General features: G+C 42.3%; 6 protein-coding genes and 1 pseudogene across 10 annotated transcripts in view; 2 read left to right on the plus strand and 5 right to left on the minus strand.

Annotated features, from left to right (window-relative positions):
- LOC115142227 (neural-cadherin-like) overlaps positions 1-34,024 on the plus strand; it is an 80,942-nt gene extending 46,918 nt beyond the window's left edge. Inside the window, exons 12-33 of the mRNA XM_065005541.1 lie at positions 1,659-1,908; positions 3,927-4,054; positions 4,208-4,394; positions 5,130-5,273; positions 10,318-10,601; positions 12,296-12,925; positions 13,041-14,037; positions 14,611-14,704; positions 16,989-17,182; positions 17,557-17,792; positions 18,844-19,121; positions 19,222-19,436; positions 22,131-22,258; positions 22,408-22,535; positions 23,798-23,909; positions 24,928-25,108; positions 25,207-25,373; positions 25,473-25,737; positions 26,203-26,383; positions 26,520-26,773; positions 30,540-30,697; positions 31,579-34,024. Coding sequence (XP_064861613.1) covers positions 1,659-1,908; positions 3,927-4,054; positions 4,208-4,394; positions 5,130-5,273; positions 10,318-10,601; positions 12,296-12,925; positions 13,041-14,037; positions 14,611-14,704; positions 16,989-17,182; positions 17,557-17,792; positions 18,844-19,121; positions 19,222-19,436; positions 22,131-22,258; positions 22,408-22,535; positions 23,798-23,909; positions 24,928-25,108; positions 25,207-25,373; positions 25,473-25,737; positions 26,203-26,383; positions 26,520-26,773; positions 30,540-30,697; positions 31,579-32,166 — 5,799 coding nt within the window. The 3' untranslated portion in view covers positions 32,167-34,024. The remainder of the gene's footprint in view (positions 1-1,658; positions 1,909-3,926; positions 4,055-4,207; positions 4,395-5,129; positions 5,274-10,317; positions 10,602-12,295; positions 12,926-13,040; positions 14,038-14,610; positions 14,705-16,988; positions 17,183-17,556; positions 17,793-18,843; positions 19,122-19,221; positions 19,437-22,130; positions 22,259-22,407; positions 22,536-23,797; positions 23,910-24,927; positions 25,109-25,206; positions 25,374-25,472; positions 25,738-26,202; positions 26,384-26,519; positions 26,774-30,539; positions 30,698-31,578) is intronic.
- A 1,752-nt stretch (positions 34,025-35,776) lies between these two features.
- LOC115103389 (G1/S-specific cyclin-E2-like) lies at positions 35,777-42,938 on the minus strand. The gene is made up of 12 exons (XM_029624304.2): positions 42,886-42,938; positions 41,956-42,003; positions 41,737-41,815; positions 41,572-41,622; positions 40,905-41,050; positions 40,429-40,564; positions 38,376-38,522; positions 38,138-38,233; positions 37,930-38,064; positions 37,703-37,814; positions 37,446-37,603; positions 35,777-37,179 (listed from the first exon to the last, which is right to left on the minus strand). The coding sequence occupies exons 2-12, from the start codon at positions 41,973-41,975 to the stop codon at positions 37,072-37,074; spliced, it is 1,188 nt and encodes a 395-aa protein (XP_029480164.2). The 5' UTR covers positions 41,976-42,003; positions 42,886-42,938; the 3' UTR covers positions 35,777-37,071.
- Positions 42,939-45,820: 2,882 nt separating this feature from the next.
- LOC115103411 (tumor protein p53-inducible nuclear protein 1-like) lies at positions 45,821-61,925 on the minus strand. 3 transcript variants are annotated; one of them, XM_029624314.2, is made up of 5 exons: positions 61,789-61,925; positions 61,447-61,691; positions 57,607-57,935; positions 50,095-50,557; positions 45,821-48,692 (listed from the first exon to the last, which is right to left on the minus strand). In XM_029624314.2, exons 3-5 carry the CDS (start codon positions 57,731-57,733, stop codon positions 48,443-48,445), a joined length of 840 nt encoding a protein of 279 aa, XP_029480174.1. In that variant the 5' UTR covers positions 57,734-57,935; positions 61,447-61,691; positions 61,789-61,925; the 3' UTR covers positions 45,821-48,442. The 3 variants fall into 3 exon arrangements, with proteins under 3 accessions (XP_029480174.1, XP_029480173.1, XP_029480172.1); XM_029624313.2 differs by lacking the exons at positions 61,447-61,691; positions 61,789-61,925 and adding exons at positions 59,410-59,459; positions 60,082-60,307; XM_029624312.2 differs by lacking the exons at positions 61,447-61,691; positions 61,789-61,925 and adding an exon at positions 60,082-60,307.
- Positions 61,926-67,882: 5,957 nt separating this feature from the next.
- On the minus strand, positions 67,883-91,829 carry LOC115103480 (uncharacterized). The gene is made up of 6 exons (XM_029624319.2): positions 91,704-91,829; positions 81,525-81,653; positions 81,104-81,325; positions 80,914-80,961; positions 69,004-69,080; positions 67,883-68,305 (listed from the first exon to the last, which is right to left on the minus strand). The coding sequence occupies exons 1-6, from the start codon at positions 91,740-91,742 to the stop codon at positions 68,086-68,088; spliced, it is 735 nt and encodes a 244-aa protein (XP_029480179.1). The 5' UTR covers positions 91,743-91,829; the 3' UTR covers positions 67,883-68,085.
- LOC135563590 (uncharacterized protein K02A2.6-like) lies at positions 82,934-89,480 on the minus strand (annotated as a pseudogene).
- A 292-nt stretch (positions 91,830-92,121) lies between the features above and the next one.
- On the plus strand, positions 92,122-104,753 carry LOC115103448 (NADH dehydrogenase (ubiquinone) complex I, assembly factor 6-like). 3 transcript variants are annotated; one of them, XM_029624315.2, is made up of 9 exons: positions 92,122-92,339; positions 92,718-92,817; positions 96,239-96,361; positions 96,525-96,581; positions 96,677-96,779; positions 99,405-99,538; positions 102,690-102,791; positions 103,209-103,265; positions 104,212-104,753. In XM_029624315.2, exons 1-9 carry the CDS (start codon positions 92,149-92,151, stop codon positions 104,338-104,340), a joined length of 996 nt encoding a protein of 331 aa, XP_029480175.1. In that variant the 5' UTR covers positions 92,122-92,148; the 3' UTR covers positions 104,341-104,753. The 3 variants fall into 3 exon arrangements, with proteins under 3 accessions (XP_029480175.1, XP_064865234.1, XP_029480176.1); XM_065009162.1 differs by lacking the exon at positions 92,122-92,339; XM_029624316.2 differs by lacking the exon at positions 92,122-92,339 and having other exon boundaries at positions 92,720-92,821.
- Positions 104,754-113,237: 8,484 nt separating this feature from the next.
- On the minus strand, positions 113,238-114,359 carry LOC135562990 (beta-2 adrenergic receptor-like). The gene has a single exon (XM_065005544.1). It carries the CDS (start codon positions 114,273-114,275, stop codon positions 113,238-113,240), a length of 1,038 nt encoding a protein of 345 aa, XP_064861616.1. The 5' UTR covers positions 114,276-114,359.
- Between the last annotated feature and the right edge of the window lie 352 nt (positions 114,360-114,711).

The following is a 114,711-nucleotide window of genomic DNA, read 5'->3' on the forward strand; positions in this document are numbered from 1 at the left end:
GGTTCATTCGGCCATGGTTAATGTAATCCTTCCCTGTCAAGGTTGTGACTCTGTGGCTGTGTGGCAGGGAAAGGACAACATGGGCCTTAAAAGCTCTAGTGTACTGTACACACACACACACCACACTCAAGTGCACACACACACAGATACATACACACACATATACACACACACACACACACAGCATCATTGTGGCAGGACAAGTGGCAAAGAGAACATGGGTCTTAAAAGCTCCACCTGCTTCCTGCTTTTATAGGTCAGACCCTTTTGCTGTAGGGCACTGCACGTGAGCACACACACACCAACACACACATTCACCTGCTCACACACACATTCACACACAGTAGATTCCCGAATAACACCCCTCTTAAAACTTTCTCATGGTTCGCTAGTATCTTTGCCCATAGATGGTTCACACCATTATTTTGACATGTTTGGACAAGAGCTACAACTATGAATTCTTGAACACACTTAAACATACTATCCTTGAAATGGTGTGCTTACTTCATAGTGTCATCTATTTAATAAATGCTCTCGTTTATGGAGTTCGTTTGGAGGAACCCTTGAAGTAACAAATGATTTGGTGCCAGACAGCGTGCAGCTGTGACCCATAATGGAGTCCTCAGAACAATGAGAATCCTGCCTGTTGTCCCTGTGAGTGTAGGATGACGTCCTTCCAACCGCCCCATATGTTTCATACAGAAAGGGAAAGAAAACATTCTCACACCTGACCTCCATACTGGTATAAACAGGAAGGGGGGGGCACCAATTAGTGTGACACAATATCTGTGAAATCCCATTGATGGGCTCCCTCTGTACCTAGGTATGCGCGGCAGCGATATACTTCCCCGTATCATTTCCTGTCACTTTGGTTTTCTCTGCCACGGTTCCTGGAAAAGAGAGAGTGGGAGCGTTGTGAAAACCCTGCAGCCTTCATTTAGAACCGGATAGTCTGGAGCTGATTTTCCAGTGGAAAGTGTCTCCATAAAATTGCAATATCAGTTCAATAGGAACTTTGATGGATTAGACTTGTGTCTCCAATGTATTCCTGAAGTGGAGTCAGCAGTAGGGAGATGTTTGTGCTGATTTTGGCACAGCCAGAAGAGGACTGGCCACCCCACATAGCCTGGTTCCTCTCTAGGTTTCTTCCTAGGTTTTGGCCTTTCTAGGGAGTTTTTCCTAGCCACCGTGCTTCTACACCTGCATTGCTTGCTGTTTGGGGTTTTAGGCTGGGTTTCTGTACAGCACTTTGAGATATCAGCTGATGTACGAAGGGCTATATAAATAAATTTGATTTGATTTGATTTTAAATGGGTCCGCTCACTAATAATGCAAATTATCTTTAGGGAGCTTTGGCCAAAGCCAACTCCTTTTGTTATTCATTGGCTCTTTTTCAGTAATTCACCTCCAAGATAAACATTACAGCATGCCCAAGCAGGTTCCTCCTAGTTTTCTGTGTTGTACTTCAGGAACACACACTGGTACTCAAATGAACCTGCACAGACAAAAGAACACACTCACTCTGTTAAGACATTCATATGAACACACACACACACACACACTCATTCACTCTGTTCAGACATGCATATACACTTGCATATATATCCACCTCCCTATCCTTTCAGTAATGATGTCATATCCTGCTTCCTCTCCTCCAGACTATCAAGGCCACCTCGCCGCTGGGTGACTCTAGAGTGACCTATAACCTTGAAGAGGGTCAGGTGCCGGAGACCAACATGCCTGTCCGTTTCTACATCAAACCCAACAGGGCTGATGGCTCTGCCACCATACTGGTTGCTGAACCTCTGGACTATGAGACCACGCACTTCTTCACACTAAGGGTCAGAGTGCAGAACGTAGCTGCTGTTCCACTGGCCTCTTTTACTACCGTCTACGTCAATGTTACAGGTAGGAGACATTTTAACAGTGTGTATAGTGTACACTCTTAGATTTTAACAGTGTGTATAGTGTACACTCTTAGATTTGAACAGTGTGTATAGTGTACACTCTTAGATTTTAACAGTGTGTATAGTGTACACTCTTAGATTTGAACAGTGTGTATAGTGTACACTCTTAGATTTTAACAGTGTGTATAGTGTACACTCTTAGATTTGAACAGTGTGTATAGTGTACACTCTTAGATTTTAACAGTGTGTATAGTGTACACTCTTAGATTTGAACAGTGTGTATAGTGTACACTCTTAGATTTTAACAGTGTGTATAGTGTACACTCTTAGATTTGAACAGTGTGTATAGTGTACACTCTTAGATTTGAACAGTGTGTATAGTGTACACTCTTAGATTTGAACAGTGTGTATAGTGTACACTCTTAGATTTGAACAGTGTGTATAGTGTACACTCTTAGATTTTAACAGTGTGTATAGTGTACACTCTTAGATTTTAACAGTGTGTATAGTGTACACTCTTAGATTTTAACAGTGTGTATAGTGTACACTCTTAGATTTTAACAGTGTGTATAGTGTACACTCTTAGATTTGAACAGGGTGTATAGTGTACACTCTTAGATTTTAACAGTGTGTATAGTGTACTCTCTTAGATTTTAACAGTGTGTATAGTGTACACTCTTAGATTTTAACAGTGTGTATAGTGTACTCTCTTAGATTTTAACAGTGTGTATAGTGTACACTCTTAGATTTTAACAGTGTGTATAGTGTACACTCTTAGATTTTAACAGTGTGTATAGTGTACACTCTTAGATTTTAACAGTGTGTATAGTGTACACTCTTAGATTTTAACAGTGTGTATAGTGTACACTCTTAGATTTTAACAGTGTGTATAGTGTACTCTCTTAGATTTTAACAGTGTGTATAGTGTACACTCTTAGATTTTAACAGTGTGTATAGTGTACTCTCTTAGATTTTAACAGTGTGTATAGTGTACACTCTTAGATTTGAACAGTGTGTATAGTGTACACTCTTAGATTTGAACAGTGTGTATAGTGTACACTCTTAGATTTGAACAGTGTGTATAGTGTACACTCTTAGATTTGAACAGTGTGTATAGTGTACACTCTTAGATTTTAACAGTGTGTATAGTGTACACTCTTAGATTTTAACAGTGTATACTAGTGTGAACGCTGGATACATTTACTCCTGAGACATGCAACTTATGGAGACAACTGTGGTCATCTGTAGCTCAGTTGATAGAGTGTGGTTCTTGTACTGCCAGGATCGTGGGTTCAATTCCTGGGGTCTGTAAAATGTATGCACTCATGACTGCAAGTTGCCTTGGATAAAAGTGTCTGCTAAATGGATTATATTATATGTACAATACCTTGGCCACACCTTTTCATCTTGGGTCATGACCTTGCTGGAAGTGAGTTTTATGAGGAAAAGAGAGAGAGAAGACAGCAAGCAGGCTTGAGCAGTAGGGAACAGTGAAGGGCTTTCCAACACAACATAAATACTTGAATCTCCAGCTCAGTTAATGAAGGCGGGAGGCTGAGAGGAGGAAGAGAGGAGATTGAAAGGTAATGACAGGGAAGATGTAGTCCCTCAAAGCCTGTTGGAGGAAGGTGTAATCAGCTAGCGACAGAGAACACTAGCGGCTAAAATGACTGATTATTTAGCGATGACTCATACCACATGCGCCAGTGAAGGAGGCGGGAACACAAATATCTAGTTCTAATAGTGTGAAGAAAAGAGGGTATTCTTGTCTGACTTTGTCAATAATTGTATTTTGGGGGCGTTTAGGGAAATCACAAATGTTCCTAATCTCATGTATATCTAGAGAGTAGTCTTAAAACCTGGAGAGACAGTGATCTAAGAGTTGGGTTTGTCTACTTAGCATTAGCATTGTTGCGGGCAAAACAATAGGTGTGGTAGGACCTCTGTTAGCAGGCTCTTAATAGAAGGCCTGTATCACCTCCCTGACCCTGACCTCTGACCTGTCTCTCCCCTCTCCAGATGTAAACGACAACGTTCCCTTCTTCCTGTCCTCCACCTACGAGGCTACCGTTCCAGAGGGGGCAGAGATCGGAACATCGGTGGTGCAGGTTTCTGCTACGGACCTCGATTCAGGCCTCCATGGAATGGTGAGGACCCCTGCAGACTCTATTGCGAATGACTACATTTCCCACAATCACTTGATTTTCTTACCATTTCAAATTAGAATAATTCAACAGAAACACAATATTGTATATAATTTTGTCCTGATTTTGCATGAATGTTTTGATCTTTGTCTACAGATAAACTATGTGATCTTGAAGGATGACAGTGGAGACTCTCAGTACTTCAGTATTAACTCCTACACTGGGGTCATACACACCCGGGCCTCGTTTGACCGCGAGCAGAAAGGTTCCTACCTCATAGAGGTCCAGTCTCAGGACAGCTCTGAGTCAGCCAGGCCTGGACAGCAGGGCCAGCCCAACACTGGTGGGTATCTCACATACCTACACTCCTATGCATACACACATGTTTGCAGTCCATACACGGGCACACCTGTCCAGACAGGGAATCTCTGAGTATCATACTCTCTCAGAATAGGTAGCTCTGTCCACTTACCCACCCTCTCCTCCATCAACCCCCCCTTTACCTAACCAGTCAATAACACATCAGTCGTTTTCTAACCAGGCAGTAACAGGAACACACACAGAAACACAAACACACACAAACACACACACACACACACCAGCTGGCTCAATCCCTGATATTATAGCATGAACTTCATTCATTAAGACGTCGTTAGCGATGCGCTAATGGAACGAGCTTAATGGCTAATCGGGGTTTTGGGTCAATAATGACTCGCACACAGAGGTACAGCAAAAGAATAGTGATGCTACAATCATCCCACCAACACGCTGTTTGTTCAAGCCATCAAGGTCCCGCTAGAGTTCATATGGAAATGACTAGCTAATGCACATTATTCTCCCTTTTGCCCCTGTTGGTATTACACTGCTGTGTTCTGTGAGGTTAGATGGTTAATGCTTCTGTTTTCTCTTGCCAGGTGGAATACTTAGAGTAATGTACTCTCTTTTTAATGTCTTTGGTCCACATAGACCAAGCCAATGTAATTTGATGTCAGAGTACTATACATTAGTGTTGCTCTCTAGGTCCATGCTTCAGTTTGGATTGGTTGTTAGTAAAGATCCCTCTCATTGGTTCACACAGACACGGCCTACGTACGGATCCTTGTGACAGACGTCAACGACAACGCTCCGGCTTTCGCCCAATCGGTGTACGAGGTGAGCGTGGAGGAAGACAAGGAGGTGGGCTTCGTCCTCATCACCGTGACGGCCAATGATGAAGATGAAGGTGAGGCACATTGGGCTTGGTCTCAGGGTGGGGAGGGTTCAATCAGTCAACCTGGGTTTAGACTTTTTTTGTTGTTGAAAAAAACAGCGCTCACAATGATAAGTTAATAAGTCAAGTTATTGGTGCTAGTTTCCTGGGACGTAGTTCTAACATTATTTGGACAGCACTCTTTGTCATCCTAGTGTTTACTCCCATGGAAGATTATCTTTCATCTTTACAAAGGCCTTGGCAGATACAAGTCTGAAGACACCCGAACATAACAATTGAGAATTAAATGTAAGCACAATGTCAGTCCTCTGGGTCCAGTAGTCATAATGTCTTTGTTGAAGTGCCTGATACCCATAGAGGACTTGGACTCTAGTTGTACAGTGTGTGTTGATCCTGGTGTCGCTTTTCCTACTTGTCTGTTCAACTCTGTCTCTCGACTGTAATGGAATCACACACTCTCCCCCTGTCACTTCCCTCTCTGCTTATGAATTTCCTGTCCATATCAAGTTGAATGTTCTGTTGATGCTTTGACAGGCTCCACAGAGATTAAGAAAAGTATAGGAGGTATATTTATGTAAAGAATACTCTCTGTCTTTCTCTCTCCGTCTCTGACTCCCACTCTGTCACTCTCTCTCTATTCCTCTCATTTTCTGTCAGAGCGTGTTAGCAAATCTCTGTGGTGAATGTGGGAGGTATGGATGCGGCCCCCCGAGGTAGTCATTTGATGTTTGTCTCTTTGTTTCTGTTTGTCCCTCGTCTCTCCTCCTCTGAAAATTAATAAATAAGAAAAACAGTGTGCCGTCTTAATGACAACGGTAAATCCTTTGTGGGAGTAGATGTCGATCGTTGTTTTGGTGGAAATGACACCTTCCATGCTGCCGACGCAGGTGTTGAAATGACATCTGATTTAATGGGCTGCTACATTACATTTAAAGAGTTAGCAAATGACTAAGATGAGAAGTGGGGCCACCATCTTGAATTTAGGGTTTGTTTTTGTTTTTCCTTTCCAATGTTCAGTTGAATTAGCAACTGTCTTGGCTCTGCTTTTTATCCCTCTTCAGACACCCCTAGCCTGATCCCTTGGCGGATTTGTAAAAGTATACAGCCCAAAAAGACACTGAAGCAGAATTAAGAAGTGCTAAGTTAGCAAACTTACCGCAAACAACAACTATAATTCCCTCCCAAATGCTCCGGCTTAGCCCGCCACCGCTCTGTAGACTTTACCCCAATTCGCCATCTCAACAATGTGTCCCTCTGGTAATTAGGGAAAACGTTTCTCGCAACGGAGAGACAAGAGTGAGTGGAATAAACTGCCGTGGTGGCCATTTTGTTTCCCCCCCGGCCTCCCACGCAGGTGTCCAAGCAGGGAGATGATCTGTATTAGCGGGGAGATTAGCTGTAAAACATGACACGATCCCTGGCTAAGCGCTAGCCTTGCTGAGCAGGCAGGTCTTGAGGGGGAGGTTTGAGCTCAGCCACTCCTGGCTATGCTTGTGGTGGTGGAAGTAGGGTTGATGTCTGCCTGTGTTGTCTAGTCTCTCGTCTCGTGGTGTTTCATCTCAGATCCTCTCGTCTCATTTCTCATATTTCAGATCGGCTCATTTTGTGTCTCTCCTCTCCTTCCCTGTCTTGCAGCTTTCCTGGCTCATCTCTGGTCTTTCCACTGCTTTCTCTTTCTCTCTCGCTCTCTCTCTCTCTCTCTCTCTCTCTCTCTCTCTCTCTACCTCTACCTCTACCTCATTATTCTGTCTTTCCCTTTCCTCCCCTCTGTTTTCTTTTCTTGTGCTATTGTCCCATTTTCCGGGGTCGAGTAAGTCAGTTCAGTGTCCCATGTTGGTGCTGGAGGTGACAGTGTTCCTATAGATCAGTGGTTGACTGTCACACTCCACAGCCCTGTGATACATACACACACAGCTTAGTGAAACAGTTCAGGTGAAATCACCTCAGTGTTCATTGACCAGTGAAGCTTGCCTGCCCTGATGTCTATCCGCCCTCTCATCACATCATCACACACTCACACAACAACACACACACACACACCCACTGTCGTTGGTCCAGGTGTGCATGTGTGTGTGCTTCCGTAATAGGATTAGTCGATCTGACCTCCAGTTTATATATGGTCCCCTGCTCTTAGAGCCTCTCACCACCTGTCAACATCCACAAACCATTGAGCATTATAATGATTACACACACACACACACACACACACAAAATATCCATACAACAATACACCTTTATCGTGCTAGTGGTGTGACAAGACAATTCACATCTCATAACTCTCCCATTACAATCTTCAGCTGAGGTACTTCCATTGGTTTCTCTGCTACCTCTCTTTACCAGCCACCACTGTTCCACCATTCGGTGGATGCTACTCCTCAACAGAGATAGTCAAGTAGACAAACACATGGAGAGATCTGTTTCATATGATAATATCCTTACTTTTGAGTCTGATGCCCATATACACTCTCCTAATTCCAATCCCCCTGTGTATTTCATTTCAAAGCACATCAAGGGCACTTTTCCATGAAATCCCAATATTTTCCCATTACACTCTCAGTGGAAGTTGGGGAATTGAAATAATTAGGGAACAGATCCGTGGGGAATAGAGGGGCCCCTGATTAGTTTCAGCATCTTTTGTTGCAGACAGACATCCTTTTAGGATCGGGTTTCTATCCCAAGTGGAAAATGTGCCGAATTAAGAACTTTTGGATGGGCTTTAACAAGATCCATTTTTTTTCTTCTGAGGTTGACATTGGAGTTGAGTTGAGCTGAAGGTTTGGCAATAAACAGATATAGGTTGTCGAGCTTAATGGTAAGCAGATTGGGTTAGGGGATGGGGTCCAATGCATGGAGTGGTTGGAGTGGGAGGTGGGGATATGCTAGTGACCTTAATCAGAATTTTGGGGCCTTCAGTGGAGCTCCTGCTTTGCTAAGGATGAAACCACTTAGCCCTTGAGCCCCTGTCCACCCCCCTGATGTGCACAGTTGCCCCCCTCACCAGTCTTACTTAAGGGGGGTTAACCATATGGCCAGACTGATCATTAGGGTTGTGGCCGGAGGCAAAAGTACAGGAACTACTTCCCGCCACCCAACACACACTCACACACTTACTCACTCACCCAACACACACTCACACACTTACTCACTCACCCAACACACACTCACACACTTACTCACTCACCCAACACACACTCACTCACTTACTCACTCACCCAACACACACTTGCACACTTACTCACTCACCCAACACACACTCGCACACTTACTCACTCAACCAAAACACAATCACACACTTACTCACTCACCCAACACACACTCGCACATTTACTCACTCAACCAACACACAATCACACACTTACTCACTCACTCAACACACACCCTCTTGGCGAGTCTCACGGCAGATCGTGCTCAGAAGCTTTGACGGGCAGCGCACATAAGCCCCCTCCACACACACTCCCGATCGGAGCATGACGTGTCGTAATGAAGGCCCGACATGTCTCACACAGATGGTGTTTGTCTCCTAAAATCTCCTCCGTGCTGGTAAACAGGGCCCGAGCCAGATGCAGACAGACAGGGAGTGTGGGTATGTGTGTGTCTGTGAGAGAGAGAAAGAGAAAAATAAAGAGTGAGAGAGAGAGAGAGAGAGAGAGAGAGAGAGAGAGAGAGAGAGAGAGAAACAGTGTGTGTTTGTGTTTATGCGCATATGTCTGAGCGTGGGGGTGGGAAGCTGGTGCAGGAACTAGTACAATATGAAATGGAGATTGTTTATGGAATGGAATGTGTCATGTTTAGTGTAAATCATCCAGCCTTGTGCACATCTGCATTCTTGACAGTCCTTTTCATACATCTCTACTCATCAGACTCCTAACTACTGTAGAACCCCAACCATGTCCTTATTCAGCTCTTGCATAGCTTTATAAGGACTAGTATGAAGGTCCCACTGTGGAGCTCCGAGATTGAGCACCCAGCACTCTAACATGACAGACACCAGCAGTCCGGATTCAGACTCCTTTGATCCCATCTCATTATTCCCATTTCCCAGACCGGGAACACCATCCTGACCTAGCCCTCTCCTTTCCGCTTCTGATGGGGTATCTGATTAGGGTTGACAGCGGTAGAGTAGATGAGGTTAGAGCGGAGGAATGGGAGAGTGAAGAGGAGAGGAGATAAGATATTTGGTGAGGATAAGAGAGATAAATGAGATAAAAGAAGAGAGGAAGTTAGAAAGATGTGTGCATGCATGCGTGAGAGTATTCACAAATATGTACAGTACCAGTCAAAGGTTTGCACACACCTACTCATTCAAGGATTTTTCTTTATTTTTACTATGCATTCCAGGTGACTACCTCATGAAGGCTGGTTGAGAGAATGCCAAGAGTGTGCAAAGCTGTCATCACGGCAAAAGGGTGGCTACTTTGAAGAATCTCAAATATATTTGTTTAACACTTTTTTGGTTACTGCATGATTCCTTATATGTTATTGAATAGTTTTGATGTCTTTACTATTATTCTACAATGTAGAAAATAGTAAACATAAAGAAAAATGGAATCAGTAGGTGTGTACAAACTTTTGACTGGTACTCTATGTTCATTTGTTGTGTGTATTTTTAACTGAACCCACTGAGGACATGAAGGGCCAGGGAGGGAGGAGGACGGGTGGTGCCTGAGACAAAGTTGAGGTGGGGGTGGGTGAGACCAGCCCTCACTGCCTTCTGTATTCTGTCTAATGAGGCCCACTGTGAGAGAATCTGATGTTTTCCTCCGAAATATTTGATAGTCGGATGGCATTGTGTGACTCAGAGAGGGTATTGGGTGGGTTGTTCTTTAATGTGGAGGGCTGTTGGAAGTGTGAGGTTGTTTTTGAGTTTTTGTGCGGCACGTGTTTGTACGTGTGCAGATTGTCAGCCTGTAGGCTTGTGTGTGAGAGTGAGCACACACATACCACAGCATACTGCCTGTAACTATGTCCTCCTTTCTCCTCCTTTATCATGGACTACTAGTTCTACCTTGTCTAACCAATAAAAGCAATTTTGAAACAGCCATATCTCCTTGTCCAGGTGCCAACGCCAAGCTCCGCTACCAGATTACCTCTGGCAACACCATGGGCACCTTTGACGTGGAGCCAGAGGTGGGGACCATCTTTGTGGCCCAGCATTTAGACTACGAGATGGAGCAACGCTACGAGCTGAGACTGGTGGCCTCCGACGGGAAATGGGAGAACGAGAGCCTAGTGGTGGTCCAGGTGGTGAACCGCAACGACGAGGCGCCCGTCTTCGGCCAGACAGAGTACCATGCCGCTGTCACAGAGGAGCTGACCGAGCTGCCTGTCTTCGTGCTGGAGGTCAGATGTCATACATACTATAGGCCAGGGTTCCCCAACTGGCGGCTCATGGGCCGAATTTGGACCGCAGGTGGTTTTATTTGGTTCCCCAAGTTTTCTGGGCAAATTTGTTTTTCAATATTTTATTTTCAACACCAGGAAATCAGCTGCAAATTATTTTAATTTTGGAACTGTGACACGTACTAGAGAGACACCCGTATACAAATGTAAGCAAGGTTTGAAATGATTATGTTTTAGTCTTGCGCTCAATTTTCAGTTTATTTGTAATTATGTACCGGCCCCTGACCATCCGCTCAAGAAAAGAATTGTCCCGCGACTGAAACTAGTTGATGATCCCTACTATAGGCCATACATACTGGTTTAGCTCTTATAACAGCCACATAAACCGTGCATTACACCATTAGGTTGTTTCATTAACTTACAGAGCCTCCTGTCTTTAGCTGGAGGTCAGAGGCCATTCATACATAGCCCCTTTGTAACAACGACATATGACAACTGATATTTGAAAGCCTTTTTTGATCAAGCTAAACTTGCTGTGAGGAAGTTCTGTTTTATACATGCAGTATTAAAACATTTAATAGAATGGAAGTGAATGCAGTGACATTGTCCACCCATTGATGGAAATGTGGCTTTGGTTTCACCTCTCAAGTCACATAATATATACAGTAACTCATCGCACATGTGGACATTATGTGAAATCAAATAGGCTCCAATGTTATACTCCTATCCTAAAGTGTTGATACCTAATACTACTCAACATGAGCACCGACAGTTTACCCACGATAAATAGTTGTGGAGCCTCCTGCTTTTTCTTAGGCTTTCATTGTGTACCCAGTCTAGTTTCGTCACACCTATTCCCACTAATTCCCAGTAATATTGTATGTGCATGTCGCCAAGGTAAATCAGATTAAAAAGGAGTACGATTCATGAGGGCATGGAAGTAATCCTGGAGAGAGAGGCATGTGTCACAGTATTCAACCCAGGGCGGCTTTCCTGGAGTTGGAATTGATTTGATGTGCACTCAGTTCCCCTCTAATGCACTTAATAGTTTCCAGTGTGTGGCAGGCAGCCATCCTCTCCCCGAATTTCCTTCGCTCTGTATATGAATACAATCCTGCCGAAAGAAAAAAGATAGGAAATCCAATTTGAAATGAGTATTTACCTGGCCTTCGCTGTCGTACGCCGCACAGTGTCTCGATATTGTCTTCTCATTGCATTGTCAGGAAATGGAGAGAGAAAAAAAGATAAACTTTCAAAGGCTTTTGTAAACAAACCCTCCGGTGAGAGGAGAAGAGAGAAATAAAGAAAGTGTATTTCTTCTTTTGCTGGCATTTATTAACTTTTAATTGCGTTGTGCGTTCTGGTGATAGATGTGGGGGGAAGTGTCTGAGCTTGTCCTTCACACAGAGATAACATGAAGGCAGGTTAATTATCTATAGAGGAAACAAGGACAATGGTCTTCTTTTTGTTGCAAGGCAACAGACTGTATATTGGCTACTGCAATCAATGCTCTTTTCATGTCCTATTTTTGGAACCAAATGGAATCTGAAGAGGCAGAATATCCGTAAATCAACAGAATTGGTTAAATCAAATTGTATATTCATAGTTAACTTCATTGAAAAGAAAAATTCACAGCAGACTCTATCCGGCCCTACTGTCTAATGCAATTTTTTTTGTGGGTTTCCTGTTTGTAGGTTTCAGCAACCGACCCAGACCAGGAGGCAGACCAGAGCGCCCTGCGATACTCACTCCATGGCCAGGGAGCCGGCAGCGAGTTCACCATCGATGAGCGTACGGGCCGCATCTACGCCCAACACCGTTTGGACCGTGAGGAGCGCCCAGCCTGGCGTTTCCTGGTCCTGGCCACCGATGAAGGAGGAGCGGGACTCACTGGCTTTGCTGACGTCCTTTTGGAAGTTCGTGACATCAATGACAACGCACCAGTCTTCCCATGCCCGGCGCCGGACGCTTCAGGCTGCTTTGTTGGCCACGTGCCTGAGAACTCTCCCGCCGACACCTCAGTGATGGAGATGAGGGCCACGGATTTAGATGACCCCAAGGCCGGGAAGAACGCCATACTGACCTACCGCATCGTACAAAACGTTCGCAACGAGATCAACCTCAATCTGTTCTCCATCAACCCTTCAACTGGAACCATCAGTACAGTTCTACGGTCTCTGGACCGTGAGGCGGAGGACCGCTATCTGGTTGTGGTTGAGGCCAGGGATGGTGGGGGCTTGTCCGGGACTGGAACGGCTACTATCATGGTATCAGATGTGAATGACCATCCACCAGTCTTCACCCAGAGGGTCTACACTGCCCAGGTTTGTTCACCTGCTCAAAACACACCTGTTCCCCCCAACACTGTTGCTCTGTAATATGTTTGATGAGTATTTTGTTATCAATATTTTCATGTAATTTTTTTATCAACATTAATAGGTGACAGAGGACCTAGAGATAAACAGCGAGGTACTGGCAGTCTCCGCCAGCGATGGCGACCAGGGTGAGAACGCAGTGGTCACTTTCAGCATCGTCGGAGGCGATGAGGACAGGAAGTTCTTTGTGGAGACGGACAAGGCGAACCGGCGTGGTGTGGTGCGGCTGAAGAAGAAGATGGACTTTGAAAAGCCCCACGAGAGAACGTTCAACTTGACTGTGAAGGCAGAAGACGCAGACTTCTTCAGCCTGGCATACTGCCTGGTTCAGGTGGAGGATTCCAACGACCACGCACCCGTCTTCTTCCCACAGTTCTATGAGGCTCCTGCCATGTCTGAGGACGTGTCTGTTGGCACCATTGTGGCTCAAGTCACCGCTGCCGATCTGGACTCAGGACTAAATGGCCGCTTCTCCTACAGCATTGCCAAAGAGTCTGACCCCTACGGGCAGTTCCTGGTGGACCAGTCAGGCTGGGTGGTAGTGGCAGACTCTCTGGACCGGGAAATGGTATCCCAGCACAGACTCATGGTCCTGGCCACCGACACGGGCATCCCGCCACTCACCGGCACCGCCATCGTCATGGTTACTGTACTGGACGTCAATGACAACGGGCCAGAGTTTGAGGTGCCCTACAAGCCCATTGTGTGGGAAAACATGGCTGCCCCCCAGGCGGTGAGAATAAACGATACATCCCTGCTTCTCCACGCAGCCGACCGCGACTCCTCACCCAATGGTGGACCATTTTCCATCCGTCTCCTGATGTTAACCTCCGATGCTACCAATTTCAACCTGACTGACCTGCGCAACGGTAGCGCTGCACTGACTACCCTGCGAACCTTTGACCGTGAACGCCAGAAGGAGTACCGCCTTCCCATTCTCATGATTGACAGCGGCTCTCCCCCAATGAGCTCAACCAGCACACTGACGGTTGTCATCGGCGACAGGAATGACCACGCCCACTCTCCGGGCCACACAGACTTCTTTGTGTACAGCTACCAGGGTATGTTTCTCCAGTATTCTGCTGATGTTGTTACAACACTACATGTCACAGTTGAATGCGTATGGCCTCTTGAAGCCCCACATCACTTATTTAGTATTTCAGGCCATCTGTCAGCTTGCTGTTACTGCTGGAAAAACTCTGCTTTTCTGTCATGTATTTTTTGTACATTCTCTGTAGGTGTTTTGCCAGATGAAAGTACATTAACCCTCTAATAAGAATTCATCATGTATTTCCAAAATGCCATGAAGCAAACAATTTACTTAAGCTTAAGTCCCAGGTTTGATAGGCATATAAACAGGAGCCATTACATGTTTTATTTTATTTCACGCCTAAGGGGATTACAGCACTCCATTTAGCTTTTTGGAGGGAAAACGGGAGCTAACATGCTGTGTGCACTTCCCCTGCTGTGTCTTCAAAACCGTGTCCATATGTGCCAACGAGGTGACGCTCTCCAACTTATCTTCTCCCCTCCTCCTCTCTCTTTCTTTCTTTCTTTCTCTCACTCTGAGAGCTTTAGGTGTACCACAGGGTGGTGTTGTCTTCCCGCACCTAATTCTGAGTTTTCCCCCGTAGGTGTTCTCCCCACAACAGTGCTTGGACAGGTTCAATCCCCTGACCTTGATGACTGGAGCGAAAAGGTTTACAGATTCAAAGGCAAACCCCCCAGGTACTTTGATCTCCTCACTAAAGTTGGAATGAACCCCGGCCACAGAGAGGAAAAGAGAATACGACAAAAAGAGTGTACAAAAAGAGGGGAGAAAAGTGTGGGATTGAAAGAGAGAGACAGAATGTAAAAGGAGAGAAAGAGAAATGTTAGGGGAAGGAGAAAAAGGCTGTGTGAGAGAAACAGAGAAAGTAGAAATAGATTGGAAGAGAGAGAGAAAGGGAGATATGAATTGTCAGGAGCACCATTAATAATACTTCATAAAGAATTGTATTGAAAATTCTCAGTGAAGCGAGGAACGACGCTCTGGTTTTGTTTGATGGGTGCGCAATGTTTGGTGTGCACTGAAAAGAAGCTGATTACGCTGCTCGCACCTCTCCCTCTAATGAGACACCTGTAATCTGGAGAACTAGTAAGCACACGAAAAGATGACAAGGAACGACAGAGAGAGAGAAAGTGAGCAAGAAAGAGCCATTACCATGTTGAATCCCCAGTCAGCAGATCCCAATGCATCTTGAAGGACCAAACTATATGGATCATCTCATTATACCTACCAGCCATCCCTGTAGATGATGATTTGAAGCCTATTTGTTTTCTGTCTCCAAAGTGCTGTGTTGCATGTTTGCCCCGGCTAGCTCTGCAAACAGGGATTTGTTAATGTATTACATTAACCTGTTAACCTGGTCTCCCGGGGAGAGAAGACATAACACATATCTCTCCCCAGCTCAGCACCTCTTCGATTGGGCCAGCCGGTTTAATTTTCTTATGGCTCAGTTGATTACCTCGTTTGGCCTGACTTCTGAAGGTCACGGGCCATGCATAACCAGAATTTACTGTTATGTAAGAGAGCTACGGCACCTTTTCAAAACTCTTTTCAAATCAAATTAAATTGAATTAGTCACATGCGCCGATTAACAACAGGTGTAGTAGACCTTACAGTGAAACGCTTACTTACGAGCCCCTAACCGACAGAGCTGTTTCAAAAAATCCGGATAAGAATAAGAGATAAAAGTAACAAGTAATTAAAGAAGAGCAGTAAGAAATAACAACATATACGGGGGGGGGGGGTGGCAGTACAGAGTCAGAGATCAGAGATGTACGGGGGCACCGGTTAGTTGAGGTAGTATGTACATGTAGGTAGAGTTCATTAAAGTGACTATGCATAGATGACAACAGAAATTGGCAGTGGTGTGGAGAGGGGAGGGGGCCATGTGAATAGTCTGGGTAGACATGTTTGATCGTGGGCCAGTGTGTGAGGGTACTTACCTTGGTGTGCCATCAAACAATGTGATGCTAAAACAATAACGTAGCCATAAACATGTGTATGTTGCTCCAGTTGTACAAAGGCTCTATAGAGCTGAGCTTACATACTGTACTGCTTCTTTCTTTGTCCACATGGGCATTCCCTATTCTTAGAAATGCCTTGTCCCCCCCCCCCCCCCTCCATCTTCAGTAGAGACGGAAGCTTCAAAAACAGAGACATTTTGAAAGACATCAGATGAACTCCTTGGCATTGACCTCTAACTTGAGAGATGAGGAGAGAGTGAGGTAGATGGAGATAGTCACAGCAGAACCATCATCATTCCCTTGTCATGATCTGAGCCAGTGATAAGGACCAGAGTGGACAGGGGCCAAGTAAATAGAGGGATGATAGATGGAAGGGGAGAGAAGATATGAGTAGATAGCTGGGAAGGAGAAGAGTCACTGTAATAGAGGGAACAAGGACAAGTGAGTAAGAAAAGTTAGAGAAGTGAGAAGTAGACTTTAGGAGCAGGATAGGGTAGAAAGTTCTGCAGTATTAACATGGGGCTTAGGTCGGGCTGGTGGGGTTAGTGTAGTGAGAAGGTGTCTAAGGGGAGTAGACAGAGAGACGTAGAAGGAACCCAAGAGGCTGGGAAAAGGTTTTTGATAGAGTGAACACTGAACTGGGTATGCAGGGAATAGAGAAATGGAGTTAACAGGGGGCTAGGTGGGAGGAGGGAGGTGTGTTGGTAGAGTGGGGTTGCATTGATACTGATAGTGAAGCCATCTATAATGCATGTGGCTGTCTCCCTGGACAGTTCAGTGTTTTAATGTGAGATGGTGAGCATGGAGGGAGGCCAGGGATAGTCCTGCATGGATGAACACCGGGGGGACTACTGCTGATCTCTCTTACTCTCTGTTCTCACCCCCCCCTCTCTTTTACTTCTATTCCCACTACCTCCCTTTTCTTTCGATCTTCTTCCATTTCTCTCTCCCTCTATCTCGCTCTCTCCCTCCATCTCCTCCTCCCTCCTCCCTCTCTCAGCGGGTTGTTCAGTCTGAACCACAACTCAGGCCAGTTGATTATCAGAGAGGGGGCCCCTGTGCCGGTGGGTTCCTACAGCCTCGAGGTGCGTGTCTCCGACAAGACCTGGCCCGACGTGACCTCCACTGCAGAGGTCGTCGTCATGGAGCTGGACGAAGAGGCGGTCCAGAACGCTGGCTCTTTGCGCCTGTCCAGTGAGTGTTTTGCACCCTAGTGTATCAGCCAATATTCTCACTTTTCACTATTTTTCGTGGTCACTGACCACAGCCCATAAGGAGCTAATGCTGTCATAATGTTTCCATAGTAACCGTGTCACGTGATGACATGCATGTCAGAGTGCTGTGTGGCAGGCTTTCTTGTATCTAATAGGTCCCTACGGTCGAGGTTCATATCACCCCCAGACACCAGCTGAGCATTTACATACATCCGACTGATCTGTTCTATCATTACCTGTAGAACATTGGGCAGGGGAGTGTTTTGCAAGGAACATTCCACTTTGTGGTGTGTTGAACTACAAAATGATGAATTGAGTGTCCTGACCATTCAACCCCCCCATCCTGTTGGGCAGACATCACAGTGGAACAGTTCTTCAGTAGTGCACCGGGTCAGGAGAGTTCTTTCTCCCGCCTGGGTCGTCTCCTCTCCGAGCTTCTCCAGACCGACCGGGACAACGTCCACGTCTTCTCTGTCGCCAATGGCAACCGCCAGGGTGAGAGCAAGATCAACGTGTGGTTCGCCGCCCATGGCTCGCCGTACTACAAGGCCGAGAAACTCCACGGCAATGTGATGGCGCATAAAGCTAAGGTAAAGACGAGATACACACTAAGTCTCTCATATAAGAGTCTGAATACGCATAAAGCTAAGGTAAAGACGGGATACACACTAAGTCTCTCATATAAGAGTCTGAATACGCATAAAGCTAAGGTAAAGACGGGATACACACTAAGTCTCTCATATAAGAGTCTGAATACGCATAAAGCTAAGGTAAAGACGGGATACACACTAAGTGTCTCATATAAGAGTCTGAATACGCATAAAGCTAAGGTAAAGACGGGATACACACTAAGTCTCTCATATAAGAGTCTGAATACGCATAAAGCTAAGATAAAGACGGGATACACACTAAGTCTCTCATATAAGAGTCTGAATACGCATAAAGCTAAGGTAAAGACGGGATACACACTAAGTCTCTCATATAAGAGTCTGAATACGCATAAAGCTTCACACTAGACAACGTTACAAACATTCACACTATCTCACACACAGTGATGCACTACTAAAAAGAAACTCATATTTAAAATCTCACACACACTTAAACACACACACGGACACCATGCTCAACAACATACATATTTCATCACTCACACGCGCACACATTTAAACTCTCACACACACTTAATCACACGCGCACAGCGGCGGTGTGTGTAAATCTTTCATGTCCATTTAAGGCATGAGATAGCAGCTGGTGACCCAAGCTTGTGCCGGGGGGAACAGAAAGGGAGAGAGATGGATGGAGAGAAAAAGAGGGATGACAGGAGAACACGTCTGAGTCTTTATGAAGTCCTCACTCGTCCATAAATCCTAAACTGTTTTGTAGTGGGTGTTGCGCTGCCCAGAAGCAGTTGTTTATACACTGAGTGACAGTTTTACTGCTGCCAGTTAAGCCTGGGTGGAACTGGTGAGTTGCTTTTAAGCCATTGGAGTCAGATTGAGTCAGAATGAATTCATCCAGAGACATCACCTGGCTGTAAATTAAGACTATGAAAGACTGATATGAAGATGATATCAAACCAATTTGATTTCGCTGACAGGCAATAGACTGACTCTCTCTTTCTCTCCCCCCCTCCTCTCTCAGTTGGAAGCAGCGCTGGGTGTGTCTATCTCCCAGGTGGGTATAGACGAGTGTCCCTACACAGACTGCAGTCAGTCGGGCGGCTGCAGCAGTGACGTCACCTTCAGCCTCACCCCCACAGCCCTCAGCTCCGGGAACACCTCTCTGGTGTCTGTCTCCGCCTCCTCTGAGGCACGCTGCGGCTGCAGGGCCAGAGAGAGCCTGCACCAAGCCTGCTCCTCCTACCCCCGCAACCCCTGCCTCAACGGAGGTACCTGTCAGGACAGCGAGTTGGGATACAGGTATAACGGCCAGAGACAGTTGGACCAAGAGCTCTCGCTGTTAGCATTAGCATTAGCATTAGAAATAACACGTTTGCAATGTTTCTCCCCTGCCGTTCAGGTGCAAGTGTCCACCCATGTTTGACGGGCCTGAGTGCCAGCAGACCAAGCACACCTTCCGCGGCCAGGGTTACGCCTGGTTCCCTCCCATCAGGCTTTGCTTTCAGAGCCACATCTCATTAGAGTTCATAACCGAGTCAGCCAATGGGCTGCTGCTCTACAACGGCCCTCTAGGCCCTGCCCAGGCCGGAGAGCAGGAGGACTACATCGCTCTGGGTAAGAACAGACAGCCTACATGTAGGGCCTGAACAGAAACAACCACACCATAGTCCAACCCACTTACTCCTACTTCCTACTTTCAAGGTGTCTGGAAATTGATAGGTAAGCAATATGGGGATTGACTGACAACCAGCACTCTTGATCAAACCTCTAGTGAAGGTGACATACTCATATCCTCATAAGCTTGCTTGCTTCTGAAGCTAAGCAGGGTTGGTCCTGGGCAGTTCCTGGATGGGAGACCAGATGCTGCTGGAAGTGGTGTTGGAGGGCCAGTAGGAGGCACTCTTTCCTCTAAAAATTATCCCAATGCCCCAGGGCAATGATTGGGGACATTAAAGATCCCCATGGCACTTATCGTAAGAGTAGGGGTGTTAACCCTGGTGTCCTGGCTAAATTCCCAATCTGGCCATCAAACCATCACGGTCACCTAATAATCCCCAGTTTACAATTGGCTCATTCATCCCGCTCCTCTCCCCTGTAACTATTCCCCAGGTCGTTGCTGTAAATGAGGACATGTTCTCAGTCAACTTACCTGTTAAAATAACAGGTTAAAACATTTAAAATAAGCCTGCGTCATATTCAGGTACCTATAAGCCATGTGGCTTTTATGTCAAGTCATGTCCCCCCTAATCCTAATGTCACATCCCAGTGGTTCTACAGTGCCTTGCGAAAGTATTCGGCCCCCTTGAACTTTGCGACCGTTTGCCACATTTCAGGCTTCAAACATAAAGATATAAAACTGTCTTTTTTTCTGAAGAATCAACAACAAGTGGGACACAATCATGAGTGGAACGACATTTATTGGATATTTCAAACTTTTTTAACAAATCAAAAACTGAAAAATTGGGCGTGCAAAATTATTCAGCCCCTTTACTTTCAGTGCAGCAAACTCTCTCCAGAAGTTCAGTGAGGATCTCTGAATGATCCAATGTTGACCTAAATGACTAATGATGATAAATACAATCCACCTGTGTGTAATCAAGTCTCCGTATAAATGCACCTGCACTGTGATAGTCTCAGAGGTCCGTTAAAAGCGCAGAGAGCATCATGAAGAACAAGGAACACACCAGGCAGGTCCGAGATACTGTTGTGAAGAAGTTTAAAGCCGGATTTGGATACAAAAAGATTTCCCAAGCTTTAAACATCCCAAGGAGCACTGTGCAAGCGATAATATTGAAATGGAAGGAGTATCAGACCACTGCAAATCTACCAAGACCTGGCCGTCCCTCTAAACTTTCAGCTCATACAAGGAGAAGACTGATCAGAGATGCAGCCAAGAGGCCCATGATCACTCTGGATGAACTGCAGAGATCTACAGCTGAGGTGGGAGACTCTGTCTATAGGACAACAATCAGTCGTATATTGCACAAATCTGGCCTTTATGGAAGAGTGGCAAGAAGAAAGCCATTTCTTAAAGATATCCATAAAAAGTGTTGTTTAAAGTTTGCCACAAGCCACCTGGGAGACACACCAAACATGTGGAAGAAGGTGCTCTGGTCAGATGAAACCAAAATTGAACTTTTTGGCAACAATGCAAAACGTTATGTTTGGCGTAAAAGCAACACAGCTCATCACCCTGAACACACCATCCCCACTGTCAAACATGGTGGTGGCAGCATCATGGTTTGGGCCTGCTTTTCTTCAGCAGGGACAGGGAAGATGGTTAAAAGTGATGGGAAGATGGATGGAGCCAAATACAGGACCATTCTGGAAGAAAAACTGATGGAGTCTGCAAAAGACCTGAGACTGGGACGGAGATTTGTCTTCCAACAAGACAATGATCCAAAACATAAAGCAAAATCTACAATGGAATGGTTCAAAAATAAACATATCCAGGTGTTAGAATGGCCAAGTCAAAGTCCAGACCTGAATCCAATCGAGAATCTGTGGAAAGAACTGAAAACTGCTGTTCACAAATGCTCTCCGTCCAACCTCACATACCCCTCACATACCCCAAGTGACTTACAGCTGTAATCGCAGCAAAAGGTGGCGCTACAAAGTATTAACTTAAGGGGGCTGAATAATTTTGCACGCCCAATTTTTCAGTTTTTGATTTGTTAAAAAAGTTTGAAATATCCAATAAATGTCGTTCCACTTCATGATTGTGTTGATTCTTCACAAAAAAATACATTTTTATATCTGTATGTTTGAAGCCTGAAATGTGGCAAAAGGTCGCAAAGTTCAAGGGGGCCGAATACTTTCGCAAGGCACTGTATATGTCCCTAAAAGATTAGTCCAGTTTGGCCTTTAGAAAGGCCTTACATAACCTGTTTGGTAGCCCAGTCGCATTCATTTATGTCATTATCGAGCCTGCTCCAAGTTCCCCCGCTCCGGGGATAGCAAATCAAACATGGCTGCTGAATTGATTGCGGTGAAGCATTTTTCTCTGGTTCTGCTCAACCGAGGAGCAGTATAGAACACAGAGGTTGGTCAGGTCACACACCATGTAGTCATACACACTTTCACACGCATACTGTTAATGCAACATTAAGGCGGCTTACTCATCAATGTAACTCTGTATATTGGTGAGTCAGCCAGTTTCAAGCGCTTGGTGGCTAGATTGGCTTGTTTCCAAGAATGTGTTTGTGAAAATGACTAGATTGATTGATGGAGAATCAGAATATGTTTCCACTGTTATGTGATCTCAAGGTGATTATCTCTCCTCATCCATGTTTCCTGTCTCTCTTCCAGAATTGAGGAATGGTGTTCCGACCCTCAGCATCAGCCATGGATCGGGATCACTGACACTGCAGCTCCCAGCGAGATCCACCGTCACGGACCGCCGATGGCACCGCCTGGACATCGTCAGTGACGGAAAGGTCCAGACATATTCCCAGAATGGTTGGGAGGAGGGAATGGTTGGGGATTGGGGAATAGCCGAAGGGGGAATCCTCATTGGGATGCTTACATTATGAACTGAGCTAGGACCTGACATTCTTGGTGGTGCTATATGATGTGTTTAATCCAGGCAGTTCAACTGATCCTAGACCAGTGTTCGGGGGCAGTGGTGAATGAGGTGGAGGGTCTAGTGGTGGAGGTGCTTGAGACAGACCAGTCTGGCTGCAAGGCTTCTGGAGAGACCCCTGGCAACCTGAGGTAAGAGGAGACAACTGTAGACCACTAGACTACTACAGACCACTGAAGACCACTACTGACCACCCATATTATGCACAAGCTAGCACTAGCTGGGTTTCTATCCAATTGGCGACAGATTTTCATGTGAATATTCTAAAATCAGCTAAACACAAACTGATGACATAGTGCACATAAAAATATATTTTGCGGTCAAATTCCCACGTACTGAATACAAAAATACAAGTTAAATGGGTTTCAATCGTATTTTAAACTCTACTGATGGTTTTCTCTCAAAAAATGTTTTTGTTATATAGCGAGTGTGCCCACTCTGGTATTGGCATGTGCGCTCTAGCCAATAGCGCTATCTGCACGCTGTTAACTAGAGAGCACATATAGCCTACATGATGAGATTATTATTGTCACGTTCTGACCTTTTATTTCCTTTGTTTTGTCTTTATTTAGTTGGTCAGGGTGTGAGTTGGGGTGGGCAGTCTATGTTTTGTGTTTCTATGTTTGGTTTCTGTTTCGGCCTAGTATGGTTCTCAATCAGAGGCAGGTGTCGTTAGTTGTCTCTGATTGAGAATCATACTTAGGTAGCCTGGGTTTCACTGTTGGTTTGTGGGTGTTTGTTTCCTGTGTCAGTGTTTGTGCCACACGGGACTGTTTCATTTATGTTCACTTTGTTATTTTGTATTGTGTCATGTTCAGTTTATACTATTAAAACATGGACACTTACCACGCTGCGTATTGGTCCGATCCTTGCTACACCTCTTCAGATGAAGAGGAGGAAATCTGCCGTTACAATTATTATGGACAAAAGAGCGTGATTATTTGTATTTGTCAATTGGCAGCCAAGCATCGATCATCATGTCACCAGAATAAGACCCTGGATATTTATTGGAAAGGAGCTTCACGGTGCACTTTCACCACCCTGTGAAGTTCATCACCAACCTATTTCATCTGTAGCCTAATAAATTGCATGCTTTCTCGACGAGTCGTAGTGGGAGGACTACAAAACATGTCATTGTGTGACTCCAAGTTTACTTCAATATAATGATTTATTATATTAATATTTGTGCATAAAAGCGTTTTTATCGACATTTCTCGTATAATTAATTTTACCGACACATAAAGCATTTTTTTTTTTTTGGTCGACATTTGGAAAGTTTACCGAAAAATGTTTCCATCAGGCCTGTCATGACATTTTTGATCCATCATGTACTATGCTTGTGAAAAATGTTGGATGGAAACCAACCTTCATCTCCCTCTCCTCCCCATCCCAGGTTCTTGAATGTGAACCAGCCTCTCCAGCTGGGTGGGGTGAAGGTGACCTCCACACACAGACGCTACAAAGCTTTCACTGGCTGCTTCAGGAACCTGGTGGTCGATAGCAAGGTAACCTCTCTACCCTAACCTCTCTCTTCCCCCCCCTCCCTTGCGTTCTCTTTCTTTCTCTCCCTCTGCATTAAAGTCACACATCCTCCTCTTCCTCCATCACCTTTTATTTCCCACTTCTCTAGTAGTTCTATCCTTTCCTCACTGTCACAGTGTTTTCATGCTCCCCGTCAGAGTGACAGAGCTGTCTATCCGATCAGACTGATAGTGACAGGTTTATGAACAGAGCTGAGAGGAGATGGAGACTGGCAGCTGTATTAATATACCTGGGAAGAAGAGATGCTTTTTAAAAGTCTGTTTACTCTATGGGGTTGTCAATATTCATTTGTTTGTGAGTGGGTTTTTCCTACAGTGTTTTGAGACGCAGTGTATGTGTCTTCCAGTTGGGAGAGTGTTAGCTTCTCTGTCTCTTTTGCGACTTGTGTGTGGGAACGCGTCAATCTCTTTGTGTCTTCTATTGGCACTGGCTGAGAGTGCCGGGGGGGGAGAGACGGTCGTTTGAGCACAGCTTATGAACTGGGGCCAAAAAACGATTTCAAAGTCCAAATAAGAAATAAATTAAAAGAACATCTCCTCCATAAACTATTCCTGAAAGCAGATTAGCTTGTGTGGTTTTGCGTCACTGCTGGGAAATATGAAAGGGAGGGAACACGGGAATGGAGTGGTGGCCATTTTGGCTCAGACGGTTGACAGTTGACCATATACAGTCCTATGTTTGACATGAAAGTTAGGGGAGAGGAGCACAGCAGGACAGCATGAGTGATAACCATTTTGGATCAGACAGTTGACTATATACAGCAACAGTAATACCCATTTTGTCTCAGGAAGTTGAACATATAAAGCCCTATTTGACATGAGGTGTGAAATGAGAGGATCACAGGGCAGCAATGACATCCATTTGGGCTCAGACTGTTGACATAAAGCCCCTTTGTAACAGAAATGTTGATAACTGACTCTGAGGGCTCTCTTTATGTTTCTCTAAGCTGATATTTAACCTATAATGTACATCTCTCTGGAGGTGTATGACCTGGGAATTCCGGGGGAGAGCTTGGATAGTTCCCCAGGCTGTGGCCTAACAGACGGGGTGTGTGTGACAGCAAGTGGACCCTCCTGTGGCGTCCACGGGACCTGCCTGGGCGAGTGGGGCTCCTTCAGCTGTGACTGTCACCCCGGGTACAGTGGGCACAAGTGTGACATAGGTAGGTGACTTTTCTGGTGGACTGGTTCTTCACAGCAGTATTTTGGTGTGTGAATGTGTGTGAGAGAGTATTAACTATATCGCCTCTCTCCCCTGTAGCTCTGCCAGAGTGGTCCTTCGTCAGGGACAGTATGCTACGCTACCAGCTGAGGGGGGGAGGTAGCCCCCGTCGTACACACATCCAGCTCCTGCTCCGCACGCGCTCCTCCACTGGCACCCTGCTCTCCATGACATCCCGCGATGCCAACGAGTACATCATCCTGGAGGTCAGTGCCCTGCTGTAACATCACTCACAGGATCCAATTTAGTCAATTGGAAAGTGAAAAGTAGCTACATTTGCTGATGTCCTCTCTCCGCTCTCTCAGATCGTAGACGGCCACCTGTCGGTGCATGCCAACCTGGGCGACGGTGCCCACTCACTCCGCCTGGCCAGCCAGCGAGTGGACGGGGGCCAGTGGGTCCTCGCCAGCTTGCATCGTCACGACAACCTCTTCACGCTGCGCCTGGAGCAGGGTGGTGGCTCGCGGGAGGTCAGGGCCTGGATGGGGAACAGGCGGGAGATTGTAGTGCACCCCTCCAGTGTGCTGCTGGGAAATGGACCAACCCCGGGACAATCTGCTGACTTCCAGGGTAAGATTGTCTCCTCTTCTGTCCTTTCCATGCTTTCTCTACTGATTCTCTCTTCTTTCTCCTCTGTCTCCTCTTTGTCTCAATCTATTCTCCTGTTTCATTTCATCCTCTCTTCTCATAATTTCACCTCATCCTTTCTCTACTCCTCCCCTCCTCTCTACTGTAATGAGCTCCTCTCTCCTTGTCTCTCCCTGGGTGTGTCTGCCCTCTACCTCTCAGTGTGGGTATCTTTGGCTGGGTCAATAAGCCACAGGTCCATGTCAAGGAATGACTGATCTTTCTTTCCTCATCTTATTTACTCAATCTTTCCCTTTTTTCCCTTTATTTTACTTTACCAAGGTAAATACATTTCTTAGAAACAGCAATTACAAAAAACAGTTCTCTGATTCACTCTGATTATCTCTAAGAATGTTATCCTATTCGTATTTGTCAGTCATTAAGTCTCTCTCCCTCTCTCACTTGCAGGCTGCTTGCGCGATGTGAGGCTGAACGGCCACTCCCTCCCTCTGGATGGTCAGAGTACAGAGTTCAGTACAGTGTTGGAGCGGAGGGGGGTGACCTCTGGCTGTCACTCAGACGCCTGCAGTGCCAAGCCCTGCCGCAACCCCCTCTACTGTGTGGACCTGTGGAGGAAACACCAGTGCAGGTGTGTGAGGCTGGCTCCACACACACACACATTTAAACACGTACAAGCACTCTCTCACACGCACGCACACAATCTTACACATGCTAAGGACACAGACATAGTTAAAAGAACAAACCTGTTCTCTGTCCTCTCCCAGGTGTCCAGGTGGGCAGGTGACGGTGACAGACGAGACATCAGGCCACCACCGCTGTGTACCCTCCCCGTGTGGACCCTCAGCCTGCCGTAACAGGGGCACCTGCCACGCCCTGACCCCCGACAGCTGGCAGTGCCGTTGCCCCGAGGGGTTCAGAGGTCAGCGGTGTGAGGTGGGCCAGATGAAAGCCCACCGTATGGCCGCCCTCAGCCCGGGCTCCATCCTGGTCATCAGCATGTGTCTGCTCGTCTTCTTCGGTAAATATGGGCGACTAAAACCCTCTCTTCACATGACCTTTCACCCTTCATATAGTGAGCTGTTTTTACGGAACATTGAGCGTGCAACTTGTTATGGCTGCAATCCCAATACCGGATCGATATGACAACTACCAGTGAAAATAGAGGGCGCCAAATTCAAAACACAGAAATCTCATAATTACAATTCCTAAAACATCTTATCTTATTTTATCATTTTAAAGGTAATCTTGTTGTTAATCCCACCAAAGGTTCCGATTTCAAATAGGCTTTTCAGCGAAAGCACTACAAACGATTATGTTAGATCTCCACCAAACCACAATAAGCACAGCCATTTTCCAGCGAAATATAGCATTCAAAAAAGCAGAAATAAAGATGAAATGAATCACTAACCTTGAATTATCTTCATCAGATGACACTCTTAGGACTTCATGTTACACAATACATGCATGTTTTGTTTGATAAAGTTCATATATTATATCAAAAAATCTGAGTTTACATTGGCTTATTAGATTCACTAGTTCCAAAAACATCAAGTGATTTTGCATAGCCACATCGTTTCAACAGAAATACTCATCATAAATGTAAATGATAATACAAGTTATACACATGGAATTATAGATATACCTCTCCTTAATGCAACCGCTGTGTCAGATTTCAAAAAAGGTTTACGGAAAAAGCAACACATGCAATAATCTGAGACGGCGCTCAGAACAGAAGCCAAATTAGCCGCCATGTTGGAGTCAACAGAAACCAGAAAATACATGATAAATGTTTCCTTACCTTTGATGAACTTCATCAGAATGCAGTCCTAGGAATCCCAGGTCCACAATAAATGCTTGATTTGTTCGAAAATGTCCGTTATTTATGTCCAATTAGCTACTTTGGTTAGCGCGTTTGGTAAACAATTCCAAAGTCACAAAGCGCGTCCACTATAACGTGACGAAATATCCAAAAGTTCCGTAACAGTCAGTAGAAACATGTCAAACGATGTACTGAATCAATCTTTAGAATGTTGTTTACATATATCTTGAATAACGTTCCAACCGGAGAAATAGAATGACTTCAGATGACCGGTGGAACGCAGGTCCTTCCCCTGTGAAAGCGCATAGTGAATGCATGGTCAACTCGTGGCAGTGGTGACTATTTCCTGTGTCATTCGAACCCCCTTTACATTAGAGTCATAAGACAAAGTTCTATTGACTGTTGACATCTAGTGGAAGGCGTAGGAAGTGAAAACTCATCCATATCTCGCTGTAATTTCAATGAGAGCTTGGTTGAAAATCTGCCACCCCCAGAAAAAAAAACAGGAAGTGGAATTTCTCAGGTTTTTGCCTGCTATATGAGTTCTGTTATACTCACAGACATAATTCAAACAGTTTTACTAACTTCAGAGTGTTTTCTATACACTACTACTAATAATATGCAAATATTAGCAACTATGACTGAGGAGCAGGCCGTTGAATATGGGCACCTCTGTGCACCTTTCATCCAAGCTACTCAATACTGCCCCTGCAGCCATAAGAAGTTAAAAGATCGAAAGAGTAGCCATTATAATGCTGTCCATTCGCAGCATTGATAAACACTATATAGATAGATGTGTAATTACAGTTGAAGTCGGAAGTTTACATACACTAAGGTTGGAGTCGTTAAAACTAGTTTTTCAACCACTCCACAAATTTCTTGTTAACAACTATAGTTTTGGCAAGTCGGTTAGGACATCTACTTTCTGCATGACACAAGTAATTTTTCCAAAAATTGTTTACAGACAGATTATTTCGCTTATTATTCACTGTATCACAGTTCCAGTGGGTCAGAAGTACATATACTAAGTTGACTGTGCCTTTAAACAGCTTGGAAAATTCCAGAAAATGATGTCATGGCTTTAGAAGATTCTGATGGGCTAATTAACATCATTTGAATTAATTGGAGGTCTACCTGTGGATGTATTTTAAGGCCTACCTCCAAACTCAGAGCCTCTTTGCTTGACATCATGAGAAAATCAAAAGAAATCTGGTTCATCCTTGGGAGCAATTTCCAAACGCCTAAAGGTACCACGTTCATCTGTACAAACAATAGTACGCAAATATAAACACCATGAGACCACGCAGCCGTCATACCGTTCAGGAAGGAGACGCGTTCTGTCTCCTAGTGATGAACGTACTTTGGTGCGAAAAGTGCAAATCAATCCCAGAACAACAGCAAAGGACCTTGTGAGATGCTGGAGGAAACAGGTACAAAAGCATCTATATCCACAGTAAAACAAGTCCTATATCGACATAACCTGAAAGGCCGCTCAGCAAGGAAGAAGCCACTGCTCCAAAACCGCCATAAAAAAAGCCAGACTACGTTTTGCAACTGCACATGGGGACAAAGATTGTACTTTCTGGAGAAATGTCCTCTGGTCTGATGAAACAAAAATAGAACTATTTGGCTATAATGACCATCGTTATGTTTGAAGGAAAATGAGGAGGCTTGCAAACCGAAGAACACCATCCCACGGGGGTGGCAGCATCAAGAGGGTGCTTTGCTGCAGGAGGGACTGGTGCACTCCACAAAATAGATGGCATCATGAGGTAGGAAAAGTATGTGGATATATTGAAGCAACATCTCAAGATATCAGTCAGAAAGTTAAAGCTTGGTCGCAAATGGGTCTTCCAAATTAACAATGACACCAAGCATACTTCCAAAGTTGTGGCAAAATGGCTCAAGGACAACAAAATCAAGGTATTGGAGTGGCCATCACAAAGCCCTGACCTCAATCCTATAGAAAATTTGTGGGAAGAACTGAAAAGGTGTGTTCGAGCAAGGAGGCCTACAAACCTGACTCAGTTACACCAGCTCTGTCAGGAGGAATGGGCCAGAATTGACCTAACTTATTGTGGGAAGCTTGTGGAAGGCTACCCAAAACGTTTGTCCCAAGTTAAACCATTTAAAGGCAATGCTACCAAATACTAATTGAGTGTATGTAAACTTCTGACCCACTGGGAATGTGATGAAATAAATAAAAGCTGAAATAAATCATTCTCTCTACTAATTATTCTGAGATTTCATATTCTTAAAATAAAGTGGTGATCCTAACTGACCTAAGACACAGGATTTCTACTAGGGTTAAATGTCAGGAATTGTGAAAAACTGAGTTTAAATGTATTTGGCTAAGGTTATGTAAACTTCCGACTTCAACTGTAGATGTATGTCGAAGCGAGGGCAGGGGAAATAGACTAGAGACTAGAGGGCCATTCAGTGACATGTGACGGGTAGCAAGGTTTGTATGAGCCTCTGATGGGTATGGCTGTGTGATGTCAGACTGGCAGTGCCCCCGAGGGCCCCTCTGTCAACGCTGACGGCCCTGATACACGACGTAGAGAGATCACAGCCCCATGCCAGGGAAAGGAGAGTGGGATGAGAAGACTAACATAAACATCTGAGTGCTAAAACTAGAAACGTCAAGCGAGATGAGGAAAAGGGTGAAGTAGCTGCAGTGGTGAATGTCTACAAATCAGTGATATATGATGGTTAGACTTGCAGGGAGAGTGAGGAGGGGAAATTGAGAGGGATGGAATGAAGGGAGAGGGGAAAAGACCGTGTAGGATTGCCTGAGGGACAGCGGATGGCCAACAGAAGACAAGAGGTGAACGTGAAAAGGATAGGTTTTGCTTCATCTCTTTCCCTTCCACACTCAGATGCATGTAGAGTACAGTAGTGTTATCTCTCCATCTCTTCCATCCACTCTAATGACTGAACTGTTGCCTTTCTCTGTGTCCTGTAGCTGTGCTGGTAGCTGTGACAGTGTGGAACCAGAAGGGCAGTCGTAGTAAGTTCCAGAAGAGGGGCGTGTACCACATCCCTGCAGAACACCAGAGCTGGGAGGACATCAGAGAGAACATCCTCAACTACAACGAGGAGGGAGGAGGAGAGCAGGACCAGGTACACACACACACACATACACGCATACATATATATATATATACACACACACACACATACAAACACAAATCAAATCAAATTTATTTATATAGCCCTTCGTACATCACCTGATATCTCAAAGTGCTGTACAGAAACCCAGCCTAAAACCCCAAACAGCAAGCAATGCAGGTGTAGAAGCACGGTGGCTAGGAAAAACTCCCTAGAAAGGCCAAAACCTAGGAAGAAACCTAGAGAGGAACCAGGCTACGTGGGGTGGCCAGTCCTCTTCTGGCTGTGCCGGGTGGAGATTATAACAGAACATGGCCAAAATGTTCATAAATGACCAGCATGGTCAATAATAATAAGGCAGAACAGTTGAAACTGGAGCAGGAGCACGGCCAGGTGGACTGGGGACAGCAAGGAGTCATCATGTCAGGTAGTCCTGGGGCATGGTCCTAGGGCTCAGGTCCTCCGAGAGAGAGAAAGAAAGAGAGAAGGAGAGAATTAGAGAACGCACACTTAGATTCACACAGGACACCGAATAGGACAGGAGAAGTACTCCAGATATAACAAACTGACCCTAGCCCCCGACACATAAACTACTGCAGCATAAATACTGGAGGCTGAGACAGGAGGGGTCAGGAGACACTGTGGACCCATCCAAGGACACCCCCGGACAGGGCCAAACAGGAAGGATATAACCCCACCCACTTTGCCAAACACAGCCCCCACACCACTAGAGGGATATCTAGTAAACACACACACAGGTCAGACATTGCAGCACAGTGAAATGATCTATGTCGCTGTTCATTGAAATGAATTTCTAAATTGACCACTAGATAGTACCATGTACTTATTTTTCATACTTATGTTTTCAATTTGATGCCATTTCATCCCTCCAGAATGCCTATGACATCACAGAGCTGAAGAGGCCCCTGTGTTCCAGCCTGTCCCAGTCCTCATCCTGCACCACCGCCCCTCTCATCAAGTCCTCCCAGGGCTCCCAGGAGGAGGTGCACCCTGCTGGCTCAGCCTGCAGCTCAGGGACCCCCTACCTCCACATCCCCCACCACCGCCATCATCACCACGCTAGCAATGCTAGCTATACGAATGATAGTAATGATGCGCATGCTAGCTCCGTGGGCCACTGCCCCATGGACTTCAAGAGCTATGTGGCGCGCATCATCTGGGAGGCCGACAACGACAGTCAGGAGTTCCCGCCGGACAGCTATCATGTCTGGAGCATCGAGGGCGCCGGGTCCCCAGTCGGTAGCCTCAGCTCGCTGGGTTCTGCTATCTCCCAAAATACAGCAGAGGAAGAGGAGGGAGCAGCCTTCAGCTTCGACCGGCTATCCCACTGGGGGGACAAGTTTGAGGCTCTAAGCGAAATGTACAAGCGACCGGCGCTGGCGCTGACATACAGGGACGCTTTGTGTTACAGCCAGAGTCAGAGGAGCCATAGTCAGGACAACCTGCCACACCCTTTTTAGGGTATTCATAAACCACAACATCATACACTGCAACATTGACTGACTTAGTTCCTGCTAGTGATTGTGTCTGGTGTGTCAATGCTGGTTGGTTGTAAGGGAAACAAAGCACACAGAAAATTGGCTCCTGTTATTTTTTTCTTCATGTTGACAGGTTTGCTGAAGCTTTATGTGGTGGAAGAGGGATTACAAGTCTTAGTGAGATGAATTTATTTATTCCGTTTTATTTCTCTCGGTGAAGTGTTGAAACTGTATTTATTTGAGCTCTGAAATGATGTTGAACCAACAGGGACAATGTTGTTCTTCTACATTATAAGGACTTTGAACTTAGTATGTCAAATGTATATGTTACCGGTACCCATTTATTTTGTATTCTAACGTTTTTGTTTCAGACATCCTATTGGATAAAGACAGTCATGCCAGGGAAACGGGCAAATGGAGAAGCTCTGATTTGTTCCTTTATGACATTCTATCCTGTGACAATATATATTAACAGCATTTTTGCCCTACACAAGGGGAGTTCCCCTTCTTCAGTTCATCAGGAGGTAGATATGATCTCTAGGAGGAACCTTTATATAAGTAAAGGAAAATTGATTAGACGAAGAAAGCAGTCAATCGTGTTGCTTATTCCTTGATATGTGAAGTTATGAGTAACTCATATACAGGAGGTTCTAGATTATTGTCAAATACTTTCCCTTTCAATCACGGTCTAATTGCACTAGTGGATGATTCTCAGTGTTAATTGCAGAATCCATTTACCCAAAAATAAGTACAAACCTTAAAATGCTTAGAATGGTAAAAGCATTGTTGATCTGCCTGGTGAGAAACCTTCACTTGGCATCAATTATGTGTATTATAGAATATAGTGATGGGTTTCAGATAGGAAATATTTTTCTACTCCAATATAGACATGATGAACCCAGCCCTTGTGGTGCACTGTGTTGATGTGTCTTACAAGGACCTGCTCCTTTCTTCTGTTTCTAGCTCTATGTTGGTTCAAAGATGGTGTTGTGTGATGCCAATCGTTTCTGAAACTTCCTGTCCTATCGTCTTGGAAACAGGAGGGCAGGATGACCCCACAGTGTCCTGACAACGTCTGATGAATGTATTGTGCTAAAGGAGACAGGACATACAGGGAGGGGTTGGCTGGGGAGGAATAGTTGTGAGTAGTCAAAGAAAAGTTGAACAGTACAATCACAGAAACTCCATTGCTGACAATTATTTTACAAATGATCTGATTGAAATGGATCTATGTTTGTTGCCGTAGGTAGACAGAAACTCCCCAAAACTAGCTCTCCAAAATGTCTTCACTTTACGATTTTGTTCTTGATCATTCTTATGTATAGCTGTATAAACAAATATCTCATTTTTTCCATGGCTGTAGAGTTACTGTGATGCACAGTGGGGACAAAGTGAGAACCAGGAACACTTCCCTAACGAACACACTGATCAAATCCCTTCTGGCTATTGTCTCCACATTTCAAATTACTGGGGGTGCCTTTTGTACACTGGTGTTTGGTCCAATTATCGACTGCACCCTTACATTTTTCCACCCATATTTCTTAACTGCAGTTGCTATGTTTGCATATATTAACCTAAAACTATAGATACAATGGATAAATGTGGTTGCAGGTCGTTCAGTGATTTTGATCAGGACACACATAGACTCCAGAACTCACAAACCCAGTAAGGCTTCACTCCTCACAGCCCAGCGTCTCTACTTACTGTATTCAGGACTCAAGGTTCTTGCCCCCATGTTATTATGTATAAATAATGTACATATCTAACGTTTTATAGCAACCTAACGTCAGATATTCATTTTGTATATTACTTTTATTAAAAATAGCTTTTCTTCAAGGCATTGCATTTGGTTTTGTAACTTTCTTTGTCCAGTAACTCCATCTCTATTATATGGAAACTGTTAATGAACCATGGCCCAGGCTTTATCAAGACATAGCACTGTATGAGAGAAGGTTCAACAACAGTGATTAAGGGGATGAGAAATACGGCCATGATTATTCTTAACATAGGGACATACTGCCCTCTGGTGGTGTAATCTGCAGCTCCTAAAGGCACAGTGAGGCAGTTTCAAATCTTTACATGAAATACATGAAAAATAATGTATTTGGTCAAATTATATTATGTTCAATTTGTTATAGTTTCTCTCAAGGATTTAAAAAAACATTCCTACTGTAGATGTGTCATAGATAATATGGGCTATTTGTACGTGGAGATGGTAGCACATGTACGTTAAGTTGGAAAATGAAAGAAACAAAAGTGAAGGACTCATTATGCAGTTGGGTTGGGGGTGGGGGGGAGAGGGTCTCTTTGTCAGGGTTGGTTTAAGAGGGATGGGTGGGGGGTTACAATAACTCTGGCATGTAGAGGTGGGGGCCATGCATTCCCAGGCCAACACAATAACCTCTCACAACCTAGCCTTGGGGAGGGGGGAGAGAGAGCGGCCCATGGCTGCCTTGCTCTCCCACTGCCTCCTAGACTACCCCCTCAAACACAGACACACACAAACACGCTGGCCTCACGGTAGAGACATGCATCATCACACACAGACACCCAAGGGGAGCTGACTGACCAGGGGTCACTGCCCACTGTTCAGTCCTTTCAGGGTGGGGGACATTAGGGGTACTAGAGAGAAGACTGGGGCAATTTTTCTTAAAGGCCCAGTCCAGTCAAAAACGTAATATTCCTGTGTTTAATATACAGTACAGTATATTTCCACACCGAGGTTGGAATAATAGTGAAGGCGGTGGATTAGGTAGACCAAAAATAAATAGTTCAAAACCTCTCTGCCAATAACAGATAGTTTCCCCTCCCCACTCAGACCATTCCCACAGTGAGCAAAATTGTTGCTTGAGAAATTGCTGTTTGCTAAGAAGCTATTTAAGTTACCATCACAGTAAGTTAATTGTTACCCTGAAATGCATTGGAGCTTTAACACAATCACATATTACTGAGTCTCTTACAGCTGCTTTGGCCCACTTTTTAACCTGTTCATTAGATTAGTGTCCCTCTGGTTTCAACGAACACCAGTCTATACTGGAGTGAAGTTGAGCACTTCATTGAGACTTTACCAGTCTCAGTCACGGTTAAGGCTCCTTTTACCCAACGCCTGTCATTCGAGTAGTAAAGCGTTCCCCTCCCCCTCAGACACACTCCCATGGCATGTGTAAACATGAAATGCCAGACCCAAGACAATACGAGGCCTGATCAGGATACTGTAGTAATGCAAAGCACATGTTAAAAGTGCGGGCCTCGTCTTTATAACACCCCATCATTCTGTGAAAAATTGCTTTTTATGTCAGAGGACGCGAAGGGGTGATGCTCACACCTCACGCTTGCTGAAGGCAAGGCGATGTTAGTCCCATTTCAGATGGAAATAAGAGGACTTCTCCAGTCTATGTAAGAGGTAGTATTGTGTATGGATCTTGTGGCTTGATTCATTCAAGTTAGACCAGTTCTAAATGTCACTCCCTCGCCAAGTCACAAGAATTTAACAAACCATAGTCGAACAAGTACAAGGCAAATGCTGCCATTGCAATGTCAAGCATAGAAATGCATGCAAAAACATGCATTTTATGTCATTTATTCAAGACAATTCCATTAGAAAACTTTGAGTTTATGTACATAACATATATACATTAGTATTTCATTTACAGTTTAAACATGGTTCTTTGTATACTGCTGCCTCAGCAGACATCTGCACAACACTGAAGGTTTCAGTTGACAGTCACAGGTTTGCTAGACTGACTGGGTTGGAGCCCTGCACTGGAACCTCTTGGGTTCTCAAGTCTTCACATCACACTATCACCATAGTAGTTCAACTAAGGCACCACGGACAGGTTGGCGCAAAACTACAACATTTCATATGTAACTGCATTATACCGGGTTTTCCCACCCAATAACAGATAAAGTCATAAATAACATGCATCCCGTGACTCAATTGTTTGCCTTTGGCATTGTGAAAGCCCTGAATTCATAGCCCTATGAATGTATATGGACATAAAAACATTGTAAGGCTTAAATGAACAAATAAATACAATGTTAAAATGTAAATCAAACTACTGAAGTCAAGTTGTCCAGGAATGTGTTGTGGCAGGAGAATGCAATGAGTCGTTCACAGCGTGGTGAGAAGACACAGCGAGTCGTTCACAGCGTGGTGAGAAGACACAGCGAGTCGTTCACAGCGTGGTGAGAAGACACAGCGAGTCGTTCACAGCGTGGTGAGAAGACACAACTTCAAAAAGTGTTTAAGAAGGTTGTGTAGTAAACAGTTAGCCCTGCACTACCCTTTCAAAACAGCTCAAATGTTTAAAATGTCACCAGAGCAAACATCAAGACTGCTTTCAGTGTTACTGTATGGCTAAGCATTTCCAGGAGCACCCAGATTTAAACTACACAGCACCAGATACACATTATTACACATTGTTAAGAGACAGAGTTAAGCAACTCAACTGTGAGCATCATGTACCAATTCACCTCAAAATAATGAGCTTTTTAGCCATCAAAACATCCCATGTCTTGAGATGTTCAGCTTCAAGTAACAAAGGGGGAGCAGCAGACATGCTTTCCTATGGAGAAAGGCTTGAGTCAACTCAAATTCTGGGGATTAAGACTGCAAGAACAGGGTCTTTGTTGCAATCATTTGACGAAATATGTCAATATAGTAACCATGAGCTGATTTCCATGGTTGTACTGCATATATACTGATATACAGCTTGGTATAAAAAGTAAAATAACTCATTTTAACATGCTACACAAAGGTGAGTTATGCCCAAAAGCTAATTTGATTGGTTCCGAAGTTCCCCAGCCTCTGGCTGGTCAGGCATGACATCTAGGGAATTCTCCCTTCATCTGGTTGGTTAGAAGATCAACACAAGGAGACCCTGGGGCTCAGTGATTGGCTGGTTTCTCTGTGCTTTTTGGTGGAGTCAATATCCCTCCTATGGCAGCAGGCGATAGTCTATCTTGGCTGTCCGGTTGCCTCTGGTGAGCGTCGCTCTGCAACAGACAAGATGATTCAATAAGATCAATGAACATGTTGTATGCGCAGTTCTATTCTTTTACTTAAAATATGACTTTGTAGCACAAAATGGCTGCCCATGCATCACCAATATGGCTGCAATACATGTCTGGGTGAAAGAGACTTGCTACTCCCAAACACTGGTAGAGATACTCTAAACAGCCAACAGTGAGCAGCCATTCTGGTTGTTTTCTTTGAATATTGTACCCATTCCAGCCCCTGAAAATGTTGTGTGAGCCCTCACCAGCATGGACAGGTAGTCTACGTGGGTCTGGATGTTGTGTCTTTCGTCAAACGTCACTTTCTTAAAGTCCTTGAGCTCTGCTCTGGGACAGGCGCTGACCGTGCGCATGAAGGGGGTCATCCACCGGACACAGGGAGCAATACTATCCCACGTCAGACCTGCACAGAAACAGACATTAGTAACTATGTAATAACACGAGGGCTGTGGGGTTCTAGAATGGGGCCAACCCATGTACACGATGTCAAATCAATGCTTACCTGATACTTGGTGGACAACGTCAAATGAGAAAAAATGGCAGAAGGCAGCAGCAGCCAGTATCCCATACTGGTAGTCCAGAGAGTTGATGTCCAGGATGGCCAGGTCTAAAAGCTGTAACATGAAGAGACCAGGACAGCCATTAAAACAGCTGTAGGGAAGCTAAAAACCTTCCACAACAGTCAAGTGTCAGGAGAAGCTGCCGGGGGAGGGGGGCTAGTGGACTCACCTGTGTGATCTGGATGTAGGTGTCCTGAGAGAACTGAGGTACCAGGAAGTTGACACCATCCTTTAGAGACTCCACCTGAGCATAGAGCTTCAGCCATGTGATCACCGTCTCTGGACACAGGTTCCAGTTCAGCGCCTGATGGAGGAGAGTCATTAAGTCATGTGTGACAACTGAATTAGTACAGTGTTGGGCACAGGGGGTTTCTTACCTTCAACATGACAAGTTCCATCTCCAGGATCGCTTCCTCCTCACAGGCTCCGTCAGTAACGTAGGCAAACTCATGGAGCTTTGGAGGGTAGATTTCCTGAGGGACATAAGGAGGGAACAATTAGACTTGAGAAGAAAATAAGAGAAGTGCTAATGCCATCTTATTAATTTGTTGACAGTATAAACTAAAGCAGTGGTCACCATCCAGAAGAGCATAAAATGGAGGACGTTACACCTACCTCCATCTTCGATGCGATGAAGAGGGCTGTGATTCCTATGAGCTGCAGTCGGTCCTTCGCCATATCATCCTGTGTCAGCATGAAGCGGTCAAAGAAGTCCTGAGCCAGATAAGCAGTCTCTCGATGCAGAGTGTACACCTCACTCACCTACAACACAGGACAAAACAGGGATGGGTTAGACATCAGTCACCTCTGTACAAATCCTGTGGCACTATAGTAAACAAGTCAAATTATTGGAGATGTAGAACCCCTGAGGTAATAACTATGGAGGTGGAGTATCAGACCTTTGGCTCATGCGTATCCAGTTCAGAGGTCGACCGATTAATCGGAATGGCCGATTAAGTTCTCATAATCGGAAATCAGTATTTTTGGGCGCCGATAAAAATGTTTATAGCTTTATTTAACTAGGCAAGTCAGTTAAGAACACATTCTTATTATCAATGACGACAGTTAACCCACTGTTCCTAGGCTTTGTTCAGGGGCAGAACGACAGATTTTCACCTTGTCAGCTCGGGGGATCTAATCTTGCAACCTTACAGTTAACTAGTCCAATGCTCTAACCACCTGCCTCATTGTACTCCACGAGGAGCCAGCCTGTTACGCGAATGCAGTAGAAGCAAAGTTAAGTTGCTAGCTAGCATTAAACTTACAAAAAACAATCATAATCATTAGTTAAACTAGTAATATCATCAACCATGTGTAGTTATCTAGCGTGTCCTGCGTTGCATATAATCAATGCAACGCAGGGGGATGATTTAACAAAGCGCATTTGTGAAAAAAAGCACAATCGTTTGATGACTGTACCTAACCATAAACACCAATGCCTGTCTTAAAATCAATACACAGAAGTATATATTTTTAAACATGCATATTTAGCTAAAAGAAATCCAGGTTAGCAAGCAATATTAACCAGGTGAAATTGTGTCACTTCTCTTGCATTCATTACACGCAGTCAGGGTATATGCAACAGTTTGGTCAGCCTGGTTCATTGCAAACTAATTTACCAGAATTTTATGTAATCATGACATAACATTGAAGGTTGTGCAATGTAACAAGAATATTTATACTTAGGGATGCCACCCGTTAGATAAAATACGGAAAGGTTACGTATTTCACTGAAATAAACGTTTTGTTTTTAAATGATTGTTTCCGGATTCGACCATATTAATGACCAAAGGCTCGTATTTCTGTGTTATGTTATAATTAAGTCTATGATTTGATAGAGCAGTCTGACTGAGCGGTGGTAGGTAGCAGCAGGCTCGTAAGCTTTCATTCAAACAGCACTTTCGTGCGTTTTGCCAGCAGCTCTTCGCAAGCACAGCGCCGTTTATGACTTCAAGCCTAATGGCTGGTGTAACTGATGTGAAATGGCTGGCTAGTAAGCGGGGTGCGCGCTAATAGAGTTTCAAATATCACTCGCTCTGAGACTTGGAGTGGTTGCTCCCCTTGCAGAGGGCTCTTGTGGAGCGATGGGTAACGATGCTTCGAGGGTGGCTGTTGTCGTTGTGTTCCTGGTTCGAGCCCAGGGAGGAGCGAGGAGAGGGACAGAAGCTATACTGTTACACTGGCAATACCATAGTGCCTATAAGAACATCCAATAGTCAAAGGTATATGAAATACAAATGGTAGAGAGAAATAGTCCTATATTAACTACAAACTAAAAACTCTTACCTTGGAATATTGAAGTCTCGTGTTAAAAGGAACCACCAACTTTCATATGTTCTGAGTAAGGAACTCAAACATTAGCTTTCTACTTCTCCAACACTTTGTTTTTGCATTATTTAAACCAAATTGAATAGGTTATTATTTAGTTGAGGCTAAATGGATTTTTATTGATGTATTAAGTTAAAATAAGTGTTCATTCAGTATTGTTGCAATTGTCATTACAAATAAATAAAAATTGGCATCTGCTTTTTTTTGGTCCTCCAATAATCGGTATCGGCGTTGAATCATAATCGGTCGACCTCTAATCCAGTTATGGCAAATCCAAGAGCATACAAGTAATAGGCCCAAGATTGTAGAGTACAGCAAGTCATTTCAGAGACACACGTACCTCTAGAAGCCAGTCCAGGAGAATGGCCCTCATCTTGGGCTTTAGTTTGGGGTGCTGCTGTAGGAAGCCCTTGTCATGGACATACTTCAGCTCCTTGTTCAGCATCTTAATCCACACGTCATCCGAGCTGGCCCAGCTGCCAAGGGGAAACACACCGGTCTTAACAGGACATCTGGTGTACACTGGCATTGACTGAGGCCCAAAACCAGATACTGAATGTTTGTCATCAATAGTCATAAACATGAAAAAAGGCAAAAAGTAGCCCATTTCTAAAGTTTCTCTAGTTGCAGGTCTACTTCCACCCTGACCTTGTATTTAAGATTTGCATTGACAGGAGTGCCATATAAAAAATGACAGAGTTTTCCTAAGTAGTGTTGTGGGGGGGGTACAGTTTAGGAACAAAGACAGGGGAGCAGTTGCCACCAATGAGGTGTAAACGGAATTTGGGCTAAGCCCCTTCAACACACACACAGTACCTGAGGCAGGGCAGCGGTGAGGTCTTGATGAAGATGTTTTTGAATCGGAACTGCTTGAAGCCAGACATGTCTCTGGTCATCACAAGCTCCTTGTGTGGTGTTTCTACAAGGACACATGGACTTGCCCCTTCTTCTGACCACCGTTTCTAGAGAGAAAAGGCACCAAATTCACTCTTTTCATCAGCATATAGTCACATAAGCAGCGAATGCAGATAAATAAGCATGCATTTACAGAGTGAAAATTCCATATAGCCAACAGAGCCATCATTAACAAATAGGTCACAGCATGCTACACGCAGTGAAAAGTACCAAACTGTTCAAAGCTATAGTACACATGAACTTAAAAAAACACCGAAAAGAGAATGATTATTTTAATGGCGACAGAAACGGGTATTGATGCGCGTTCCATAGTGTATACAAAACAAAGAACGCAATGCGATTTAGATCAGGCGGGGAGGAGAAAGGGAGGGACAGACAAAACGCGGGGTTATTGCGCGCTGTCTAACCCAGTGACACAGATAACTAGTCGTGTGTGTATGTAGCATTAATTCTACATCCATGCGAATTTATTTACCAGTTCACCCCTATATTCTCCCACATGTTTTACAGTCATCAATCACTGGCACAACTTGTTAACGTCAATTGGTTGAATAAACAAGCAACCAACCTGTATTTCATAGCTTTGTTTCTTCACTGCGGGTGGCATCTTTTTTGATGTCTGAAAAGTATAACGGACAATACCATTAGCTGTAGTTCTTATTTGGCTTAAGACCAATAAACAGTACCGCTACACTAATGGTTAAAAATAATACTGCTAGCTAATTGAACAAACCTCAGATTTTCTTTTTCGTGCGATCTTGACATTCTGTTCCGGTGCGTTCTCATCTCTTGCTTGTAATGTGATGCGACCACTGAAAGGACAGACAACTTTTAGCGGCAGCAAGCAGTCAACATACTAATTGTTTTCAAACATGTACAAATATTCAATTTTAAAGTTCGCTTGCAATCATTCTTGTTGATAACGATGCTTTATTAGTGTGGCTTCCCATACCTGCGTCTAACGTTAGCCATTCTGTCAATTGAATGCTTCAGAGTTCCACTGAAAAGGAGACAGGGCGAAAACATTGTTAAAATGGCAAAGATAGTTTAGTGTTTGTACAAATAAGCATCTTCACAAGTTCAAAACATGAAAGGCTGTTTTTGTCCGGGCGGTAAAATGGAATGCCAAATGGGTATAGAGGGTTGAGCTTGTGAGTACCGTCCTCAATTCCACAAAGAAATCTGGCACAAATTGCATAAAATCTACTGTATCCGTAGTCCCAATGTTATGTCAGAAGCCCTGGTCATAACTTACATTGTTATTGTTAACGAAAGTAACCATATGATCATTATTTTTGATGGTTTGTGAAACCCAACTACGCGCCAATTTCTCGAAGCGGGAGGATTTGGACAGTCACTATGGCTAACTACAGTAGCTCCCCAGTGAACCAATTTTACCTCCAATACATCAATATTAAAACAACGTTAACATAAAATAGAAAAAATATATGATACTTAAAGAATGTATTGCAATAGCAATAATTCAACAATGCTAGGTAAAATTTGCATGATGTAGTTTCCTGTCTAGCAAAGTTACTGGCTAAACTACCTTTATGCCACGTCCATGAAAAGCAGTGGTGGCTTGCGTGTTAACGTTAAATATAAAGCAAAGTTGATAACAAAGACAGCGTCAAACCAATGTGAAGAAAGAGATGTATTGTCTTATCAAATCAACTAACTAATGTTTACCAGACAGTTTGCTAACGTTACCAGTCGCCCTTGCAATTTGGTTTCTTTTCCAGATTTTTAGACAAAAACAATATCCCAATGAACTGAATGTTCCCCATCGACATAGTAGCTTTACCACTAATTTTCAGAATAAACTCCTGAGAAATATAGCTAGCTAAATAAATGAGCAAACAATTCCTCTCCAGCTCCTTACCCTCAGAAATGAATGAACGAATAATGATCAGCTGTCGCGCCGGCGCCAATCTTTATATATCTGACCATTCCATGGCAAGTGCGCATGTGTGTTCCCGGTTCATTTAAACGCGCTAAATGTTCAAATCTGAATTCCATTTATTGCAAATAAGAAAGCGAACATTCTGTTTTGTTTCCCGATAATTAATACATTTGATCACGTGTTTGTGATCTTTATTAGGGACGTTCGCTCATCGACTTTGTATGGATGGCGGATCTAGTTTGCACAAGAGGGGTTTAATTTATATTTTTTGGGGGGAAAGGGCGCATTCCTTATTTCCCGGTTAACCTTAAACGACGCAGTAGGCGTTGAGTTATCCTTTACATGTGGTCAAGTATATATAAAAAAAACGTTTAAGCTCTATTTTCTTATTTTTTCTCTGCAAGAATAACACTTCCGTATTACAGGTCCACCTATGGGAGAGGTTTCAAACTCTCTTAGCCAATCAGAGGAAGGTCAGGAGAAACAACGTGGTCTTCCTTCAAAATGTAAACAACCCGAGATGAAGACAGCGTGGAGCGCTGTCATACTGAAACAGGAAGATTCTTACGTTTCAACGCAAATATTATATGTTGATTGTTATTGTACGTAGATTGAGCTAGGTTGAAGCTTTTTTCACTCCTCTTCTAGCAAATGCATTATTTGTTATACTGGACCCGTCCAAATAGTGACATCTACCCCCAGAGGGTAGTATCATGTACAGTGGGGCAAAAAAGTATTTAGTCAGCCACCAATTGTGCAAGTTCTCCCACTTAAAAAGATGAGAGAGGCCTGTAATTTTCATCATAGGTACACTTCAACTATGACAGACAAAATGAGAAAAAAAATCCAGAAAACCACATTGTAGGACTTTTAATGAAATTAAATGCAAATTATGGTGGAAATACTTTGTTATATACCCTTTGTTGACAATGACAGAGGACAAACGTTTTCTGTAAGTCTTCACAAGGTTTTCACACACTGTTGCTGGTATTTTGGCCCATTCCTCCATGCAGATCTCCTCTAGAGCAGTGATGTTTTGGGGCTGTTGCTGGGCAACATGGACTTTCAACTCCCTCCAAAGATTTTCTATGGGATTGAGATCTGGAGACTGGCTAGGCCACTCCAGGACCTTGAAATGCTTCTTTGTCATGCTGAAAGACCCAGCCACGTTTCATCTTTAATCTTCAATGCCCTTGCTGATGGAAGGAGGTTTTCACTCAAAATCTCACGATACATGGCCACATTCATTCTTTCCTAGACAGATCAGTCGTCCTGGTCCCTTTGCAGAAAAACAGCCACAAAGCATGATAATTCCACCCCCATGCATCACAGTAGGTATGGTGTTCTTTGGATAAAACTCAGTATTCTTTGTCCTCCAAACACAACGAGTTGAGTTTTTACCAAAAAGTTATATTTTGGTTTCATCTGACCATATGACATTCTCCCAATCTTCTTCTGGATCATCCAAATGCTCTCTAGCAAACTTCAGACAGGCCTGGACATGTACTGGCTTAAGCAGGGGGACACGTCTGGCACTGCAGGATTTGAGTCCCTGGCGGTGTAGTGTGTTACTGATGGTAGGCTTTGTTACTTTGGTCCCAGCACTCTGCAGGTCATTCACTAGGTCCCCCCGTGTGGTTCTTTTGCTCACCGTTCTTGTGATCATTTTGACCCCACGGGGTGAGATCTTGCGTGGAGCCCCAGATCGAGGGAGTTTATCAGTGGTCTTGTATGTCTTCCATTTCCTAATAATTGCTCCCACAGTTGATTTCTTCAAACCAAGCTGCTTACCTATTGCAGATTCAGTCTTCCCAGCCTGGTGCAGGTCTACAATTTTGTTTCTGGTGTCCTTTGACAGCTCTTTGGTCTTGGCCATAGTGGAGTTTGGAGTGTGACTGTTTGAGGTTGTGGACAGGTGTCTTTTATACTGATAACAAGTTCAAACAGGTGCCATTAATACAGGTAATGAGTGGAGGACAGAGGAGCCTCTTAAAGAAGAAGTTACAGGTCTGTGAGAGCCAGAAATCTTGCTTGTTTATAGGTGACCAAATATTTATTTTCCACCATAATTTGCAAATTAATTAATTAAAAATCCTACAATGTCATTTTCTGGATTTTTTTGCTAATTTTGTCTGTCATAGTTGAAGTGTACCTATGATGAAAATTACAGGCCTCTCATCTTTTTAAGTGGGAGAACTTGCACAATTGGTGGATGACTAAATACTTTTTTGCCCCACTGTATACCTACCTATACCACATTTTCTTACTAAACCATGTTTGCCTATACCGTATATAGTAAAGAAGGATCAAGGAATTACATGGCATTTTTTAAAATATAAGCAACAACCAAAAGCATAAAGTTGAGCTTTTTTAATGAATCAGAAAATTTATTTCTGGTTGCTTAGCTGGCCAACTGTTGGATTCCACTTTGTAGCATACCCATCCGATTTCAACACAGAATAAACAGTCATTATTCAATGTTATAGCCTTTAAAACAAGTGTATAGGATTATTTTATCAGAGTTATTGTTTTCTGGGTCACTGTTTATTTTCTGAAGTGTTGAATCAGTTGTTTGTTTGTAATAGTTATTGAAGATCTTCCTGGCAACTACTTTGCTCTGTTGTGATTGGTCAAACATTTGTGATAACTCGTTCTCAATTGTTTGATGAAGCCCATCTTTTAAACGTTTCATTATGCTTTAATATTGCTGTGCAAAGCAGTTACGTACTCTTCATTCAGAACTCATGAGAATGTCATACTGAAAGTAACATCTCAGCTCGGTGCCATAAAGGGCTAGGTTTTGGAATTAAGTCCAGCCTGGCTGTGGGTCTTTCTTGCAAAAGACATGTCGTCTTAGTTGAATAAACCTGGTAGAATAAAGGTTAAATGGATCAAATGGACAGAAACGTAAGAGTATGTGTATGAAAACATTTATTGTAGACTGTGGCTTACATCATGACAACAGAGCATGTATTACAGTTTTAGAACAGACTACCACATTCTCATTTGCAAATTTTGCTGACCATAAAAACAGAGTGAATTGATCTCTCATACGTCCAAAATACAAATAATGTAATCAGTTAAGTAGATAAATAACAGTTAACGCTCAAATTCCTACACTTTTTTTGGCAAAGTGCTGTATTATTCCAGTAAACTAAACCAAAGCAGAAGTCTAACACGTAGTAAAAAAAAATGCCACCAAATTTTCTTCACACAGGAGAAAACGGGTTTGCTACATTTGTGTATAAAAGCTGTACATGGGCTGGGTGGTTCACGAAGAGAAGCTACCTCCTGTGTGCATAGCTGATTTTCTTTTGTATGTGTTGTCCCTTTGGACAACAGTTCAAGTTCTTCATTAATGCATCGTCATTATACTGTTTAACCTGGAAGGCACGTGATCCACAACAAATTCAAGGCATAAAACAAAATACAAATCCCTGTTATTATCAAAGAGCTCAGACAGACAGCCGAGGACAAAACAAAATGGCTCCTTCCAGCTTCACACATCAAAAATAAGGACTTTAGCCATCTCCTCCATTCCCTTCGTCCTGTTGCCCGTGTCACAAAATGCAGTACAAAAATTGACATGTCAAATGATTTGCAATCGGAGAAATTTGAAAATAAAAAAGACACACAAATACAATGGCTAGGCTTAAATCACTTCACTATAAATCAGTTTACAACAATAGAGACAAAACCAAACAAAACCACCTTACTGCTTCTTAATGCTACCATGCTAAATATATCTGAGTATGTATGTACTGTGTATTTCCCCCAATAAGTACAAAGAAACAGGTGATATTAGGTCATAATATCAGGTTATTGTAATATTAGGTCATGTAAATGATTGAGTTTGCCCTGGATACTTGACTTTTAGAGGTTCTGTGAAACAAAAATAGGCTATTTGGGTGTTTGAGTTGTCTATGTGCTTTCTTACCACTACAGTGCACAGATTCATGTTGTCACAAACTTGACCATTTCAGAACACAAAAGTCTCCAATTTGCAAACATTATTAAAGTAAAGAAGAATATACTGTAAAAGCAAAAACAATAGTAATATAAACTATTGCAAGGTTAGTTTGCTGCTACTTTTTTGGTTGACATTTTAACATAATATTACTAAGTTATGTAACTAAGCAAATAAAGAACAGGTCAAAAATCTAACTCAAAACAATGGAAAGTACACAGAAAAAAAATACAAACTAAAATTAAAAAGACTAATAGTTTCACTCCATCTTGGTGGGTTATAACAGTCGATTGAGAGAGTAGGAGTTCATTTTCACAGTCCTTGGACAAGCAAACGTTCAAATTCAATTTTATCGAGACGCACACAATTCTTTTAAAAGGTCAATCATTGATCACAAACATTACCACAAGGCAAAGCACACTATGACAAATTTGGAAGGTCTCCAGTATGTACAAAGACAATTAACATCCGTCAAGTAATCTGCATTTTAGTAAAGTGTAAAGGTGATTGGCTATGACCCTGAGAAGTGGACTGCAGATTTAGAACAAACAATATGAGAAGATACAAAAACATTTTTTTTTCTTCTGTTTTCTCAACATCTGGAGACTAGCGCTATACAACCATGCAACAAATCACACACTAACATAGTCAAACTGCTGCTTACAAACATACCTATGTAGATAAACACTCATACTAACTTCATACTGATATGTAATATAATTTTTTTTTCTTTTAAAAAATATTATGGAATTTTTTTTAAATACATTTTACATTTATTTATTTTTATCTTAAATTCTACTATTATAACAAGGCGTTTAGTGATATTTAACCCAGTATTTGACCATCATTTTCTCAAACAATATTGTGAAAGTACTGAATTACTAAGTTCAAGGCAGGTTCACCCATAGTCAAGAGAGGGGAGGTGATGATTTTGAAAAGTAAGTTGTGGCCATCAGAATGACAAATTACATTAGTTTGCCATGAAGTGAGAGAGGAAGCAATTTCATTGGAGGGGCATGAGAAACAACCTTGTTAAACTGTCCTAATTACAAGTGAAAGACATGCTCCTTTTCTAAATGCCTACTCCTACTCTACAGACATCACAGTCATTCTATTAAGCCACAAACCCTCTTCTGATAGCACACAACCACTCTATGACAGCATACAACAACTCAATGACATCACTTACAATTTCACTACGACAGCATACAAGCAACTCCATGATATCAATCAATGACATCACACAACCATTCTATGGCAGCATATACAGCCACACTATGACACCACACAACCATTGCAGAGTGGGTGAAAGCAGAGAGTGTCGCCACAGGTGTTATATCTGATTGAACCAGTCTCTCCCAGTTGTGGTGGTGGGAACCTGCAGCGGAGTAAAGTGACCTATGGCATTGATTCTAAAGGAGTCCTCATCACGTCTCTTCATTCCAGAGTGGAGGATCGGTGGATGGAGGGAAGATGGAGAGCATGTTGCAGGATGAACTCTTTTCGTGGATCCAGGTTGAGACAGATGGATGAATTGATGGTTGGAGGGTAAGGGATAGGGCCAGGACCTCAGTAGTTGAGATGCCTCTGGCCAGGCTGGTGTAGATAGGTGGTGGTGGTCTTGGCCTGCTTGGCCCCTCCAGTACGCAGCAGGTTGAGGCGGCGCAGGGCATTGCGGGAGAGGAGCTGGTGCTGGGCGGCGCCACGTACCCTTTGGGCCAGTCGTCCATGCTGCTGTGCCTGGTCTAGGAGGCCTGGGACGGCAGCCGCATAGCAGCCAGCATGGAGGCCAGCTCTGCACTGCACTACAGTCTCTGGCCTATAGGGGGAGACAGGAAGGGGGCTGGATTGGTTAATCCATGTTCTTTTTTCAATTTGCCCCTAAAATGAAATAACCAAATCTAACTACTTGTCAGGACCTGAAGCAAGGATATGCATATTCTTGATATCATTTTAAAGGAAACACTTTGAAGTTTGTGGAAATGTGAAATTAATGTAGGAGAATATTTTTTTAAATGTCCATTTTAAATTTAACCTTTATTTAAAATAGGCAAGTCAGATAAGAACAAAAAACCCAGCCTACCGGGAGAACAGTGCCTTGCTCGGGATTCGATCCAGCAACCTTTCGGTTACTGGCCCAACGCTCTAACCACTAAACTACCTGCCACCCCCAAAATATAATATTATACAACATATTAGATCTAACATATATAACACATTAGATCTGGTAAAAGATAATACAAACAAAAAAAACTTTTTTTCCCTCTTCTCCATCTTTGAAATGCAAGAGAAAGGCCATCATATAATATTGCAGTTTAGGCACTGTTTAGATTTTGGCCACTAGATGACAGCAGTGTGTGTGCAACGTTTCCGATTGATCCAGTCAAGCATTGCAATACTGGACAATATTTTGAATCAAGTCTGCCCAAATGTGCCGAATTTGTCAAATTATACATTTTCAAGTACATACAGTGGGGCAAAAATGTATTTAGTCAGTCACCAATTGGAGGACAGAGCCTCTTAAAGAAGAAGTTACAGGTCTGTGAGAGCCAGAAATCTTGCTTGTTTGTAGGTGACCAAATACTTATTTTCCACCATAATTTGCAAATAAATTCATTAAAAATCCTACAATGTGATTTTCTGGATTTTTTTTTATGATGAAAATTACAGGCCTCATCTTTTTAAGTGGGAGAACTTGCACAATTGGTGGCTGACTAAATACTTTTTTGCCCCACTGTAACTATAGAGAACATACAAAATTATATGGTAATACAACATTTTTGTTTACACACTCGCAGGAATGTCATACATGATGGATCATTAGCGTACACACTAACTTTTACACAGACAGCAGGGGTTCAAACTGTAGAACCCAGTTCCTACATTTGAATATAAAAATGGATTTTATCAAACAAAATTATGCTACATTTTATCTCTGGGACCCTCAGGATGACAAATCAGAGCAAGATTACTGAATGTAAGTACATTATTTACCTTCAGAGGTGAATGTATCAAACCAGTTGCCGTGATAAAAGTTTGTTGTTGTGCACTCCTTAAACAATAGCATGGTATTTTTTCACAGTAATAGCTACTGTAAGTTAAACAGTGCAGTTAGATTAACAAGAATGTACGTTTTCTACCCATATAAGAAGACATGGGAAATTCACTAAATGTAGGTGCTGTAACACTACTGCCAGTATTTCTGTAGCAACAAGTCCTACCTGTGGCAGGGGGTGTCAAGCGACCGTCGTCCCGGTTCCATGCCCACAGGGTCAACGGGGGGGAGGCAGAGATTGAGGTTGAGGGAGAGGGGGAGGTTGAGGGAGAGTCGTGGGGGACAGTGGGTGGTGTACACAGACATGCTGGGGTGTTCTATCAGCAGGTTCTCCAGGGGGCTGGTCTCCAGTACCATAGGCTTGCCCCTCCTCCCCCCGCCAAAGCAGGGTGGAGGAGTAACGAACCAGCTCTCCTCTAGAGAACAGGCCTCCAGGCGCTGGAAACCCCCCTCTTCCTCCTCGGGACCCCCATCCTCGGTGTCGGCGGTGGAGTCCAGGGAGGTGCAGGAGGCATAGCGGATGGGGGAGCTGGCGATGGGAGAGGGGACTACCACAAGGTCCTCCTCCTCCTCCGAAGTCAGTTCCACCTCAGACAGGCCGTCACCACAGGGGCTGGAGCAGGCCTCGGCTGAGGAGAAAGGCAGGGATTGGTTAGGATACACCAGCACAATTTACATTTAAATAAGAAATGGAAAGTTTGTTTGCAACAAAAGCATGTAGGGTATGTGTGAAAATGTGTTTTACAACCGTTGAGTTTTATAATTGGTGATAAAAAAGGTGTAAAACTCCCTGTAGCAAAATGTAAAAATGCAATATGATGGTCTTGAGGTCAACCTGGGTGGGATGACAACTCATATGCAATACCCTGACATGACTTTAGGGGGCAATGTGGCACAGAGAGAATAGCTTTAGCGATCAAAACAAAAACATATTTTCCCCTGGCGCATAGGTGTCAAAGCCCTACAGGCACAGAGCAGTGTTCTATCGGTCAGAATAACATGCCTGACCCAAAATACTATAGTGTGTGTGTGCGCAAGAGCTGTCACTCATAGGATCAAGCAGCTTCAGCAACTCCCTCTAACAAACTTTTGCCAAATGCTTTACAGTCTTTCCCAACTCTAGAATGCACCAAAACATGTTTTTCCACTAGCTAACTATCTCAACTCGTGATCCTGCTTAAAAGGTTAGGAGAGAAACTAAGCTTCAATTGAATAAATGTAATCAAGTTAAATGAGGTGGTTTGGCAGGAGCGAGAAGTTGCATTCACTGCATCCCTGGGCAATACAGCATGTCTTGCTTTGAGACTTGGTGGTGTTACTGTAAATAGTGCACTAAAGTCAGAATAATACACTGCCATAAGGGAAGTATGATGGAAAAAGCAACTTGATACCAGATGGGAATCAAAGCCAGCAGATTGCTGTTTGGGTTCCCATTATACTAAAAATAGCCTGCACGGACGTCTGGCCAAAACTTAATTCCTGGCCAAAGTTTAAAGCTGACTGTCTGTATTTTTTTGGACAGAATCTCTGACAAACAGCTGAGTGTGTGCATGTACATGTTTGTGTGTAACTGTGTTCTTTGTGTGTAACTGTGTTCTTTGTGTGTAACTGTGTGTGTGTATTGGATGTGTTCCCGTGTGTGTATGATCATGAAAGGTTTCCTCTCTTTCCTTTTCAGATGTAGTGTGTACAGATGTGTTGTGTTCCTCAGAGCGTGTTCATTTCTGAGTGTGTGGCTGTGTTATGTGTTACGGTGTCTGTGTGTGATAGAAATACACCCACTCCCAAGGACACTTCAGTTTCCATCCTCATCTTTCTCTGTCACGCGTGTCAGCGGCAGTGCAGCCACCTTGTTAACTCAAAAAATTAAAATAGTAAATCTCATCGATGCTGACACACACACCTTCAGGGCGATCCGCACGCTTAGCCGCCAAGCAATGCAGCAGAACCCTAAAACAGCTTACATCCCTCATCACTGTCTCTGTAAGGCCAATTAGAACCTGTAATCCTCTCACCCCACCATCCACCTCGTGTTTGTGTGTGTGTGTGTGTGTATACTGTATGTGTGTGCGCACGTAGGAAGGGGGAAGGAAAGCAGTCTACGCTATTGATATAATAGATTGGCAGTTTAGAAGAAGTAGGAGACTAGCGCAACTTGAGCTGTTAAAGTGTTCTAGGAATACAGCGGGTACACACTAAATAGTACACACTTTAAGCGTGTGGAATCAATCCCTACTGCAAAATAGGTCATGGTACTGCAGTCTGTGCAGGAAAGAATTATTCAACACTTTCAGAGACAAAAACATCTGACCTCTGCTTACTGCATTCACTAACAGTTCTATAAAACAGACACGTAATAAAGGGTTTATGATATCATGTATCATCTGATAGAGATTCACTGTGATCAGATGAATCAATATTATATCATACTGTTCTATGATCACATAACAGTTTGGGTAAGGCTACAGAGTGCTTGGACTGTAGGGTAATATATCAACCACCTGTTTGTAAAGCATTATGAATGCTTTTATAGGCATTTAAGCATTTACCTGGAACCCCTGTAATGAATGATGCGTAAAATGGATTACGAACACATTCTCAGCCTTAATGCATTTCCAAAGGTTGTTGTAAGAGGCCATGAGCTACATATGTAATACAAGTCCTATAACGAATAATGGACATGATAGACAACGCTATGAATGCATTAATCCCAGGTGGTTTGGGTCATAGACTGCCTTACCGACTGGTGGCAATTCTGGAGGGGAATTCTGCTGGGCTGTCTGCCCACACGTCTCACTCCTCAGAGCCTAGAAGGGTAACTCTACCGGGCCTATTTTTACCTTCCTCCCCTCATGCTTTTATTTGACCCGTTTACAAACATATTGCCCATATACTGCCCCATATCCCTTCCACCACCCTCCCCTCCCCCATACAGAAGTGGGCCAGCAGGATTCAGTCTCTCACACCTTGAATATTCACACACTTGTGGAATATGAGATGTGATGTATCAGGGACAGACGGGGTGGATGCACTCCCTTCCCCCCAATGAACAAGTGTGTGTGTGTGTGTTATTGAGTGGCATTTATATACTGTATATGTGTAGAACCATGTGTGTCTGGGCACACGTGTATGTGTTTTTGTGCGTATGGATACTGGGAACCTTGCCAGGGCTTAGAGTAGCATCCTTGTGTCTGCATTTGTGAATGCAGGTGAACTTAGGTTGCGTCGGTACAAAACGGTGGTTTATGGAGACAATAAGGCACCTAAGGATTGCATAGCCAAGCAGTTTGATAAGGTCAGTTCTTAGATGCTGATGATATGTATATATCTGATAATATGTATATATCTGATGATGTGTATATATCTGATGATGTGTATATATCTGATGATATGTATATATCTGATGATGTGTATATATCTGATAATATGTATATATCTGATGATATGTATATATCTGATTATACTGATAATATGTATATATCTGATGATATGTATATATCTGATGATATGTATATATCTAATATGTATATATCTGATAATATGTATATATCTGATATGTATATATCTGATAATATGTATATATCTGATTATACTGATAATATGTATATATCTGATAATATGTATATATCTGATGATATGTATATATCTGATAATATGTATATATCTGATTCTGATAATATGTATATATCTGATAATATGTATATATCTGATTATACTGATAATATGTATATATCTGATAATATGTATATATCTGATAATATATATATCTGATAATATGTATATATAATATGTATATATAATATGTATATATCTGATAATATGTATATATCTGATTATACTGATAATATGTATATATCTGATAATATGTATATATCTGATGATATGTATATATCTGATAATATGTATATATCTGATAATATGTATATATCTGATGATATGTATATATCTGATAATATGTATATATCTGATGATATGTATATATCTGATTCTGATAATATGTATATATCTGATAATATGTATATATCTGATTATACTGATAATATGTATATATCTGATAATATGTATATATCTGATAATATGTATATTCTGATAATATGTATATATCTGATAATATAATATATATCTGATTATACTGATAATATGTATATATCTGATCTGATATATATATATCTGATAATATGTATATATCTGATAATATGTATATATCTGATGATATGTATATATCTGATTATACTGATAATATGTATATATCTGATTATACTGATAATATGTATATATCTGATAATATGTATATATCTGATTATACTGATAATATGTATATATCTGATGATATGTATATATCTGATTATACTGATAATATGTATATATCTGATAATATGTATATATCTGATGATATGTATATATCTGATTATACTGACAATATGTATATATCTGATTATACTGATGATATGTATATATCTGATAATATGTATATATCTGATAATATGTATATATCTGATGATATGTATATATCTGATTATACTGATAATATGTATATATCTGATGATATGTATATATCTGATAATATGTATATATCTGATTCTGATAATATGTATATATCTGATAATATGTATATATCTGATTATACTGATAATATGTATATATCTGATAATATGTATATATCTGATTATACTGATAATATGTATATATATGATAATATGTATATATCTGATAATATGTATATATCTGATTATATGTATATATCTGATAATATGTATACATCTGATGATATGTATATATCTGATTCTGATAATATGTATATATCTGATTATACTGATAATATGTATATATCTGATTATACTGATAATATGTATATATCTGATGATATGTATATATCTGATGATATGTATATATCTGATGATATGTATATATCTGATAATATGTATATATCTGATGATATGTATATATCTGATAATATGTATATATCTGATGATATGTATATATCTGATGATATGTATATATCTGATTCTGATAATATGTATATATCTGATAATATGTATATATCTGATTATACTGATAATATGTATATATCTGATAATATGTATATATCTGATAATATGTATATATCTGATAATATGTATATATCTGATAATATGTATATATCTGATTCTGATAATATGTATATATCTGATGATATGTATATATCTGATTATACTGATAATATGTATATATCTGATGATATGTATATATCTGATTATACTGATAATATGTATATATCTGATTATACTGATAATATGTATATATCTGATGATATGTATATATCTGATGATATGTATATATCTGATTATACTGATAATATGTATATATCTGATGATATGTATATATCTGATTATACTGATAATATGTATATATCTGATTATACTGATAATATGTATATATCTGATAATATGTATATATCTGATTATACTGATAATATGTATATATCTGATGATATGTATATATCTGATTATACTGATAATATGTATATATCTGATAATATGTATATATCTGATTATACTGACAATATGTATATATCTGATTATACTGATGATATGTATATATCTGATAATATGTATATATCTGATAATATGTATATATCTGATGATATGTATATATCTGATTATACTGATAATATGTATATATCTGATGATATGTATATATCTGATAATATGTATATATCTGATAATATGTATATATCTGATGATATGTATATATCTGATGATATGTATATATCTGATAATATGTATATATCTGATAATATGTATATATCTGATGATATGTATATATCTGATGATATGTATATATCTGATAATATGTATATATCTGATTATACTGATAATATGTATATATCTGATTATACTGATAATATGTATATATCTGATAATATGTATATATCTGATGATATGTATATATCTGATAATATGTATATATCTGATGATATGTATATATCTGATAATATGTATATATCTGATGATATGTATATATCTGATGATATGTATATATCTGATAATATGTATATATCTGATGATATGTATATATCTGATAATATGTATATATCTGATGATATGTATATATCTGATGATATGTATATATCTGATTATACTGATAATATGTATATATCTGATAATATGTATATATCTGATTATACTGATAATATGTATATATCTGATTATACTGATAATATGTATATATCTGATAATATGTATATATCTGATGATATGTATATATCTGATAATATGTATATATCTGATAATATGTATATATCTGATGATATGTATATATCTGATTATACTGATAATATGTATATATCTGATAATATGTATATATCTGATTATACTGATAATATGTATATATCTGATAATATGTATATATCTGATGATATGTATATATCTGATTATACTGATAATATGTATATATCTGATAATATGTATATATCTGATAATATGTATATATCTGATAATATGTATATATCTGATGATATGTATATATCTGATAATATGTATATATCATATCTGATAATATGTATATATCTGATAATATGTATATATCTGATAATATGTATATATCTGATGATATGTATATATCTGATGATATGTATATATCTGATAATATGTATATGATAATATGTATATATCTGATAATATGTATATATCTGATGATATGTATATATCTGATAATATGTATATATCTGATGATATGTATATATCTGATTATACTGATAATATGTATATATCTGATAATATGTATATATCTGATGATATGTATATATCTGATGATATGTATATATCTGATAATATGTATATATCTGATGATATGTATATATCTGATAATATGTATATATCTGATAATATGTATATATCTGATGATATGTATATATCTGATAATATGTATATATCTGATAATATGTATATATCTGATAATATGTATATATCATATCTGATAATATGTATATATCTGATAATATGTATATATCTGATGATATGTATATATCTGATAATATGTATATATCTGATGATATGTATATATCTGATTATATATATATATATCTGATCTGATATGTATATATCTGATAATATGATAATATGTATATATCTGATAATATGTATATATCTGATAATATGTATATATATGTATATATCTGATAATATGTATATATCTGATAATATGTATATATCTGATTATATGTATATATCTGATAATATGTATATATCTGATAATATGTATATATCTGATGATATGTATATATCTGATGATATGTATATATCTGATAATATGTATATATCTGATTATACTGATAATATGTATATATCTGATAATATGTATATATCTGATAATATGTATATATCTGATTATACTGATAATATGTATATATCTGATAATATGTATATATCTGATAATATGTATATATCTGATAATATGCTCACATTGAAAAACAAACGCTGCAGCGGCAAATAATCAGTGTTGACTTTTAAAAAGGTAGTGAAGTTCCCACCACGTGACTGTATGGAAATGATGCTCACTGTTGAACCCATCTGAAACGTTTTGTACATGAATACCAGGAGGTTATGGTGTGTGAGGGGTTGTTTGTGTTTAGAGTGTGTATTTGACTGTTTATGAAGGTTTCCTCTGTGTGTGTGTCTATGTATGTTCTGAAACTCACCCAGATAGTCCACCAGGATCCACTCTTCATCCTCCTCCTTCTGGCCAAAGCCCTGTTCTCCAGGGCCTCCCCCACTCACCTCCTCCACATCATCCCCAAACAGGACGCTGGTGAGCCTCTGGAACATACTGGGACTCCTTGGGGGGGTACGGCAGGACCAAGGGGGGGCTGAGTGGTGCGAGGACCGGGGTGAGGGTGGGGAACAGGCACTTTGGTCATCAGCTGCAGGTGCTAAAGTGCTCCAATAAGGTACGGATGTCTATCATCTGAGGGGAGCCGTGTAAAGTCTGGTCATAGCTCACCTCGATGTGTGCAAAATTACAAAGGACCTGAGAGACAAAAGGGGAGAGGGAGAAAGAGAGAGAATAATTTGTTGTGATCTTGAGTGACACATTTGAGACCATATACATGAGCTTATAAAGACCTGTGTGAAAAGGGAGGGGGGAGATGCATGCAAATATCCTTTGGCTTTTGGGCAATTGGCAGGAGGAAAACATGGGTCAGACTGAACTGGAAGGACATCTGTGTTTATTTCTGGGTTACTAGTTTGAGAGGACAGTCCAATATTAACACTCTCTGCCAAAACCAGATTTTCTATATCTCTAATACTCGATAATTAAACATATAAAAGGGTAGTCAGATCATTCACAACTGTCACAGACTTCAAAGATGCACCGTATGTGGTCGTAAATGTTTACAGGTGTGGGTATCATTTGCCTATCTACCAGACATCCCTCATGAAGCCAATTATGGAAATAGACCCATCATCACCACCTAGCTGCCAACTGACATAGACACACTGGCCAAATATGTGTGGGCTTAATAGATCTGTAACCTAGCAGCTTGTTCACTGATAGGGGTGGTCCTTTATAGAACACACATTATAGTGCTGTATCTTCACCTAGGGGTCAACTCTCTGTGACCATACAGCCCAGTATTGGTGGTTAAGGATTGACCTTTCTTTGCTATTAGACCTCCAGTCCCACTGACTAGAGTGTAAAAAGCCAGACAGCATTTTCCTCTGCTGATAAAGTGAACTACTACCCCCACACGGACACACCAGGGATACAGCACAGCCTTTACACTCACTTCAGGTCATAGATTATGACCCCTGACCTGAAGCAGGATTAGTGATACACAAAAAAACATTATTCTGCCAGACAACAACTATGAGTTGTATGCATTTACACATTTATGGAAAACAAATACAGAGCAGTGCAGCCAATAAATAGAGATCTGTGGTTTTGTAAGACCTGAAAAGCTGAGAACTGCAGTAGCTTCTTATTTGGCTTCTTTATGATAATGTTCAAAAAGGACAAGATCGCTGTTTGGTAGACGTGACACAAAACTGAAACTTGGAAACTGAAACCTGGTCTGCCAGGCAGGCTACAGGAAAACACACACTTTATACAGATTGTCATGTATTACTTAACATCAGACATCTTCGTCAGAAGATGTGTTGGCTGCAAGCGAATGCAAACACTTCGTTCTTTGATTCAATATCCTCTTATTTCTAAGATTCAACGAAAATGAGCAGCTGTGCAATGAGGTCAAGGGACTGAGGGCTTTTCTATGAGACTTAATCTACAGTATGTCCAATAGGCAACTGGGTTATAATCCCCTGCACCTGTTCGTCCTCAACAAAATATCGCTTGCATGCATTGTTTCCTTCCCGAGAACGCTGGCTCTATTCAGATAGAAAACAAGGAGGGGGGGTGAAGATGCGTCGTGATATTGGGCCCATTAAAATGGCAGTATATTATTAGTAACGAAATGAAACCGGTAAATTGTGTGAGAGCTCACTTTCTTGTCGTATGTGTTTGGATGGTTGGTTGGAGGCCTGTCGCCGACACCTTGGAACAGAGAACGTTAGTACCGTAACGATTACGTCATATGGATATTCTCCATGAGGTTTCTACCCAGATCAAAATGCCTGATATTGGTTCTGTAATAAAACAAATAAATCACTGGAAATATAAATAATTGTTAAGTTATTACATCAAAAGTAACAAAAAACGGCACATTTTAGGTTCAATAACAACTTCAAATCGTGGTAGGCTGTCTGATTGCAGGATGGTTTGTTGACTAGCATACAAGCAGAGGGTGTAGAGCGTAACCCTACACCTCTTGGGCGGGTCGCAGCTCTTACAATGTTAATCTGCCAGCAAAGTACAATTCTGTTTTGTGCATATAAATAGCACCTCCTTCCATAGATCGGGAGACATATAGACCTTGCCATGATAATACATTTTCGGCAGACTGCCGTCTGCCTCTTATTTGGCAAAAATAGGCCGAGAATCTTATTTTTGCTACATTGTTGGTGCATAAAAACAGTGAAAATAGGCTGTGCTAGGTTTGTGCTAAACCGTTCTTGTGAAAATAATGTCATGTCGACAATGGCCTACAATTGAATTGCAAAAGATTACTGCGTGTTCTTTGAACAACAGACAACAAAGAGACCCCCAAAAAACTCACCTGCGGCAAGAAAAGATGTGAACAGCAAAGGACGGATATTTAGTGATTAAATCCTTAAGACTTTGAGGTAGATTGTATCTTTTAGAAAATATATATAAAAAAGTTTTCTTCGCAGAAGAAATTAAGTACATGGACCTTTGTATTCGGAGCTACACAGTTCGTTACTTTGTCCGAGCCTTTCCGAGGTCCTAACTGTTCCCTTTGTTATTGTTGAGGCGCACTAACAGCTGATCTGAGAGACGTAGTTTTCAACAGCCTATGGGAGGGCCCTGTATTAAATCTGTAAGCCAATCATACACTGCGGTTGACTCTGACAAACAGTCACCAACGCACGTGACCACCCCAGAGAAAGACAAGACTGGGCTAAACCCAGCCCACAAGTTTTTGGGATTGATTTTTAAAGTCTTTCTTCAAACTTGTCAACATATTTGACAAAGCACCCTTATTTCCTGTGATGGGTAAAATAGAGCCCATATGTTTTCTAATGTATTTTTACTATTTCCCGGCTTAATTGATCAAGCTTTATGGATAGCAGGCTAAAAATTAGCAATATTATAATATGCGTTATAACCCTGTTATATAACTGTCCATAAAGGGTAAATGAAGCCATCCTATAATATTATTTCCTTCGCTCAATAAAACATCGCCCTGTAGCCCAGTGACAGTCAAATGCTCTAATAATGTGAAGGTGGCATTATCAAAAGTACCAAAACACTATTCAGCACCCATGCATTAGAATTGACCAAAAAAAAGTACAGGAGTGTGGGACCATGTTACAAAGCAATAACAGCTCGGCCCCCTCCCGAAAAGGAAACATAAAATCTATATGTTTCATTATTGTAACATTACACCAAGTTTTTTTTTTTTCAATCACAAAAATGAGATATATGTATGTCTCCTCTATCGGGACAGAATGGGCCATTGGCTTCACAAACAAAAAGGATCCAGACAAAGAAAGAGGGGACAAAAAGATGACAATGCACTCAATACAGAGTGTCGGTCACCCGGTGAGGGGAACAACAAAGCACCCCTTCCCTCAAGCGGTGCAAATTGGGAAAAGGGGCCTGATCCAATGGTACACCAACCCCCATACATAAACCAGATTAAGGACACTTCGGACAAAGGACCTCCTGGGGCTGGTTGCACCAGTTGGTGGTAAAATGGGTCGTAACTCTACGTCCGATGTCAAATGTGCTGGATTGCTGGCCCAGTGTTCCATTAGGGTGAAAATGGGTCTGCATTTCACAGTGGGCAAAAAGACAGACATAGAAGTGTCTTTGTTCATTTCCTAAGTAAGCCATACACAACTAACATGTAATAAAATACCAATAGCTAATCGTTTTTGAGGCTAAAAAAAACACTCACCTCAATTTGGCTAACATTTCCCCAGCCGTGTAGGCTATCCAAAACGGACATTCTGTGAAAACACAAAAAAAGTTCTGATTGATTTATCAAGACGAGTCCCCACAATTGTATCAAAGAAGCGCAGTTGGGGCTACCGAGCATATCCGTCCTTTGCTGTTCACATCTGCAGTCCCTGGTTCGAATCCGGCCGTAATTGGGAGTCCCATTGGGCGGCGCACAATTGTCCCAGCGTCGCCCGAGTTTGTCTGCCATTGTAAATAAGAATGTGTTATTAACTGACGTGCCTAGTTAAAAGGTTAAATAACAAAATTAAACGCCGAAATTATAGCTGACCACACACACCTATCGCTTTTTAAAACGGTTGGATGACTGGGAGTTTCTGTAACAATATGATCAATGGCAATTAGCCTACTTTACTCGAATATTCCCGTCATTCAGTGATATTCATTCCCAGAGTAATTATCCATCCAGTTGTGGTTGAGAAAAATGTGCATGCGTAGTGGTAGGCTTTGTGATGTGACGAACATACCTTGCAAAGTTTAGAATCAATGATGTGTTTAAACCCTGGATGACTAACAGGGGGCGCTGCATTGAACCCTGCTCGCAGCCATCGAGGCACTCAATTCTAAAACATATTTTGGAAGCTATAAAAATGCGTTTATTCATGTCTACATTCGTTTTCTATTATAGACACCTTAATGCATACTTTTAAATTATATTGTGAGCAAAGACATTTTCCTTAAAGCGTTTTTTGTTGTTGAGAGTACTGTTACTGTCCCCACTATAACAAACAACAAATAGTTAAATGCATGTAATTTTGTCAGTCCCTGAGTCCCTCAAAACATTTAATTGAAATAGTGTAGAATTCCATTCATCCTATGGAGGACTGCTCCTAATCCGGAGTGCCAATATGGCCGACAGGTGGCTTCCAAGCCTCTCAATCGCGTTATCAATCCAGGCTTTATATAAATCATTGTATAGATCTGCCATGACTGACCAACCATAATGACGAAGCATCAAATCTCATGAAGGCACATTGTTTACATCGGATTTAGCTACGACTAATCTTATTTTTGCCTGGTGCAACCTAGCATTTTATACCAACTTTATTTTTTACACCCAACTGGTGCAATCTGCCCCTGGACTGCTGGCCAAGTATTCTATTGGGGTGAAAATGGAACAACATTTCACAGTGGGCCTATAGACAGACATAGGAAGTTACGACATGTCTCAGTCAGCCATCCACAACTAATATGTAAGAAATACCAATACCAAGTAGTTTGAGGCGGCAAGAAAAATAACATGGCAAGTATGTAGATTGAAATAGTGTTTCTAAATATATACTAACCCACAAAACAAAGATCCATGTTGAAATGAGGAAGTCTCTTGTCAGAGAGCTGAGAGGTGAGTAGGATGAGGCCATTATAAAAATGTGGAGGCCATAAACTGAGTATGTGTTGTCTTATGCCACAGCCACCCTGCCCTCTCACATTAGGGCAGTGGTTTCTCTACACTGGACCATAGGGCACAGTCGTGTGTTTGTGTAAGCACCGAGTAGCGGGACAAACTCTTCCTGGAAGCCCCCCCCCACACACACACACACACACCTTTCAGAGGTGAGATTATCAAAGTGTGAATCAGTCCTACGTGTCCATGTAAAGAAAAATCTAACCAGCCATTTCTGTAATTTTCCAGGCCCAAAAACAAAGGCCACACCGGTACTGTTTAAGTTGGCTACTATTGCAACACTGAAGATGTGGCTTTCAGCTCAACTCCGTTTCCTTTTTGCCACAACAGTGTTACATCACTCAAAATCAACCTGAGTGTGTTCTTGACCTCCATAACTTGAGTTCCAATTTAACTTGGATAAACAAATTAAAACTTACTATGGTGTTTCTATTAAGAACATTCAAATGTTTACATTATGGAAGTCAAACATTTGTGTTATTCAGAAACAGGAAACAAATAAGGATTAAGAGTGAAAACATTTTTTGATAAAAATGTTAAATTACCAGGTGTAGGTAATGTCAATCTGCCGAACATCAAGTAGACTTTCTCTGATACCTCATCCTGTCAATAAATCAAGTGCTTTTAACAACAACAACAAAAATGGTGTAATTTAAATGGGCCATCATCATTTTATACAAAGACAATACATGTTCCCTTTCACTTGAAGACACCGCATCTTTACATAATGTTGTTAATGTTTGTTTCAAAGTGGGCAATACCTACTAGGTGACAGTTCACTGAAGACTTGTCATTTCAGCGGTTTAATAAATCAATAACGTACATTTTTTTACAGAACAGACTAATTAGTATTTTCTCTGATATTTAACATGAACGTATTTAACGTGAATTGAAACTGTGCATGTGACAGAAAAGAACATCACAGAATCTTCTCAGAGTAGTCCAGTTAAAGTACATTCAAGGGGACAGCTATTCCTTGAGGGACAGTTCAGAAATAGAAAAAAATAAAATAAATAATCAAAATCAACAAAAGGAAACCTATGTCAAAGGTCATGTGAAAGAGTTTTGGGAATTTGGGGAAAAAACAGCTGTGTATTCAAGCTGTGGGGTAAAGAGAAGGCTGTGAAAACACAGGAGCATGCATGCATTCACTGCAAAGTTAAGGTCTCATTTAAGTGTGGTAGGCTACTTCATTCAGACACATTCTATGGTTGGATTGACACTTTCTGTCCATTGATAGGCAGAGGGTGACATTTCCAGCCCTCAACAACTATTATGTCAAGTAAAATCACATCACTAGGAAAGATTCATATGGAACTATGGGTAAAAAAATAAAATAAAATCAAAACTGGTGAAATAGGTTCAAACATTGTTTTTCTTGCAGTCCCTTTTGAATGGACAAAAATATACAACAGACGCCCATAACCTACAGTATGTTTGACACCCATAATAACCTGTGATAGGATCGATGATTAGGTGAAACATGACATTTGCGTCTGGTTCTGTTTGATTAACATTGACCCAGGGTGTGACAGTTAAACTTCACTTGTTTGCCTGTTAACCAATACAAGACAGACAAGTGGGAGGGCAACCTTTCCTGCCAGTCTGTCTACCTTAAAAGACAAACATACTCGCTCAAGCTAAGGCACACAGAAATTCAATATTTACAATGAATGCTTAAATTATTGTTTTGAAGAACAGTCACGAACACTCTAGGTAATGTGGGAAAGGTATGTCATGAATGGAGATAAGCGTGAGTAAGAACATGATAGGACAACTTAGAGAGGAAAAGAGGTGGACAGAGAACAAGCAGGATAAGGAGCAAAGAGATGCAGGGAGGGAGTGACATCACTCTTAAGAATTGCATCAGCTGAACAGGACAGAGAAGGCAGGGCAGACATGTGCGAGTCAGCAAGTGATTGGGTGGGCCATCCAGTCAGTCACTCCCATGGAAAATAACCTTGAATGTTGAGCACCAACATGTAATGGACTCACGAGACGCTAAAAATAAATCAAATGAGTTAATTACGGTTGTGGAGGCAGACTACGGACATGGCTACTTTGTCCACCAAAATAAACCACTGGTGAATGAGGTGTATGAATTAAGTCCTAAATAGCACCAACCTATCCCAGAGAAGACATTGATACTGAAAAAATGGCTTTATTGGTGAAAAACAATCTTCACAAACTCAGCAGTGACATGCCAACCACCTTAAACTGCAGTTTGTTGTTCTCAATTCTTGCATTTGCATATTAACGGCAATACGTTTCAAGTAGACAAGATATGCGAGTTGTCATTCACAGCGATGACTGTAAAGGAGGCACAAGCATGAGAAACATTTACACCAGTTTTAGTTCATTGACTTTAGTTTGTGATTAACACTATACGTGACTCAAGTGCATCAAATACATTCCTTGACAAATATTAACATATTATCAAACGTATAAATATTGAAGTGGCAATTCCTGTACCTTATGGGATGGGAACTAAACAATTATTTCTTTGCCTGAGTAAAACAAAAAGAGATAATATACATTTGTTCAAAACTAGACTAAATCAACCCCCAATTATTTGGCATTATGCTAGGTTCGGTACATTTTAGGGACCACTCACTGGTGGACCTCTGACGAAATTTAGCATGATTCTACATGTAGAATCGGTTTGCAAATTATGTCCGGCACGCTGTTCAGAGTTGGTAAATACTCTTGGCCGGCAAACGCTACCGGTGTTCCGCAGCCTGGCTCGGACTCTGGCTAGTTAACACAGACAACAACCCACGCTGGGCTACAACTGAACAACAGAAAATGGTTTTTTATAATATGCCAATACTATTACAGCAAAAGCGTACACAAAAAAAACAACTCAAGAAAAAAGCCAATTAATCACAAGCCGTATGTAATGAAATGATCATTCAGTGGGTGCATATATTTATCCAAGTAAATACACGTGTGAATTGTAAATGTGTTTTTTGCATATCCCTAATCTTCACAAGACACCCTCAGGGTGACCCTGGACAGCCAGGGTGACCCTGGAGCAATTACGGTTAAGTGCCTTGCTCAAGGGCACAGACTGATTTTTCACCTTGATGGCTCGTAGATTTGAACTAGGGAACTTTCGGTTACTGGCCCAATGCTCCAACCATTAGGCTACCTGCCACCTATATGTTCCAGGGTAGTGAGGCCGGGTACCTCTTGTTGGCCATCTAGCTCAGAAGCAGCATAAAACGTCTACAATTTACCAAACAAAACCAGTCTCGCAACCCTCCAACAGGCAAATGTATTGAAACAAACTTCTACTCAAGCAACCACCTTGATTTGCATTTTGCCTTGCCTGAAGTTTAATGGTGAGAGCGCAAATGAAATTCCTCCATTCTCTTCACCAGTTCAAGGAAGTGCGAGTCAAGATAGGTAACTATACAAACACAACAGCATCGCTAGCACACAGTGAGTCATTATCACTGTATAAAGTCCTTTCAATGTTTTTGAGCACAAGTCATTAGCCGTCTCAGTGGGACAACCCAACTCCCTAACAACCTCCATATAGACCACAATCTGGTAACCTGCATGTTAAATACACATGTAACAACACCATCAAACACATTTCCCATAAAATGTTCTCCCACAGGCTTGTAATATAACCACTCCTGGAATGTCTCAGTGAATCCTAACCTGATGTGTGTATGTGTGTATATATATATATATATATACACACACACACACATCATTTTTTTTACAGAACAGGCTCATTTGTATTTTCTCTGATATTTAACATGGTGAATTGAGACCGTGCATGTGACATATATATGTATATATATACACACACAGTTTTATTAAAGTTGATCATCCCTCTTTACATCCCCACTCTCCCAACATAATCACACCATTCCCTTACACCCCCCACTATGACCATATACTACCCCAATAGTCTCATCGTCCCCCTACCTCACCAAGCCGCCACACAATTCTCATATGGAAAATAAATAAAGGCCATAAAGAATTTCCTTGTCTCTGTGAGAGGACTCAACTGAAAAATAACGAGAAGGAGCTTTCTGTTAAATAATTGAGATTGGGGTCAAGGAGCGGTCAACAAACTTACTCTGTCAGACAAAGTTTTTTTTTTTAACTGTCAAACTAGTTTGGGTACATGCTTATTTCTGCATTCAAAACCCCTACTGCTGCTGCCTAAGACAATTTTGTCTGAACCAGAAGCACACTTGGCACCCAGACATAATTTAAACAGGATTTCAACAGTTTATCTGAATGGTTACAAAAATAGGTGCTTCACAGGGCTGGTGGAAACATGACTTCAGACAGAAAAAAATAGTTTGGAAATCTTAAAAACAATCCCAGTGAACCCCGGTGCATTCACATTGAATAATTTGATCAAGTGGACTCCATAAATACAAGGTTCAGTGGGTTGGAGCGTTGGGGATTTCCTGGCTAGGCTTCAAAGTTCTTAACTTGTTTGTTCTCATGGCAACAGGTGGATAAATCCATCCCATGTTTGTGGAACAGGATTGCAAACATCAGGGTGGCCAACAATAAAAGGACCAGAATCCTCTTCTCTGTTTATGTCCCCTTAAAATACCTATTCTTATAGGGACACATACATCCTAGTTGGTAAACAAATAGTCTACTGTTGATATTAGACACAATCAAATATGTTGGCATATTGTTTCTTTTTTGTCACTTAGAAAAATCTATAGTGGAGGACAATAAAAGTAATTTAGTATAAAAAAGTACAAAGAGTGAAAGAAGTTATTTTCTTCCTCCTTTTACTTTATGCCTTTCTTTTCAGGCTGTTTCTCTTTCTTTACATCCACTCTGGATAACGAGATGGTGAGTGACGAGCCGGAGGGAAAATACAAATAGCCCTCTTTCAAATAGGGATAGAGTGTGAAACATCCGAGGGCTGTCAGCTCTCCCTCCCTCCCTCCGCACTGCACTCCCTCCCTCCCTCCCTCCCTGACCTCTTTATGCCCTTCTCTATCCCTGGCTCCATCTCTTCCTCTCCTTTATTGATTGCAACCCATTCTCTATCTAAACCTTTGTCCCCTCTTTCCAGTATGTTAGAGAGAGCTTCTCCAGACAGTCCTAACAGGGTAGGCTCACTCCCACCCGTCCCCCATCACCCTCCCTCAGCACGCAGACGACCACAGTTTATCCTGGGAGTCAGTCCTCCATCTCGAATACTCCTCTGTTGGGCTGCGACCCTTTCCCTCGGACCCCTGAACCGCACACACCACCATTGATCTCTGTCGGAGAAACGTAGGAGTTGTCCACACGGCTGGGGTGGTGAGCCGCGGACCCCCGACACATCTTGATCAGGTGACCCACCAGGCTGGCCAACAGCAGAAAGGTCAACAGGCCAGTGACAATGAGCAAGCGCTGCCTGGGGAGAGATGAGGGATGAGAAGCGAGAACAGGGGAGATGGGAAATGGAAAACGTTGGGAGCTAAGCATTGGAAGTGGTGTATTTGCGGCATGTAGAGCGCTTGGAAAATGTACATATTCAATCCAAATCCAACCCACTTTTATTATCATTATCAGAAGAGGATTCATTGATTTGTTCCCCAAAAAGGAACATTTGTAGGACGATGAGTGAAAACGGGAGGAGGAATTGAAGAGCGATAAGGCAGAGAAAGATGAGCAATGAATAAACAAACTTGAACCTCCCACTCCAATTGCGGAGAAAAACCCTCCACAGAGCATTTGGCAGAAACCATTGCAACTCAAAACAATCCCTCACTAGCGTATGAAAGGTAAGGGGTTAAATGCGTATGGCCCCTGCACTGTTTGTCCATTCAAATATTAGAACATCAAACATAGCAGTGGACATGCTGTTAGTCACACCATCGAGGCATAACATATGATTGATTAAATTACTATGAATTTCTGTCAGAGCCAAGCTGTGAAAAATAGCATGGTTGTGTTTTGCACAATGGTCATCTGCATTGATTTACAATAGGAGAGCGACAGAGGGATTCAAAGGAGGGAGCGTGGCTGTGCATGCGAGGAGGGCAGTTAGATTGATTTGTAGGTGGTTAACAGCAGGGAGGGGGTTCAGCTGATATGACCTTTGGCACTTACTCAGAGATAAGGCTTGGATTTGTGTGTCTCCTCCTCTCTCCATGTTGCAAACATCTGATTAGCAAGACAATGGCCAGCTGTGGAAACAGTATAAACAGCAATTACAGAAACCACTCTCCATGTCTAAAGTCTCATCCTCACACACCACTACAATGCTCACATTATCATACCAACTATAGATGGTCACTTCAGCTTCCTTGTTTGAATGCACTAGCTGTGACTCTCAGCTTAAATGGAGGACAGAGAAAATGACTAAAATGCAAAGAGGATGTTAAAAATAAAAAAAAACAGCCATCAAAGTACAAATGCGACAATTTGTTATTCCTCAACATGGCCTCAAGCAAATACAAGCCACTTAACTTTTTACACAGTGTTGTGTTACAGCCTGAATTTAAAATGGATGACAATTAGATGGTCACTGGCCTACACACACAATTTCAAAGTGAAATGAAATTGAAATTCTTCTTGAAATTGTTACAAATTTAAAATGAAAAGCTGAAATGTCTTGAGTCAATAAGTATTTGACCCCTTTGTTGTGGCAAGCCTAAAGGTCAGAAGTAAAGATTTGCTTAACAAGTCACATACGTTGCATGGACTCACTCTGTGCAATAAGTGTTTAACATGATTTTTGAATGACTACCTCAACACATACAGATAATTGGTCCCTCAGTTGAGCAGTGAATTTCAAACAGATTCACCCACAAAGACCGGAGAGGTTTTCTAATGCCTCGCAAAGGGCACCTATTGGTAGGTACATATTGAATATCCCATTGAGCATGGTGAAGCTATTAATTATACTTTGGATTGCGTATCAATATACCCAGTCTACAAATATACAGCTGCCTTCCTAAGTTACCGGAGAAGAAGGAAACCGCTAAGGAATTTCACCATGAGGCCAATGGTGACTTTAAAACACAGTTGAGTTGAATGGCTGTGAAAGCAGAAAACTGAGGATGGATCAACAACATTGTAGTTACTCCACAATACTAATCTAAACGACAGAGTGAGAAGAATGAAGCCTGTACAGAATAAAAATATTCCAAAACATGCATCCTGTTTGCAACATGGCACTAAATTAATACTGCAGAATATGTGGAAAAGCAATTCACTTTTGTATTGAATATAGTTATGTTTGGGGCAAATCCAATACAACACATTGAGCACCACTCCATTTAAGCATACATGTGGCTGCATGAATTTAATGGTATGCTTGTAATAGAGGGACTTGTTCAGGATTTTAAAAAATAAAACAGAATGGAGCTTAGCACAGGCAAAACCCTGCTTTCCACCAGACAATTTTCTTTCTCAAATATCAGTCAAAAGTTTTAGAACTGCTACTCATTCAATGGTTTTTCTTTATCTTTTTATTATTTTCTACATTGTAGAAAAGTGAAGACATCAAAAGTATGAAGTAACACATACGGAATCATGTAGTAACCAAAAATAAGTGTTAATTCAAAATATATTTTATATTTGAGATTCTTCAAAATATCCAGCCTTTGCCTTGACTGCCAAGAGCGCGAAAAGATTTCTCTCAACCAGCTTCATGAGGTAGTCACTTGGAATGCATTTCAATTAACAGCTGCCTTGTTAAAATGTCATTTGTGGAATTTCTTTCCTTCTCAATGCATTTGAGCCAATCAGTTGTGTTGTGATAAGGGGGGTATATAGAAGATAGCCCTATTTGGTAAAATACCAAGTCCAGCTCAAATAAGCGAAGAGAAATGCTTTAAGAAGAGAAATTACTTTAAGACATGAAGGTCAGTCAGTACATAAAATTTCAAGTGCAGTCGCAAAAACCGTCAAGCGCCATGAGGACCGCCAAAGGAATGGAAGACCCAGAGTTACCTCTGCTGCAGAGGTTACATTCATTAGACTTACCAGCCTCAGAAATTGCAGCCCAAATAAATGCTTCACAGAGTTCAAGTAACAGACATCTCAACATCAAGTGTTCAAAGGAGACTGTGAACCAGGGCTTCATGGTCAAATTGCTGCAAAGAAACCACTACTAAAGGACACCAATAAGAAGAAGAGACTTGCTTGGACCAATAAACACGAGCAATGGACATTACTGGTGAAAATCTGTCCTTTTTGGTCCAAATGGGAGATTTTTGGTTCCAATCGCCGTGTCTTTGTGAAACGCGGTGTGGGTGAACGGATGATCTCCGCATGTGTATTTTACCACAGTAAAGCATGGGAGGAGGTGTTATGGTGTGATGGGGCTTTGCTGGTGACACTGATTTATTTCGAATTCAAGACACACTTAACCAGCATGGCTACCACAGCGATACTCCCATCTGGTTTGGCCTTAATGGGACTATCATTTGTTTTTCAACAGGACAATGACACACCTCCTGGCAGTGTAAGGGCTATTTTACCAAGAAGGAGAGCTGCATCAGATGACCTGGCCTCCACAATCCCCCGACCTCAACCAAGTTGAGATTGATGAGTTGGACAACAGAGTGAAGGAAAAGCAGCCAACAAGTGCTCAGCATATGTGGGAACTCCTTCAAGAAGATTGGAAAAGCATTCCAGATGAAGCTGATTGAGAGAATGCCAAGAGTGTGCAAAGCTGTCAAGGCAAAGGGTGGCTATTTGAAGCATCTCAAATATAATTTGATTTGTGTGGCACTTTTGGTTACTACATGATTCCGTATTTACATTTACATTACATTTAAGTCATTTAGCAGACGCTCTTATCCAGAGCGACTTACAAATTGGTGCGTTCACCTTAAGACATCCAGTGGAACAGCCACTTTACAATAGATAATCAAAATCTTTTAAGGGGGGGGGGGGTGAGAAGGATTACTATGTATGTGTTTTTCATAGTTTTGATGTCTTCACTATTATTCTACAATGTAGAAAATAGTACAAATAAAGAAAAGCCCTTGAATGAGTAGACGTTCTAAAACTTTTGACCGGTAGAGTGAGATATATTTTTTCAATTAAACTAGGCAAGCCAGTTAAGAACAAATTCTTATTTTCAATGACGGCCTGCCCTGGCCAAACCAGTGGACCAATTACACGCCACCCTATGGGACTCCCAATCACAGCCGGATGTGATACACCCTTGATTCAAACCAGGGACTGTAGTGACACCTCTTGCACTGAGACGCAGTGTCTTAGACCGCAGCGCCACTTGGAAGATGAATTCTCCTTTCAACAGGACAATAACCTAAAACACAATGCCAATTCTACACAGGAGTTGCTTATGAAGAAGACGGTGAATGTGGCTGACTTACACTTTTGAAATTAAAATGACAAATGTTGTACAATCCAGGTGTGGAAAGCTTAGAGACTAAGATGCTTCTACAAAGTATTGACTCACAGGTGTGAATACTTATGTAAATGAAATATTTCTGTATTTAACAAAAATATTTTTGCAAAAATGTCTAAAAACAAGTTTTCACTTTGTCATTATGGGGGATTGGGTGTAGATGGGTCACCCCAAAAAGTATATTCAATCCTGTTTGAAGTCAGGCTATAACAACAAAATATGGAATAAGTTAAGGGGTATGAATACTTTCTGAAGGCACTGTACATTTACATACTAGTGTAAACAAGCTATTAATAAATTAAACTGGGGATTTCTTAGGGTTACTCTAGTTTGTGACATACATCCCAACATGACCAGACTAAGCCCCCCCACCTCTTTCACAGGGGTCTAAATATTTTAAACTCCTGCACGTGTGCTGTGAGTGGCAGCCAGGCAGTCAGTAGATGGTGAGGGCCAGTCAGCTCATCATCCTGATAAGGAGCACTGTGCTGGGCTACATTGAGACTGAAAGGGGTGATCAACCATAGAGGACATAGGATGAAGGACTGCGGGAGGGGGTGAGTTATAGCACACGAGAAAGTCAGAGGGAATGAGTCAGTGTAGTGTTGCGTTGATATGTTCCAACCCACACACATAAAAACACCACCAACATAGAACTAGAGTAAATAGCAGAGATAGTGTGATCCACTATCTCTGTGTGATGCACTGAGATAAACAATGCAGTGTGCTGAGGAGTGAGATTCCAGTCTGCATGTGCCTGAGAGCTCATGAACACATCCCTGCTATGCCCTACATTGCGACACAACCAGCAGAGTAAGGGAGAGGGAGACCGACAGTGAGTGATTCCCAAACCTTCCATAACAAAGCAATCACCTACAGAGAAATTAACACGAGTCCCCTAAGCAAGTTGGTCCAACACAATCAGACCCAACCACATGAGAAAACAAAAATAAATTTCCAATGTGTCAAGTAATAAAAAATAAAAAGCACAAACTAGAATGGCAGAATACCTAGTGGCAGAATACCTGACCACCGTGACTGACCCAAAATGAAGGAAAGCTTTGACTATGTGAGCATAGCCTTGCTATTGAGTAAGGCCGCAGTAGGCTGACCTGACTCTCAAGAGAAGACAGGCTATGTGCACACTTCCCACAAAATGAAGTGGAAACTGAGCTGCACTTCCTAACCTCCTGCCAAATGTATTTACATTTACATTTAAGTCATTTAGCAGACGCTCTTATCCAGAGCGACTTACAAATTGGTGCATTCACCTTATGACATCCAGTGGAACAGCCACTTTACAATAGTGCATCTAAATCTTTTAAGGGGGGTGAGAAGGATTACTTTATCCTATCCTAGGTATTCCTTAAAGAGGTGGGGTTTCAGGTGTCTCCGGAAGGTGGTGATTGACTCCGCTGTCCTGGCGCCGTGAGGGAGTTTGTTCCACCATTGGGGGGCCAGAGCAGCGAACAGTTTTGACTGGGCTGAGCGGGAACTGTACTTCCTCAGTGGTAGGGAGGCGAGCAGGCCAGAGGTGGATGAACGCAGTGCCCTTGTTTGGGTGTAGGGCCTGATCAGAGCCTGGAGGTACTGAGGTGCCGTTCCCCTCACAGCTCCGTAGGCAAGCACCATGGTCTTGTAGCGGATGCGAGCTTCAACTGGAAGCCAGTGGAGAGAGCGGAGGAGCGGGGTGACGTGAGAGAACTTGGGAAGGTTGAACACCAGACGGGCTGCGGCGTTCTGGATGAGATGTAGGGGTTTAATGGCACAGGCAGGGAGCCCAGCCAACAGCGAGTTGCAGTAATCCAGACGGGAGATGACAAGTGCCTGGATTAGGACCTGCGCCACTTCCTGTGTGAGGCAGGGTCGTACTCTGCGGATGTTGTAGAGCATGAACCTACAGGAACGGGCCACCGCCTTGATGTTAGTTGAGAACGACAGGGTGTTGTCCAGGATCACGCCAAGGTTCTTAGCGCTCTGGGAGGAGGACACAATGGAGTTGTCAACCGTGATGGCGAGATCATGGAACGGGCAGTCCTTCCCGGGAGGAAGAGCAGCTCCGTCTTGCCGAGGTTCAGCTTGAGGTGGTGATCCGTCATCCACACTGATATGTCTGCCAGACATGCAGAGATGCGATTCGCCACCTGGTCATCAGAAGGGGAAAGGAGAAGATTAATTGTGTGTCGTCTGCATAGCAATGATAGGAGAGACCATGTGAGGTTATGACAGAGCCAAGTGACTTGGTGTATAGCGAGAATAGGAGAGGGCCTAGAACAGAGCCCTGGGGGACACCAGTGGTGAGAGCACGTGGTGAGGAGACAGATTCTCGCCACGCCACCTGGTAGGAGCGACCTGTCAGGTAGGACGCAATCCAGCGTGGGCCGCGCCGGAGATGCCCAACTCGGAGAGGGTGGAGAGGAGGGTCTGATGGTTCACAGTATCGAAGGCAGCCGATAGGTCTAGAAGGATGAGAGCAGAGGAGAGAGAGTTAGCTTTAGCAGTGCGGAGCGCCTCCGTGATGCAGAGAAGAGCAGTCTCAGTTGAATGACTAGTCTTGAAACCTGACTGATTTGGATCAAGAAGGTCATTCTGAGAGAGATAGCGGGAGAGCTGGCCAAGGACGGCACGTTCAAGAGTTTTGGAGAGAAAAGAAAGAAGGGATACTGGTCTGTAGTTGTTGACATCGGAGGGATCGAGTGTAGGTTTTTCAGAAGGGGTGCAACTCTCGCTCTCTTGAAGACGGAAGGGACGTAGCCAGCGGTCAGGGATGAGTTGATGAGCGAGGTGAGGTAAGGGAGAAGGTCTCCGGAAATGGTCTGGAGAAGAGAGGAGGGGATAGGGTCAAGCGGGCAGGTTGTTGGGCGGCCGGCCGTCACAAGACGCGAGATTTCATCTGGAGAGAGAGGGAGAAAGAGGTCAGAGCACAGGGTAGGGCAGTGTGAGCAGAACCAGCGGTGTCGTTTGACTTAGCAAAGGATCGGATGTCGTCGACCTTCTTTTCAAAATGGTTGATGAAGTCATCTGCAGAGAGGGAGGAGGGGGAGGAGGATTCAGGAGGGAGGAGAAGGTGGCAAAGAGCTTCCTAGGGTTAGAGGCAGATGCTTGGAATTTAGAGTGGTAGAAAGTGGCTTTAGCAGCAGAGACAGAAGAGGAAAATGTAGAGAGGAGGGAGTGAAAGGATGCCAGGTCCGCAGGGAGGCGAGTTTTCCTCCATTTCCGCTCGGCTGCCCGGGAGCCCTGTTCTGTGAGCTCGCAATGAGTCGTCGAGCCACGGAGCGGGAGGGGAGGACCGAGCCGGCCTGGAGGATAGGGGACATAGAGAGTCAAAGGATGCAGAAAGGGAGGAGAGGAGGGTTGAGGAGGCAGAATCAGGAGATAGGTTGGAGAAGGTTTGAGCAGAGGGAAGAGATGATAGGATGGAAGAGGAGAGAGTAGCGGGGGAGAGAGAGCGAAGGTTGGGACGGCGCGATACCATCCGAGTAGGGGCAGTGTGGGAAGTGTTGGATGAGAGCGAGAGGGAAAAGGATACAAGGTAGTGGTCGGAGACTTGGAGGGGAGTTGCAATGAGGTTAGTGGAAGAACAGCATCTAGTAAAGATGAGGTCGAGCGTATTGCCTGCCTTGTGAGTAGGGGGGGAAGGTGAGAGGGTGAGGTCAAAAGAGGAGAGGAATGGAAAGAAGGAGGCAGAGAGGAATGAGTCAAAGGTAGACGTGGGGAGGTTAAAGTCGCCCAGAACTGTGAGAGGTGAGCCGTCCTCAGGAAAGGAGCTTATCAAGGCATCAAGCTCATTGATGAACTCTCCGAGGGGAACCTGGAGGGCGATAAATGATAAGGATTTTAAGCTTGAAAGGGTTGGTAACTGTGACAGCATGGAATTCAAAGGAGGCGATAGACAGATGGGTAAGGGGAGAAAGAGAGAATGACCACTTGTGAGAGATGAGGATCCCGGTGCCACCACCCCGCTGACCAGAAGCTCTCGGGGTGTGCGAGAACACGTGGGCGGACGAAGAGAGAGCAGTAGGAGTAGCAGTGTTATCTGTGGTGATCCATGTTTCCGTCAGTGCCAAGAAGTCGAGGGACTGGAGGGAGGCATAGGCTGAGATGAACTCTGCCTTGTTGGCCGCAGATCGGCAGTTCCAGAGGCTACCGGAGACCTGGAACTCCACGTGGGTCGTGCGCGCTGGGACCACCAGATTAGGGTGGCCGCGGCCACGCGGTGTGGAGCGTTTGTATGGTTTGTATGGTCTGTGCAGAGAGGAGAGAACAGGGATAGACAGACACATAGTTGACAGGCTACAGAAGAGGCTACGCTAATGCAAAGGAGATTGGAATGACAAGTGGACTACACGTCTCGAATGTTCAGAAAGTTAAGCTTACGTAGCAAGAATCTTATTGACTAAAATGATTAAAATGATACAGTGCTGAAGTAGGCTAGCTGGCAGTGGCTGCGTTGTTGACTTTGTAGGCTAGCTGGCAGTGGCTGCGTTGTTTACACTACACTAATCAAGTCGTTCCGTTGAGTGTAATAGTTTCTACAGTGCTGCTATTCGGGGCTAACACTAGACAAATGTATGGCCATAGACACATATTTCCCTCAGATTACACAGACAAACCAAAAATGTGAAAACAAATTCAATTTTGATAAACTCTCAAATCTATTGGGTTAAATACCAGTGTGTCATCACAGCAGCAATATTTGTGACCCGTTTCCACAAGAAAAGGGCAACCAGTGAAGAACAAACACCATTGTAAATACAACCCATATTTAATTATTCCTTTTGTACTTCACCAAATTTGCACATTGTTACAACTGTATGTAGCCATATGACATTTGAAATGTCTATTCCTTTGGAACTTTTGAGAATGTAATGTTCAGTGTTTATTTTTGATGATCTATTTCACTTTCTTTGGCAATGTTAACATGTTTCCCATGCCAATAAAGCCCTTTGAATTGAGAAATCAAGGCCAACAAGTAACGAACAAGGAGGGAGGTAAAATGACAGACAGGAACAAGAGAGGGGAAGAGATGAAATGAGGTAATACATGGAAGGGAAATGAGTCTGGGTGTGCTGGGACAGTTGAGATCATCTCGGAGATAAACCTTCCTGATTTGTACTACAACGAAAAAACATAACACTAGACACACAGGACGACCACATTAGGGCTGACCCCAATTAGTCGACAGGCTGTTGGTCGACTAAGACTAGACTAAAAAGTGGCTTAGACTAAATAAATGTATGTTTGATCCGAAAATGTGGTCGGAGACTCCGTGTGAGGCAATTAACGGTGCCTCCGGAGGCACGCAGAGGCCACGTACCTGACAAATGTAACAATATGGAGGGCTCTGTATAGCTCCACATTGACATGATTGGTTGACGGTTGATGGGAGCGTTACATCCTGTCTAAACACAAACTCACCGCGAAGTGGAAGTAGTATGAATGCCCTGACTTCTGCAGAGGCCGTATCTCCGTAGATACTGCATGGCCAATGCAGACTTCGGATTGACCACGAAGCACCCAGATGCGCTTCTCTCTCCAGAATGCGCTCTTCCACCAATTTGTGCACATTCATTGTTTCATAACTTCATTGTGTGAATCGTTTGTGTTTGATTGTTAGTGTATATCAATTCCTCATTACATAGATCACCATTTGTACATTTGCCATGAATTGCTAATCTACAATGTTTGTTCGGCTACGGTAATTTCTGTTGATGCATTCAATATATTATTCCTTTTAGCGTTCCCATTATCAGCGTGGACACATTGTTTGCAGAGCGCACAACCTATGCAACACTTGTGAGGAACAAGTTTTGGCTTATTTCAACCCATTTACGAGTTCTGTCAATTTAGTCACTGTCTTTTGTTTGGAGCGCTCCTGTCGATGTTGAGTAAGGACGTGCACCTGATTACGCTTAGAATTAGACCTATAGGCTACCTGGCCTGCGGACAACTTTAAGCATATAAATGTGCCCATTTGGGGATCTGATAGTATTTCTGATTGGCTTAACCACCACTGTGGAGGTTAAGCTGTGGAGCTGTGGAGCTTCTCAAAGTAATGTTTTCACCTCGAACAGCAAGCAAACAAAGTATTTTTTACATGCATTGAGAATGACTATAGTCCCTCAATATATTTTAAAAATCTTTCCAGCTCTCTCCCTTCTGAATACAACTCAGTGTGAATGGAAAAATGTCATGCTCTGATCCAGTGGAAACGTCATTGAATAGGCCTACCCGATTACTTCTCATCAGTGGTTGCCTTGGACTGAAATAGGTCCTGGTCTCATTCTGGGTGCTGGAGCTCAAGCAGTAGGAAATTTGAGGTGCGCAAATAGCCTACAGCTGTGTCTGTCCAGAGCTCACAGGAGCCTGAAACAGAGGGCCCAGAATATTTTATACAATGTTGCAAGTTTGCTAGAGCAAGCTTCAGACCAGACCCAAATTAATACAATGTTTCAAGTTCATTGCAGAAAAGCCATGCATAGCCAATATCATTTATAGGATATTTTCTACCGGCAGGCTGCAATGTTTTTATTTGTTGGCTTTATGTAGGCTATTTTTACATAGTTGACCAATGGCAATAGAAATTACTTTTAAGGTTTGTATCATTTTAATTTAGATATCATTTTGATTAACCACATGACAATGATTGAAATAAAAGGTTATTATAAATGTGCATATGAAAACCATAACTGGCACACAGATCGGTAGATATGGTAAGATAAATTGGCATTCCACATGAAAAAAAAGTTTGCCGACTCCTCATGCAGCCTATTACCGGCAACTTCAGGAGAACAAAGGCAGAATCTGAAAAAGCCATCAGGAGAGGGATGGTTGGGTCAGGTTAAGGTTTTTCTTCTGGTTATCTAGATGTCTGGCTCCCTCTAGAGTCATTTGCGTCTTATTTAATCAAACAGTGAGCTTAAAGTGTCAGACAAGCTCAATGCATACGGTTGATTTTATCAAAATACATAGGATGTGTCTATATGGAAATATACACGTTTAAAAATATAGAACCAATCGATTGGTCGAAGGTACAGACGAGGTGTGTCAAACTCTATTTTTGTTGTTGTTGGGGGCAGCCCTAGACTACATACAGCCAACTGAAACATATCCTGAATGTCTGTACCATGTAATGATGGGGAACCAATAAAACAGAAAACCTATGCTAGCAGGCTTTCAATGACGTGGTCCACAAACTGTACAAGACACTTTACAGGATGACAACTATGAAACTATTAGTACTCTTTAGAGATTGAGGTGCAGACATCATGAAGAGGCTTGTAAACCTCTTTATGCAGTATGTTGTGATCCGTTTACTGCAACTAATAGTGCTCAGAGCAGGCGCGGGTGTTACGGGTGGCCTCATACCACTGTGTGGGGAGGGGAACACAGGAAGGGATGTAAGAGACACCAAGGAAACAGGATGAGATGTCACTGGAAAATACAATAAAGCTTTAAAGTTAAGAAACTTCCTTCTTGAAAACCACTGCTCTAGCTTGCAACATCAGGGGTTAGTACCAATGTTTTGGTTTCCTAGACCTTCTAAGGGACTTGAAGATACTGTTCACCATATGTAATTGTCACATATACATATAACTAGTCCATAATACATGGGAACTACAGCAATGATGTACATGAAGAGTGAAAAGGCTCTGACAGACAATACGACTTCAACAAAAGCTTCATTTAATCTCCAAAGCAAAAGGTGGCCAGGATTTGGTCATCAGAGGACCAAGGAAGTGATGTAACGTAGGCTTAGCCTATTAGAGCTAATGCGTTCCAGCTGTTCATTCAGAGATTTGAAGCGAGACTATTGGCAAAACTCGTACAGAGAGGGAATGTTCTAGCCGGACCACTGGGAAAGCTTTTGTTGATCACCGTTATCCTTGTGAGACTAGGAATAAGGCATAACATTGGAAGTGCGCCAAGGTGCCATTATCGAAACAGGTGAGGGAATGTCGGGGAATGGGAAAGAGAAATTAGAGATTGAGAGGGGATTACGAATTTGCTTTGGAGGATCATAAAAGGTTGTTAGGTGTACACCAATCAAGCAGAGTTACACACTTATCCTGCCACACTACTAGCAGTACACACACCCATGTATAAACACACCTTGTTCACAGGATTTACCATGGAAACCAATGGGGCAGCTGCAGCCACCGTAAACAGGGTCACACGACCCCGTTAGTGCAGCCGTCACCATAGAAACCCAAATCACACACTTAGAGAGAGATAAAATAAGTTAAGACACAAGTAAGCTGTTATCGGTGGACGGTCAGATACTGTAGATTTTGGAGGGAGTATTACAGGATATGAGGACATGACCTCACTGTATAAAGTTTTAGGTAGGATACAGGTTTGGTCAGGAAAGTAAGGAGTGTTTTATAGGACCATGGGGTTGGGAGAGGGTGCAGTGAGTGAAAGAAAATGTGAGGGCTAGGGGGTGTTAAAGTACTGCCCTGGAATGTGGACGTTATAACTACCAATCGTAATTGCCAAAGCTCGACAGAGTACATTCTTCACAAATCATAGGGTCCTGGGGACAAGCAACATGTTTCACACCAGGAGAAATTACAGACTTGTTGTGTAAACAAACCAAGCCAGAAAGAGAGAGAGAGAGAGCGGCTGATTACCTTGGCCGCAGTTCGCCCCTCTCCATCCAGCATCACACGCACAGCCATCTGCACCAGGAGAGAGATGAGATAAGAAAGAGGAGAAAGAATAGATAAAGAAAGAGGCAAGAGGCATTTCATTGTGACCTCAGAGCTTGTTCAGAACACAAGAGAGAACAACTGTACCCACTCCTCACCAGTCATCACTCACCCTGTGTACAGACACCGTGGGCACCGCAGGCGGGCGGTTGGCACACCAGGTTGTCACAGCCAGTCCCATTCCAGCCCTCCTGGCATTGGCAGTGCCCATCGATGTACATCCCGTGACCGCTGCAGTCCTCAGGCTGGCACTGGGGCTGGCGGACACACAGGATGGTGGACACACAGGATGGTGGAGACCCGCCGAGGGCAGCACCACATGGGGTCTGAGACACTGAAGGAGGAAACAGATAGGCGAGATGGGGAACATGGAGACAAAGAAAGCAGGTGAGAGAATGAATATCATGAATAGAAATTGCAGTGTGTCAAACAGCAACAACATTTGACTAAAATAAAAGTCACAAAAAGCAGCTACATAAACCTTGTAATGTTATTGCAATGAACATGTGACTTAAGCTCTCTGTTTGGCTTACCAGTGGTCTGAGGGGTAGCTGGTCAATGAGCCATTTGCCACGTAAGTGGAGGAACCACCCCCATCCAGGTTGATGGCGTTGATGACCCCCTGACCTTTCAGAAAATGTGCCAACTCCCAAAGAGTCATGCTAGAGAGGAATGAACAGTTGGTACAACACCACTAGTAGTACAGTACCATAAGGCCATATAGGAGAAAGGTGCATGCATTTAATGCAAAACAAATCCATAAGGATTTCTGAAGCAATGTCGATTGTGTGAAAAATAAGGTAAATTCATTGGAGAAGGTCAGTGGTTGGACTGATATGCACCTAGAGACTGTGCTGACTAGATACGATTTATTGACTTTATATGGCCTGATATTGAGTGGAGAGGCCATGGACATGAACAGACATGTCCCCTTGTGGTCTTTTCAAAGCCATTTCTTTTAACAAACTCATGAATCTCTAGGTCAATGAGGTCATTTGTTCATTGCACCGGTGCAGAGAAAGCCAGATCAATAGAATTGATCAGAGCCTTATTACTTAGCCCTATCTCTTTCATATGCCTAAATGACCCCACTTCTCTCCTATCAAACCTGCATTGTTTCACTTTGACCAGCATTTTCTCTCCCTCCCACTGTATTCCCTTTGTCTCCCACAATCCTCTTTCCACTTCCCCCTCAACCAGTTACACCGGTAACCCCCCCCATCTCTTTTACATGTTTACCCTCTGCCCATCTATGTGGAACAGGCAGGGTAGTCTAGTGGTTAGAGCGTTGAACTAGTAACCGGAAGGTTGCAAGTTCAAATCCCTGAGCTGACAAGGTACAAATCTGTCGTTCTGCCCCTGAACAGGCAGTTAACCCACTGTTCCTAGGCCGTCATTGAAAATAAGAATTTGTTCTTAACTGACTTGTCTAGTTAAATAAAAGACAGGATCAGTTTCCCCTCCTCATCGTGATCAACAGCTGTCATGGTGAAAATTCCCTGTGGAATCAAATGCATGAAAATGTAATTGAAGCATTCTGGCTGAAATTGATAGAATACATCATTGTTGTTTTTACTTAGCCAGAATGGGCAAACAGTGTTTCACCATACGCATTAGTGAATTGTGCCACAGGAAATGTCTCTTCATATTTCTAAATGTATTTTTTATTGTGTATTATGACAACTCTGTTTTAAATGGCCATGTTATATGAGTGATGTGAAGCCAAAAACAGATTTCTACATCAAGTCTAGGACAAAGTTACCGCTAAGTGCTAACGTAAAGCCAGTCCTGCTTTTTACTTCCTAATCTAATGGTTGAGGAAGCTGATGCTAGATCTGCACTTAATGGGAGACTTTACCTAAAGTAATATTAAAAGATGTCAATACTAACTATCTACATACCTCTAGCATTTTAAGTAAGTATGGCTAAATTGAAGACATCCTCAGTATCCTTCAGTAGCGACCTGTCTCCTTGCACACTCAGCATCTATGCTCTGGTTAATGTAGACCTGGCTGTCTCGGAGCAGCCACACCACCCCACTGACTAACTGCACAATGGGGTTGGCCTCATCAGAGCGATAACTTGAGGGAAAGAAGTAGAGAAACAGGGATGTAAAGAGGGAAAATCAGGGACAAAAATGAGGAAAAAGTCAATAACATCCTCCAGTGCCATCTCAAGAAAGGAATAACCAACTGTGGAACAATGTGCTCATGAGAGCACATACTTCGATACTCATGTTAAAAAGGGTACATTCAGCAATCTAGTGAGATAAAACATTTCTAAAAGGCAGCCAAAAGCTCAAGTGCATCCTAAATCTCCGTACACATCAGGGTAGCCTAGTGGTTAGAGCGTTGGACTAGTAACCGAAAGGTTGCAAGTTCAAATCCCCGAGCTGACAAGGTACAAATCTATTGTTCTGCCCCTGAACAGGCAGTTAGGCCACTGTTCCTAGGCCGTCATTGAAAGTAAGAATTTGTTCTTAACTGACTTGCCTAGTTAAATAAAGGTAAAATATGTTTTATAATTTTTTTTGCCTGGCTAGCTTTGTTGGCTTCCACAAGAAATGTTTATACTTCAGTTTGTGACAGTTAAATATCTTAGTGTTGACAGCCCTCAGGCTCTGGTCTATGAAAAATCTATGGGGGGGGGAGGGTGAGATGTGGGGGCACATTGGACACATTGAATGCTTTGGTGAGTCTGCCCATACAATATTACATCAGCCACGCCACAACAACCAAGCAGCCATCTGTTCCAGGTGGCTGGTTTTATTGGTTCAGGGACCACTGCTTTTTTCACTGCTCTTATTTTTCCCATCAAACATGCATGAACGTAAACACCCTTATCTGGGTAACAGGAACATTCCAAGTTAGAGCCATTACTCTACACAGAATGACTGACAGGTCAACACAACACTTCTCCAGGGAACAGGGAGTCCCGTTCTAATCTAATTGGTTATGTTCCAAAGTAGGCGTCATATTACGCGATAGGGTTATAAACATAAGAACTTCATATTTTATGATACCAGGATCAATGTTCCACAAACTCAACTACAAGCCTTGACAGCATTTGTCTAGAAAAAGTCATGAAGTGCAAATTTATGTTAGCTATTACAACCACAAATGGAGCTCAAATTGAGTAGAGAGAGATTGAGAAGGAAATTTTACAAGACCGGCAGCTCTTACCCAAAAAACAGTGTAATGTCCCTCCTGATGCCAAACTGGGCATTCTGCTCCCCTCGGCTGTCCCTCACTTGCATCCCGTCACTGACTACATTCCTCAAACACTCCCCAGTCCTAGTACCAAAGAACCCTCCATTCTGGGCATAGAGACACCTGGCGGCGTTAGCTGGAGCCCAGGGGGTGCGGGGTGAACCAGCGGGAGGCGGTGGAGGAAACGGCTAACGGTGGGAGTGGGAGGGTCCATGGTTATGGCCGTAGGAGTACGGAGATACCTGGTTGTTTCAACTTTATTTACTCATGATACACTTATCTTGAATTCATATTGCATTAAACGTTAAGCAAAATAGACAAACTGCATTCAAAGAAATCAAGATCTGCAGCAAAACTGTTTAGAACTTTTTTCTTTAAAGTAAAAGCACCGGTCACACATTTGAGTTATGTCCAAAACACTTTCATCTCACAAACAATTGACTTATTATCAGTGGGTAAATGTGTCCGTAGATTGTTAGTCATGTGAAGAAAAAAAATAAGAAAAAGCTTCGGGCCACTTCCAACCATCCTTGGTACGTCTCAACGCTCATGATACGTGTTAATAAAGATACACTACGCAGAAATCGCACCTTATTTCAGTTTCAGTAATAAAACAAGCAAGTATAGTATCATTGTACCATTTAAACCGCTGTGAAATATATTTTCCATAACCAAAAAATATTGTATTTTTAGCCATTTGAAGCTTGGTGTACAAAACTGAAAGATGTAAAAATTAAACTAAAACGGAAAGCATATAAATAGGGCACATAGACCACATCACCTGCGTCCTAGACTTGCTTTTCAATGAGAATGGGTCTTCTATACCATTAGACAACATATGGCAGCTTATGCTACTTGATAAGATGAGAGAAACGCTGGAGGGGTTGTAGTAACAAAGTAAAGACAGGGTCTGTGTAGTGTCTTAACACTTAGTACTTATTTATGTAATAAGAAAGACTCGGAATACAAGCAATTGAACTGGAGCTTCACATTTTCTCAAACTAGTTAGTACCAGAATAACATAGAACAATACTGCGCATGACCAAGGGTGCTCCATCCTTAAAGGGGACATCAGTAATTAACAGAACATAACATTCCTTCTCTTATACAATCAGAGTTACTTTTACCAAACCACAACTGAAACATTTCCCAGAACTTCTTGTAGTTATTTTGCATCTTTTAATTTGAACTTGAACAGTTCGTTTTTGTTTGTTTGTTTATAAGTCTAGTCAACGGTGCCTTCGTTCTGGGTAGCGCCTCGGATTGTCTGGAGGCTCCTGAACATCCTCAGTGTGTGCTTGTTCCATTATAGCGTCTGCTATAGCAGCACCTTCATCAACACGTTCCCTTCTTTCAGCCTGGGGTCTCTACTGCCCCACCGTCCTCTACAGTTCCCTGTGTGTCACTCTCAGGAGCTCTCTGTGCCTGTTCTCTCTCTCTTGTTGTGCTGTTTTCCGTGGAATGCATTTGGTTAATGTGACGCCGCCACATTATGTCTGGGCTCACTTGAACCTGGTAAGTTCTGGGTCCCGTTTGTGTGTGTACGGTCCCTCTTGTCCATTTCCTCCTCTTCTGTAGTCTCGCACCATCACTTCCTGTCCTGTTTGGAGATGGCGCTCCCGGCCACCGGAGAGCATCTTGGCTTGTTTGTTCAGCACTTCATTACGCCTGTTTGGCTTCATGATGTCCAGCTGTGTGCGGAGAGGCCTCCCGAACATCAGTGCGGCTGGGCTTTCATTTGTCGTGGCATGTGGGGTGTTTCGGTAGGAGGCCAGGAACTTGGCCAGTTTTGTTTGCAAAGTCCCTTCGTCTCGTTTTGCTGCACGGAGTCCTTGCTTTAGGGTTTGCAAAGCGTTCTGCCAGCCCATTGGTGGCAGGGTGGTACGGAGCTGAGGTTGAGTGTTTGATTCCATTTACTGACATGAATCTTGTAAACTCGTCACTTACAAAAGCTTGCGCGTTGTCACTTACCAGCTGCAGTGGCAAACCGAAGCGTGCAAACGTTGTTCTGAGACACTCTATCGTCTGAGCTGAGGTGGAGGAGTCAGTGCAAAACACCTCTGGCCATTTGGAATGGGCATCAACTATAACCAGAAACATGTGCTTTTCAAAGGGACCAGCGTAGTCCACATGAATTCTCTGCCATGGCTCTGCGGGCCATTCCCATGGGTGGACTGGGACAGGAGCAGGCATGTGAAGGGTTTCCAAACATCCACTACAGTTCTTTGCCATATTTTCTATCTGTTGGTCCAGACCTGGCCACCAGAAGTGGCTCCTCGAGCAGCTTCATTTTGACAATTCCAACATGACCTTCATGTAGTTGCTGCAAGACTAGATGTTGGCATTTCTGGGGTATCATGACTCTCATTCCCACATCAAACATCCTTGGTACGTTGTAATTTCGTTTCTCCGCTGGAAATACGGAGTCAGCTCCTTTCTGCCAGTAGCTGGCCATCCTGACATGGTGTAGGTGTACACTTTTGACAAGGTCACATCTTTCCTTGTCTCCTGTTTGATAACTGTGCTTGTGACTGGTAGTGCCTCAAGCTGAGCGGTATGGAACATGTCCACTGCATCCACCCTCCTTTGTCTTTCTCTTGTACACGGCAGTCTGGATAATCCATCTGCATTTGTGTGGAGGGATGACGGCTTAAACTCAATGTCATACATATGACTGGCAAGGAACAGGGCATATCGCTGTAACCTGGCTGCTGTCATTGTCGGAATGCCTTTCTTTGGACTGAAAATGGAAAGCAACGGCTGGTGATCTGTAACCAGTGTGAAACGCTTGCCATATAGGTATGCGTGGAATTTCTTGACGCCCCACACTAGTGCCAGTGCTTCTTTGTCGATTTGTGAGTAGTTTTCTCTGCATCATTCAATGTTCGTGACGCGAATGCAACTGGCCTCTCTGACCCATCTTTCAGTGTGTGTGAAAGGACGGCCCCTAATCCATAAGGGGACGCATCACAAGCCAACTTCACTGGCATTTCAGGGTCGTAATGCATCAGGACCTGTTCAGATGTTATGAGCCGTTTTGCCTCCAGAAATGCATTTTCACACTGCTCTGTCCACCGCCATGTCCTATTCTTTTCCAGGAGCTGATTTAGAGGCTGGAGTACTGCTGAAAGGTTTGGGAGGAATCTTCTGTAGTAATTGATCAGTCCCGTGAAAGATCTCACTTCTGTGATATTTTGTGGTCGTGGTGCCTGTACCACTGCCTCGATTTTGTCCTGTGTTTTGTGCAATCCATTGCAGTCAATCTCATATCCACAGAAGACAATCTTGTCTTTGAAGAACTCACACTTCTTTAAGTTTGCCTGTAGACCATACTCTTTCAGTCTTTTCAGGACCTCTTCCAGGTTAGCCAGGTGCTCTTTGTCGGTGCGTCCTGTTATGATCATGTCATCCAGGATACACTGGGTTCCTGGGATTCCTTGCAAAATCTGGTCAATAGTTCGTTGCCAAATGGCTGGGGCTGATGCAATGCCAAAAACCAGGCGGTTATACCTGTATAGACCTTTGTGTGTGTTTATTGTCAGGTACTGTTTGGAACTCTCTTCAACCGGTAGCTGCAGGTAAGCCTGTTTCAGATCGATTTTACTGAAGTGTTTCCCACCAGCTAGTGCAGCAAAGATGTCATCCAGACGTGGTAGGGGTATTGGTCCACATGCAACATTGGATTCACAGTTACCTTGAAGTCCCCACACATTCTAACAGACCCGTCTTTCTTCACAATAGGAACTATGGGTGTGGCCCATTCGCTTCTGTCCACTTTCGTCAGGATCCCTGTAGAATCGATTTCCGCTTCCACCTTTGGTCTCAGGGAGTATGGAACAGATCTGGCTTTGCAGAATTTTGGGGTTGCATCATCTCTTAGTACAAGTTTTGCTGTGAAGCCTTTTACTGTTCCCATCTGATCACTGAAAACTGTGTTGTATTTCTTCCGCAAGTGTTCCAGTGTTTGGTCTGTGCCTTTCTCTTTGGACTGGACGTGTGGAGCATTTTCAAGTCACACCAATTCAGCTTTATTTTTGAAAGCCATTCCCTGCCAAATAATGGGGGGCCAGTTCCAGGCACCACATACAGCTGTAACTGCTGTGTTTGCCCCCCATAATGCACTCTGACTTGCAACACCCCCATTGGGCTCAATCTCTCCTGAGTATGTCTTCAGCAACACATTTGTGTTCTTCAGCTTGATAGCCTTAAAATGCTCATTGTAGACAGTAGTGGAAATTATAGACACTGCAGATCCTGTGTCCAGCTCCATTTTGAGGGGTTTGCCTTCGATATCTGGTGTCACCCATATTATGCTACTGCTGGGAGAAGTCACTGTGTTTAACTCCATTGTACCAATTAATCGTTCATCTGAATCACTGCCACTGTTCTCTGCTAGTGCATTCACAGACCCTTTAATTTTCTCAGTTTTCCTGTTGTGACTGAATTTTGCTTTGCATGCTCTTTGAATGTGCCCCCTTCTACTGCATTTGTGACAAATTTCGTCTTTGAAACGGCAATCCTCTGCTCTGTGACCATCTCTGTCACACCTGTTGCATTTTTCGGCCACACGGGGCGCTGTCGACTGCGTGAAAACTTGTGCAGGGAAATTTGTGACAGGTCAGTACTTCTTTTACTTTGCAACTCAAATGCATCTTTAGTCGCGATCTCCATAGCCACAGCAATTTCAACAGCCTTTGCAAACGTGAGCTCTGATTCCGTGAGCAAACGTTTTTGAATGTGTTCATGTTTCAGTCCACAAACAAATCTATCCCTTAATGTGTCATTTAGGTTCTCTCCCAACTGGCAATGTTCCGACAGTTTCTTCAACACTGCTACATATGTACTAACCCCTCCCCTCATTCTGATCTCTCTTGTGGAAACGAAAACGTTCCGCGATGAGGAGTGGTTTAGGTGATAGGTGATTTTGCAATATCTCCACAATCTCTGTGAATGTTTTATTTGAGGGCTTCAGAGGGGCAGTCAGATCTCTTAGCAAACTGTATGTTTTTGGGCCAATTAAACTCAACAACGCTGGTACTCTTTTGTTATCAGCAATGTCGTTTGCAATGAAGTACTGTTCCAGTCGTTCCATGTAAGTTGCCCAGTTTTCTTGCGTGTCATCAAACACATCTATTTTCCGATGCTAGCCATTCTCTTTACCTCCGGCTCCACGGGTCTTTGATCTGCCGCCTCGTTCTCGTCAGCTCTCCCCTCGTTTTCACTGCTTGCTAGCTGTTGTGCTACAGGGTCAAAATCTTCCTCTCTTCCTACGAACTCCATCTGTATTCGTGATGCACACTGCAGGTAATCATCCTCGTCGCCATTGTAGTGTCTTAACACTTAGTACTTATTTATGTAATAAGAAAGACTCGGAATACAAGCAATTGAACTGGAGCTTCACATTTTCTCAAACTAGTTAGTACCAGAATAACATAGAACAATACTGCGCATGACCAAGGGTGCTCCATCCTTAAAGGGGACATCAGTAATTAACAGAACATAACAGTCTGTAAAACCAGACAAACTTGAGTTGAGAATCGATTACTAGGATTTGATTTACATAATTTGAGATACAAGCACAGGACTATACAACACTGCCCTCTAGTGTTGATGAAATGCAACTACCGGAACCTTCAAGATGAGTTGTACTTAAATGCTGAGAAGAAACATCTCTGCCTCAATGAAATTACATGTGTACTTTAGATAATATAACATTTGTAAAGAATATGGGAGGAGTTATTTCAAGCATAAAAAAATTCTCATATTTCACATTAGCAATGACAAGTACAATGTACAGTTGAAGTCAGAAGTTTACATACACCTTAGCCAAATACATTTAAACTCAGTTTTCACAATTCCTAACATTTAATCCAAGTAAAAATTCCCTGTCTTAGGTCAGTTATGATCACTTTATTTTAAGAATGTGAAGTGTCAGAATAATAGTAGGGAGAATGTTTTCAGCTTTTATTTCTTTCACCACATTCCCAGTGTGTCAGAAGTTTACATACACTCAATTAGTATTTGGTAGCATTGCCTTTAAATTGTTTAACTTGGGTCAATAATTTTGGGTAGCCTTCCACAAGCTTCCCACAATAAATTTGGTGAATTTTGGCCCATTCCTCCTGACAGAGCTGAGTCAGGTTTGTTGGCCTCCTTGCTCGAACACACTTTTACAGTTCTGCCCACAAATTTTCTATAGGATTGAGGTCAGGGCTTTGTGATGGCCACTCCAACAAATTGACTTTGTTGTCCTTAAGCCATTTTGCCACAACTTTGGAAGTATGCTTGGGGTCATTGTTCATTTGGAAGGCCCATTTGAGACAAAGCTTTAACTTCCTGACTGATGATGTCTTGAGATGTTGCTTCAATATATCCACAATTTTCCCACCTCATGATGCCATCTATTTTGGGAAGTGCACCAGTTCATCCTGCAGCAAAGCACCCCCACACCATGATGCTGCCACCCCTGTGCTTCACGGTTGGGATGGGGTTCTTTGGCTTGCAAGCCTCCCCCTTTTTCCTCCAAACATAATGATGGTCATTATGGCCAAACAGTTCTATTTTTGTTTCATCAGACAAGAGGACATTTCTCCATGTAAAGTTGCAAACCGTAGTCTGGCTTTTTCATGGAGGTTTTTTTATGGCTTCTTCCTTGCTGAGCAGCCTTTCAGGTTAGTCGATATATGACTCGTTTTACTGTGGATATAGATACTTTTGTACCCGTTTCCTCCAGCATCTTCACAAGGTTCTGTGATTGATTTGCACTTTTTGTACCAAAGTAAGTTCACCTTTAGGGGACAGAACGCATCAGGAACGGTTTGACGGCTGCCTAGCAGACTTGGCATAACTAGTGTGTTAACAAGACTGGGGTGGTTGAAAAACAAGTTTTAATGACTCCAACCTAAGTGTATGTAAACTTCCAACTTCAACTGTATATGTTTATTTCAGATAGGTCCTCAGCTTGCAGTGACGCTAAGTGTACGAAAGACTTCTTCACTTGACTGAACATGTTTGCGTTAATTAAATAGCCTATTCACACAGCCTAGTAAAGTCACACAGGGAAAACATACTGTTGTCAGAGACAAGAATGACTTTGCTCTTTACTGTTGCCATTGCACTAGATAAACATAAATCAAGCAAGTGCCTGGCTTTAACTGATCAAAATATTAATGAATTCGTTTATTAATCCCAAAAAACCTGGCAGAACATAGGCAGGGAATAATTTACCCTGATGCATTTGACTTAATACATTGTCATACTGGTCACCATTGGAAATAGAAACTACAACCATGACATTGCAAGCTCCATGCTCTGCCAACTGAACTACACGGGACTACCACGTCAGATGGGTGCGGTGTCCTCACAGGCTGTCCTAACAAGATTCCGGTCTGCCTCCTTGAGACAGCAGCCCAAGCAATCTAGCTAGCGAGCAGGCTAGCGCTTGTTAACTTCTGAGTCTGATTGTGAACGTTTTGATTCCGAACTAGACACGACGGCCCTTACCCAATATTGTTGTACTCCGAAAGCCAAATACCATGCCATATCAGGACCAATGCAAAGTGACAATTAATTGAAACTGTTGCCATATGACAGTATCGACATTTACAGTGTGTAACTGGCTCACTCTACTTTTAAACTCCCATAATCATAGCGAGGGAAGTCATATGACCCTTATATATGACGTTGTCCAGAACAAGAGCGCGTCAAGATCTGTTTACTTTGCCTGCTGCAAAGGTCTACTATAAATGAAACTCTGAAATGCACAGTTGTAGCTGCTACATATTGTTCGCTAAATTACAACTAATTGTCTTCCTTGAGATGAATACTTTACCTAAAACGAGTGTTCTGTATTTAAAAGTACAACATAAAGCGGAACACATGAACTAGGGAGGAATACTTTTGTTGTGACACAAAGGTAAGGGTGAAAGTTGAAGGGTATGTTGTGAACATGGCATCTGGAATTAGTGCAAAGCATGGATTATTAACCACAAAATGTTCGGTGTTTCACTCACTCCAAAGAAATATATGGCCACACGCTATTTGTATTCAACGACCTACCGAAGTAAAATGTATACGAGCTTCAACAAACTCTACTGCAGAATCTCGGCATAACGAAAAATACTGTATCGATATTGTGAGGTAAGTAAGCCAGTTTGCTAGCTAGCTAAATATGGCTAAATGGTATGACTAGCAAGCATCCTTCTAAGCACAAATTGCATGGGCCCCTCTGACTGGCTACATTGTACAGCTAGTTGCATGGTTGGGTTCAATTCCTGTTAATTTAGAAAGTTAACCAAATGCATTTAAATTCCAATTGTTCCTCGTTGAAATGCATTGAAGAGAATTGGAATGTCAGTGCATATACTGAATTGAAATGGAATTGACCCCAACCCTGGCTAGTTATTTGTTTTTGTTACATGTGTTACTGCATCTAATGTTTTCATTGTGAAGAAGTTAGTCCACCAATAGCATTACACTTGACTTGTTTCAAATAATTCCACTGCCTTGTTTCCCCAGGTCTCGGGACTATGACGGTTTTGTGTCCTCCCTGCTTCTCCCTGAGGATGCCCGGCGCTCCTCACTGGCCCTGAGGGCCTTCAATGTCGAGCTGGCTCAGGCAGGTATTCCAGAAAGTTCAGCACTGAGTGCCTTCAGAAAGTATTCATACCCCTTGACTTGTTCCACATTTTGTGTTACAACCTTAATTCAAAATGGATAATTATATATATTTTTTTCCTCACCCATCTGAACACAATACCGCATAATGACAAAGTGAAGACATTTTTGCAAATGTATTTAAATTTAAATACAGAAATATCTCATTTACATAAGTATTCACACCCCTGAGTCAATACTTTGTAGGAGCACCTTTGGCAGCAATTACAACTGTGAGTCTTTCTGGGTAAGTCTCTTAAGAGCGTTGAACACCTGGATTGTGCAACATTGGCCATTTTTTTTTTCAAAATTCTTCACGCTCTGTTAAATTGGTTGTTGATTATTACTAGACAAGTCTTGCCATATATTTTCAAGCAGTTTTAAGTCAAAACTGTAACTCGACACTCAGGAACATTTCACTGTCTTCTTGGTGAGCAACTCCAGTGTAGATTTGACCTTGTGTTTTAGGTTATTTTCCTGCTGAAAGGTGAATTTGTCTTCCACTGTCTGTTGGAAAGCAGACTGATCCAGTTTTTCCTCTAGGAATTTGCCTGTGCTTAGCTCTATGTTTATTTTTATTCCCAAAAACTCCCTAGTCTTTGCCAATGACAAGCAAACCCATAACATGACACAGCCATCACCATGCTTGAAAATAGGAAGAGTGGTACTCATTGGTGTGTTGTGTTGGATATCCCCAAACATAATGCTTTTTATTCAGGACATAAAGTTAATTTCTTTGCCACATTTTTGCAGTTTTACTTATTGCAAACAGGATGCATGTTTTGGAATATGTGTTCTGTACATGCGTCCTTCTTTTCACTCTGTCAATTAGGTTAGTATTGTGGGATAACTACAATGTTGATCCATCCTCCATTTTCTCTTATCACAGCCATTAAACTCTAACTGTTTTAGTCACCATTGGCCTCATGGTGAAATCCCTGAGCAGTTTCCTTCCTTTCCGGCAACTGAGTTAGGAATGATGCCTGTATATTTTTGTTGTTGTTGCCATCTACCAATAGATGCCCTTCTTTGCGAGGCATTGGAAGACCTCCCTGGTCTTTGTGGTTGAATCTTTGTTTGAAATTCACTACTCGACTAAGGGACCTTACAGATAATTGTATGTGTGGGGTACAGAGATGAAGTAGTCATCTGTACTGTGCAATCTGGTTTCCGAGCCGGTCACGGGTGCACCTCAGCCACACTCAAGGTACTAAACGATATCATAACCGCCATCGATAAAAGACAGTACTGTGCAGCCGTCTTCATCGACCTTGCCAAGGCTTTCGACTCTGTCAATCACCATATTCTTATCGGCAGACTCAGTAGCCTCGGTTTTTCGGATGACTGCCTTGCCTGGTTCACAAATTACTTTGCAGACAGAGTTCAGTGTGTCAAATCGGAGGGCATGCTGTCCGGTCCTCTGGCAGTCTCTATGGGGGTGCCACAGGGTTCAATTCTCGGGCCGACTCTTTTCTCTGTATATATCAATGATGTTGCTCTTGCTGCGGGCAATTCCCTGATCCACCTCTACGCAGACGACACCATTCTATATACTTTGGCCCGTCATTGGACACTGTGCTATCTAACCTCCAAATGAGCTTCAATGCCATACAGCACTCCTTCCGTGGCCTCCAACTGCTCTTAAACGCTAGTAAAACCAAATGCATGCTTTTCAACCGATCGCTGCCTGCACCCGCATGCCCGACTAGCATCACCACCCTGGATGGTTCCGACCTTGAATATGTGGACATCTATAAGTACCTAGGTGTCTGGCTAGACTGAAAACTCTCCTTCCAGACTCATATCAAACATCTCCAATCGAAAATCAAATCAAGAGTCGGCTTTCTATTCCGCAACAAAGCCTCCTTCACTCACGCCGCCAAGCTTACCCTAGTAAAACTGACTATCCTACCGATCCTCGACTTCGGCGATGTCATCTACAAAATGGCTTCCAACACTCTACTCAGCAAACTGGATGCAGTCTATCACAGTGCCATCCGTTTTGTCACTAAAGCACCTTATACCACCCACCACTGCGACTTGTATGCTCTAGTCGGCTGGCCCTCGCTACATATTCGTCGCCAGACCCACTGGCTCCAGGTCATCTACAAGTCCATGCTAGGTAAAGCTCCGCCTTATCTCAGTTCACTGGTCACGATGGCAACACCCATCCGTAGCACGCGCTCCAGCAGGTGTATCTCACTGATCATCCCTAAAGCCAACACCTCATTTGGCCGCCTTTTGTTCCAGTACTCTGCTGCCTGTGACTGGAACGAACTGCAAAAATCGCTGAAGTTGGAGACTTTTATCTCCCTCACCAACTTCAAACATTAGCTATCTGAGCAGCTAACCGATCGCTGCAGCTGTACATAGTCTATTGGTAAATAGCCCACCCATTTTCACCTACCTCATTCCCATACTGTTTTTATACTGTTTTTTATTTATTTACTTTTCTGCTCTTTTGCACACCAATATCTCTACCTGTACATGACCATCTGATCATTTATCACTCCAGTGTTAATCTGCAAAATTGTAATTATTCGCCTACCTCCTCATGCCTTTTGCACACATTGTATATAGACTGCCCTTTTTTTTCTACTGTGTTATTGACTTGTTAATTGTTTACTCCATGTGTAACTCTGTGTTGTCTGTTCACACTGCTATGCTTTATCTTGGCCAGGTCGCAGTTGCAAATGAGAACTTGTTCTCAACTAGCCTACCTGGTTAAATAAAGGTGAAATAAAAAAAATAAAAATATTCAAAAATCATGTTAAACACTATTATTGCACACAGATTGAGTCCATGCAACTTATTATGTGACTTGATTATTACATCTTTAATCCTGAATTTATTTTGGCTTGCCATAACAAATGGGTTGAATGCTTATTGACTCAATACATTTCAGGTTGATTTTTTATTAATTTGTAAACATTTAGAAAAGCAATTCCACTTTGACATCATGGGTTATTGTGTATAAGCCAGTGACATAAAAACAAATCTAAATTTAATCCATTTTAAATTCAAGCAGTAACACAAAATGTGTAAAGAGTTGAGGGGTGTGAATACTTTCTGAAGGCACTGTATGAATATGTATATGCATATATTGGAAATGATGATACTATAATCCTCGGGGTGGTCATATGTCCAATACAGAGCTAAGTGTTGATGTTCAGGCATCCTGCTGTTGAAGATAATGCTGTTATGTCTAGAATAATACATCAACTTATAGACCTAGATATGAACAAGGATAACAGTGAGGGAATGGTCTAGTAAAGCAAGGCATTTTTCATGCAAATCTGTATGCCTAACAGTATAAACTTATTCAATGAAGATGTCTTCTGAAAGGAATTGAGAAAAGCCTCGCTTTTTTGTTTCTCTCCAAGGTGAAGGACTCTGTTTCCCAGAAGACCATAGGTCTGATGCGGATGCAGTTCTGGAAGACTACAGTGGAGGAAATCTACAGGGACGACCCCCCAGTGCAGCCTGTCAGTGCAGAACTATGGAGGGTCAGTCTGGAGTAGATATCTTCTGTTTTTATTTTCATGAATACATCTGCAGGCTAACGCAGTCTACAGTATAACGTTTGGACTTTGCATACCATTAAACATAGTATATATCAAATACATTGGAAAAGCTGTTTTAAATATCTTCAAATATCTCCTTTTGCAGGCGGTGAAGAAACACTACCTGACAAAGAGGTGGATGCTTAGAATAATCTCTGAGAGAGTAAGCAAATGTTGCATTTTATGTCATGGATTTGGGTGGGTTCAATTCTAGTTCTGTTTAATTTATTTGAAGTATGTCTCTACTGTTGCCAACAGGAGAAAGACATGGAAGACAGAGCTTATAGAAACCTCCAGGAGTTGGAGGCCTATTCAGAGAATACCCAGTCCTCACTACTGTACCTTCTTCTGGAGAGTTTAGGTGAGCAGGTGTATCTGTGTTTTGTGCTCGACTCCACTGACTGAAGAGTGTACAGCATGTGCATTGCTCTGTTCCCGAGGGGGAAAAAAACATTATTTATATTCACAATTAACTTCCCAGTGTTCAAGTACCTCTTAGAAATGATGAGAATCGTGCTTGCAAATGCAGCACATTTGACTAAATTGAGAAAGATGAGAATTGCAGCCAGCGAATGGAACATTGCCGGGAACTTTGTAATTGTGTCTTGTCTAATGATACCTTGTCCGCCTGGCGTTGCAGAGCTCTTCGTGCATAATTGCACAACGGAAATGCCATCAGAATGAATCAATATAGCCACTGATCTCCTGTAGATTTTTGCTGAAAGGCTGGACAACAGAAACGACCCATTTCCACTCTACATTAAACACATGCTCAATAGATTCCATAGAGCCAAAGAAATGGATGACAATGACTCTGCTCCTTCCCTATTTGGAAGAACCTTGACAGGAACAGTCACATTATACTGTGTGTGTACGGTGCATTCGGAAAGTTTTCAGACCCCTTGACTTTTTCCACATTTTGTTACGTTACAGCCTTGTTTTAAAATGGATTAAATCAAACATTTTCCTCAATCTACACACAATACCCCATAATAACAAAGTGAAAACAGGTTTTTAGAATTGTTTGCTCATTTGTTCAAAATAAAAACAGAAAGTATTCAGACCCTTTGCTATGAGACTTGAAATTGACCTCAGGTGCATCCTGTTTCTAATGATCATCCTTGAGATGTTTCTACAACTTGGTTGGAGTCCACCTGTGGTAAATTCAATTGATTGGACATGATTTGGAAAGGCACACACCTGTCTATAAAAAGGTCCCATAGTTGACAGGGCATGTCAGAGCAAAATCCAGGCCATGAGGTTGAATTAATTCTCTGTAGAGCTCCGAGACATGATTGTGTTGAGGCACAGATCTGGGGGAAGGGTACCAACATATTGCTGCAGCATTGAAGGTCCCCAAGAACACAGTGGCCTCCATCATTCTTAAATGGAAGAAGTTTGGAACCACCAAGACTCTTCCTAGAGCTGGCCGCCTAGCCAAACGGAGCAAATGGAAACGGAGGAGAAGGGCCTTCGTTAGGGAGGTGATCAAGAACCTGATGGTCACTCTGACAGAGCTCCTCTGTGGAAATGGGAGAACCTTCCAGAAGGACAACCATCTCTGCAACACTCCACCAATCAGGCCTTCATGGTAGAGGGGCCAGATAGAAGCCACTCCTCCAGTAAAAGGAACATGACAGCCCGCTTGGACTTTGCCAAAAGGCACCTCAAGTACTCTGACCATGAGAAACAAGATTCTCTTGTCTGATGAAACCAAGGTTGTATTCTTTGGCCTGAATGCCAAGAATCACATCTGGAGGAAACCAGGCACCATCCCTACAGTGAAGCATGGTGGTGGCAGCATCATGTTCTGTGGATGTTTTCAGCAGCAGGAACTGGGAGACTAGTTAGGATTGAGGGAAAGACGGACAGAGCAAAGTACAGAGAGATCCTTTATGAAAACCTGCTCCAGTGTACTCAGGACCTCAGACTGTGGTGAAAGTTCACCTTCCTACAGGACAACGACCCTAAGCACACAGCCGAGACAATGCAGGAGTGGCTTCGGGAGAAGTCTCCGAATGTCCTTGACTAGCCCAGCCAGAGCCCGGACTTGAACCCGATCGAACATCTCTGGAGAGACGCTCCCAATCCAACCTGACAGAGCTTGAGGATCTTCAGAGAAGACTGGGAGAAACTCTCCAAATACAGGTGTGCCAAGCTTGTAGTGTCATACCCAAGAAGATTCGAGGCTGTGATTGGTGCCAAAGGTGCTTCAACAAAGTACTTAGTAAAGGGTCTGAATACTTATGTGCATTTTTTAAAAATATATTTGCAAATATTTCTAAAAACCTGTTTTTGACTTGTCAGTATGGGGTATTGTGTGTAAATTGAGGGGGGAAAAAAACATTTAAATAATTTTATAATAAAGCTGTAACGTAACAAAATGTGAAAAGTCAAGGGGTCTGTAAACTTTCCTGAATGCACTGTATACAAAATAATGATTACTTGAACATGCAGATTGTTTTATGAGAGGAAGACTTAGAAGCTGGTCAAGCTATATTCACTTGAGCGATTAATTAAGTAGCATCATTTCTGCATTTCAAATACCTGCATTTCTGTGACTTGTTCGCATCTTCTCTTGTGGAATGTCATTATTTTGCCCCCCTCTGCCAAGGAACCTGTCACACTTGTTCCAGTCTAATTGACTAGAAGAGATGTCTGACTCAAAGCCTCAACCTATTTCAAGTACAGGGCACTCCGCATGAAAGCATTTCCCAGTTATTAATATCAAATGTGTGTGCTTCATTGTTATAAATTATGTATACAAGAGAACAGTGTCTGCTTAAGGTTTTAGCATGGTCCTAGTCAATCAAAAACTGTAACTAGGTTTCTGAGGTAAACTAGAAGACAAATTCTTCTTGTACCTAGACAGCGCATGTTTAATTCAATAGAGTTTAGTCATTTGTTTTAAAAGTGGTGCAATGATTTAACTTTTTTATTTATTTTTCTGTCTTCCCTGATTCCCTTTGTGTGTGTGTTTGTCCAGGTGTGAAAGATGTACATGCTGATCATGCTGCCAGCCACATTGGTAAGGCCCAGGGGATCGTGACGTGCCTAAGAGCCACGCCCTACCACAGCAGCAGACGCAAAGTCTACCTACCTATGGACATCTGCATGCTGGTGAGTGATCATATCTGCAGCAGAGGTATCAAAATGATGACTTTCCTGCTGGTGATGTTTTGTACAGATGGATGCTACACTGCCATTCCAGACACACACACACACAGGCCTTTGTGACATTATATTCCTGCTAGACTGGTTTGGCATTATCAACACAGTGAGGGAGTGTGTCACTACTCCAAATGAAGTATGCCAGAGGCACAGTTCTAATGAAACACCATGACAAATGCACTGGCTGTAGTTAAAGTCAAATTCTAGCCTTTGTCTGATCCATCTGTCAACAAGGCCTCTGAGCCACAGCTGGAGTGACAGAGGACTGTGTGCAGCTGGTTTATTATGTGACATCAGGAGATGTTTTTACCCCTACTAGTCCAGTGTGTGTGACAATAGTGACCTCTTCAGGTTTATGGAGACCTCCAGGTCATTTGCCGATCACTATTGTTTTGACACCTGGGGTGCTACTGTAACATAAAGGTCTAGTCCTGAGCTCAATTGAAGCTTGCTAAAGCCTGGTGGGTTTTCTCCACTTCCAGTGTCATTAAGGGACAGTGAGTGCTTTGCAATTTTCCAATTATTTTAATCCAGTCATAAGTTCATTGCTCTGGTCGGAAGCGGAAGGGACTGGGGTTTAACTACTTCAGCCTCTGTCCGTGGTGATGTTACATTTATACAGGCTTTGGCAGTGGACCCTCTGTATGTTCGTGTTTTGTTGTTTTGCTCCCATTGCTTGACAACAGCTTCTAGCCTAGCTAATAACTTGCAATTCCAAGCTTCATTTTATTCAAATAGTATTGATGTTACCTGACTTGATTGTTTAGTTTGTCAAGCTAATGTGTGTAGCAGCATGTCTACAGACACCGACCGCCTTGTGCTTTTGGGCAATACAAAATCTCATTGTCCTCATATTATTGTTAAACTAAACTCAGCAAAAAAAGAAACGTCCTCTCACTGTCAACTGTGTTTATTTTCAGCAAACTTAACATGTGTAAATATTTGTATGAACAGAACAAGATTCAACAACTGAGACAAACTGAACAAGTTCCACAGACATGTGACTAACAGAAATGGAATAATGTGTCCCTGAACAAAGGGGGGTCAAAATCAAAAGTAAGTCCGTATCTGGTGTGGAGGTCGACCGATTATGATTTTTCAATGCCGATACCGATTATTGGAGGACCCCCCCCCCAAAAAAGCCGATGCCGATTAAATTTTTGTTTTTTTATATATATATAATAAATAAAATATTATAATATTTGTAATAATGACAATTACAAGGTGACAAGGTAAATCTGTCGTTCTGCCCCTGAACAGGCAGTTAACACACCGTTCCTAGGCCGTCATTGAAAATATGAATGTGTTCTTAACTGACTTGCCTGGTTAAATAAAGGTGTTTTTTTTTTTTTAATCGGCCAAATCGGTGTCCAAAAATACCGATGTCCGATTGTTATGAAAACTTCAAATCGGCCCTAATTAATCGGCCATTCCGATTAATCGGTCGACCTCTAATCTGGTGTGGCCACCAGCTGCATTAAGTACTCCAGTGCATCTCCTCCTCATGGACTGCACCAGATTTGCCAGTTCTTGCTGTGAGATGTTACCCCACTCTTCCACCAAGGCACCTGCAAGTTCCCAGACATTTCTGGGGGGAATGGCCCTAGCCCTCACCCTCTGATCCAACAGGTCCCAGATGTGCTCAATGGGATTGAGATCAGGGCTCTTCGCTGGCAATGGCAGAACACTGACATTCCTGTCTTGCAGGAAATCACTCACAGAAAGAGCAGTATGGCTGGTGCTATTGTCATGCAGGAGGGTCATGTCAGGATGAGCCTGCAAGAAGAGTAGGAGGATGTCTTCCCTGTAATGCACAGCGTTGAGATTGCCTGTAATGACAACAAGCTCAGTCCGATGATGCTGTGACACACCGACCCAGATCATGGCGGACCCTCCACCTCCAAATCGATCCCGCTTCAGAGTACAGGCATCGGTGTAACGCTCATTCCTTCGACGATAAACACGACTCCGAACATCACCCCTGGTGAGACAAAACCGCGACTTGTCAGTGAAGAGCACTTTTTGCCTGGCCTGTCTAGTCCAGTGACTGTGGGTTTGTGCCCATAGACGACTTTGTTGCCGGTGACGTCTGCGGAGGACCTGCCTTTACAACAGGCCTACAAGCCCTCAGTCCAGCCTCTCTCAGCCTATTGCGCACAGTCTGAGCACTGATGGAGGGATTGTGCGTTCCTGGTGTAACTCATGCAGTTGTTGTTGCCATCCTGTACCTGTCCCGCAGGTGTGATGTTTGAATGTACTGATGCTGTGCAGGTGTTACACGTGGTCTGCCACTGTGATCAGCTGTCCGTCCTGTCTCCCTGTAGCGCTGTCTTAGGCGTCTCACAATGCGGACATTGCAATTTATTGCCCTGGCCACATCTGCAGTCCTCAAGCCTTCTTGCAGCATAACTAAGGCACTTTCACGCAGATGAGCAGGGACCCTGGGCATCTTTCTTTGTTGTTTTTCAGAGTCAGTAGAAAGGCCTCTTTAGTGTAACTGTGACCTTAATTGCCTACCGTCTGTAAGCTCTTAGTGTCTTAACGACCGTTCCACGGGTGCTTGTTCATTAATTGTTTATGGTTCATTGAACAAGCATGGGAAACAGTGTTTAAACCCTTTACAATGAAGATCTGTGAAGTTATTTGGATTTTTATGAATTATCTTTGAAAGACAGGATCCTGAAAAGGGGACTTTTCTTTTTTTTTTTTGCTGAGTTTATATCAAACTAAACTCCTTATTTGTGGAATAAGATTACGATTAACCGTTTTATATATATTTTTTGCTGTCAAACTATCCGACTTGTACTCAGTTTCTAAACAACTTCTATCTATCATGGGGTTGACGGCCACAGTGCTGTAAACACCTCAGGGCAGCCTGAGGCCATAACCATTTTTAAAGGAGAGAGAACTGAGACAATCGCTATACATGCCGTGAATAATGAAGATAATTATCGAGAGCTTCACTTTGTTCGCCCCATTAGAGGCCATATGCTATCAGCATGAACAATTGGTTGGCTTGGCTAGAATAGTGGTTTGAAAGAACAAATCTCTCCTGTGTGAATAAGTGGTGTGAACAAAGGTGTGTATCTGTCACCACCAGCACAGAGCCTCCCAGGAGGACTTCATCCGAGGAAGCCGGGAACAGAATGCGAGAGATGTGGTATATGACATTGCCAGCCAAGCCCACGTACACCTACAACACGTACGTAACCTCATGACATTAGGACAGTGTTCCTCCAATGTTATTTGGTGGGCTGTTCTTGCCGAACAGATTTACTGCTTGATTTGATTCAATTACATTTCTACATTTGGAGAGCTCTGATAGTGTATTCTCACGTGGGTTCAGTCGTTTTCTCGAATGGCTACTACAATGCCTTTTTTACCTGTACAACACATATATAATCATTTAACGTTGATGAATACTTATAACTTTGTTTTATTGAGCTTCAAGTTAATTAAGGCTTGTTTGTACACAAAATGAATTTAAAAGAGAAGCTGAAGTAGTCTGAAATTTAGTAGCTACTGGTGTTTTATATGCACGTCCATCTCTGTTAAACGGATTATAGCTTTATTAGCCTGTTAGTCATTTTACTCAGTTTGAACCTTTTTGTCTCCACAGGCCAGATCCTTCAGCAAGAACATACCAGCTTCCGCTTTCCCTGCCTTCCTCCAGACAGTGGGTTGTTGTTATTATTATAAGAATGATTGGGTTATGTTGTGGTCACTGACTGACGTAACATCATGAAAAGGGTCATATTTACTAAAACGTTGACCAAAGACAAGACTGAACTACGGGGCTTCTTTAGTCCTGGCACCAGGGAAGAGACCAGGTCTGCGTGTTAGTTTCTCTTAAGTTCTCTTGTCATTTGTTTTTTAATGAATCCTCCAGTCATGTTCATCTGAACCTAGGTAAGGAGGAGCAGCCATCTTGAATGATCCTTTCTCTTCCTCAGCCACCTCCCAATATCCTCACATGGCTGTATGTCTAGCCTAATCTCCCTCTCATCACAGCACGCTCCCCATCAGGCCAGACACCTTTTACTGCTCCAATTTAAATCGCACCTGACAGACCACCAAGGGACTGCATTATGGGCTCTTACCACTGGCACTCTAAAAAGTAGTCTGATTCCCACAGAGAAGGGGCATGAAAGAGCGCAAGAAAGGAAGGGCAGAACATATTAACCAGAGGCTTGAGAATGAGGCCCAGGTGAAGAATTCGAGATAGACAAATGCCCCGCGTCGTGTGTTATGTTTTGAAGGGTGGATGTCACAACGCTTGAGTGCTCCAACCAGCAGGGGTATGATGGTAATTAGAGAAAGAGAGAGCATTAATCCACTCAATTCTGTGTTCCTCTTTTATCCTCTCCATCCAGGACAATTTCCACAAATATGATGCTCTATTGCTGCTGGTGCTATAACTATGTTCATCTGTTCTGACGCCTTAAAGGCTCTTTCCTCTCAGATGCTGAATCATATCATATGTTTTAGGCCGGCTTTGTGTATCTAGGGCAAAGAGGAAGCACATTCCTGAGCCCTGAGATGACGCTCACGCTAGCTTCCACATGTAGAGAATAAAGACTGACAGACACATTCTGTTTCCCTCTCTCTGGCTGCTGTTCTAGGTGGTGCTGGAGGACTACCTTCAAAGGGTGCGGCGGGTAGACTTTGATGTGTTCCATCCCAGCCTACAGAAAAGAAACCCACTGATCCCCATCCAGCTCTATTTCCGCTCCTGGAAGAAGACCTATTGACCTACATGGTGGGACCTTATCGTTTGCCCTATTGTAATTTATACTAGATTTTAACATCCGATTTCCCAAAGTCCCGCTCTCGTATGTTGGTTTCTAAGTAGACCTATCTACAACAGTGGATTTCAAGAGACTCTTCCATCTATGACGTCAGCACTCCCCAGAAAAGGATTCTGATTTAAAACATGCCTCTGCCATCTAAACCAGTTCACCTGTGTTATTCCCTGTTGTAGACTAGACAGCTGAGGACCACCGACAGAGATTATTGCAAAGCAATAACTACAGTACTGGAGACTGAACTGCTGCCCTGATATATTTAATATTTTCAGTAATAAGTCGTGTTGCCATGTTGATGGTCTAAGTGTTTTCTCTTCTTTTTAAAGCTCTGAAATAAAGATGTCACAACCATAATAACAGTTATGTATATCATTGTGAATTATGATGACATTTAAGAAAATATAGAGCTTTTTACTTGACTTAAGTGTGAATATCGCTGTCCATATTTGCGGCACAAATTCACAACATAGCTTTTACCAGCACAAAATGATATGGTACTGTTGCTCCTGATAACCATTTACAGCCAAAGTAGGATGCAAGTGTATAATTAGCATAGTGCTTAGTTTACCAGAGAATGTCCGCCTCCAGTTGATTGTTTTGATCTGGACCAGATGCCAGGTTGTGGAGTTAAACAGTTCAAAATGGCCCTTTTCTTTTCATGTACTTATTTGGTTTTATTCTTCAAAACCAGGAAATGCTAAGGCTTCACCTTAAAGATTGTCACAGAGAGGGCCAGGTCATTCACCCAGGTTAGTTTGATTATTTGATTTATTATAGTATGTATTTTCCTCCCTGTTATGAATCCTTACAGTCAGTGTGTTCCAGACCCTGATGATGCCCTCTTCAGACTAGGCTACCCTAGCTCTTCTGCCCTTAACAGAAGGGAAAGTCCTCCCATCCCACTTTTTCTGCCTGTTCTCAATGTTTCAAAGAGCTGTAGCCTTCCAACGATTCATTGGGTTTTTTGTTCCCAAGCAACCCTCTGTGCTACTTCTGTCCGCTTAAGGCTGGTTCTTATACATGCAAATACCTGTGGCCATTCGTTAGATTGCCATGGTAGGATGAAACATCAATCTTGATGCAGTCAATGGATAAAATGAAGTTGGTATCATTCACTTGAAGCAACCCAGTGAAGTTCTGGACAAGTGCCATGTTTTGATGAGAAGTGCCTTGTACTTCTAACGGGAGAGACAGTGAGAGGGCAAACGCGACTAGAAGAGAGACATCCAGGACCAAAGGATATTTGATAGGTTGGTTTAAACCTTCACCAAAGATGAGCGAGCATCGTCACAATTTATGTATGTTTTTCGTCGCCAAGCCTGTGATGGCCAAAATACAAACATGCACACAGGCAGGACTCATATCAAAAACCTTTTATTTTGAACCAAGATACCAGTGTGTGATGGCCAGTCAGTTCTCTATAGTACTGTCTCTTTCGGAGAGAGAACACTTTGGTCTCATCCAATTGAAGATTCTCCCCACTGGGCACAGACGTCTGTTCCACATGGGTTCAGCGTCATTTCGTTGAAATTATGTGGAAACGTTTATTCAACCAGTGTGTGTGCCCAGTGGGTCAGAATTAAACCAACTTGATTGTCGCCTCGCTGTTTGACTTCCTGCATTGTGCCGATGTGTCCTGTTAAACAGTTTGTTTAATAATGTAGGAATGATGACTTTGTTGTAAAGGAAGTGACTTTTAGTCTGAAGGGTGACCTATAATATGCTTAGGAAAGATGTTTCTTCCAGTAGATGCCACTTTTCTTGTCTAACTAAGTATTGCTAGAATGTCAGTGGGATGGTTCAAGGCTAACTGAACTGTGTGAACCTAGAACGATTGGTGTAGTGGCACTGCTGCTGGTACAAAGCACCTGGTCCTGTTCTACTTCAGAGGAGAGAACCAGGTATGAGTTACCAAGTCCCCAACTAGAATGCTAATGATCAAGCGTCATTAATTGGTCGCATTATGGTCTGTTGCTATGGAAACCTGCTCATCTTTCCAAGACTGATAAATTGTGTCAACGATGTTAATTGTTATTCTAAGTCAAATAGGCACACTAATCCAAGAGATGTTGACCTGTGGTCTAGAGGTACAATTTAAATGCATCAACATGATGCCAATTTTACCTTTATATAACCATTTAGTGTCTAGATGCAGAATTGCATTTGACGGGATTGTCAAACTAAATTAACTGCTGTGATGCATAACATATTTCGATTCAATTAAAATTGTGTGCTGAACCCTAAGGGACTTGACAAAGTTCCCTGTCTAGTCAAAAGCCTACTAATTCCATATTGCAGGAAATATAGGTCCATCCAAGCTCTCGATCCATTCCGTAATGAACAAAAATATAAATGCAACATGCAACAATTAAAATTGTTTTACTGAGTTACAGTTCATAAATTCATTAGACCCTAATCTATGGATTTTAGATGACTGGGAATACATATGCATCGGTTGGTCACAGATACTTTTTATTTTTTACGGTATCTGTTGTGACTACCATTTGCCATTTCTCTTGATGTCTGTATCCTACTGACTGGTGTTTCTTTTATTTAAGACACTTAGTATGCAATTCTGATCAAATCTGGGTAAAAGATTGAAGGGAATGTGAGTTCTTGTCCAGTACATTTAGTAATTGCTTGCTTTTCTAAAGTCTACCAACCTTGCCAGCAGGCATGCCAGCCAAGATACAGGTAACTGCCAAAATAATGGAAACACTTGAATAAATGAGTTACAATATATATTGAAAGCAGGTGCTTCCACATGTGTGGTTCCTGAGTTAATTAAGCAATTAACATCCCATCATGCTTAGTGTCATGCATAAAAATGCTGGGCAGGCCATTATTTTGGCTACCATGGCTCTGTACCCATAGGATGACAATGCCTCGATCCACAGGGCACAAATGGTCACTGAATGGTTTGATGAGCATGAAAACAATGTAAACCATATGCCATTGTGGTCTCAGTCACCAGATCTCAACCCAATTAAACACTTAAGGGATATTCTGGAGCAGCGTCTGAGACAGCGTTTTCCACCACCATCAACAAAACACCAAATTATGTAATTTCTCGTGGAAGAATGGTGTCGCATTCCTCCAATAAAGTTCCAGACACTTCTAGAATCTATGCCAAAGTGCACTGAAGCTGTTCTGGTGGCCCAACACCCTATTAAAACACTTTGTTAGTGTTTCCTTTATTTTGTCAGTTATCTGTAGTTGGACAAGCTAGCTACTGTAACTTGATTGATAGCCTGAAATGGCTTCTTGGTAGCTAGTTATGAGGTTGGCAGATGGCTTTAGCTAGCCCAAAATGGAAACCTAACTTCATAAAATGCTAGGTAGCTAGTAGTATTACAGAAAAACAACACTTACATATTTTTTTTTTTGAAACAGGACAAATGTGAGGTACCCCTGTGCCCCTTATGGGCATGACACCTCTGTATATGAACATTATGCCCAGTCACACCCAGAAACATAGTGGTGGGTGGTGGGTGAGTAGGGAGGCTCCTAATGCTTACCAACTTGAAAAGATGCACAATGGCTTCTGCCCTGTGTGTGTGCGTGTGGGGGCAGACTGGTTAACTAATTGGAATTTTCATGACGGATCCAGAGTCATGCTAGATACGTTCATGCCAACTTCAGATTGAAGACCTTTTTACTGCCACATTCCCTCAGCGGGGTTGCATAATGAGACAAGAGAGGGGAAATCATCAGAGAAGAGTATGCTGGGAATAGATCATGGAATGAACTGAGTTTATATTTTCTCTCGTCAAGTCCACTATCCACATTTTAGCCTTTGAAATTGCTAGCAGGTAGAGATAATGAACATATCACCCATACCAGTCACAGGAGTTGTTGCTTCAAGCAGGTCCAAATAAACTGCATACTCAGGCCCTGGACATGTTTTAAACTGCGTTCATGTAAACATCTGGTCTCCTTCTGTAAATAGTATTTTGATGAATACATGAACCCTATGTTATGTAGCATAAGAATTATATTTCTGATCCTGCTGGACACACTGTTCCGGGTTTCGATTCAATAAGCCCTTCGGTTTTTATGGAGATTACAAAATGTATCTCTGGGAAGTACTTAATACTCCCTGGTTGCCCCACAATAGATGTTTACTGAGGAGCTGTAAAGAACTAACTCTTAATCCACCTGAAAAGCCCTCCCACATGCACAGAAAAAAACACTACAATCCTTTTAGCCATAGATTTGATGTACTTCTTAAAGCAACTTCTCTTCTTCTATTATTTTCCATGGCAACCTACTGTAGATGTTATTCTATGTTATTACTGTGATGTTACATAAGAACCTCAGGGGTTGTATGGGTTTATTCAGAGAACTTGGGAATTTCATGAAGTTCTACTGTTACGTGGTTTACTGGTTGGAAACACTTGGTTAACATTATGGACTTGATGTAGCCTACAAGATAGAAATGACAATCACAACAACCGTCTGCTGAATATACTGTAAGTAACGCTGAAGGAGACTGCATGCTAAATCAAACGCGTCAAAAAAAGCGGCAACCGAATCAGTATCATTAAAATGTCATAACTTGCTGAGAAAGACAGAAACATCAACTTACACCCTTTAGTCATGGCATCTTGCTTCTCAGATGTTCATATCTAGAGGCAATTACGTTAGTAAATAGAGAGAAACAGTGGAACATATAATACATTGTTTTTTTTAGAAGCACTGGACACATACATCAAGTCCCTTGAAATGCTAACAGTGTTTTGTCATTTAGGAGTGTCAAATGAAGAAATGGAAATACCCTATGACTGGATGTGCTGCTTTCATTTGCTCTGAGGTTATGAGTGTAATGAAAATGGATCTGCGTTCTGATTATTTATTTTTGTCACCCAGTAAGCCTACTTTTCACATAATTGTTGTCCAAGTGAACTTCACCCCATAGTGACACTGTATGTGATAGGCTGTGAAAGTGCTTGACAGGAAGCTCAATTTATCTTTTTGAACTGTTACCCTTTTTAGCTCGTGTGAATAATGTAGAAGCCTGCTATGGCATGCTATAATCACTTTATGGCCTGCTATAATCACTTTATGGCCTGCTATAATCACTTTAGAGGCTACTTCTTGATAACCAATTTGTTCTTATTTTTCCAGTATCAACATGAAGCTCATCGTGGTTAGGCTAGTTAGCTAGGCTAGTTATAGCCATGGATAATGAAGGAAGAGTGGGAAAACAAAATAATGACATGAGAGAGGGAAGACAAATGCCTTTGGACTCTCTTAGATTAAGGTCAATCGTATTCACTCAGCTGAAGAAATGACAATTCTTCCCATCATTTGTTTTGCACTTTACATTTTAAAAGCTTTTATTGAAATGAAGTAAACATGAGCATTTTCATGTAAACAACAAAAGCAATAATGCCAGAAGTCTGAGGTATTGTCAGCGCCATGTTGCCTGTTAGCTACTGAGGGACCCATAATCATAGGTTATTTCCATAGAACTATTGTGTCTTTCTAAAGAGGATTGTAGGTAACTTCAATGTGTGTGCGTATGTGTGTGAGAAAGAGAGCATGTGTGCATGTATTGCAGTGCAGTCACTCTCTCTCTCTCCCTCTCTCTGTGGTGATGTACAAATGTCAACCTCACCATGTGTATGTACATGTATTGCAGTCTCTCTCCTTCTCTCTTTGTCAACTTCACCATTGGTCCAGATGCCTTAGTAACATTGTAATTATGAGAAGAAAGAGGATATATACAGTATACTGAAAAAAATATATATACGCAACATGCAACGATTTCAATGATTTCAATGATTTTACCTAGTTGAAGTTCAAATAAGGAAATCTGTCAAATTTAAATAAATATATTTGGCCCTAATCTATAGATTTCAAATGACTGGGCAGGGGCGCAGCCATGGCCACTGGGGAGCCAAGCCCAGCCAATCAGAATGAGTTTTTCACCACAAAAGGACTTTATTACAGACAGAAATACTCTTCAGTTTCATCAGCTGTCCGGATGGCTGGTCTCAGACGATCCCGCAGGTGAAGAAGCCAGATGTGGAGGTTCTGAGCTGGCGTGGTTATACGTGATCAGCGGATGTGAGGACGACTGGACGTACTGCCAAATTCTCTAAAATAACGTTGTAACCAAAAATATAAATGCAACATGTAAAGTTGTAAAGTGTTGTTCCCATGTTTCATGAGGTGAAATAAAAGATCCTAGACATAGAGAAATTAACATTAAATTATCTAGCAACGGCTCTGGTGGACATTACTGCAGTCAGCATAGCCAATAGCACGCTCCCTCAAAACTTGAGACACCTGCGGCGTTGTGTTGTGTGACAAAACTGCACATTTTAGAGTGGCCTTTTATTGTGACTTTCTTCCTTACTCCAGGTGTAGTACAAACAATTAATAAATAACCTGTCTTTGTTTACAATGTGTCTAAAGAGAGGGGAAGCTGACACACTCCAAATAACCTAAACTTTCCTTACAATAGCTATTATTCACATTTGCAGTTGTTTTTCTTTTAAATTAGCTAACAGTGGTGATGATGTTTTCAAGATGATGATCCTTAGTTTTTGCCACAAATGGGAAGACGGACAACAAAATCTCTGCTATCGCCACCTTGTCTATTTTGCTATTCGGGGGTCTAGAAACATATATAGGGAGGGAAAGTACGGCCCGCGGGCTTTATCTGGCCCGCCGGCCACTTCAATCCGGCCCACGAGACATTAAAATATATATATATAATTTTCTTTTGACCCTTTTTTACAGTCTTGTCCCATTGCTGCAACTCTATGGTTGAGAGCCGTGCGTGCTCCGAAACACGACCATGCCAAGCCGCACTGCTTCTTGACACAATGCCTGCTTAACCCGAAAGCCAGCCGCAGCAATGTGTTGGAGGAAACACTGTACACCTGGCGACCATGTCAGTGTGCATGCCAGCCACAGGAGTCGCAAGAGCGGCATGGGACAAGGAAATCTTAACCTTCCAAACCCTCCAAACCTTCCAAACCCTCTCCTAGCCTGGATGACGCTAGGCCAACCGTGTGCAGCAAATCAATTTGCGGGCATCCCGAGTAGTGCAGCGGTCTAAGGCATCACTACAGACCCGGGTGCGATCCCAGGCTGTGCCACAGCTGGCCGTGACTGGGAGGCCAGCTGTGGCACAGCCTGGGATCGCACCCGGGTCTGTAGTGATGCCTTAGACCGCTGCATTACTCGGGATGCCCGCAAATTGATTTGAACAAACAATTGATCCCCCCAAAAATGCATCCCTCCTTTGATTTTCAAAATCCCGACGTGGCCTTCGAGCCAAAAAGTTTCCCCATGCACCCCTGTGCTAGAGCGTCGTGTTATAAATGGCGCGCGTTTCTCCCCAAAAACAGTTTCCACCCAAGCGCACGCTCCTAGATCTATGAAGTGAAATGAGGAGACCTTTAAACGCACAGCTGGCGCACTAGTGGGGGGCGACGAGCATTTTAAATTGCGCGATAGCTCTCATGTGAATGGTCAGCCGCCGCGACAAAGAGTGTCAAGCGCAAGCCTGGATATCAGAGAAGAAACTCATGACTGCAGCTCCGCCGAGCCATAATCCTCAAAACGAAATTAAAGACAGGTTTACAAAAATCCCAAATCTGCTCAAGATTACCACTGACAACGTTTGAATATTTTCTCCCTGTGCGTGCGTGCGCGTGTGGGTGTCCGCGTAATCAGAGTGACAATGATGACACTTCGGCTTGCCTATAGGTCACCTACAACAGGACAGACGCATTACACATCTTCACCATCATCGTATTCATTCATTTTAGGCTACCATTTTAATATCCAACTATTATAATGGCTGCACAAAACAAATTCATATGCTGCCATGTTCTTGCTAATGGTGAGATTGACCCTCTGCTCCCTCACACGCTGCTCTACCCCAAGGTAGCCTATCAGAATGAGGTGAGGTGTAGCTCCCGTTTGTGATTATGGTGTTAATAGAAAGTGCAACTTCCACCCATCTGAACAGGCTCCTTAAATTGTATTTGTAACAAAAAATACATTTATTTTTAATAGTCAGAGAACACGTGTCAATAATACCACATATTTGAGCAAGTGTAGTACACACAGTTTACACGCGTCAAGTATAGCTGATAAAACAATCATTTCACAAAATGGCTAAGTGTGCGCTGAACATGACATACCCTAAGACACAGCTGCTATACCATCATATTGGAAACGTGTTATGCTTTTATGATGTCATTTGATTTTTTTTATTGTTGGACATAAAAGACTGTAAAAACACCAGCAAGCAGCTCCAAGTGATTTTCATTTTTGGAATCTGTTCCAAAGTATTCAAAAACAAATCTGAGAGATATACACCGAGTAGGAAAAACATTAAGAACACCTCATTCCATGACATAGACAGACCAGGTAAATCTAGGTGAAAGCTATGATAGCTTATTGATGTCACTGTATTAAATCCACTTCAAATCAGTGTATATGAAGGGGAAGGGACTAGTTAAATAAGGATTTTTAAGCCTTGAGACAATTGAGACATGGATTGTCTATGTGTGCCATTCAGAGGGTGAAAGGACAAGACAACAAATGTAAGTGCCTTTGAACGGGTTATGGTAGTAGGTGCCAGGCGTACCGGTTTATTTTATTATGTTTAATTAACCATACGTTCAAGAAAAAATCTGCCTGCGGCTGAACCTAGTTGATGATCACTGCCCGAACATGTGTGTGCGTAAAGCATCGATCACAGAGATACCATAACCTAGCATTTCTCTGTAGGCTGCTTTTCTTTCGTTATTACATTGTGTTTGGTACCTTTATCATAAGTCCGTCATATCGACATGTACAAATATGTCAAAATAAAATTAAGACAAAATGTCCACAGTTTTTGAGGTATTGGTGACATTATTGATTTGGGAAGGAATCAAAAGCTTGTGCGCGCGCAGCCTAAACTTCTGGTCTCTCACGCTGTATATTATAACATTCCAACAGCTATTCGTAGTCAGTATCCAAAAAGCAAAAAGCGAAAAGTTGCACCATTCGTTTCCAAGAACATTTCCCACGACAAAGACAGCAATGGGGGTGAAGGATGCTGTAAAAGCCAGCGTTAATGTCCCTATTGTTTTGGCAGCCTTGATATCTGAGAAAGTGGGTCTGGAGCCGCTTTGGCATTCGCTTTCAGCCAGATGTTTTCTCTGCTTTGAGTTCTGGCGTATGCTAGACAATGAAATTATATTTATCACCACGGTTCCACCAAGGAGTGTGAAATCAAACGCGGGAAAGAGCAGGAGAATGTTCCATGCCTGGGAAGGAAACGTGTCGATGGTGCCTAGTGCGTAATTGCACATTCTACTACAAAGGTTATATTCGAGGGCAATTTCATTGCTGAAAATCATCGGAGACACTGCCAGAAAGAAACTTCCCACCCATGAGAAGAGTATGAGGATAGTGGTCCGTTTGCGCGTAATGACTGATTCTTTGTGCAACGGTCTCAAAACCGCGATGCTCCGTTCGATAGTAAGGAAAAATATAGTCGTAATGGATACAAAGGTGCAGCCAGCGAAAATGGGGCCAATTAAATTGCACGGGTGAAAAGCCGTTGCTTGTGAATTGTTCACGATCCATTCTGGCGCGGAGTTGTTCAACATAAGCGACACCTCTGCGTAAACGGAGACTGGCACCACACATATCCCTACCGCCAAGTCAGCCACCGCTAGCGACGTTTTCAGATATCCCTGGGGCGTATGAAAGTGCTTAGTCCCGCACAGTACGGCTAAAGTCACCGAATTGCCGAACAAGATAGCAAAAATCAAGATAACCATAAAAACGACCATCAAAATCTTGTTGGTCAGAGCACAGTAACACAGAGTACAGTTTGTCGGCTCAGTTCCCTCCGGCAGCATGATTGGTCTATATGAGAAACAGACCGTGAGCTGAAGTTACTTTAATAATGATGACTATCCTCCTCTTCAACTGTATGTTACAGCAAGAACATCTGTGGTAAACGACCCCAGGACAGGACACGCGCTGTAATGTCTCGCGTCGAGCTGTCACTAAGAGTAAAGCGCTGACGTCATATTTAGTATTGACAGCAGCTGGAATAGTAAATACAGATGCTATTATTTGTTAAGTGGATTTCATAAATGAAGTCTTGCAACCCTAATATTTGCTAATATGAAAAAATAACAATGTAGTAAAAACAAATAATATTCTAGGCTCTCTCTTTTTTTCTTACCTTTATTTAACTAGACAAGTCAGTTAAAAACTTCTTAGGGATAGGAGTCCTGCTAGCGGGACAACTTCTGGTGAAACTGGAGGGCGCGCAATTCAAATAAATAA

Source organism: Oncorhynchus nerka, linkage group LG3, assembly GCF_034236695.1.
Source record: "Oncorhynchus nerka isolate Pitt River linkage group LG3, Oner_Uvic_2.0, whole genome shotgun sequence".
In the NCBI taxonomy this organism is placed as follows: Eukaryota; Metazoa; Chordata; class Actinopteri; order Salmoniformes; family Salmonidae; genus Oncorhynchus; species Oncorhynchus nerka.

What these genes read in the sequence shown, in the direction of transcription:
- LOC115103389 (XM_029624304.2), bottom strand. Translation starts at nt 41,975, where the DNA reads ATGGCTAACGTTAGACGCAG. An exon ending in AACAAAGCTATGAAATACAG is followed by an intron (nt 41,051 to 41,571) that starts GTTGGTTGCTTG and finishes TTTTCTCTCTAG; the next exon opens with AAACGGTGGTCAGAAGAAGG. An exon ending in TCACCGCTGCCCTGCCTCAG is followed by an intron (nt 40,565 to 40,904) that starts GTACTGTGTGTG and finishes TCCCCTTGGCAG; the next exon opens with CTGGGCCAGCTCGGATGACG.
- LOC115103411 (XM_029624314.2), bottom strand. Translation starts at nt 57,733, where the DNA reads ATGTTCCAGAGGCTCACCAGCGTCCTGTTTGGGGATGATGTGGAGGAG. An exon ending in GATCCTGGTGGACTATCTGG is followed by an intron (nt 50,558 to 57,606) that starts GTGAGTTTCAGA and finishes CTTTCTCCTCAG; the next exon opens with CCGAGGCCTGCTCCAGCCCC. An exon ending in CTTGACACCCCCTGCCACAG is followed by an intron (nt 48,693 to 50,094) that starts GTAGGACTTGTT and finishes CTCCCCCTATAG; the next exon opens with GCCAGAGACTGTAGTGCAGT.
- LOC115103480 (XM_029624319.2), bottom strand. Translation starts at nt 91,742, where the DNA reads ATGGCATGGTATTTGGCTTTCGGAGTACAACAATATTGG. An exon ending in AGCTACCCCTCAGACCACTG is followed by an intron (nt 81,326 to 81,524) that starts GTAAGCCAAACA and finishes TTCCTCCTTCAG; the next exon opens with TGTCTCAGACCCCATGTGGT. An exon ending in CCACGGTGTCTGTACACAGG is followed by an intron (nt 80,962 to 81,103) that starts GTGAGTGATGAC and finishes CTCCTGGTGCAG; the next exon opens with ATGGCTGTGCGTGTGATGCT.
- LOC115103448 (XM_029624315.2), top strand. Translation starts at nt 92,149, where the DNA reads ATGGCATCTGGAATTAGTGCAAAGCATGGATTATTAACCACAAAATGT. An exon ending in TCAGTGCAGAACTATGGAGG is followed by an intron (nt 96,362 to 96,524) that starts GTCAGTCTGGAG and finishes CTCCTTTTGCAG; the next exon opens with GCGGTGAAGAAACACTACCT. An exon ending in CCTTCTTCTGGAGAGTTTAG is followed by an intron (nt 96,780 to 99,404) that starts GTGAGCAGGTGT and finishes GTGTTTGTCCAG; the next exon opens with GTGTGAAAGATGTACATGCT.
- LOC135562990 (XM_065005544.1), bottom strand. Translation starts at nt 114,275, where the DNA reads ATGCTGCCGGAGGGAACTGAGCCGACAAACTGTACTCTGTGTTACTGT.